This window comes from Phaseolus vulgaris, chromosome 9, assembly GCF_000499845.2.
Source record: "Phaseolus vulgaris cultivar G19833 chromosome 9, P. vulgaris v2.0, whole genome shotgun sequence".
Taxonomy (NCBI): Eukaryota; Viridiplantae; Streptophyta; class Magnoliopsida; order Fabales; family Fabaceae; genus Phaseolus; species Phaseolus vulgaris.
The window spans coordinates 33,512,862-33,630,570 of NC_023751.2; the positions used below are offsets into that span (position 1 = coordinate 33,512,862).

At 30.9% G+C, this 117,709-nt stretch overlaps 11 protein-coding genes across 12 annotated transcripts; 6 read left to right on the top strand and 5 right to left on the bottom strand.

Annotated features, from left to right (window-relative positions):
* The first annotated feature begins 8,128 nt into the window (after positions 1-8,128).
* LOC137822424 (acetolactate synthase, chloroplastic-like) lies at positions 8,129-8,830 on the top strand. The gene has a single exon (XM_068627311.1). It carries the CDS (start codon positions 8,129-8,131, stop codon positions 8,828-8,830), a length of 702 nt encoding a protein of 233 aa, XP_068483412.1.
* Positions 8,831-16,317: 7,487 nt separating this feature from the next.
* On the top strand, positions 16,318-18,294 carry LOC137823009 (pectinesterase/pectinesterase inhibitor PPE8B-like). The gene is made up of 3 exons (XM_068628078.1): positions 16,318-16,744; positions 16,871-17,371; positions 17,479-18,294. Exons 1-3 carry the CDS (start codon positions 16,423-16,425, stop codon positions 18,174-18,176), a joined length of 1,521 nt encoding a protein of 506 aa, XP_068484179.1. The 5' UTR covers positions 16,318-16,422; the 3' UTR covers positions 18,177-18,294.
* Positions 18,295-37,771: 19,477 nt separating this feature from the next.
* Positions 37,772-40,198, top strand: LOC137822565 (probable pectinesterase/pectinesterase inhibitor 12). The gene is made up of 2 exons (XM_068627478.1): positions 37,772-38,841; positions 39,345-40,198. The coding sequence occupies exons 1-2, from the start codon at positions 37,911-37,913 to the stop codon at positions 40,031-40,033; spliced, it is 1,620 nt and encodes a 539-aa protein (XP_068483579.1). The 5' UTR covers positions 37,772-37,910; the 3' UTR covers positions 40,034-40,198.
* A 4,067-nt stretch (positions 40,199-44,265) lies between these two features.
* On the bottom strand, positions 44,266-45,999 carry LOC137821723 (probable pectinesterase/pectinesterase inhibitor 12). Its single transcript, XM_068626458.1, has 2 exons — positions 45,078-45,999; positions 44,266-44,997 (listed from the first exon to the last, which is right to left on the bottom strand). Exons 1-2 carry the CDS (start codon positions 45,997-45,999, stop codon positions 44,318-44,320), a joined length of 1,602 nt encoding a protein of 533 aa, XP_068482559.1. The 3' UTR covers positions 44,266-44,317.
* Positions 46,000-53,598: 7,599 nt separating this feature from the next.
* LOC137822679 (putative pectinesterase/pectinesterase inhibitor 45) lies at positions 53,599-55,836 on the top strand. Its single transcript, XM_068627625.1, has 2 exons — positions 53,599-54,807; positions 54,899-55,836. Exons 1-2 carry the CDS (start codon positions 53,753-53,755, stop codon positions 55,749-55,751), a joined length of 1,908 nt encoding a protein of 635 aa, XP_068483726.1. The 5' UTR covers positions 53,599-53,752; the 3' UTR covers positions 55,752-55,836.
* A 1,745-nt stretch (positions 55,837-57,581) lies between these two features.
* On the top strand, positions 57,582-58,130 carry LOC137822425 (uncharacterized). Its single transcript, XM_068627312.1, has one exon. It carries the CDS (start codon positions 57,582-57,584, stop codon positions 58,128-58,130), a length of 549 nt encoding a protein of 182 aa, XP_068483413.1.
* A 14,616-nt stretch (positions 58,131-72,746) lies between these two features.
* LOC137822930 (probable pectinesterase/pectinesterase inhibitor 54) lies at positions 72,747-76,313 on the top strand. The gene is made up of 3 exons (XM_068627956.1): positions 72,747-73,090; positions 73,484-74,080; positions 75,426-76,313. Exons 1-3 carry the CDS (start codon positions 72,781-72,783, stop codon positions 76,121-76,123), a joined length of 1,605 nt encoding a protein of 534 aa, XP_068484057.1. The 5' UTR covers positions 72,747-72,780; the 3' UTR covers positions 76,124-76,313.
* Positions 76,314-84,339: 8,026 nt separating this feature from the next.
* On the bottom strand, positions 84,340-85,647 carry LOC137822426 (F-box protein At5g03970-like). Its single transcript, XM_068627313.1, has one exon. The coding sequence runs from the start codon at positions 85,645-85,647 to the stop codon at positions 84,340-84,342; it is 1,308 nt and encodes a 435-aa protein (XP_068483414.1).
* Positions 85,648-86,636: 989 nt separating this feature from the next.
* Positions 86,637-89,849, bottom strand: LOC137822427 (uncharacterized). Its single transcript, XM_068627314.1, has 4 exons — positions 89,727-89,849; positions 88,653-89,388; positions 88,079-88,465; positions 86,637-87,700 (listed from the first exon to the last, which is right to left on the bottom strand). Exons 1-4 carry the CDS (start codon positions 89,847-89,849, stop codon positions 86,637-86,639), a joined length of 2,310 nt encoding a protein of 769 aa, XP_068483415.1.
* Positions 89,850-92,642: 2,793 nt separating this feature from the next.
* On the bottom strand, positions 92,643-99,058 carry LOC137821233 (uncharacterized). Of its 2 annotated transcripts, none has more exons than XM_068625731.1 (9): positions 98,733-99,058; positions 98,519-98,659; positions 97,887-98,114; positions 96,743-96,950; positions 96,152-96,288; positions 95,653-95,733; positions 94,023-94,089; positions 93,590-93,885; positions 92,643-92,824 (listed from the first exon to the last, which is right to left on the bottom strand). In XM_068625731.1, the coding sequence occupies exons 1-9, from the start codon at positions 99,002-99,004 to the stop codon at positions 92,785-92,787; spliced, it is 1,470 nt and encodes a 489-aa protein (XP_068481832.1). In that variant the 5' UTR covers positions 99,005-99,058; the 3' UTR covers positions 92,643-92,784. The 2 variants fall into 2 exon arrangements, with proteins under 2 accessions (XP_068481832.1, XP_068481831.1); XM_068625730.1 differs by lacking the exon at positions 92,643-92,824 and adding an exon at positions 92,833-93,011.
* Positions 99,059-102,034: 2,976 nt separating this feature from the next.
* On the bottom strand, positions 102,035-108,768 carry LOC137823075 (dnaJ protein ERDJ2A-like). The gene is made up of 11 exons (XM_068628191.1): positions 108,594-108,768; positions 107,793-108,018; positions 107,562-107,657; positions 107,286-107,406; positions 107,059-107,165; positions 106,751-106,968; positions 106,167-106,344; positions 105,923-106,042; positions 105,153-105,239; positions 103,802-103,912; positions 102,035-103,108 (listed from the first exon to the last, which is right to left on the bottom strand). The coding sequence occupies exons 2-11, from the start codon at positions 107,976-107,978 to the stop codon at positions 102,275-102,277; spliced, it is 2,058 nt and encodes a 685-aa protein (XP_068484292.1). The 5' UTR covers positions 107,979-108,018; positions 108,594-108,768; the 3' UTR covers positions 102,035-102,274.
* Between the last annotated feature and the right edge of the window lie 8,941 nt (positions 108,769-117,709).

Genomic DNA, 117,709 nt, shown 5'->3' on the forward strand with positions numbered 1-117,709 from the left:
ATTTTTTATGGGATAAAAAAAATCTCTATGACCTTGTTTTGATAAGTCTATGAAATATAAAACAAATTTAACGAAAAAAAAATGAATAACTTATGAGAACTTTATCTGTCATTTTATACCAAAAAATATAGTAGTCTAATTGTAGTTTACATGTTGGCTTTATTTTACTAACTTGCATGCATTGGTTTGGATGGTAATGAGTTGGAAGACTGATTCCTCCAAACAGTGTCCAAATGCTGGTAAATGAGAAAAAAAATACATAATACATGAGGGATGTGATTTTTTTAACTTTTCTTTTTCATTTTTAATTATATAACTTTATTTTTTATTTAATGAAAATAGTTATATTATTAATAATGGTATAATTTCGCAATTCAAAGATAACTATTTAACTCCTCAACTCTTATTACTATTATAAAATTATTTACTATTCATTTTTAAAATTTATATTATTTAATATAGTAGCAATGCGAAGCTTTACATATGATTCTGGTAATATATTATAAATATTTCGATTTTATTGTACAATATTAATACATATTGTTAATTTTTTATAATTTTTTTAAAAAATAAATGTTTATAATTGTTTATAACGTTTTTTTTAATGCATATATAAACTTCAGAAACATATCTTCACCACCAATCTGGAGTATATCTTTTAATAAAATAAATGTAAATTATTTTCAATCATGGCAATTTTAGCTTGGTATGGAACTTTTTTTTTTCTGAAAACAAAATGTATTACAAATATAAACAAAATTGTTAGAAAAGTTATTATCATAAAAAAACATTAAATAGTTTTTTATTAATAACAATCATAGAAAAAATTAACCTGACAATAAAATTCTAGTAGCGCTACTATAGTGGCTATGACTTATTTTAAGTCAACAAATTATTGAAATTCTTGATGAACCTAATTCTTTATGAAAATAAACATTAAACAATAATTTTATTTGAGGATGCATGCATCTTTCTAAAAATAAAGTTTATCCTTATCTTTAATATATTTAAAATTTAAAATTTATTTAAAAAATGTTATAAATTTTGTTATTGACATTATAGTATATAACTGTCTGATTATATTTCTTAAAATATTATTAACAAGATAATATGATCATATATAATTATAAAACATATTTAATTAAGTATAAAGTTTATTATTATACATAAATGCATAAGTATAGAGAATAACAAAATGTAGTTAGTTTAAACACTTATATAAAAAAAATCATCAATAAAATCAACTGAAATAAAATTAATGGATATTTTTTATCGAGAAGAAGCGTTAATTAGTTAAGGTGAAACAAGTGGAGCTTTGGAAAAGTTGAATTGGATCGTCTGGATAATAGTCACCGAACTGTTGAGAAATACTTGACTTGACTGGAAATTTATCTAGAGAAGATTCTTCAAAGTCAGTAGGAACCATAAAAATGTAAGAGTGTGACTATATGAGTATCAAATGAGAAGATTAAGTGAGTAGTTTATAAAGAATCAATATGTATTTATAAATTTTTGGATCTAGGTTAAATATTCAAAGATAAGTTTGTTATTGAGTACCGATCATTTAGTCACTTATAACCAAATTAGTTATCATGTATATATGGATATCCGAGTTGTAGATATACATATCTTGAAAGCGAGTAACATCTTTCAATATCTCAAATTGTTGAGAATCCATCCTTAATTTAGTGGGAGACCATGACGAATGAATACTAGTAATTGATCCATTGAGTATACTCAATGATGGTCATTCCAAAGTATTGGAATTATTCTCTCTTGAAGACTATGAAATCTAACTTTTAAAGTTGAAGATAGTATTTTCAAGGTATCTTGAAAATGTTATAAGCATTAATTATCCGTTATCTCCTTGTGAAGAAGTCTTCCTCTCATTCTCTATATAGAGATAACTTGTGAGGAAGAGAAAGGCAAGCAAGGGAAAAGAGCAACATAGAGAGAAATGAGAGAATAGATATTCACCAATGTGAGATTATAAATCCTAGTTAGATACTAGAGAGACTTTGTATTCAATCATTCTTGAGTGAGATTAAGTGGTATCCTCACATAGTAAGAGAAACAAATATTGTAATCAATAGTAGAGACATTTTCTGGACTAGATTTCGTGGGTTTTTATTTCTCAATTTGAGAATGTTTCCTCAGGTTAAAAATTCTTTGTGTCATTATTTTATTTTGCTTTATTTTCTATTCTTTGTTTATTGCTTCCGCATGTACCAATTTTGTAACTACACCAAAGGGAAGAATTAATTCTAATTTTTTCCCATAGTTACAAATAAAGATATAGTATTTAGATATCTGATTATAAGAAAAAAAATACAATTATTCTCTTCGACATTAAGTTTATCAATTTTATTTTAAAAAATCTACAATAAACATTGTCATTAACATCATAATATACAATTATTTAATTATAATTATTACTTTTATTATGTATAGGTAATATATTAAAATAAATAAATAATAAAATATAAATATAATCATATTTAATTTAATATATAACCAACACCTATTTCTAAATAAAATAAGAATAAAGTGTCACTTCTACCTTTTTTCATTATATCAAATTATATATTTTTATTATTAAAAAAATAATATATAATTATAATTTAATTTTTAATTTATTAAATAATTAAAAAATACAACTATTTATTATTATATTAATTATTTTTTTAATATAAAATAATTTTTTACTTGTATTTATTTGGTTTTCTTGAAAATACAGTAGTTTTCCATTTATGAGATATTCATAGTTAGATTTTTCCAATCTTTCCTTATAAAAATATTTGAAAATGTTGTAATTGACTACTTAAAGACATCTACTACAATATCATCACAATACCGGCCCATTCACACTTCATTGTTCATTTATCATATCATATATGCCTTCTTCTACCTCACTCCCCACTATTATTTCACACCCCCTCCCCACTCCTACTTTACGTGCCCAAATCTTCAACTCAAAGCACCTTTGCCAAAAACTTCAATCAAGGTTTAAGATATCTTCCTTCGTACATTTTTCTCATGGTTAGATTTTCATTATGAAAATTGAGATTTGAATTCATTTAGGATTTAGGGCTGATCTTTCATTAATTTTGTTTCTGATTTTTATTTTTTGAATTTGATTTTGAAATATTTTGGTTGATTTATATGGCGATTAATAACATGTGAGTAGCATTTTGAGGATGGTCGAGAAAGTAGTTGATTATGACTAGTTTAGATTGTCAACATCCAAGAATAAAATAAAATTTATATTAAAAAAGAAAGTTAATTATTTTTTTTAAATAATAATGAAAGATGAGAAAAACAGAAATCCGTGAATAATAAAATTTTATGTTTCAAGATATTTAAAAAAAAATTATGTTTACTTTTACTTTTAGTTTTCTTACTTATTTCTTTTTGTTGTAAAAAAATATAATTACATGTCACTAAATATGTTTCTCGATCTATCCATGAGCTGAAACTTTTTATCTCTCAAGACAAAAAATTTAAAAAACAAAGATAACAAAAAAAACGTTTTTACTTTTCGTAGCGCCATTTCACTGTCTGCGCCCTTCTCTTTTCTTATTCTCTTTACTTTTCCACCCGCATTTCACTTTCCGCACTTCCCTCTCCTCTCACTAACTTTATTTTTCGCACCCCCATTTGTCCGCATCCCTCTCTTCTCTCCTTCATCTTTACTTTTTGTACGCGCATTTCACTCTCCTCACTCCCCCAATCCACACCCTCTTCGCTTCTCAGGACCCTCAACCCCACATTAACTCTCTCTTTCACATGTTCCTCTCTCTCTTCTCTTCTACAAGAACATAAGATGAGTAATGATACTTTGATATTCCAATATTTTTCTCTTTCATTCAACTTACAATTTCATTAATTATTATTTTCTTATAATATATTTTTTATATTTTTATTTTTATTATTATAATAGAATATTTTATTATAAAAAACAATTGTCAAGTAATTTGGCTTAAGCTTAATTTTGGAAGAAAGTAATGCGAAGTAATACCACTTTTCTCATTTAGTTCTCGCATCATTCTTCTTTTTTTCTTGAAATGAAACACATGAGAAACTGATGATTTATCACAGGCGTTGCAGAATTTTCATATCTACATTTTTACTCCACCTCTGTTGATAAGTTTCTCCATGTAAGGATGCATTATTTTCTTTATTATTGTTGCTTGCATTGTCCAAATCTTTCCCAATTCCACTACCTGTGAAGTTGAATGTGAATTCTAGGTTGGGAATAATTAGGGATAAGTTGAATTTGTATGTGATTATTTTAAGTCTTGTCAACCTGGTGGTATTTTATTACTATTACTCTTAGTGGATTGAAAAATTGGTCTTGGCATCAGTGTTTGTTTTAGAATTTATAATAAAGTTAAGAGAGGTTAGTCTGAAGCACATACTACCTTACTAAAAGTTACTATGAGCTTTATCTTTCAAATGATTTTATTTCACTATGTTCTTGTGCATATTAGATGATGGCTCTTTCTTGTTAATATTTATTTTTTCATTTTACCTGTTGATCTTTTCTGTCTTGGTTAATGTTGTTATGATATTGCTTCTGTTTTTAAATGTGTTGTGAGTGGTTTCTTTATCTTTGATTTTGTTTTAGTTAACTAGGTAATTCATTTAGAAGTGTTTGAGTTTGTTTGAAATGATAAGTTATATTTTAATGGATTAAAAAATGTGTTGTGATATATTAAAATATTTTTAGATTTGTTGAATTTGTAAGGACATTTTAATTGATTAAAAATACGCATTAATTGATTAAAAATACTTAAATAATTCACAATTTGATGATCTCATTGTTTTAATTGATTCAAAAAAATTAATTAATTAAAATGACATTTTAATATATTAAAACAATTTAAAATTAATTTTAATTTGTTAAAAACTCATTTTAATGGATTAAAAATTTGGAGTAAGGCATCAACTTCTATTTTAATGGATTAAAACATATTTTTAATATATTAAAATTGATAACTTTATATAAGAGTTATCTTAATCAATCTTTAATCAAATCAAATTAATTTGTAAAAATTTCTTAATAATTTCTAAACATTGAAAGTGGTGTTGATTGTAATAGGGTTTCACAAGTGGTAGTAGAAGATCTTGAGGAATTTATGTAAAAATTGAAAATATAATGAATTGATTTATTTAATTAGAGTAATTAGACAATTAGATGTAACTCTTGGGAGTGAACAAGTATAAATATTGACGTTATTTTCTTATCATGTATTTTGTATTGATATATTGTTTACTATTTATATTTCCATAAGTAAAATAATCATAAATATTGTATTTCAAATATTTGTAAAACTTATCTTACAACTCTTCTTATCAAGGATGAGTTGGAGTCGTCTAATGTGAATGTCAGAACTAAGTGAATAAATTGACTTCTTCGAGAAGAGTTGTCGAGTTTTATGATTCAAAATCGAATGGTGATCCATATGTAAAAACTCTCTGATGCTCAAGTTAGTAAGAATTATAAAATAATTGAATAAAAATAAATAAATAATAATCACTAGTAAAAGATACTCCCTAAGATTATATTTAAGCATATAAAATATCTGAAGTTAGCAAAATGTACTACATGAATTTTTTCATGTGAATTAGTTATTTTTCAGTATGAACGAGATATATAGTAACTACCGTTGAGATAATTAATATCTATGATTTCATGGTCAATAAATGTTCCATACCTTTCGGTACTAGGTACTACAACAATCTTGATTAATTTGATTTAATAAAGTTTAATAATCTTTTATGAAATATTTTGATTGTTTAATTAACCTTCTTCCTTCAACTTAGTCCATATTTCTAACAACAGTATGCAGATAACTAAATAACTAAAGAACTACAATTCTAAAATCTAACTGAACGTTGTAATACTAACCTTAAAAAATTAAATATATATAAATGTAAATAACAAAATAAAAAAAAATAAAAACATAATTTGAAGAAGAGAAGAAAAGGTGCCTTTTTTCACGTGAGTAGTGCATAGTGACATGGACAAAATGGTGGCGATGGCAGAGAGAGAATGGGAATGAAAAGGGAAGAGCAACTTCAAGCCCAGAAAGAATAGAACCGAAATGATGACACAGTTGGAGGAGGAGTGACACATTTTGCAGCAAAATTAAGAGATACAATGAGAGTTCCTATTAATAATCGTTCATCTTCATTTGATAATTGTCATAGTTTCCTCGTAGGAAGATAGGTCTTTAGGTTTAGGTTTTGTAAGAAGAAAGAGATAGAGAGAAGGAAGAATTGTAGGGCAAAGATGAGGTCCACATTAGGAAAGTGGCAATGTCGTTGATAGCAAGCACATGAGGTGCCAACCATTGGGTTTGGGGACCACAAATATACATACACAACACACTATTTTGCTTCCGTTCTCAATGGCTTTGGCTTAAGTACAAACCCCACCTTCCATGCAACCCAATTACAAGAAACATGCAGCACAATACAAATATGGCAATTTGTTTCTAAATAAAAAAACACCATCATAATTTAAAAACCCCTTTTCTTTCTTGTAAGCTCCCAGCGGCCCCACTTCCATCACCTCCTAAAACTCATTCTTCTTAGCCTATTATAGAGGAAAGAAAAGTGACCACTCACCGCTGTAGAATAATGCTATAGGAACCTAGAGAAATACCACGTGCCTTCACAAAAAAGAAGCCAGCACAGATACATCTTTTGAAAAGCAGAAAAAGAACAGAGAGAAACGAATATCCAGTATCTATTATTCTCTTAAATGATGCTTATGCTGCTTCCAGAATATCATTTACTTCTCTGTATACCAAGTAAAACCGCACTGCTTCCTTCCAAAAACTCTTATACTAGAACCTTCGTCATTTCTTCCTACCATTCTGCTTCCTTAAGTCTGCATATACTCACCACAGGGAACACTTTGATTTTCCTGACATCACCTACTACTTATGCCCCCATCCAGCCCTCCACCCCCGATAAAAACTAGCAAATTACACCTCCTTATAATAAGATCCTTTGCTTCCCCTCATTCCCTGCAAAAAAAAAAAACAAACACCAGTTTTGTCGCTTCGTATCCTCAAAGATATGCTGAAGCGTATTGTCCTGCCCTGCAGAACCTCTGTTTTACTCAAAATTTTGGTCCCTTGTCCATAGTATCCCTTCATCAGCACGACTACAACTCACTGCCATCCTCTAACCTCTCCTAGTTAGCCCCGGTATCGTGTACATGACGTGAAGTTGCCACTTCTCAGCAACATCCCCCACCTCAGCAGCTTAGCTTTTTCTTTCGGTTTGGGTGGGTGGGGACTACCAAAGCTTCCATTTAATGCATCAATACCACTAAAGCCTTCCATTCAAAAAGGGAACCACAACCATCATATGCTGCATCTATATATCTGTGTAAGTATATTTGTGTGTTTTAGAGTGAAAGAACCATCTAAATTATAAATAATATTTGACATGGGTTGACACACTTTTGCTCTTGAACTTGGTTGAGGTTTTCTAGTCCAAAGAGATGTGTGAGGATGGATTTAGTTTTACGTTACCTCCACTCTCAAATCCGAGCTCAACAATGTGAAGAGTGTGTTTCCTCTTTCTGATGCCATTTTCGCATGTCTCGAGTTGTTGGACTTGTCAGCTGATGAACTCAGCTGGTCCATTTCTGCAGTTGAAAGTCCCCAAGGTATCATTTTATCTCAAGGTTCTATAAAACCAAACAAATTCTCCATGATTCTCTCATATATAATATCATTTATGTTACTTAGAATAAAGGGTATACGTATGTACATAATATTTGTGGCATGGCAAGGAAGCATAACAGGACTGGGAATCTGAGCTCTGATTTGAGCACATGGCTAAGTGCTGTACTTGCGAACACAGACACGTGCATGGAAGGTTTAGAAGGTACAAGTGAGAGTGTGAAGGATTTGATATCAATGAAATTAAGGAATCGACATGGTTGCTCCAAAAGCTGGTGAACCAAATTGTCAACCACCACAGCACCAGGGTTGGCAACAGCAGCACCCATAGCCGCAGGCAATCCAAAACCCATGGCTCCAAAACCCCTTGACGTCAACCACTGTCTAGGCCTCTTGTACTTGTAGAATTGCGCAGCCCACATCTGATGCTGCCCTACCCCAGTAGTAATAATAGCATCCCCATTTCTCCATTCATCAAGAACCTCAATTGCGTACTGAGGAGAAATCCCATCATCAAACGTCTTATAGCTCAAAGGAAACTTTTCTTTCTGCACATTAATCTCTTTTCTCCAAGCTCCAAGATCAAGCTTAACCTTCACCCCATATCCTCCAAAATCCTATTAATTCCCTGCAATGCTAAGATGATTGTTTACATTGATATTGATTCCGCTGAGCTTGGGAAGATTAAGCAGCCACACGTATCGGTTTGTGGAGATTTGAAGTTGGCATTGCAGGGGATTAATAGGATTTTGGAGGACATGGAGGTGAAGGGTAAGCTTGATCTTGGAGCTTGGAGAGAAGAGATTAATGTGCAGAAAGAAAAGTTTCCTTTGAGTTATAAGACGTTTGATGATGAGATTTCTCCTCAGTACGCAATTGAGGTTCTTGATGAGTTGACAAATGGGGATGCTATTATAACCGCTGGGGTAGGGCAGCATCAGATGTGGGCTGCGCAATTCTACAAGTACAAGAGGCCTAGACAGTGGTTGACGTCAGGGGGTTTTGGAGCCATGGGTTTTGGATTGCCTGCTGCTATGGGTGCTGCTGTTGCCAACCCTGGTGCTGTGGTGGTTGACATTGATGGGGATGGGAGTTTCATAATGAATGTTCAGGAATTGGCCCTGTAAGAGTGGAGAATGTCGTAAATAATTTAAGAGTTTATCATTCACTTTAGAATTTGGTCATTTTGTTTTTATCTCATCACTGTTAGCATTAAACTAAAAGTCTTCAGCCGTCATCAGTTTTATTTTAGCATCTGAATAGACAATAATTATTATCTTTAATTCTAGTGTTGAAAGTCATTTATACTATGATTTAAATGTAAATTATAGTATAGGTTTTATGAGAGAGAAGGTAGAATTTGAGAAGTCTATTGTAAGACTATTTAGAGAGATTGTATTCTTATTTGAAAAATAACAGTGAAATAAAATATATATTTTCTGTTCACAAATATCTTGCTCTGTTTTATTCCCTCAACACCAACAATTGGTATCGGAGCTATTTTCTTGAGGGATCTGTAAGGTTAGTAAAGTGCACCAATGGAAGGAGGATCAAATTTTTCAGCAATGGCACCACCTGTCTTTGATGGAGACAGTTATCAAATGTGGGCTGTTCGTATGGAGACCTATCTAGAAGCATTGGATTTATGGGAAGCTGTAGAAGAGGACTATGAAATTCAGTCCCTTCCAGAAAACCCTACGGTGGCACAAATAAAATCACAGAAAGATAAAAAGATGAAGAGATCAAAGGCAAAAGCATGCCTATTTGCAGCTGTATCTCCTATGGTATTCACAAGGATAATGTCCTTGAAGTCAGCAAAAGAAATCTGGGATTACCTCAAGGCAGAATATGAAGGTGATGAAAGGATTCGGGGAATGCAAGCCCTGAATCTAATCAGAGAGTTTGAATTGCAGAAAATGAAGGAGTCGGAATCCATAAAAGAGTACTCAGACAGACTTCTAACCATTGCCAACAAAGTGAGGTTGCTGGGATCTGTGTTTAAAGATTCAAGAATTGTGGAAAAACTGTTTGTAACAGTTCCAGAGAGGTTTGAAGCCACCATAACAACCCTGGAGAACACAAAGGACCTATCAAAGATTTCTCTTGCAGAGCTCTTAAATGCTTTACAAGCACAAGAACAAAGGAGAGCCATGAGACAAGATGGAGCAATAGAAGGAGCCTTACTAGTCAAACATGAAGGTGGCTGGAGAAACAAAGGTAGAAATTATCCTCCTTGTAAGCATTGCAACAAGTTAGGTCATCCACCGTTTAAGTGTTGGAGAAGACCTGATGCTAAGTGCAACAAGTGCAATCAACTTGGGCATGAAGCAATTATTTGTAGAAACCAAAGTGAACAACAAGATGTAGATGCTCAAATTGCAAATGAGGAGGAGGATGTGCTTTTCGTTGCAACTGGTTTTTGCAGCAATATTTCAAGTGCATCTTGGTTAATTGACAGTGGCTGCACCAACCACATGACACATGACAAGGAACTCTTCAAGGAATTGAGAACTACTGATGTTAAAAGGGTGAGGATTGGAAATGGTGAACACCTGGCAGTAAAAGGAAAAGGCACAATAGCTATCACAAGCTATAAAAGTATAAAAATCATTACAGATGTTCTTTTTGTGCCAGAGATTGATCAAAACCTTTTGAGTGTTGGTCAATTGTTGGAAAAAGGCTATAAGGCGATGTTTGAAAATAAACATTGTTTAATCAAAGATGTTGATGGCAGAGATTTGTTTAAAGTTGAAATGAAGGGAAAAAGTTTGGCTCTCAATCCAATGGAGGAGGAGCACATTGCCTTTAAATCCAAAGAAAATGTCACAGAAATTTATGTACCTGACTTGAAGAATAATATTCTCAGTATGGGAAAATTATTGGAGAGTGTTGAAGCAAAATTTGATAACTTGGAAAAAAGATTTACAAAATTGGAAGAAAAATATGTTGATATGGAGAAAGACAAGGAAAGTAGAGTCAATCAAGTTGAAGAACTCCATTTGTTGCTTTTGACACAAAAAGAAAAGGTGAATGAATTACAATTCAAATTAAAAGCCCCTTTTGGTTCATGTGTTTTACTTGAAAATAATGGTTTTGACTTAGGAGAAGACCATAAATGGAATGGTGTTGAGACATCATCTGAAAGAGAAATATGGTATAATCATTATCTTCGAAGCTCATTGAAGTCAAAGTCTTTCTTAAATCCTTTTAATTCAAAGGGTGAAAGTGGAGAAGATTTTGTTTGGAAAATTAAAAGTAATTCAATTCAAAATTCTGCACGGATTGATGCAGTGAAGGAAAATATTGGAGGCAGTGTGAGCGATGACAATCAGAAAAGCAACAATCTGAATGAATAATATGAAAGGTTTGAGTTTAAGGGGGAATTTGTTAGCATTAAACTCAAAGCCTTCGGCCGTCATCAGTTTTATTTTAGCATCTGAATAGACAATAATTATTATCTTTAATTCTAGTGTTGAAAGTCATTTATACTATGATTTAAATGTAAATTATAGTATAGGTTTTATGAGAGAGAAGGTAGAATTTGAGAAGTCTATTGTAAGACTATTTAGAGAGATTCTATTCTTATTTGAAAAATAACAGTGAAATAAAATATATATTTTCTGTTCACAAATATCTTGCTCTGTTTTATTCCCTCAACACCAACAATCACCAAAAGGTTGTAATTCAAAACGTTGTACTTCCATATTTTTTTTCTTTTTTTGTCGTATTAGTTATCATCTTTCAATGTTAAAGTTAGCATACAACTGAAAAAGAGAAAGTAAGAGGCACATGTTATGTTTTTTTTTTATCAAAGAATAAAATATCCCAACCCTTATACATGATTCAGAGACCACTTTAGTGTCATATGTTAGCAACAAATCATAAGCAATCAAAATAAAAGCTGTTTACTGCATAAAATGCATAAAAGCTGCACCAACTGTGCTATAAGACTTTCGACCTGCATCTTCTGGATTGGCCAACTCCTGCACACCAAAAATCTCCAAAATTCTAGAACAAGTAAGAGGCACATGTAAAATGGAATAATGATTTGTCAAATGGTAGGAAAATAAGAGTGAAACTAATTGATAAAAAAACAGCATATATATATATATATATATATATATATATATATATATATATATAATGAAAAAAAATGATGTTTTTCTTTTACTAGAATTAGTTTAGATTCATATTAAAAAATATATAATCTACTATTAATGTTTAATTTTAAAATAAATTTAAGTAAACAAGATAAAAATGGTAATACTCATACTTGAACCTTTAACTCAATATTTAAAGGATAAAATTAATTGCCGAGACATATCATGTTTGTTGAATTAATTTAATTTATTAAAATAAATTATATTATCTAATTGTGTAACTTAAATTTAAAATAATTATTTGATTAAAAAATATTTTTAATTAAGAAAAAATATTTAAAATTAAAAAAATATATTTATATATAATAGAAAAATAAGAATATTTTGAATTAATATTTTTAAGAAACACATAAGAAAACTAATTTGGCCAAATTGTAAATATTATTGTACTATATCATATATCATCTTCGGATAATTGTCTAGGAGTTAGACGATTTTCTTTAGTACCATCGAAGCCTTTTGCATTATTTATTCAAGAATGATCAATTGGCAAAAGTTGACGATTTTTCATATAACAAATTTTTTTTTCATTTGGTAAACTTAAGGATCGTGTATTTCTATTATAATAAGGATATGCAATTTTTTATTTAATACTCCATCCTAATATATATATAAATATATATATATATATATATATTATATGATGCATGTAATATTAAAATGAAAACAACAACAATCTTTCTTGTAACATCGCTATATTTTCTAGTAACCATAATCTGTATGAAATATTAAAATAAATATATAAACATAATACAAATATGTTTACAACTCTTTCATATAACGTTTCAAAACATATCTCTCTTCATAAGACTTTAAATATTTACATAAAATTAAAACAAATATTCAAAATAAAATAAAATATTTTTATCATCCAGCTCCTCTCACCGAGGAGTTATATCACCGGTAACATCATCTGCTCTCGTGTAAATACATGATCATCACAGATTAAAGAAAACAACAACAAAATAAAACAAATGGTAAGCTAGCTATTTTTAAAACTTATAATATAAATATAACTTTAAACATCCACATAAAGGCAACAATTCTCATGCATTTCACACAACCATCAAGTGTCTATCAAAATTCACAATTCATCTTTCTCATGTCAGACTTCTACTGACTCACAACACATAGACACTTGACTCTACTTCTGGAAGACTCGTGTATTGAAATTAGAATCCTGAGACATTCACCTGTCATACTACTCGCTATGAATCCACACAACCATGTGCATAAACATCTTAATATCTCATCATCTCGTATGACAAGGTAAATTCATATGACTTGAAATACCTGTTTATATTTCAAACCGCAAACAAAGTCATATGAACCTTCATCGACTCTCACCAATTGAATAACTTCGTCTATGTGATTCCATTATATCACTAAAATCAAGATCGTCTCATTGGATCGGGACCTGACAGATCAATACACCCTAATAACAGTTTCAACACGGTATTTCCTTTTCTGAAAATACTATGTTTTTATCACACTTTTGCATCCTTGCACACTTCATTTAAGACATCAATACACCATTTAAATCACAATATATTTTAAACTTTCTAAACAATCCAAATATATCTCAAAATTCATTAAAACACATAACTAAGTTCCTTTAATCATATTTTTAAATAAAAATTAGAATTTTGATAAGTGCCAATGTGTAGTTTTTATGATTGAGAAAATTGAACACTTAGAAACTTAATGGTTGCTTAATGTAAGCAAATTACCCTAATATGAAAATTATTGAATCCGATTATATATGTTCTACGAGTGTCGGTGTTCAATACGTGTGTCCAACACGGACACGCCTTTTAAGAGGAGTGTCCGAACTTCATAAATTACAATATCACAATATCTCCTTATTCACACTCCATTGTTCATTTATACTACGTACGTCTTCTTCTACTTCACTCTCCACTACTTTTTCACACTCCACCCCACCCTGCTTGTACTTTAGTGTGCTCAAATCTTCAATTGAAAGCACCTTTGTCCAAAACTCCATTCACCATCGCGTTATCGTATTACTGTCAAAGTCAAAATGTTGTGAAAAATCAAGGTCTAAGACATTTAATTTTCTCATAGTTTAGGTTTTCATTATGAAAATTGGGATTTGAATCCATTTAGGATTTATGGGTGACCTTCCAATTGATATTTTTTAAATGAAAGTTAAATAATTATTTTAAATAAAAATGAAGGATGATAAAAAAAAATCCGTGAAAAGTAAAATTTTATGTTTCAAGAACTTTAAAAAAAATTGTTTACTTTTAGTTTTAGTTTTTTACTTATTTCTTTTTGTTGTAAAAAAATATAATAAATATAAAAATATAATTATATATCACTAAATATATTTCTCGATCTAACTCCGCTGAAAATTTTTATCTCTCAAGACAAAAAAATTTAAAACAATGATACCAAAAAATATCTTTTTACTTTTCGCAGCGCCATTTCACTGTCCGCACTCCTCACTTTTCTTATTCATCTTTACTTTTCCACCCGCATTTCACTGTCCGCACCGCTTTCTCCTCTCACTAACTTTTTTTTTCGCACCCCTATTTCACTGTCCGCATGCCTCTCTTCTCTCCTTCACCTTTACTTTTTGCACGCGCATTTCACTGTTCTCACTCCCCTCATCCACACCCTCTTCGCCTCAACCCCACATCAACTCTCTTTCGCATGTTCCTCTCTCTCTTCTCTTCAACAAAACCATATAGATGAGTAATGATACTTTTGATACTCCAATTTTTTCTCTTTCATTCAACTTAAAATTTCATTAATTATTATTTTATTTTTATTATAATAATAAAATATTTTTCAAGTGATTGTGAAAAAAAAAGTAATGTTAAATAAAACTTTTTCTAATAATAATAATGATATTTACCTACAAATGAGTATGAGTGAGAAAACTTAAAATTATATTACCCACAAATAAAATTTTGGAAAATTTGTCGTGATTATCTATGAATTTGGACGGTTGGTAATAAGTAATTACCTTAAAAAAAAATTTGCTATTTCTATGAATTCTTTTTCTGATAATAAAGTCAAAAGAGTTTTGTGATCCAAGATACCAAGAAAATGAAAACAAATAGAAATGAGCACAGCAACAAAGAAAATTCACCTGTAATTAACGTTCAACCATAAAATAGTAAGTGAATAAAAAAAGAAAGTTTGGATTCAATTATATTTCGGTGTAATAGAGTATATCAATATATAAGCTTTTAGATTTTATCCTACAAGTCAAATTATATTTTTAAAAAATAACCTCCGATATAATAAGAATTATGTTTTAATGGATTATATGACCTATATCATATTACTGTAACAAATATAAACTATAAGATAGAATCTCGACTAGTGCATAACTGAAATAAGATAAATAATAAAAAAACATTATTTAAAAAATGTTCAAATATTTTTGTTCTTAAAAATATAGTTATATTTTGTTCTCGTAAAACTTCATTTAACTTTTAGCTTTGGAAAAATAAATAATGATCATTATTATTTTGTTTTTATAATTCTTTAAATATATTTTGCAAAAAATTAAAATTAAATTATCTAATACATTTTACAAGGACGAAATATATTTACAAAAACTAAATAAAATCACAAAGACCAAATTCCAAAACCAAACTTTTGCAATTATAGACTATTTGAATACTAATTTTTCTTCTTTCTTTTACAGTTAAATTTCACACATACTTATGCAATTAGTAAAAATATATTTATTAATAATTATTTAAAATTACATTGAATTCTTGTGATTTTGATCTTATATTACCCTTCCTTTTATTACCCTCTAGTAATTAAAATTCCCCTCTATATAAATGCTATATTGGTGCTACACTTCATTCAGAAAACCAGCTGCTATCTGTAATGCTTTAGCCAGTGTCCATGCAATTTGGATTTTCTGCAATAGTTGCAAAATCTCTTCATTACATTCTAAATATGCCCTCCTTTCTGTACCTACTGAATCAGTTCCCTAAATACATAACTTTCCATATAACACTCTTTTTACGGTTCAATTATTCTTCATTCTTTGCAAAATTTTGCAACCTTAGAAAGCACAGAAATTCTTTTTTATATTTCTTTCTTTATCACTAAATTATTATGTAGAGTATAAACAGTTTCTCAACGAGTGTCATTGTGTTCGACATGTTGAATTATTAATGATGTTTTTTAGAAGTGGAAAAAATAAGAAAGCTGAGAGGCAGCCGGAGATGATTTTAGTTAACTTTATTATGAAGTTCTTCAAGTAGATGTTATCCTTTTCATTGATGATTATAAAAAAAGATAAAATATTTTAAATAAATTAGATATTTCTTTCACTTCAACATGGCATGAGTTAAATGGTAGGTAATAATATGTTGAAAATGTTATATTTGAATAACAGTCTGATTTTTAATATATAAATTATAATTATCAACTTAAACAGTGATGATATAAATTTTCATACCATGTTTCATAAATTTTGGAGATTATAGATATTACAGTGTTTCACTGTCTATAAATTCTGCCTCCAAAACACAAGGTTACACTTGAATAAACTACTAAAAAGTCTTATGCAATTCATTTCAATGGCTGTTTTCTGGACAAAACAGCCAGCTCCTATTCCATCTGCTACATTCATCTTCATCTTCTTCTTCTTTGCTCCCTGTGATTTGGCGATACTCCATAACCTGAAAGTTTCTCCTTCCGAATTCTTAGGCTCCGTGAGAAAAGTAGGTGATGTTTTGCAAAACGTTACCTCCACTCTCAAATCCGAGTTCAACAATGTGAAGAGTGTGTTTCCTCTTTCTGATGCCATTTTCGCATGTCTGGAGTTGTTGGACTTGTCAGCTGATGAACTCAGCTGGTCTATTTCCGCAGTTGAAAGTCCCCAAGGTATCATCTTTATCTCAAGGTTCTATAAAACCAAACAAATTCTCCATGAGTCTCTCATATATAATCTCATTTATGTTACTTAGAATAAAAGGTATACGTATGTACATAATATTTGTGGCATGGCAGGGAAGCATAACAGTACTGGGAATCTGAGCTCTGATTTGAGCACATGGCTAAGTGCTGTACTTGCGAACACAGACACGTGCATGGAAGGTTTTGATGGTACAAGTGAAAGTGTGAAGGATTTGATATCCAATGAAATTAAGGAAGTGACGTGGTATCTCCAAAAGCTGGTGAACCAGATTGTTTGGGATTATTTCAGAAGGGACAAAGTTCCTTCATGGGTTGAACCACTGCTGCAGAGAAAAACGATGCCTGCGGATGCTGTAGTTGCTGCTGATGGGAGTGGTGATTTTACTAGGGTGATGGATGCTGTGAATGCAGCTCCTGAGTATAGCATGAGACACTTTGTGATACACATAAAGAAGGGTTTGTACACTGAGAAAGTTGAGATTAAAAAGAACAAGTGGAACCTTGTGATGATTGGAGAGGGTATGGATGCTACTGTTATCTCCGGTAACCTCAGCCGTACTGAAAATTTAACCACATTCAGAACAGCTACCTTTGGTAAGGAAACTTCATGATAATACTAACAACTAAAAAGTAATTTGTCTGCTTCACTTGCTGAAATTTCGGGTTTGATTCTAATTCTTTTACCTTCTTTTATGGTGAAGCTGTGAATGGGAGAGGATTCATAGCAACAGCCATTTCCTTCAAGAACACTGCAGGACCCGAAAGAAACCAAGCTGTTGCACTGAGATCAGATTCTGATCTCTCTGTGTTCCACCGATGTGGGATTTTTGGCTACCAAGACACCCTCTATGCTCACTCCTTGCGCCAATTTTACAGAGAATGCAAAATAAGTGGCACTGTGGATTTCATATTTGGACATGCCAGTGCAGTGTTCCAGAACTGCACAATACTGGTAAAAAAGGGCTTACAAGGACAGAAGAACACAATCACAGCTCAAGGAGAAACGTGCCCTTCTCAGTCATCTGGCTTCTCCATCCAATTCTCCAACATTTCAGCAGACTATGACCTTCTGCCCTCAGTTAACAGCACCTCAACGTACCTTGGGAGGCCGTGGAAGAAATATTCTAGAGCAGTTTTCATGCAGTCTTACATGAGTGAGGTGTTAAGGCCAGAAGGGTGGCTCGAGTGGAATGGATCATTGTATTTGGACACTTTGTACTTTGGAGAGTACAAGAATTATGGACCAGGAGCTAGGGTTGATAAGAGAGTGAAGTGGCCAGGGTACCATGTCATAAATGATTCTAGCCAGGTTTATAACTTCACTGTTGCCAATCTCCTTTTGGGGGATCTTTGGATACCTTCAACTGGTGTAACATACACTCCTGGATTTGGAGTCTGAAACACTACTCCTACACTTTGCCTGTGTTCATAACTTGCTAAAGTGATTATGTAGATTAAAGATATGAACAATAATTATTATAAAATAACTGCAGAAATTATAGCTTTGTCTTACTTTATCTGTTGGTGCCTAATTCCTAAATATTATCTACGAATGACTTTTTTATACACATTTTTTAGAAGAGAATACAGGAAGATTTGATGAAGTAATATTTTTTTAGAAACCAAAACTAACTATGAAGGTAAGTTAGTGTTAGAAATTCAATTAGAACCTTATTTAATAGGATTGAAACATATGTGAAATGCTCAATTTTTTATTATTTTTTCTGATAAAAAAATTTAACTTGAGAATTATATTGTGCTTTTGTTTTTGTCTCATCATCAAAGAGGTGTACTTCCATATACTTTCCTTTTTTTGTCACATTAGTCATCATGTTTCAATGTTAAGCTAATATACAACTTAAAAGAGAAAGTAAGAAGCACAGGTAATAAAATGGAAGGGTATTAATTAATTGCCACTTTATAATTGGTAGTGACAAAAGGTAGGAGTAAGAGTGAAACTAATTGATAAAAAAACACAGCATATATGTCATTTTGTGTTGTTAAGAGGTCAAGCAATTTAAGAGAAAAAAAACAAAGGCAAAGGTCAAGATCAAAGAATGATCACAAGCTTCAAACTAAATAACCAGTGCAGCTATGACAATTGATAAGTTTTGTTGCTTAGTTGCCATGGACAAGGACTTGTTGGAACCAGGCTCTAATGCCCCCATTGGTGGGTGAAGGGTCTTGGTCAGTTATAATTGATAAACCATTGAAGTTGCATCCATATCTGCTTTAATCTGTCACTTGTTGGCAACACAAATGAAGTAAGTTTTGGTCCTATTACCCAATTAGTGCACTCCCTTGAAGTCCCACGCAATCTTTAAGCTATATATCCCTTCTTCCTCTTGTTATCAATTCTAGCAAAGAAAAGAGCAAGTATTTTAATTTGCATTATTGAAAATTAATAACACCGATAATAATTATTTGATCAAGTATTTATCATCATATAAAAATTATAATTTATAATTATTTTTTTCTACTTAATAACATAACAACCAATATAAATTTGTTTATTATGGATCAACCTCACTTATTTTTACTATATGAACATTAATGAAATTTGAAACAAAAGTCAGTTTCTTTAAGTACTTTGTCCCTTCGGCTTACTCGAGTTTTTTTTCCTATTTTCCAAGTAAAGTTGACATCATAGTTTGTCATGAGTATAATCATGACAAGGGCATGGAAGATATAATTTGGAGGGAAACAAGAAAGAACAAGTGGCTATAGATTCAAAGGCAAATCAATCCAAGAAACACTACAAGAATTCCGTAGGTAAGGTAACAGCTAAAATCTAGGAGTAAGTAATTCAAAATACTTTATTTTTTAAATTTTAATTATTATTTGAATCTTTTATTTATTTATTTTCAATTATTATAATTAAAGTTAGAACTAAACTCCAGCAACAGGTGAAACTCAAAGCTAAGTCCCTTGAAGAATGTCCAAAGAAGCTTTAACCATTACACCAGTCAAGTTTTATTGTCATGTCACTACAAGAAAATTATGAAATAGAAACCAAATTTTAGATACCAAAATAATTAGTTGCAATAGTAACTAAATTAGAGACCATTTTAAAAACTAAAAAAAATTGGTTTCTAAACTAGTTTCTATTATTGTTAAATAGTTTCTAAATTGGTATCTAATTAACAATCAAGATTTTTGCTACCAAATTTAGAAACTAAATTATTGGTAGTTAAAACTTTGGTTGCTAATTAGATACCAATTTAGAAACTATTTAACAATAATAGAAACTAATTTAGAAACCATTTTTTTTTTAGTTTCTAAAATGATCTTTAATTTAGTTACTATTGTAACTAATTATTTTGGTCTCTAAAAATTGGTTTCTATTTGATGATTTTCTTGTAGTGTGTTATGATTATTATTATACTTATTAGTATGATCATCAATATTAATAATATTATTAATATTATGAAATATTATTAATATTATTAATATTATTAAATATTATTATTATTATTAAATATTATTATTATTAAATATTATTATTATTAAATATTATTATTATTATTTATGAATATTAATTATGGTTTTATAATTATTCATATTATAATAATATTTTTAATATTATGTATATAATTATTATGATAATAATTGGTAGGTAATAAATATCCGTGAGTGATAGTTCGTAGGTAATAGAGATTCGTGAGTAATAGTTAGAAGGTAATAGATATCCGTAAGTAAAAGGTGGTAGGTAATAAGATCCGTGGATAATAGTTGGTAGGTAATGCTGAATTTACCTACGGATTCAGAATTTGTGTGTAATATCCGGAGATAATGTTGTTTGTGGGTAATATCCGTAGATAATGTTGAATTTACCTACGGATTCAGATTCGTAGGTAAAAGTCCGTAGATAATATTGATTTTTTTTTGTAGTGAAAATGCAAGGTATAGAATAATTACGTGATTATTAATAAAACCTAAAATAAATATTTAAGAAATGAGTATTTTGTTAAGTTTCTTCGTCGATCCATTTGATGCAAATACTTTCACATCTTCTTGCACTGAATCCATAAGTTAGGGTAAGTTTTAATTTAAACTAAAGAAATTTTGTTGTCATTGAAGAAAAACCAATTGATCTCAATATTCCCATATTATCATAGTGCATCTTCATTGTAAAAAAAAAAACAAAATATCAACTAGTTCTTTGAATTTAACTATTTAATATTTTAAAAAAATTATAAAATTTTACCAATATCCTACCATATAATTTTCTTCTCTTACTGACTAACATATGATCTCAAGAACGTGTAAAAGATTGAAATCTTTTTTTTTTTTAGTTAAGGCATCAATAGTGAGGATCGTATGTGGACACTAAATAGCATCAACCAAACTTTCGCTATTAAAAAAATCATATAAAACGAGAGAAAGTGTGGGTTATACTCACGTAAACTTAAAAAAAAATGGGTTGCGTTGGTCAAACCGTCACTCCTTAAAATATAAATAATAATAAAAATTTGAAGGTTAAGCCCACGCTATCCATTTTAAAATTAAATTTAAATAATAATAAAATTGTGAAGGTTGAGCCTACGCAAATAATTAATTTTTATTTATTTTAAAACTGCTCAGGGTGCGTGGAGAAAAAAATGTGTGTGGAAAACGTTCGTACTCCACAATACTTTTAACCTTTTCGAAGCTTCAGCATAGCCGTTGAGCAGTGCGTGGTGCGAGCTTGAGCAGTGTGTGAGAACCTTCGTACTCAATAGCGTGCGAACGTGAGAACGCGACCGTGGGAATGTGCGATCGTGAAACCGTGGAACTGTGACCGTGAGTTTCACATTTCCTTCCTTTTTCAGACTCAACTTTAGGTTTTGCCTAATTTAATTCTTCTTGTGTATATTGTGTAATTTTGTTTTACCCTAGGTTTGTAATTCACCATGGTAGAAACAGCTTAATCCTTGGACCAAGAATTTTGGGTTCTGGAGGCTACGGAGGATTTTGTATAGGAAGAGGTTTGGTGTGCATTGTGAGGTCCACTCTTTGGGTGGAGCAAAACCAGTGGCAAGGCTTTGAAACTAGTATGGAGCTTTGGTGAATTAGACACGTTGCAACAATTAAATAGAAGGCTTCCTAATCTTTCGGCTGCTGCAGAATTGTTATTTCTTAGGCAACTGAAGGAGAAAGTGAATGTTGTGGTTGAGAAAGTGTGATTCTGCAGGGGCTTAGTTGTAGGGGCTTAGAAGACAAGGTAGGGGCTGGTGGTATTGGAGGGGTAGTATTTATGAAGCTGGTTTTTCTGATGAGAGGATTGTGATGCCAACTTGATGGATATGTGAAGTTTTTTATATGTTGCCATATTAGTTTCAATTTCTAATTTTGTCCCAACATTAATTATATTAAATGTAAGTTTATTCTTGGAGGCTTTAGTTGGAGCATATGGAAAAACAAAGGGTTCTATGAATGAGTTATTGAATAACCAAGAAGCCTTGGCGTTTTCCCATACAGGCAGAGGGATATCAAAAGGCTTGAAATGGTTGATGGAAGGATACTGCAGTGTTTACCAAGGCAACAACTAGCTTGGTGCAGGTGCTGCTTACGATGGGTAATGAGTAGGACGGTTATGGATGGACCAAAATGTTGAACAGAACATTGGCTGGAGCTGTGAACTTGGACTATGGAGTTATGAACCTTGTAGGGGTTGGTATAGGTGGAACTTGTTGAAGGCCTATGTTAAAGGTTAGATTGGTGGAGGTGCTGGTTTTTGCTGGGTGGTTAGATTGGTGCAGAATTGGGGTTGGTTAAGAGGCATAGAAGATTGAAGAATAACATATGACTGAAGCCTATATTCATGCTACGGGTGGTATAATACAAAGGAAAACTGAAAATCAGGTTCATTTGCGTGGTGGACCAGTTGGCTTACCATCAAGTTGATTACTTTTTTGCTGATTGGTGGTGTTAAGTACATAACCAGTAGGTGCTATGTCTCTTTTTTGGGTCCAGTACAGGTGGTATCTAAATTCTTGCTCATATCAGTTACAACTATAACAATTCTTAGGGGTTTATGTTTTTGGTATTTATTGGTTTTGCTTTACCGCATCTAGTGTAGCTCCTGGTGTAGTATTGGCTTATTATAACGCATATGGGTGGTTTACATGCCTTCCTTTAGAAGGTCTTGACACACGTTCAAGGTTTAAGTGTGCCTAGAAGATGATCTTTTTTGGTTCGATTGCAAGGACTTTTATGTGAATATTTTGAACAATTCTGTAGGTCTAACATTGATGCAGTGTAATGGTATGAAGGGTGCATGGTCTGCTGTTTGTTAGGGGAAGTTTTTTGGTGTTTAAATGTTTTTTTGTAGCTGCATAAAGTGTTGTAGAACCATGCAATAATAGCCAAGAAATCTAGCAACCTTTTTTAGATGAAGTTTGTCTCTATTTGGACTCTGGATATATACAAAAGTTATGAACCCAAATATTCTATGAATGAGGCCATTTGGGATCTTCTTGAAGTGAGGGAAATATTTTTTAGAGTTTCTCAAAGTGTTCCCAGTAGGTTTTTCGGCCTTTTTAATATTGAATCCTACCTCTGTTGATTTTGGGATTAGACATTATGGAGATGCAAATCAACAACTGACTGTGTAATAGGTGATTTTACAAAGAAGAGAAAACAACAATAAAGACTGTTACAATAAGTGCATCAATTAAGGTTGCACCCTCTTGAAGGTCATAAGTGATCAAAACAGAGACAAGAGCTAGAACTCTAATACCTAATGAAAAAAATATGCATTAACTGTCCTCAAATAAAGGAAATAAATCTCCACAAATAAAGATTTTAAATTTATAGCAAATTTACAAAATAAATTCCTAATTCCAATTCCCTAACTTTAGGATTTCTTACAAACAAATATAGATTTATTATCCAATCATTCTATATTGACCGTACAATCAATATGCAGTATTTACACCCTTATTTCAACATCTTTTTTAGTCAATTTGTGATTCTCCTAGATTGTGCGAAATCTCATATGGCAAGTACTATGTGTAAGCACAAACTATATAAAATTTAGAAAATATAGTAAGATTATATAGATAAAAAGTTATGTGTATATTAAGATAATGATTTGAGAGAGTGTGTGTGAAAAATGATTGATGCAGTCTGTGATATTAGTACACTGTAAACACAAATAAAGGACATATAAAAGATTGAGTATCCATGCTATTTGAGCTTATGAAAGTGTAGGTTTAGCCCACGCTTCTTTGTGTGACAAACTTTAATAAATATAAATATCTTTTGAAGGCTAAGCCCACACTAATTTGTGGTCAACATGAAGGCTTAGCACTCGCTAGTTTAAAAATTGTGTGGCACTCACGCTTCTTTAAAAGTGTGTGGCATTCAAGTGGGCTTAGCCCATGCTTCTTTAAAAATGTGTGGACACCTCGAAGGCTAAGCCCACGCTCCTTTAAATAAATATCATTTTGTGTGGACAACACGTAGGTCAAACCCACGCTAGTTTAAAAATTGCATCACCTCCTTATAGGCTTGACCTACGCAAAAAAGACACCAATGAGTCGCTCTCACCCGCCAATATTTTTACATTGAGCACATTAGCTTCGAAATTTCCATTAACGCTAAGCCCACAATTGTTACATTGTTGCATCCGTTTTTTATGGTTAGCGTCCGTTTTTGGCTCATTCTAATAAACATATTTTTTGTAGTGTCCTAAAAGATTCAACATTTGGTCAAAGGCTACTATAGTATTAATGTCAATGTTAAGTGGTGTCTTCTCATCCACCTACGCATGTGAGTGTCAAAAATCTCAATCTTATAACTCCTCTACAAATTTTGTGGAGATCGTGTCAGAAGTAGATGGAGTCTGATCATTAGTCATATTCCTATTTATAAATAAAAATAGCAAATGTTATAACAACATTAAACAAAACAATACATAGATTATGAAATTAAGAAAAAAATGGTTATTTATATATTCCCTATCATGGTTTATCCAAGTGGTGTGCACATCATCCACATCATCATCACTAATCATTTTGTAAATGAATAAATGTCACAAATATCTAAATTAAACTCTTTTTATGAACAATTTTTTTTTTCATGAAAAACAAAAAGCTATTTTTTGGATGATGAGTCTTAAACATGAAATACTTGTGAAACTTGATATTCCATGATAAATACTTCACTATGATATTCTATCTTTCAAAAGTCAACAACATTATTCCTAATTCATCGATTTTCATAGCAATTTTATTATCAACTCGCTTGCACTTGTTTAATAACCTAAATTATATATCTAAATTTTTTAAATAATAAAATTACGAACATAATTAAATTTTTAAGATAACTAAATATCTACACATAAAACTATAAATAAAAGTTCTAAAGATTAATCAAATATATTAACCGTAACATGTAAATATATATATATATATATATATATATATATATATCAATTGTTGATATAGAAATTTTGAATTTTAAATATGTAATGTTTCTAACACAACATGTCATGTTGATGATAATGCAAGTGGTGACAATGTTGATATTCTGCTTTATCTTTTGTTTAGGTTGTAACTAATGATTTAAATGTGTTGTAAGTGGTTTCTTTATCATTGATTTTGTTTTAGTTAACTAGGTAATTCATTTAGAAGTGTTTTGTTTTAGTTAACTAGGTAATTATCCTTGATTTTGTTTTAGTTAACCAGGTAATTAGAAGTGTTTTAGTTTGTTTGAAATGATAAGTTATGTTTTAATGGATTAAAAAATATATTTTGATATATTAAAATATTTTTAGATTTGTTGGATTTGTAAGGATATTTTAAATTATTAAAATTATGAATTAATCGATTAAAATTATTAAATAATTCATAATTTGATGGTCTCATTGTTTTAATTGATTAAAAAATTTAATTGATTAAAATGACATTTTAATATATTAAAATAATTTAAAATTGATTTTAATTTGTTAAAAACTCATTTTAATGGATTAAATATTTGGAGTTGGACATTAACTTCTATTTTAATGGATTAAAACATATTTTAATCTATTAAAATTGATAACTTTATATAAGAGTTATTTTAATCAATCTTTTAATCAAATCAAATTAATTTTGAAAAAGTTCTTAATAATTTCTAAATATTGAGATAAGTTCTACAAGCTAGAAAAATATTTATTGGAGTTAATTTTCTTATTTTCTTGAGGAATTTATATAAAATTTGAAAATATAATGGATTGATTTAATTAGAGTGATTAGACAACTAGATGTAACTCTTGCGAGTGAATCCGTATAAATATTGACGTTATTTTTTTCTCATTTATTTTGTATTGATATATAGTTTATTATTCATATTCTCATAACTTAAATAATCATAAATATTGTATTTCAAATATTTGTAAAACTTATCTTACAACTCTTCTTATCAAGGATGAGTTGGAGTCGTCTGAGGTGGATGTCTAAATTGTGTGAATAAATTGACTTCTTCTAGAAGAGTTGCCGAGTTTTATGATTGAAAATCGAACGGTAATCCAACTGGAAGAAATTCTCTAACACTCAAGTCAATTAGGGATATAAGATAATTGAGTTTTTTTTTATCAGCAAAAAGCAATGAAATTAAAAGGTATCACTTCAGGGGTGATCCAACCTTATACAGTAAAATGATGTTCACAAATTACCTTTCTAACTACAAATCAGCCAACAAAACCTTCTACAGTCAAACCCATCTCTATCAAAATAACAAAGAATAACAAGGATCAATCCTCATATCAAAACTAAATTGAATGCATACAAACCAAAGGTTCAAGACACCAATCAGAGAATGAGAAATTAGCTGACGGTACCTTTGAAGAGATCCAGGACCAAGCCTTAATTTGTGCCAAAGAGAACACCTCAATGTGGTCAACCACTCCACCTTTAAATAAACAGTTGTTCCTATGCCTCCAAATTTCACTAATCAACGCAATCCACACGTTGCCCGTAATAAGATTAACTGAAGTGGCTGCATCCAGAATCTTGAAATGTTTAAAATGAGACATAGGATCCATAAAATCGACAGATCTTACTCCTAACCAATCATAACAAAGATTCCAAATTAACCAAGCAACTCGACAGATAATTGAGTAGAAAGTAAGAAAAATAATCACTAGTAAAAGATACTCTATGAGATTATATTTAACCATATATTAATATCTAGATAACTAATTAGATTAACAAAATGTACTACCTAAGTTCAAAAAAATGTGAATAAGTTATTTTTGAGTATGAATAAGATACATGGTAACCACCGGTGAAGTGACACATTTTGCAGCAAAATTAAAAGAGATATAATGAGACTTCCTATTAATAATCGTTCATCTTCATTTGATGATTGTCATAGTTCTTACGTAGGAAGTGTTATTATTATTATTTTAATTAGAAAAGAGTCGCAATATCTTTTTTAAACTATAATTTTTATATAATCATCATAAAAAAAGGTTATAAAAGTCTCATTTTGTAGAAGTCCTAATATCACATTCTCTTCTTTCTCCCACTATTCAGGTGACATGTTTCTTTGTCTACGCAAAAGCACGTGAAAGAAAAGTACTAGTCAAATTATTACCTAATATCAACTTCTTTGTTCACGCATGCAGAGACAATATCTGAATTTGCAAGACCTTCAGTGCCTCAGGATCACAGCTTCAACAAGATTTACCTTATTATCTGTTATCCTTCGTAATACTCACGCCTGTGACCGATTTGGATAAATTCCGCAAGTTGAAAAGCATTTTCTTAAACACAATATACTATTTTTCACGAAGTAGTTTTCACTTCTACTTTCTCTTAAAATCTCTACAATAATAAAATATCAAATTAATTATTAAATAGTAATATCGATCAAATGGTAATGTTGGTCTGATATAATACAACGATTACTTTTTCAAGAAAACCTAAAAATTATAAAAATAAATAAATAATATTTGTGTTGTTGTCATATTAGCATTGATTTAGTAGAATTAGTTGATTTAATCGATATTAATAGAGTTAATTTAATCTTGAATACTAATAGAATCGACTATATAAACTTTAATATAACGTAAAATATTTAAAAAAAACAAATTTAATAAACAAATATTTATGTTAGTGTCAGATTATAACATTGATTTAGCTGACACTAATAAAGTTGTTTATTGTTAAACATTATTAGAGTCAGTTTAGCTAACTCTACTATAATACTAATTTTTTTAACATTGGTAAAAAAAGTTAATTATTTGTAACTTTCTCTAATGAGTAAAATTATTTATATTAATGGAAGACTAGCATTAGCTAAATGGACACTAACTAAAATAAATAAGGTTAAAAGATACTAATTTTATTTATTTTTAATATATATAAAAATTAGTGTCGATTTAGTCATTTCTAAATTTTATATATTATGAATCTATGCGCTTTTGTAACAAGAATAGGGAGTCTAAATTATTTTGAATCTAAAGACAAATTTTAAAGAAGATAAATCTCTTCATTCACAATTTTTTTTCTCTCTCTTACTTTCTATATAAATATTCTCACACATCTTTTTTATTACACTCATAAATTGTCTCACACTCATCTCTTTCATCCACATTGATTCCTTTCATCCACACACATTTTATTCATCCACATTTATATTCTTCATCCATGCATATATCCTTCATCCACACACAACTCATTCACATACATTTATATTCTTCATCCATACATATATCCTTCATCCACAATATACTTCATCAACATTCATCTCCTTCATCCACTACAATTTTTTTTTTAATTTTTTGTTTATATTTTATTTTCTTGAATATAAAGGCGTTATATAAGAATTTTTTTAAAAAAAAATTATTGTCATTAGCATTAATCAAACTGATGTAAGTCGATACTAAATTAACATTAACGTTGATTTAATCAATCTTAAATTACTTTAATTAAAAAAATAATTTAAAAACTAATAATAAATTATATCGACACTAATAAATCAGTATTAATAAGTTTCAGAATCGCACACAAATTCATCTTTAAATATCGACACTAATAAATCAGTATTAATAAGTTTTAGAATCACACACAAATTGGACATAAATTTGACTCTATTTATTAACTAGTGTCTATTTTTAGCCTTGGCTTTAGGTTGATATTAAATATCTGTAATGAATGTTTAGGGTTTATCTAAACAAAACATTATATATCGTAGAAGGGGATCATGCAAAGACTAATACACCCTAAACTATACTTTGACAAAGATCTCCACCAAAACGCTGGAAAGAGTTTTGTTTCATTATCTAAAAGCTTTTTCTATTTTATGTCCACATCAAAGCCAAAAAAGTAATTCATTATAGCAGAAAAGAAAAAACATTTTCAGCCATAAGATTACATACCTTCCGCAGAGAATAAATTGATTTTTACAAAGGACGTAGGTACAGACAGACATAACATCAGCACCAAAATAATGCTTAAGTTATGATATAGATTGGGTGTCACGGGCACAAATAGAACATATTTTACAGAAAGAAAACGCATGCCTATTGGATTATTGTGCCAAGAAGAGAAGGTATATGAAAAATTTGATGCCTTTATTCTCCGCCATCACCATATCATGAAATTAATATCACGCATAATTTGTTCTTAATCAAACTTACACATGCATTTTGGTGTACGTGTTACAGTGATAGGAATTTAAGTGTTTTTTCTTAGTGTTTTTAAGAAGTAAGATGATGCAACTCAATTCATAACATAAGCAAACATCATAGCTGCAATACACTACAAGAAAATCATGAAATGGAAACCAATTTTTGGATACCAAAATAATTAGTTGTAATAGTAACTAAAATAGAGAACATCTTAGAAACTAAAAAAATTTTGGTTTCTAAATTAGTTTCTATTATTGTTAAATAGATTCTAAATTGGTATCTAATTAGCAACCAAAGTTTTTGCTACCAAATTTAGAAACTAAATAATTGGTGGTTAAAACCTTGATTGCTAATTAAATACCAATTTAGAAACTATTTAACAATAATAGAAACTAATTTAGAAACTTTTTTTTTTTAGTTTCTAAAATGGTTTCTAATTTAGTTACTATTGCAACTAATTATTTTAGTCTCTAAAAATTGGTTTCTATTTCATGATTTTTTTTTAGTGATAGTTGTTTTAAATCAAACTATATGGTTAAGAATTATATATTCTAGAAGATTTGTGGTTGGAGCAAGAGCAAAACACAAAGAATTTTTTGTTGATAATCAAGCAGTGATCTCAATATCTCATAATTATGTGTTTTATGGTAAGAAAAACCACTTCATATTATGTTATTTTTCCTAAGAGAAGTGTATAAATGGAGATTTAACTTTAGTTAATGAACAACTAAAGATGAAGCTACGAATATCTTTACATTCAATAGGTTTTTAACTTAAGGAAAAATCTTGAAGTTCTTAGTTGTTAGGATCTTTTTGCAAGGTTTATTTATTTGGCTGAGGTGTTTGTTGTTTTAAGTTTATAAGGATTAGGTAGGTTAGAAAGGGTTTTGATGACCTGTTGTATTATGATTATGCATAAGGGTTGAGTCACCCCTAAAGTGATTCATATTAATTTAATTTTTCTTACCAATAAAAAAAAAGGTCTGTTTGCTTCAAGGGAAGTATTGTTTACGTGGATGGAAGTGCAATGATATCTCTTGTTTGGATTCACTGATGTGCGCAGAAGAGGAAGGGAGGATCAACGGGAAAAGTGTTTTCCATACTTCCTCTTAAATTGCGAAAAACCTTGCGGAAAGTCGTAAGCAGGTGTGTTTATCCCATTTTAGCCTGCCTCATTTTTGTCTTTGCATGAAAGTGACAGATTATTGTTTTTTATTGTATATTTAATATATATAACATAATATAATACAAATAAAATAATATTAAAATTATCAAAATATAGATATTAATTATTACATAAATTCAACTAACACAAATATTTAATGATATTATTATTAAAATAAATTTTTAAAATAATGATAATACATATAAATTAAATAAAGTTATTAAATCATAATATTAATTAATTATATCAAAATAAATATATAAATTAATTAATTAATTTTTTAAATATAAAAAAAATTGTAAGCTTGATCTTTTATTAATTAAAATTTCAATCACACTCTTCAATCACTCACAAATTTATTATTTTTATGAAAATCGTGTTTTTTTTAAAAAAAATAATTATTCGATGATATTGGAAACTATTACAAAATTTTAATTAATTTAATTTTTCACAAAATATTTCATATTTCATTATTCAAATATTTTTAAAGACATGGATAAATTTGTAAACTTACATTTTACACTTTTAAAAAAATCAAAATTTCCTCACAAGAATCACATCACTCACAAATTTCATTAAACTTTCCTCCGACATTATGATAACATATATAATAATTGTGATTAATAATAATAAAATAGGCATAAATAATAATATGATATAATAAAAAAATTAAAATAATAATGAAAAAATTAAAAATAAAATATTTTGCATTACATACGGAAAAATCCGTATGTAACTTTCTAGTGCATTACAAATTTAATTTTAAAAATAAAAATTGTTACATATGGATATATCCGTATGTAATTACATACGAATATTACATAAGATCCATAATTCGTATGTAGCACTTACCTACGACAATTTTCATACGGATTTTTGTCTGTATGTAATCCGTATGTAAGGTCTTACATCAAAATTTCCTCACAAGCATCACATCACTCACAACTTTCAATAAACTTTCATCACACATTATGATAACATATATAATAATTGTGATTAATAATAATAAAATTAGACATAAATAATAATCGAATATAATAAAAAAAGATAAAAATAATAATGGAAAAATTAAAAATAAAATATTTTGCATTTTTTCGTATGTAACTTTCTGGTGCATTACAAATTTAATTTTAGAAAATAAAAATTGTTACATACGGATATTACATAGGATCCATAATCCATATGTAGCACTTATCTACGACAGTTTTACATACGAATTTTTGCCCATATGTAATTTGTACGTAACTATGATTCACATACGAATTTATGGTCTTACATACGAATTTTGGCTGTATGTAATTCCATATTTTCTTGTAGTGCATCCACTCTAACATACTATAATTCAAACACACCCACTTTTTTCACACTTTCCTTTCAAATCCTCACACATTCACTCCCTCAAATCCCCACACATACCCTTCCTAACTCAAACTCACCCTAATTGAGAGTGGAAAGTTAAGGATGTGGGAGAGTGGACGTGTGAAGATTTGAGAAGAAAGTGTGAAGAAAGTTAATGTGATGGTGCAACATGCATTTAAAGATTAGAACATTAGTGACATTTGTGCATGTTTGTTTCTATCCCTAACATTCTTATAGGTGTTTATACATGTGAGGCATATTTCCCACTTTTTGTTTGTGTTGTTTGGGTTTTTTTATTTGGGTTTAACAACATTATCGATGACCAGGAAAAGGATTATGGATGAAAAAACTTAGGTTGTTGTTATTTTTATTTTATGGGATGCTCTAAATATATTGTCTCTATTGGTGGATGTGAGTCTATACAAGAAGGTTTATATGGCTTCTACCTTGGTCCGAGGGATTATCTAATAGGGAACCTCTCGTCTATGAGTGTGATAAGGAGTAACCATGGTCAAATATACCATTGTGACTAACTTTTATTAGATTTTATTTTAGTTTAAGAGTGGATTGTGAGGGTTGATCTAATTCATAATGGTATATAGATGTCAAAAATTGTTGAAGATGGATAGCTCATCTCTACCTAGTCTTAGTGTGTTTGATGTAGATGTTAGCTAGGTTGCTTTGTAGGTTGCTATATGTCTTATATGATCTCATTCTTTAGGGTTGTGTGTAATTCAAGGTTGCCTTTTGCTGCATGACCCATCCTAGATACCAAATCAAGGTAGTAAGGTCAAACTCATGATGTGGTTAAACGATTTTGGAAAAGCTTTTGAAAGTTTTCTTAAATGGTTTGATTCATTACAAAAATAAATCTATTTTATGGAGAAGCAATCGGTTTATTTCTTCTCTGTTAAAGGCTTTTCGAAATTCTGTTAGGGCACCAAAGGTACAACTCAGTCTGTTATTTCAGTTAAGCTGAGCTGACAACTTTATCATCTTTTAACCTGTTGTTTTTCAGAATCAATCTATTGTTTTGCTAACTGCTCTATAACTGTTTTTTTAAAGTGGTTAGAAACTGTTCTCTATAAAAGAAAATGTCCTTCTCATGTAAAGGTATGCTGAACAATCACAGTTTTAACAGAGATACAACATTCTGTGGGTGAGAAAGTGAATTGAAAAGGTTTTGCAAAGGTTTTTCAAAAGTGAAATACATGTGAGCTTGTTCTTGAAGAACCTTGTGATGGATGAAGGTGTTGGTACTGTCTTGGAGCAAATAGAACAATTGGTTTATGTTCTTGCAACTTTGTTTCAGGTGTAATCTTTTCCTTATTCATTCTTGTATTGGTTTTGAGCGTTAGTCACTCTAGATAGGGTTTCTTGGAGTGCAAGGTATGCTGAAATAGTGTTTTTCAGCCTTGATAGTTGAGGTTCTTGAAGGGTTCAAGAACTGCTGTGTGTTTGTAATTGATTGTATCAGTTTTTAGTGGATTACACCTCAGAGTGAGGTGAACTGGACGTAGCTCTTGATGAGTGAACCAGTATAAAAATTATTGTGTGGTTCTTCTCTCATCTCTGCACTTAATTCTGTAATTTCACATAATCTGTCAAGAAAGGAATATGTTATATTCAAACTAAATCTGTTAATTCTGGACCTGGTTAAGATCTGCTGTTATAACTTGTTAATCAACCCTTCAATCATAAATCAAGCTGCTGTGTGAATCTGTAATAAGATAAGAAGGGTAAATTGGTTCCTTTAACTAAACTGTGACATTTGGTTTATTACTCTAGATGGCTTATGTTAAGTAAAAATTGATTAATTTTGTACCTTAAACTGCAACTTTATAAACAGTGTAGGTTAATCAATTTGGTTTTGGTATTGCTGCTCGTTGATCTAAACTGTGCTGATCTTGTTTTAATTGTGCCAGATTCATCTGTAAAAATAATTTGTTCCTTTTAATATCAATCTGTTCTTTTCACCTCTGTTACATAGTAAATTAGATTGTTTGCGGAAATTTGATAAGCTCAATTCACCCCTCCCCTCTTGATCTTAGACACTGCTTAACTCTAACAAAAATGACTATTGAAGATACATGCTTTTGAAATTGTTGTTTGTCAAAGCTTTTGTTAAAGGATTCTTGTGACATTATCTGGCATGTTATAGTTTGAAGTGATTGAAACACATTTTTTTTTATCTTTATGATTGATTTTATGTCACTGAAAAAATAAAAAAGAGCTTTCACACAATTATGATTAGTTCTTATGTCAACATTTGCCTGAGATAGTTGTTGTGAGTTAGTTATAACAATTTGGACGTTATAACATCATTTGAATTATTCTATTATAAATAATTGTTCAAGTAGATAACATCATTGTCTGATGTTATCTTGCCACTCTTGTAGTAACGTCTAATACTTTTGGAAAGTTTCATTAGTTCTTGTAGTATTCATCTTCTTATTAGGTGATGAAGTCCAATATAACTTTATATGTTCTTACTTTTTGTACTTAATCATGACTTATATATCTAGACAAAGTTCTTGGTCATGATTAACCATTACTTTGAGCATTTTGTTTAAGCTTATTGCATATTTGATGAGTAGGTTAGACCCATCAAAACTATTTTGTTTGATATCATCAAAACTAATAGTTTTGATTGATATCATCAAAACTTAAGTATCCAAAATCAAAATTTACTATATTTAAGACTTTTATCTTATACTAGTTATACTAGTTCAACTCATCTTTTCCTTAACAACTAATGAATTTGAGTCAATTGAGTAAGTTTGAGATTGAGTTATCACTAGAAGAAAATCATTAAATAGAAATTAATTTTAGAGACCAAAATAATTAGTTACTATTTGATTAAATTAGAGACCATCTTATAAACTAAAAAAACTATTGGTATCTAAAGTAGTTTCTATTATTAATAAAAATTTATAAAGTAGTTTGTAAATTGTATCTAATCATTACCTATCAAAGTTTTAACTACTTACTACTTTATATACTAAATTAGTCTCTATTAGTCTTTTAGAGACTAATTTAGAATCTAAAATATTAGTCTCTAAAACTTAGATAGCTAATTTAAATACAAATTTAGAAACCATTTTATAAATTTTTACTAATAATAGAAACCACTTTAGATATGAATAATTTTTTAGTTTCTAAATTAGTATCTATTTTAGTTAATATATTGATTAAATATTTTTAGTCTCTAAATTTTATTATTATTTAATCATTTTTAATGATTTTCTTGCATTGAACTTGGTTAGTTCTACTTCTACATTCTTAATTCTTATACATGTCTATAATATATGTGAAATATATTTTTCGCTCTTCTCTTTTAGTATTTGTTTTTTTTAACTAGATTGAACATAATTTTGATGAATATTGTGAATGATGAAACTTTAGTTTCTATTATTTTTATTCAATGTGGTGATCTATATTAGATGTGATATAGAGATACAAAATTATTTATTTTAGTTTTTAATAGTTTTATTTTGAAGTTTAGTTATATTTTTATGTTATTAAAAACTTTTAAACTTATTTTAAGTGTATATGAGTATTTTATTTTATATTTTTTTTCTAATTTTTGTGAGTTTTATTCATAAAAGTAGCATATGTGAATCCCTTTATTTTCTATTTTCCTCAATATATTATTTATTAAAGATAAACATTCTGACATAAAAGAGTCTCACAATATGTTTTTAGACCAAATTTTTTGTTTTATTGTTAATTTTATTTTATAATAAATACATAAAAAGTTATTGAAACAAGGTATATCATTTAATTTAGTAACATCGCAAATATAAATTTTATTTTGGAGATATTACCTGGAGACTTAAATAAATTATGTAGTGACTTATATATATATGTACGGACGTGTTTGAAACGATTGAAAATTAGATTATTTTAATAATGGATTATAATGAAAATCAGTATTTTTAAATAATTTTATTTAAACTCATAAATTAACTTACTTTTCAAAAAAGTAGAAAATTTCAATTATTGTGCGTAACATCTAGCTTATTTTTAAAAATTAAATTATTTTAACAAAAATCTTTTTCTTTGATCCTTTTCATTTTTAGTGCTACTCTCTTTTTTTCTCTTCCACTAATTCTCTAAACACAAAAAAAGTTGCTCCAATAGCTATTCTATATATATATATATAATAAATTAATATCTTGTGAGATAAAATTCACAATAAAATAAAATATATAAAAAAAATCACACATATATATATATAATTTGAAAAAAAAAATATAGAACAAAAAGAAATACACTAAATAATTTTTACAAAAAGTAGCAGAGCAAGATCATATTACAAGTTCAATTATTTGATTAAATGGTTCAACTTCTACAATAATATGAATAAGTAAGAAAAGTAGTTGCAGTTTGCATCTTTTAACAAAATAATCAGTTCCCAAATTCTGATAATGAGAAGGGATAATGGAAAACTCCTCCTTTTCTTTTTGGGTGGGTTCCATCACTTTTTCACTAGTTTTTCACGTGAAGTGTGAACTGAAAGACACAATAATGTGCTTAGGGCTAAATACATACTCTTTTTTTCTTTTGTTATAAACATAAATAAATAGGCTTAATTATATATTTTCCTATTTTTTTTATTTTATTTTATTAAATAATTTTGTTTACTTTTTATCAATAGCATAATAGCAGAATAATATTAAATAAAATAAATACATAAATTATAAAAATGAAGAAAGTAATTATTTGTTTATAGCAGAAAGAATCTCCACACGTGAGCATTCTAACTTATGATTTCACGAGATAAAGTCAAAGTTGTCTGAAGGTTGTTTATTCAAACCATTAATTAACTATTATATGAATAGTAATAAAGATTTATCTGTTTAGCTTATTTTCATTCCAATAAGAGATATATCGGTTTTATTTTATTTTACATAGGTTTGAAAGTTCCATGTAATGTTTTAGACTTTCATGTAGTTTTATAAAATTTATATTTTAATTAATTTTGTATTCATAATTCGACAGGAAGAATTGTAAAACTCAAAGATCAAATTTATGACTTTAAATATAATCCATATAATCCATGTAACAAGATTTAATATTATGATCTAGAAGAAAGAAAAACCATATTTAAAATATTAAAAATAGTGAGAAGAGAAAAAATTAAAAAAGTATTAAGGATTTTCATTAGAATAGAAGGAAATGATGAGCATCACGTTCAACGTAGCTATCTGTTCTCAGTACAAACTCATATAGCTTGTGATTCAGTCTTCGAAGCACCTTCACGGGTTGCCATATTATTCCATCACTCACCGTCACCCCAACTAAAACATTATAATAATTTGGTCTCCAAAAATCTAAAATGTTTTCAGATTATTTTCTAAAATTAAAGAAATTCAAAATAAGTTTTATAAGTCAAATAATTTTAAATGTAATCACAAAACTAATTCAATTTTTTTCTGATCTATATCTATAATGTCTTATATATGTTTAGACTAGTTAGTGAAAAAAATACAGCTTCTAAAAAATGCTATTAACTTGCTAGACTTTTCTATGGTATGACAAAGAAGTCAATGGATTGAGAATATTATTCTCAGAAGCTATGGCACACCATGCCTTGCATTATTTTCACTTCCACCTCTAACATGCAGTCAATGTCTTCTTGTCTCAGACTCAAAATACCCTCTTCCATACAAACAACATTTGCTTTTGCATTATCTTCCAACAACAACTTCCTATACTCTACTCACCCAAAACTATTGTTTCTAACTTTTTTTATTTAATGTTCATTTCACTAAATTCTAATAAAAAGAAGTTTTCCAATAAAGACAAAAAAGTTTTCCCACTGCCCCAAGTTGATAATAAATATAGTGGCAGGCATACTTCCAATAATGCATTACTTCAAAGCCTGTGTTACTTTTGAGTCTAATGAGTTTCCCCCATCACTATTTTCCATCACCAAGTCTCTTATTTAACTCACTCAAAATTTTCAACACCTTCATCTTTCCATCACTTTTTTCCTTATTTTCATGGCTTGTTCATCTCATAAACTTCTCTTTCTTCTCTTTGCAATCTTCTACTCTCACACTTCTGCTGTCAACTCCAACAATGCTTCCACAACACTTCATTCTAATCTCTCTTCCTTGAGATCTTTCTGCACAGCCACCCCATATCCACAAGTTTGTTTCGATTCATTGAAGCTATCCATCTCAATAAACATCAGTCCAAATATTATCAGCTACCTCCTTCAGTCCCTCCAAGTAGCAATATCTGAAACCACAAAGCTCTCCAATATCTTCCACAATGTTGGACACTCAACCATCATAGAGAAGCAAAGAGGAGCAGTTCAGGACTGCCGGGAACTCCACCAATCCACATTGGCTTCTTTGAAAAGATCACTATCAGGGATCCGTTCCTCCAACTCCATGAACATAGTTGATGCAAGAGCCTACCTCAGTGCAGCTCTCACCAACAAGAACACATGCCTGGAAGGCCTAGATTCTGCTTCTGGCACCATGAAGCCAGCTCTGGTGAAATCTGTGATCAACACTTACAAGCATGTCAGTAACTCTCTTTCTGTGCTACCGAAGCCTGGGACGGGAACTCCCAAGGGTCAAAAGAATAACCAGCCTTTGATGAATGCTCCAAAGTTATCAACCCGAAAGCAAGGTCTCTTTCAAGACTCAGATAGGGGAGAATATGACCCAAATGAAGTTCTAGTTGTGGCAGCAGATGGAACTGGGAACTTTAGCTCCATCACTGAAGCAATCAACTTTGCTCCAAATAACAGCATGGGTAGGATAGTGATCTATGTGAAAGAAGGGATTTATGAGGAAAACGTGGAAATTCCAAGCTATAAGACCAACATTGTGATGCTTGGCGATGGAAGCGATGTCACTGTCATAACTGGTAACAGAAGCGTTGGTGATGGCTGGACCACTTTCAGATCTGCAACTCTAGGTGAAGCCTTTCTACCCCTTTCTGATTTTTTCTGCAATTACTTATGAGTAATTATGTACAACTACCTTTTTTTCATACAACCACGTTACAACTCTAAATACTATTATTTTAATATTTTTTTATATCATTTAATTATAAATTTACCATTTACTATATATATTTATTTCTAAACCTATCACATCAGAGTTGTATAAGTTGTATACAACTCAAAACAAAAGAGTTGTATACACTATCATTTTCCATTACTTATTTCTCATGCACTGGTTACCACTTGGCACGGAGCAGAGAAGTAACAGAACAAAAAAAAAAAATTAATGAATCTGTCTTTGAAAGTTAATTTAGGAGAAATTATTACAAGATTAGATAAAACAAAAATGTGACAAATAATTGAGGGGTATTTGAGATTGGTGGAAACCATATAATATTAAATTCATACAATGTTTTTTCCTTGTTTAATGCGACCAAACTGGCAATTACATGACAATGTTCTGTGTGCTTTTCAGCGGTATCTGGTGATGGTTTTCTTGCACGTGATATTGCAATTGAGAACAGTGCAGGGCCAGAAAAGCACCAAGCAGTGGCTTTGAGGGTAAATGCAGACTTAACTGCTTTTTACAGGTGTGCAATTTATGGTTACCAAGACACTTTATATGTTCACTCCTTTAGACAATTCTACAGAGAGTGTGACATTTTTGGGACCATAGATTTCATATTTGGAAATGCAGCAGCGATTCTACAAGATTGCAACATTATATCCAGAAAGCCTTTGCCTGGCCAATTCACTGTTATCACTGCACAATCCAGAGATAGCCCTGATGAGGACACTGGCATCTCAATCCAAAACTGCTCCATCATAGCTACCCTTGATCTGTATTCCAACTCCAGTAGTTTCAAGAGCTACCTTGGGAGGCCATGGAGGGTCTATTCTCGCACTGTTTACCTCGAGTCTTACATTGATAACTTCATTGATCCAAAGGGTTGGACAAAGTGGTCTACTGAACAACCATTAGACACATTGTATTATGGAGAATATGACAACTATGGACCTGGTTCCAGCATAGATAATCGTGTACAATGGTTGGGCTACCATTTGATGGATTATGGTGATGCATATCGTTTCACAGTTTCGGAGTTCATCAATGGAGATGGTTGGCTTGATACTACTTCGGTACCTTATGATAATGGGATTTGAACAAATTAAAATAGTGTTAATTTGTTAAACTATGAATTCAAGTATAAAGTTTACAACTCACATTAGAAGAAGATGAGTTGGAAACTGGTCAAATTCTTATATACTTTAACTTCTCACTCATCTTGTTCAAATCTCATTATATGTAACTACTCTTCTTTAGCCTTACTATTTGTCTAACACAATAAATTATACAGAGATAAAAGGAAAAGTTATTTCGAGAATAATTGTAAGAAGGTTATTTATGATTTTCATTCTTTACAAATTTTTTTGTCTTGTTCCAATATAATTATGTAATTATTCTAACCAGGATACCATTACATTGAATGTGACAAAGCTTATGCAAAAGAAATAACAAAATAATGAGAGATGATTGTGAGGAACTGACAACATTTATTCATTAAGCACTAATCATTTTTTAAAATATTACGCGTTTATTTTACAAATTGGAAATTAGTAAACACATTTAGAAAAAAAAACTGAACAAACTTTTGAAAATATGGGAAGAAAAGGACCCATTATCTACTAATTATGTTTTCATGAATGCTAAAAAATATGGGAGAAAAACAATTTTGTCTAACATTTTAAGATAATGCTAAGGCCAGTGTTGTAAATAATTACTAACACCATTGAAGATTTTGAGCACATAGTTATCCGGTCACTTTATATAAGAGTCTCATATTGATTATACTGATTGAGGGTGATTGAGGGTTTTTGGATTGGGAAGGAAATGTGTGGGGATAGAGTGGATATACGAGGATTTAAGAGGAAAGCGTGAAGTGATTGAGGGTTTTTGGATTGGGAAGGAGATGTGTGGGTATAGAGTGGATATACGAGGATTTAAGAGGAAAGCGTGAAGAGAGTGAGTGTGTTTGGATTGAGATATGTTATAATGAAATTTTTATTTTCTTAAAAAGTTTTAAATATAAATTTTCAAATTTACTATTATAAATAAAAATTTATAAATAATAAAATATGAGAGATTTTTTTTTTTTTTGTATATATTCGAGTTAATTAAAATTTTCAAAATTATTTTTAATACTATTGAATTAATATTTTTGAAAACTTTCATAAAAATAATACACAAAATTATATTTATATAAACATAATTTTAAAAAAAATATAATTTATTTATTTGTGAATTTTAATTGTTTATAATCAAACATTATTTTTGAAATTGTGTTAGAATTCACTTTAACAAAATCCAAATTATGTCAATTGGTCAGAAAATAGGAATTTATCAGAAGAAAAAAAAGTGTGTTTGCATTAAAAATAAAATTTGAACTTTTCATAACTGTAAACACTTTTTTTGGTGGAAAATTATCAAGTAAACATTTTTAATTGTGAAATTCAACTAAATAAGTTGAATATTCATAATTTTATAAAATATAATTACTATTAATTTATATTAAATTTAAATAATATTATTAATTGTAAGTACACCAAGTAGCTACTAATCAGATCCTAACAACTACTAAGCACACTACCTGCAACTACTAACCACACCCGTAACAATTAACAAAAACTATATCATATGATCCAGTACTAGGATGGCAAAGCGGGTCAGCCCGTCCCGCAAAGGTCCATCCCGCACTTGGCCCGCAAAATGCGGACTGGGTTGGATTGCCTTGTAAAGTGAATGCGAGTTAGATTTTTTGTCCCGCCCCGCATAAGGGCTAGCCCGCAGGTTTGCGGGTCAGCCCGCAGGTTTGCGGGTCAGCCCGCATTCATTTTGTATTTTTGTTTTAGAAATTGAATGATTTTTTTTTCTTTTTCTCTTAAAAAATTATCACAAAAAACAAAAACATTAGGATTAATACTGCAACAAACATTAATTGAATGTTACATAATCCAAGTATTAACCTTCCAATATTCTTGACTTACCCACTACTTAACATATCCACTATTATTTATTTCAAATTATATGAAAAAATTAAAAAATAAACTTTTTACATTACATACGGAAAATCTGTATGTAAATCTGTTTTATATACGGATTTTGGGTCTTACATACGGATTTTGAATACGGATTTTGACTGTATGTAATTCCAATTTTTCTTGTAATAGTTGTTGAGCCCGAGCACGGGATGAAGCTTTTGCAACTCAGTTTAATATGCTCGGTTTTGACATTTGAGCATGATGTGGCTTGTAAATTGTCTTTATTAATTATTTATATATGTTACTATGGTGGATCGTCGAGCCTACTTTTTACAAAATCACAACTTGTGCATATATTTTGTGGAGTTCCTTTCCTCCCTGCGTTGTATGAAATTGTTAGGTTTTCACATGTTGCAGTGAGGTCAAAGTTGTAAAAGAGATTTCTTGTTTAATTTCTTTTCTTTGTAACGCTTTAGAATCTTCCAAACTATTTTCTATCCCTCTACACCACAATTTTTACATTCCTAAGAATCTTTCTATCCACTCATGAGATAAAATTATATATGCTTTAAATTCACTAAAATAAGTTATCAATTTAATTAAAACATGTAACTCTCACTTTCCGCGAATGATGATGATTAATGAGGTAACCGATCCTATATAATAGAAAAATAGTTACTGTTTAAAAAAACGATTTAAAATATTTATAATATATTATATTATTATATGAGTGTGTAATTTAAATAATTTCATTGATTTTGTTTCCTAAACTAGGTTTCTATGTATAAAGTACAACCAATTAAAAAAATAACAAATAAAATTAATGGGGCAATTAAACTAAAAGTAACAAGGTTTAGAAATCACAGGAAGTAATGAGTTTCAAAATTGTTAGGAGTAATAGAGGTTTTGAAATCGTCGCGAATAATGAGGTTTTTTTAAACCGTCGAGAATAACAGAGATTTTTTAAATTGTCGGGAATAACGGGGGTTTCGAAACCATCGAGAATAAAGGGGGTTTCAAAACCACCAAGAAATAATTGTCTTTCCAGGGATTAGTAAAAACCGCCGGTAATTATTAAAAAAATAAACCGCAAATAAAGTACTTAACGAGGTTAAAACTGCCAATAATATTAAATATAATCTCCATTAAAAATAAAGAATTTAGGATAAACATAATCAAAATTTAAAAACAAAATTGTTACTAAACTTCTCCAATCAACTCACCTCCAATTTATTTACAACATTACTGAGCCGACTTCTATTAAATATTTTTAATTATTTTATTGTTTAATAAATTTAATATAGTAAAATAAATATAAATTTTGAAAATTAAATATGTTTAATTAATTTTTTTTAAATAGTAAAATTTATCAATATAATATAATAATATATAAATATTATTAAAAATGATATTTGATGTATTTTTAATAATTACAAAATATATGAAGTTTAAAAATATTAGAATTATCTTTAATATTATAAAACGTTTTTGAATTTATAAGTAATATTAAAACATGATATAAAACTCAATTAATAATGATTATAATTTGTAATTATTTTTAAATAGGGTTAATATAAAATAAATATAAGTATTTAAAATACTTAAGGTTATAAATAATGGTTATTAAAATTTAATTTAAATGTTTATGTTAACTGTCATGGTGTGATATATATAATTGCATTTGTTTATCATTGTACTTTTAATTTGATATAAATGTTAGATGTAAGGTAAATGTTAAATACTAATCAATTTTTGAGACAATTTTGAGTAAATTAAAATGAATCTGGCAAATAATCGATTATTTCAAGTAATAATCAATTATATTATGGCAAATTTGAAATGCTTACTCTCATAAATAATCATAGAATAGACATTTAATTTATTTAAGAATACAATAGCATATACTATTGGTTGCTGATAAAAAAAAAACAATAGCATATACTAAGTTCGATATCATAATTAGACAAATCTTATGTAATATTGCTAAGTTTTTGAGAAAGAAATACTTATACATAAAGATAGTCTTATTTTAATTGATTTTGGAAAAGTCTTATAAATTTATATACAAGAAAAACTATATTATAAAACTCACCCGTGCAGAGCATTTATGTGGACTTATTTAGAATATCATTATATTTTTTTAAATTATGTTACAGTAATACTTTTATAAAATATTGTTGTTATACGGTTACAAAATCTAATAAGTAGTGATTGTAATATTGATTATGAATACACGACTGTTTCAGAAAAGAAATTGGTTACTCAACATGGAACATTATAAGATAAGTGTTTCATATATATTCAACGGTATTTTAAGAATAATTAGGTCTGATATGAACCTACCTTAAGCCAGAGGAGAGTGAGAATTTCAAGTAGCATAACAATCACCAAACTAAAGCTATTTTGTGATCAGATCCATAAATCAAAAGGAAAATAAGTAGACACAAGCCAGTAAACATCATGAATGAAGTTTGAAAGTGTGAAATTGTAGGCATCATCATCGTCCATTACATGGTACCCAGACCATTTTACACGATTGTCTGTGCTGGAACCAGGTCCATAATTCTCGTACTCTCCGTAATACAAGGTGTCCAATCCTTTCTTATCATTATTCCACTCTGTCCAACCCTTTGGGTCAATGAAGTCATCAATGAAGGAGTCAAGGTAAACTGTGCGAGAAAAGGGCTTCCATGGCCTCCCAAGGTAGCTCTTAACACTGCAGTTATCGAAGGAAGCTTTGATGTTGCATCGTTGGATTACGATGCCAGTTGGCTCAAGTGGGTCATCTCTGGACTGTGCAGTGATCACAGTGGCTTGGCCATGCAATGGTTTTCTGGATATAATGTTACATTCTTGTAGAACAACTACTGCATTTCCAAATATGAAATCTATGGTCCCATGAATGTCACACTCTCTATAGAATTGTCTAGAGGAGTGAACATATAAAGTGTCTTGGTAACCATAAATTGCACACCTGTAAAAAGCAGTTAAGTCTGCACTTACCCTCAAAGCCACTGCTTGGTACTTCTCTGGCCCTGCACTGTTCTCAATTGCAATATCACGTGCAAGAAAACCTTTACCAGAGACCGCTGAACACACAGAGAACATTATGTAAGTGCATGAGAGATAATTAATTCACAAAAATCAGGAAGGGGTACCAAGTTTTCACCAAGAGTTGCAGATCCGAAAGTGGTGTAGCCATCACCTACGCTTCTGTTACCAGTTATGACAGTGACATCGCTTCCATCGCCAATCATCACAATGTTGGTCTTATAGCTTGGGATTTCCACGTTTTCCTCATAAGTCCCTTCTTTCACATAGATCACTATCCTACCCATGCTGTTATTTGGAGCAAAGTTGATGGCTTCAGTGATGCTGCTAAAATACCCTGTTCCATCTGAAGCCACTACTAGCACTTCATCTGGGTCATATTCTAGCCCATATAAGTAATGAAAGAAACTTTGGTCACTGCTTGGTAGCCACTTTGGGTCACCCTTCAAAGGGTTGTTTTCAGGAGTCCCCATCTCTGGGTTAGAGAGAATTGCGAGAGAGTTACTGACATGCTTGTAAGTGTTGACCACAGATTTCACCAGAACTGGCTTCATGGTGCCAGTAGCAGAATCTAGGCCTTCTAGACATGTGTTCTTGTTGGTGAGGGCTGCACTGAGGTAGATTGCTACATCAGTTATGTCCAGGTTGTAGGAACGGATCCCTGATATGGATCCTTCCAAAGAAGCCAATGAGGATTGATGGAGTTCTTGGCAGTCTCGAACTGCTCCTCTTTGCTTCTCTATGATGCTTGGGTGTCCAACATTGTTGAAGAGATTTATGAGCTTTATGGTTTCAGATCTTGCTGTTTGGAGGGAGTGAATGAGGCAGTTGTTTATCTTTGGATTTGGAGATGTTCCTATTGAGATGGATACATTCAATGACCTTAAACAATCGTCTGGGAATGGGGTCGTTGTGCACAAAGATCTTATGAAAGAGACATCAACTTGATTTGTTACGGAAGCATTGGATGATTGGACACAAGTATGTGAGAAGAAGATTGCAGACAGAAGGAAGAAGAGTTTATGAGATGAATCAGCCATGAATAAAATAAGGGTATAAGTAATGGAAAGAAAGCAGTGGTGAAGATGTTCAGTATTTTACCTCCTTAAATACTGGTTATTAAAATATGGAGAATAATCTTTTCTCTACACACTCTCCCTTTTAATATTAAATAATTTTCCAAAGTTTACATCACATTTAAAAATGAGTGAAATAAAACAATTTCATCTAATTATGAGTCACTTTTACGAAAAATATCTAAATGTAGACTTGTGTCTTATAAACAAAATGTTATGCTTTTAACATAGACTCCTGATGCACTTAAAAGGTAATAATATGTTTACAACCCTATTTTTAATATTTTTTTATATTATTTAATTATAAATTTATTTTCTATTATATATATTTATATCTAAATTTATTATATCAAAAATTGTATAAACTTTGATGGTTGTCAAAGTATCATTTCTCTTGTGGGGTTGTGGGGGAAATATGGAATCACAGAAATTCTATTATTTTCAGTAGGGGTGTGACTGACGCGTCTTAAGATTGTACCCTGATGCAAGCAAATGTTTGATCTTAGATTTCTGCAAAATCTCGCACTGCTTTGGTTTCCTTTTCCAGTTAGTGTTTGGAACCTTTGGAATGTATATGTTTGGTTATTTGATGTTTTTTAGGTTCTTAGAGTGGATTGTGCTTTTGCCTGTTTGGTTTGGAGGATACTATTAGACGTTGAATTATGTATTTATTGTATAAGGGTTGATTCACCCATTATATATATATATATATATATATATATATCATTGCTGATAAAAAAAATAGCATTTCTCTGCTTCAAAAAAAAGGTTGTGTAGAATGAGTGAAGAGAGCAATTAAACTCTTCCTCTTAGACTAGCTTACTCATGAGGTGTTGGAAAATTTTTGTGTAGAATGAGTGAAGAGAGCAATTAAACTCTTCCTCTTAGACTAGCTTACTCATGAGGTGTTGGAAAATTTTTGTTTAAGCAAGTGATGAAGGCAAGGTGGTATCTTAAATTTTTAAGTAAAAAGTAAAATGAATTATAGTTCATTCGATAAATATTTAAATTTTTAGACAAATTTATATTTCTTAATTGATTTCCTTGCTCATCACTCAACTCTAGTCTATATTTCTTAATTACACTCCTTACTACTACCACTGAATTTAATTTCCATATACGGATAACACTTCAATTCCAAGAAAGTGGAGAATAATTAACTACAATTTATATTAGTAAAGTTCTAAATGTGTCTTGTGTAGGCTTTGATTGAAGGAAGATCTTAATCCAGCATTGGGTTGCATCTACAAAAAGAAAGAAAAATTGAACTCTAATGGATAAAAATTATTATATTATTTTTTGTATAAAAATCAGTTGACATATTTGATTGGGTATGCATTTAATGAAAATTAGTCCATATATATACTATTAGACTTAATTTATTCTTAAGAATTTAATGAAAATTATTTATTGTTATTGTGTATAAAAAAAAAGAGAGATGTAAAATTAACATTATATACGGATTTAAATTCGTATGTAAACAGGTATTGCATATGAATTTTTCCGTATATACTTACGTACAGATTATATCCGTATATAATTTTTGGTACCATGAAGCAGGAATTAAAATAACCAGAAAAAATTTAACCACTACACCAAACAAATTCTTTAGTATTATTATGATTTTTATTATATTACTATTATTAATAATATTAAAAATATTAAAAATATTAAAAATATTAAAAATATTAAAAATATTAAAAATATTAAAAATATTAAAAATATTAAAAATATTAAAAATATTAAAAATATTAAAAATATTAAAAATATTAAAAATATTAAAAATATTAAAAATATTAAAAATATTAACAATATTAACAATATTAAAAATATTAACAGTATTAATAATATGAATATAATATTAATAACATAAATATAATATTAATAATATTTATAATAATATTTATAATAATATTAATAATATTTATAATAATATTAATAATATTTATAATAATATTTATAATAATATTAATAATATTTATAATAATATTAATAGTATTTATAATAATATTAATAATAATATTAATAATATTTATAATAATATTAATAATAATATTAATAATATATTAATAATAATATTAATAATATATTAATAATAATATTAATAATATATTAATAATAATATTAATTATAATATTAATAATAATATTAATTATAATATTAATAATAATATTAATAATAGTATTAATTATAATATTAATAATAATATTAATTATAATATTAATTATAATATTAATTATAATATTAATAATAATATTAATTATAATATTAATAAAAATATTAATTATAATATTAATAATTATATTAATTATAATATTAACAATAATATTAATTATAATATTAATTATAATATGAATTATAATATTAATTATGATATTAATTATAATATTAATTATGATATTAATTATAATATTAATAATAATATTAGTTATAATATTAATAATATGAATATAATTTATTTTATTATTATTATTATTAATTATATTAATATGTATAAATTATATTAATAATAATAAAGAAAAAATATTAAATTTATTTTCCTTGAAATTTTCTTTTTCATATTTTTCAAGTGTCAAATATTTTACCATTAATTATATAAAATAGAACGATAATAACAATAAATATTGATTTTCATAACAATTAGTTACAATACTATATTTTTTTAATAGATTTACACTTTAAGAATAATTAATACATCTAATATATTATAAACAAACATAGTGAATACAATAAGAATGAACTTTACTAAATTAATACTTATTTTCTATTTTTATGAATAATTATAAAATTATCAAGTTTTGCATTTCGAAAGGCCTTCTATAATTTTTAAGACAAGAGTTATATATGAAAACAAAAGGAGTTGATAAATTTTAACAAAGAAAAAAAACTTAAATGTGTGGATAATATTCTACAATTTCATTATGACTTAAAATATAAGAAGCACTAAAAAAATCATTAAATAAAAACTAATTTTGGAAATTAAAATAATTAGTTACTAATTGATTAAATTAGAGACTATTCTATAAACTAAAAAAAATATTAGTATCTAAAGTAGTTTCTATTATTAATAAAAATTTATAAAATAATTTTTAAATTGGTATCTAATCATTAGCTATCAAGGTTTTAACTATTTACTTCTTTATATTCTAAATTAGTCTCTATTAGTCTTTTAAAAACTAATTTAGAATCTAAAATATTAGTCATCAAAACTTAGGTAACTAATTTAAATACAAATTTAAAAATCATTTTATAAATTTTTATTAATAATAGAAACCACTTTAAATATGAATAATTTTTCGATCTCTGAATTAGTATATAATTTAGTTAATATAGTGAATAATTATTTTTAGTCTCTAAATTTGATTTATATTTAATAATTTTATTTTTAGTAAAGTAATAATATTTCAGAATGTGAATAGGAAAATTTAATTTTTTTATAAAGTATTATTATGAAAATAAATTTATTTTTCTTTCAGATTTGAAAAATGATATACGTGTAGTAATTCTAAATATTATAGGAAAATAATTTAACTTGTAAAAATTGCATGAAGTTAATATATATTTGATGTTCTCTATATCTTATTAATCCAGTTTATATTTATTCTTTATATATGTCATTAATCAGATTGCATAGAAGAATCAATCATAGTCTTCGTAAAAGGAAAGTTAAGCTAATTAGCTAGTGTTGTGTCAATCATAGATATAATTTCAAGTACACTCCAAAAAGACTTGTTTTTTTGTGTGGAAAATATGGAAAGTGAATATGCCAATGGAGAAAACAAGACCTTTATGGTTTGGATGGTAAGCTAAGAAGATAATTAAGGCAAGAATGATGGGAGTTATGGCTCAAACAATCCAAATTTCATCAAAACGTAAATCAAGGATAACAACGGAAATTATATACTTGTTACGTACGACCTTTCTTTTGAATTCATGGTGTTTTCAATTCTTTATGTAAAACTAGTGTTTTAGAAAACAAATGTCTCAAGTGAACTACATGTTCAAAACACAATAATTGCAAATCTCTTCTTCAATCAATATTTTTATATATGACATGACTTAGCATGCCTTACTCCGATGAATTTTATCAAAACTAGAGGAAAAAACAAGATTGTATAAGGTTGATGGTCTTTAAGATATACCATGAAATGTTTAAGAGAGCTCCCCATATTTCAAAGTTTAATTACCTATTTAACCACTTTTAGGTAAAAAAAAAAAATCTTATTACAATTTTCAATCCCTCCTTAGAAATATAGTTGCTAAGGTAGTGTAATGCTAACCTCAATTTTTTTTTTTTTTTTTCCATTGACATTGGAAATGCTTCATTGTCTTGAAAGCTTGTCTCTTAAAGTTACACTACCACCATCTTTTGCTAGAATAGTCTGGAAGAATATTATGTGACACCTCACGATTATTTATCTTATTAATGGATCAATTACCATATTTATCCTATTATATTATTGATAATTACTTGATGGACGTAATTATTCTTACCATAAAGTTTCGGTTTTTTGACCATGATAGAGTTATTTTTTTTGTTTTTACCAAAATGAAGTCCGTTTAAAAAATATTACAAATTTAGGCACGACTTCTGCCATGTCATACTAAAGTTGTGCCAACTTGACACGACTTCTACCCTGTCATATTGAAGTCGTGCCAACTTGGCACGACTTCTGCCCTGTCATACAGAAGTCGTGCCAACTTGGCACGACTTCTGCCATGTCATAATTTTTATTTTATTTTTTAATTTTATTGTTTATATAGTGGGTAGTAAGTTATGTAATGTTAAAAATTAATTTGATACATAATTTTCTAAAAGAGTGTATCAAATTCACAACAATAATTCTCTATTTATTTTCCAAATACAATAAATTTTCAATTATATATTTATTTCTAAATTCAATAACAATTTTCTTCATTTTTTAATTAATCAAATAATCAAGTTATTGTATTACATTACCGTTAAACATGATCCATATACGATTATCCAATTTTTTGTTCCTTAAAACTAACACTTTTAGAAAATTATGTATCAAATTAATTTTTAACATTACATAACTTACTACCCAATATATAAACAATAAAATTAAAAAAAAAATATGACGTGGCAGAAGTCGTGCCAAGTTGGCACGACTTCAATATGACGGGGCAGAAGTCGTGCCAAGTTGACACGACTTCAGTATGACGGGGCAAAAGTCATGCCAGATTGACACGACTTTAGTATGACATGGCAGGAGTCGTGCCTAATTGGGACGACTTCTGCATATGAAGTCGTACCGAATTGACACGACTTGTCTAAATTTGTAATTTTTTTTAAACGGACCCCATTTTGGTAAAAACCAAAAAAAATAACCCCATCATGGTCAAAAAACCTAAAGTTTCCCTTAGGTGTATTATAAATAGAGATTACCAGACAACTAAAGAGACACCCTCATATTCTAACATCACACGGCCGAAACTCATTCCCTAAAGGGATTTTCGAGCCTCTCATTTCTTTGTCTCTCTACTCACATAATTCCATTCTAAACGATACACCCTAAAAGAGAACTCGATCAAGATCATGTCTTTATCCCTCAGCCGTATGATCACGAGTCTACCGGATATTATTTAATCATTATTCACGTTTCATTATATAATTAAGGAATCCTAATCCAATATAGTCCTCTTATTATTTCTCGTTCCTTATATTTAGAAGAGGGTTTATTTTTTCAATTGCATTTTCCACTATCGAAATTTGCTTAATTGCTTTGTAGCAATAGTTGTTCCCTTTGATGGTTTCATTGCCAAATCCCATTATAGATGCTTGCAATCCAACTAAAACAAAATTCTTCCTCACACCACACTCTAGACTACTCTCGTTGGTCACTTTATTTCTTATTTGCACAGTTGAATACATCATAGGGGGCATGCCTTAGGCTCCATATTAGACTTGGTTGCGTTTCGTCCCATACAAAAGTTTATTAGGTCCTCTCCCACTCAAAATAGACTTTTGCTTCCTACACCCCCATAATTACTGAATGCATCCCATAATTTTTAACATGATCATTACTACATGTTTTTGGAATAATTATTTTGTGGTAAGCTTTCCAAAATAAGCTTTTGAGAACATATGGAATGCTTTCTCGAACAAACTTACCAAAATAAACTTTACAAGAAACGAGATACTTTTTGGAATATTACATAAACATCCACTTCTCCTTTTTAGACTACGTAATCTCTGGAAACAGTATGGAAGGAGAACGGGGTCCATGCCATAGGTATAACAGAGTTGGAGCAGTGAATAAGAAGACACTGTGGTGGCATGATGCAGTGAGGAAGACTATTTTACTATTTTTACAGTTAGTATGGAAGTGTGGGTAGTATAATCCTCCTAGTGAACTTACTTTCGGCCCATTTTTTTCTTTCTGCACCTCTATAGGTTCTTCTGTCACCGTTATATACAACATGAAAATACCTTTTTAACCTTCTTGTATCACTTCACAAAGTAGTTTCCAGATTATGTAATCCGGACACGCATTTGAAAAGAGACTTTCGGATTATGTAATCCAGAAGCTAAAAAAGCCTTCTAAATTACATAATCCGGAAACTAATCATGCATCTAAAAAAAGGCTTTCGGATTATGTAATCTGAAAGTTAATTACAAATTTGAAAAAAAAACATCCGGATTACATAATCCAGAATATTATTGAGGAGTATTTTTGGAAATATGAAAATTTATGAAGGTGGGAGAAGAGTATATGAAGTGCAGGAAGAAAAAGCCTCTCCATATCCCACGTATCATATTCTCTGCCTTCTCAAGATGCCCACACTAACAAAATTGTTATACATTATGAATTATAAATCGCAACTTTTTCTTGACACTTAATCAATTATAAGTTTTTATTGTGTTTTTTCTTCTCATCACATGTACCTGTAATATCTCGACTTAATTTTAATTTTGATTCTTATATTTTATAAAATTTAAAATTTTGGTTTCTAATTTTCTTTTTACCATAATTTTAATCATCCGTAATTTTTTTTGTCAAAATTTTACACATTTTTAATTCTTGAATGTTGAATTATTTGTATCGATAAAATGTAATTGGATAATAATTCAATTTATTTTTAAAATTGAAAATCGATCAAATTATGAATATTATAACGGATCAAAATTATATAAACAAATTTAAAAGCCAAAATTGTGAATTATTAAGCGTCAAAGGACTAAAATTACAGAAAAAAAAACAAGGAACAAAATTACAAATATTGTAAAATATAAGAAAATGTCAATAGTTTTATTTTCTTTTACTACGTGTTGTTTGTTGTTAATGTATCAAGTTTTCCTTGTCTTGTTACAATGTTTGTTGCTGTATTTTTGGCAGTCTCCACGGTGGAACCTGGTTCATTCAAAGGTGTTGCGAAAGCGTAGAAGTTGGCAACAGAAGAGACTAATTCGTACCACTCATCACCGCATTAATCTTTGAACCCTATGAGAAACTTTCGGAAATAGAAACAGAAAATTCTCTGTTCCACACGTGCATGCATGGAGGAAGAGTATAAATACCCCCGAAGCTAATGAAGTATAGCAGAGGGAAAGAGAGCCGAACAATAAATCTGCTCCTTTGCAGCAGTAAACTCCGATCGGTTCTCTTTTCCCTTTCGCCATATCCTCTGTCTCTTGAGTCTAGGGCAGAATCACTCTCTGCCTTAGACACCAAAAACCCTTTCAACAACCTCAATGGCCTTCCAGGATTTCGAACTCATCACTGAGCGGCGAAGAAACGAGAACAGACTCAAGATGAGGAAGAAGATCCTCATCAGCGTCGTTTCCGCCGTTCTTCTTGCATGCGTGGTTGGCGCCGCCACATTCGTGGTGGTGCAGAGAACCGGTCCCTCAAAAACCCAAACCCCAATGTCAGAAGCCTCGGCGACGCCTCACGTGGACAGAAACTCGAGGCTGGTGGAAATGATCTGCAGCTCAGCGGAGTACAAGGAAAAATGCCAGAAAACCCTCGGCGAGGCTCTGAAGAAGGACCCGAAGCTGGCGGAGCCCAAGGACCTGATCATGATATCCATGATCGTGGCCGAGAACGAGGTGAACAAAGCCTTCAACGCCACATCGAAACTGAACTTCGCGTCGGCAGACGAGAAAGGCGCGTACAGCGATTGCAGGGAGATGTTCGAGGACGCCAATGATGAGCTGAAACGTTCGATCGAGGAGGTCGGTGAAAGCGATCCCAAAACACTCTCCGCCAAAGCTGCTGAACTCAACAACTGGCTCAGCGCGGTTATGAATTACCAGCAAACATGCATCGACGGGTTTCCCGAAGGAAAAATGAAGGACGAACTCACCACAATGTTCACCGAGTCAAGGGAGCTTGTGAGCAATTGTCTTGCCGTTGTCTCGCAGTTTTCTTCCTTCTTTTCGATCTTCCAAGGAGCTGGGGACATTCACCTTCCATGGGAAATCGACAATGGTGATGCACCTGCCCCTGCTTCTCCTTCTACTCCTGCTACTTCTCCTTCTGCTTCCGCTTCTGCTTCTGCTCCTGTTGCGGCTGTAGGTTCTGCTCTTGCTCCTGGTTCCGCTCCTCGTGCAGCTCCGGTCCTTCCTCCTTTGGATGGTCCACTTCCAGCATGGGCTACCCCGGTTCCTGCTTGGGCTGGCCCTTCTGACTTCGTAGGATCAGATGAGAAACCCACACCCAATGTTACCGTCGCACAAGATGGTAGCGGAGACTTCAAAACCATCTCTGAAGCCTTGGCTGCAATCCAAGCACCGTACGAGGGAAGGTAACAATCTTTTCTCTTTTTCGATTATTTTAAGGAAATATCTGTTATCTATGGATGCTCATGCAAAGCATTTACTTTTAATGCATGGCAGGTACGTGGTTTATGTTAAAGCCGGAGTTTACGATGAGACCGTGACAGTGACAAAGAAATTGGCAAACCTAACCATGTACGGTGACGGAGGTGACAAAAGTATCATCACTGGCAACAAAAACTTCGTGGATGGAGTCAGAACTTTCCAAACTGCATCATTTGTGGTACTTGGAGATGGATTCTTGGGCAGAGAAATGCAATATAGAAACACTGCTGGAGCAGAGAAGCATCAAGCAGTGGCTGCAAGAGTGCAAGCCGATCAAGCAATCTTTTTGAACTGTGTGTTTGACGGTTACCAAGACACTCTCTACGCCCAAACCCACAGACAGTTCTACCGCGACTGCACAATCACCGGCACCATCGACTTCATCTTCGGGGACGCATCAGCAGTGTTTCAAAACTGCACCATTTTGGTGAAAAAGCCCCTTGACAACCAGCAGAACATTGTGACTGCACAAGGGAGACTCGACAAGCAAGAGGACACTGGGTTCGTTCTGCAGAAGTGTGTGATCAAAGCTGCTGATGACTTGGTCCCAGTGAAGGCCGGTGTGAGGAACTACCTCGGAAGGCCATGGAAGGAGTACTCAAGAACCATCATCATGGAGACTGAAATCCAGGACTTGATTCACCCCGATGGGTGGCTTCCTTGGGAAGGTGACTTTGCACTGAACACACTGTACTATGGTGAGTTCAACAACAATGGAGCAGGTTCCAACACCAATGCTAGGGTGAATTGGCCTAACCGCAAAGTGATTGACACGGATGAGGCTACTAGGTACACTGTAGAGGCTTTCTTGCAAGGGGCATGGATCAATGGTACTGGTGTACCTGCTCATTTGGGCTTGTACGCTTAAACCCTTTCTTTTCATCATCAATCATGAATATACTTTCAAGTGCAAACACTGAACTAATTTATATTTATGATCAATTTTTCCATCACTATCAAATGCTTTTATTTATTTTTATTCATTAATATCAAACCGATAACTTTGATTCAACACAAATCTAACTCATTCTAAAATAAACAATTTTTAAAAATTTACCTGTTCAAAATGCTTATGTTTTTTAAAACTAAGTTAATACATATTATTATGAAGAATAATCAGTAATTTATTTATCAGCCATTCTCTTTTATTATTAATCGTGCTTAAAATACAAACTCCTAAAATTAAATATTAGTTAACATTCTTATTTATAAGCTAAACTAATTGTAACAATGGACAAAAGTGGATCACCACGACATTTTTTGAAGAAATACAAATAATTCAATAAATTTAGAGAGAAGATATGTTACATATCATTTATGTAAAGCAAAAAGCATTCACTTTGCAAAAGATTTTAATAATCCAATAATATATTAGTACTTTATATTAAAATATATAAAAAAAATGTAATTAAAATATTAGTATATTAAATTGTGAAGTTATTGTATTTTGTCACCGTATCATCATGAAACTATAGAAACTGTCTCGAAAATGCAAATTGGCTTAACGATAAAAGTTTAATACTGTATTTTATTATTAGCATTGAAGAAGAGGGGTGATATTTTTATACCTAAAAGAAATATACCCATTAAAAATTTAAAATATTAATATTTTTTATATTTTAACTTAAAATATTAAAGAATTATAATATATTTATAATTTATTATTTCTTTACAAACACTTTGCAATTTTCTTTATAATATGCTTATATTAAGTTTTTTTTAATAATAATTATTTTATCATCCTTATAGTTTAATATTTTATTATTAAAAGAAAAAATTATTGTATAAGTGTATAAAAATTAGTAGTTATCAAGTGATTATTTTATAATATAATATATATTATTAAAATGAGTTATAAAAAGAATACATTTTTATACTGTCATATTATCACATTTTCCTTTGGAAAAAAGTGTTAATAAATGGAATATTAACCTCTCCAATCCCATCAAACTATTAATAAAATTTAATGTTTCGTAGCCATCTCAGTTAATTTTCTTAACTTTATTTTATTAGGAGCAAAGATTATGTGATTTTATTATTAATGTTTGGTAAGCAAGTTTCTTTTAAAAATTTATAATATTTTAATTTTTATATTTATATGTATTTTAATTTTTTTTTAAATATTTATTAGTTTTTTATTATTTAAGCATTATCTTATTAATTTATTTTTCCTAATCTATTTATTTTATTAATTGGATATTTTAGTGAATCCAAAAACCTATAAATACAACTTAGTACTCATCTTAACTATACTTATTATTTAATTTATCACTCGTATATAAGACAGACTTTTTTTTATTAGAGCATCAAAGAATCTTCTTCCAATAAAATTATTATCCCATCTTTCTCATTAAAACTCAATGTAAGGATCTAGAAAATAACCTTAGAGTAGAAGTGATATATTTTAAATGATACCTGAATATTTTATTATTAAAATAAAAATGACATATAAATAGAAAATTCAGTTATCCAGGTTTCATTTTAAAATAACCACCATCTCTCTAAAAGTTTCCCTTTTCCTTTCTCTCCCTTCTCTCTAAGATTCTGACTTCCTCGTTCATCTGTTTGACGATCAGAGTACGCCATTAGACTCCTGGCAGCCAAGACTACAAGACTGCCCGATCAAAATATCTGATAGAGTAAGTTTATTTTTGTACCCTTTTCCTTTCCTCTCCTTCTCTCTGGAAGGGTGTTTGCTATGTCAGGAGCTGAAGCATCTCAGCCAGGTAACTTGGTACAAGGTGTATGTTATATAGCTGGTAGATATGTGAAAGTTTTATTTGATTCTGGAGCGACACACTCTTTTGTGTCGAGTTTATGTGTAGCGGAGTTGGGTCTTCTAGTAAAGGAGTTGTCGTTTGAATTGTTGGTCTCTACACCAACATCAGGAAAAGTTTTGACCTCTACAGTTTGCTCTGAATGTCCAGTAATAGTAGAAGGACGCAGGTTCAAAATAAATTTGATCTGTCTACCTCTTCAAGACTTAGATGTTATCTTAGGGATGGATTGGCTATCAGCCAATCACATTCTCATAGATTGTGGTCAACAGAAAATAGTGTTTTCAGATTCCAAGAAGTCATATGTGATGTCTGCTCAGCAGGTGTGGTCAGAATTGAAAGAAGGATCAAAGTGTTTTGTAATCTTAACTCAGATGGAAGTTAAGCATGAAGAAGAAATGAGTAGTATACATGTGGTGAAGGATTTCATGGATGTATTTCCAGAAGAAATACCTGGAATTCTCTATTGATTTGGTACCTGAAGCTGGGCCAGTGTCAATGGCACCTTACAGAATGGCTCCAGCTGAGTTGATTGAACTAAAGAAGCAAGTTGAAGATTTTTCCAGGGTAGTAGCTCCTTTGACTCAACTAACCCGCAAAGATCAACCTTTTGCTTGGACTGACAGATGTGAGGAGAGTTTCATAGAGCTGAGGAAAAGGTTAACTAGTGCTCCGGTGTTAGTGATTCCTGATACAGGAAAACCTTTTGAAGTTTACTGTGATGCTTCACATCAGGGTTTGGGTTGTGTCTTGATGCAAGAGAAAAGACCAGTTGCATATGCTTCAAGGCAACTCAAAGTTCATGAGAGAAACTATCCAACTCATGACTTAGAGTTGGCAGCTGTGGTGTTTGCTTTGAAGATTTGGAGGCATTATTTATATGGAGCTCAATTTCAGGTGTTTAGTGACCATAAAAGTTTGAAATACTTGTTTGATCAAAAAGAGTTGAATATGAGACAAAGAAGATGGATGGAGTTTTTGAAGGATTATGATTTCCAACTGATGTATCATCCAGGGAAGGCTAATGTAGTTGCAAATGCTTTGAGTAGAAAGTCAGTACAGGTGTCAACCATGATGATTGAAGAACAAAAGTTGATTGAGCAATTCAGAGATCTAGATTTAGGAGTGAAATTTCATGTTGATCATATTAGTTGTAGTAAGTTAACTATAACTAATGATTTTCTTGGAATGATAAAGGAAAAGCAGTTAGAGGATGAAATCTTAAGATTTAATGGCAGAATTTGCATACCTGCAAATGAAGAACTGAAGAGAATGATCCTAGAAGAGGGTCACAAGAGTTATCTTAGTCTACATCCCGGTATGAATAAGATGTACCAAGATTTGAAGGAGTCATTTTGGTGGTCAGGCATGAAGAAAGAAATAGCTCTATATGTTGCTACATGTTTAACATGTCAGAAGGCAAAGGTAGAACATCAGAGACCTGGTGGTTTGTTACAACAGTTAGATGTTCCTGAGTGGAAATGGGATAGCATTGCTATGGATTTCGTTACTCATTTACCAAGATCAGTAAGGGGTCATGATGCAGTATGGGTAATAGTTGATCGACTGACGAAGAGCGCTCATTTTCTTCCAGTTAATTTGAGAATATCTATGACTAAGTTGGCACAATTGTACATCAAAGAGATTGTAAGATTGCATGGGGTGCCTTCTAGTATTGTTTCAGATAGAGATCCTAGGTTTACTTCACGGTTTTGGCAGAGTTTACAAGATTCTTTGGGAACTAGATTGAGAATGAGCTCTGCATATCATCCTCAAACAGATGGGCAGTCTGAGAGGACGATCCAATCCTTAGAAGATTTGTTGAGGACATGTATCTTGGATCATCTGGGAAGTTGGGATGAGATGTTGCCTCTGGTGGAGTTTACTTATAATAATAGTTATCATGCCAGTATTGGGATGGCACCATATGCAGCTTTGTATGGGAGGAAATGCAGAACTCCTTTATGTTGGTATAAGGATGGTGAAACAGTTTTGGTTGGGCCAGAGTTAATTCAACAGACCACTGAGAAGGTGAAACAGATACAAGACAAAATGAAAGCTTCTCAAAGTAGGCAGAAATCATATGCAGATAAGAGGAGAAAGCCTTTGGAGTTTGCAGCTGGAGATCATGTGTTCATGAGAGTGACACCAACCAAAGGTGTAGGACGAGCTATCAAATCAAGGAAGTTATCTCCTAAGTTTGTTGGACCATATCAGATCCTAAAGAAGATAGGTCCAGTGGCTTATCAGATTGCTCTACCTCCTCAATTAGCAAACCTGCATAATGTCTTTCACGTATCACAGCTAAGGAAGTACATCCCAGACCCTAGTCATGTGTTGGAAGTGGATAATGTGCAAATCAAGGATAACTTGTCTTTTGAAGCAAAACCAGTCAGGATTGAAGACCATCAGAGTAAACAGCTCAGAGGCAAGACCATCAGTATGGTGAAGGTGGTGTGGGATGATAAATCTAGTGATTCAACTTGGGAATTAGAAGAAACCATTAGAGAAACCTATCCATATCTCTTTTCTGGTAAGTCAATTTTCGGGGACGAAAATTTTTCTTGTTAGGGAGAATGTAAGGATCTAGAAAATAACCTTAGAGTAGAAGTGATATATTTTAAATGATACCTGAATATTTTATTATTAAAATGAAAATGACATATAAATAGAAAATTCAGTTATCCAGGTTTCATTTTAAAATAACCACCATCTCTATAAAAGTTTCCCTTTTCCTTTCTCTCCCTTCTCTCTAAGATTCTGACTTCCTCGTTCATCTGTTTGACGATCAGAGTACGCCATTAGACTCGTGGCAGCCAAGACTACAAGACTGCCCGATCAAAATCTCTGATAGAGTAAGTTTATTTTTGTACCCTTTTCCTTTCCTCTCCTTCTCTCTATGATTCTGACATCCTCAGTTATCAGTTTGACGATCGGAGTCTGTCATTGAACTCCTGCCAATGAACTCTACAAGATTGCCCGATCAAAATCCTAAATAGAGTAAGTTCATTTTTGGCCCTTTTCTTTGAGTCAAATTTTGAACTTGATAGGTTGTCTACATGAGTTTTACATGTGACTCTTTTAGCTTTAGGGTTAATGTCTGTTAACTCAAGGTCCTAGTTATATAGTTAGATTTTGATTAGGACTCTGTGGTGCAGGTTAATTACCTTTAAGCTTTTGGGTAGATTTGGAGCTCTTAGTGAGCATCAACTAAAGTTCAGGTAAGGGAAGCTAGTCTTATTATGTTCAATAAAACCCTAGGTTAGAAGATTCTGGATGTGGAGGTGACGTGGTCACCAATTCCAATTGTTTTTGCTTGCAGGATTGTCTCTCTTGAAGAGTAAAGTAATATATTGACTGGAATGGTTGATTTTGAATCTGTTATGGGAATAATTTGTTGAAACTGTTTGTGATTGAGAATTGAAAGTGTTTGAATGATAATATAAATGAGTTGAACTATTCTTTTTGAATATTTTGGTTGAATTACTTAAGTGAGATGTTTGATGAGAAGTGGTTGTGTGATTTCAGATGATGATTGATTTAAAGAGCATATATTTGGAATTAATTATGTGTTTTAAGTAAAGTTTGAGATATATTTGGATTGTTTAGAAAGTTTATATATATGAAGTGATTGAGTGGTGCATTGATATGTTAAATGATGTATGTAATGAGGTTAAAGTGTGATTCAGGAAAGGAAATACCATGTTGAGATTGTTATTAGGGTGTATTGATTTGTGAGTGTCCTGTGAATGAGACGATCCTGACTCTACTGATATAATGGAATCAAATAGATGAAGTTATTCAGTTGGTGAGAGTCGAAGGAGGTCCATTTGGCTGATTCTGAGGTTTGAAAGAACTGATCAGAGCATATCAAATGGATTTACCCTGTCATATGAAGATGATGAGATGATGAGATATTGAGATAATTATGTGCATGGCTGTGTGGGTTTCACAACAGTAGTATGACAGGTGCAGGTCTCTGGATGCTAATTTCAATACACGAGTCTTCCGGAAATAGAGTCAAATGTCTATGTGTTGTGAGTCAGTAAAAGTCTGACATATGAAAGATGAATTTTATGAATGTAATAGACTCTTGATGGTTTGAGAAATCATATGAGAATTGATGAATTATGTTTATTAATTTGAAATTTAAATTATATCAAAACTTTTTATATAGATAGCTTATCCTGTTATTTGTTTGTGTTTGTTTCTTTATCTGTGATGATCGTGTTTTACATGGGAGCAGATGAGATTTCAGGTGATAGAGCTCCTTAGTGAACAGCTGGAGAATGAGATAGTTTTATTTAAATGTTTTGTTTTGTTGTTAAAACTTTTGATGTATATATATTAAATCCCTATGAAGAGGGATATTTCTTTTGAGATACACATAAGAGAAAGTAGTATATGTTATTTGTAATTAGATATTGCTTGTTTTACTTTTATTACATTATATATGGGTAAAATTAAGGATGTTACACTCAACAATCCATCAACAAAAATATCAATAAACTTGTTCAACTCAATCATTCACTTGAAACAATTCTTTATTTTTTTTTATAAGTATTTCAATCGAAGGAGACAAAAAGATAAGAATCATCAAAGCCTTTTGCGACAAGTATAGTAAAATTTAGTTGTTGTTTGATATATAACTTATGAAAACAAATAAATGATTCAAGAGGATCGATCAAATGTGTTTGTAGTATTATTACATAAAATATAAATGCTGCAAGAGAAAATGGGACCATAAATCGACTTATCCATGTAGCAAATCAGAAGTAAACATCTAACAGATGTGAATTCTAAATAATTGAACAAGTATCTAAGAACTAAGAAATAAAATAGACAAAAAAAAAGGGAAACAGTTTTACAAATAAAGACATTATTGCATTTATAATTATTTTTTGTGCCACCTTAAATAGAACCATATCGATAGTTGAATTTTTCAACTTAATTATGCTACATAGGGTTCGTAAGTTAATTGTGTGTGTATGCAATTTAGATAAGAGCAAAGAGTCTTCAACGATATTAACAAAAATAAAAAATATATAGTTGAAGTCCTATTATTTTATGTTTAGATTTCTAACAATTTTTGTTGTTACTTTTTCGACCTTTTCATTAAACATTGTAAGTTTGGCACAAAATGGAAAAATATAACTAAGATAAATAAAATAATAAAAATATTTTAAATTATACCAATTGTATTATTTATTATTATTATAACAATAATTATATATAATTTTTATTTTAATATATTATAAAAAGAAATTTTATATGATTTTGTTATATTATTATTACTTTTTGCTACGAAAATATTATTTAAATAAGATAATTACATATATATGTTTTCTTTTATATTACAGAATAAGTTATATTTATTTCTCATCTTAAGTTAGAAGGACCAGCGACAAAATATAATATATTATATTTAAATTACTTTTTATATTGTGTAAAGATAGAAAAATTAAAAAAAAAAATTCAATATATTTTAATAGTTAATTTTAAAATATGAAAAAATTATTTTATTATTTTGTAGTATAAATTAATTACGATATATTAAAAATTAAATTAAGCTACAATCATTCAAAATTACAATTATACCATCAAAACTGAAACTGATATATTATGAATTAAGTAATTTTATAATTGTAACATACCAAAACATACACTATAAGAAAATCATGAAATAGAAACTAATTTTAGAGACAAAAATAATTAGTTGCAATAGTAACTAAATTAGAAACCATTTTAGAAACTAAATAAAAAATTGGTTTTTAAATTAGTTTCTATTATTGTTAAATAGTTTCTAAATTGGTATCTAATTAGCAACCAAGGTTTTAACTACCAATTATTTAGTTTCTAAATTTGGTCTCTAAAACCTTGGTTGCTAATTAGATACCAATTTAGACACTATTTAACAATAATAGAAACTAATTTAGAAACCAATTTTTTATTTAGTTTCTAAAATGGTCTATAATTTAGTTACTATTGCAACTAATTATTTTGGTCTCTAAAAATTAGTTTCTATTTCATGATTTTCTTGTAGTGATACTTATACTTTTTTTATCGGTTAAGAGTAAATAATGTTTTATCCTTTGTTTGATATTGATGTCCATATAAAATTTATTTATCTCGATTTCTTGCATATAAAATTATTAAGATAGTCTCCTAAATATCGATTTTTCGCATATTTATAAAAACTCATTATCCTTAAGATTAGATTTTGATAGCAATTAACATTTCAAATATATTCCTAGCATTCAAATACGTTAAGCATATAATTTAGGTCAAAAACTTAGAAGTACTTTTCAATCAAATCTAAGGATTAAAATCATGGTAAATAAGCCTTACGAATAAAATGAAAATATCAATCATCAATCAATAATAAAATATTATATTTAAATATTACCTCAATACATAAGAGTTTGAACAAATTACTCTCAATCCTAAATGGAAGAATTAGCCACTCATGTTGGTCATTACAAGCATGGAAAACAAGAAAAGTAGATATAGGATGTTTCTCCTTGACGGTTGTCTCCTCTACGGATTTCTATCACCTTCTATTCTCCCAATATGTCTAGGGTTGCACCTTACGCTTCATATTTAACCTAGTCGGGTTTCGATTAAGTGACTTCTCGTTTGGGCGTGATTGGGCTCGCCTGGGCGAGTTAAACAAGAAAAGGTCCAACCTCTCTGGAGTAGTCTTGCCTGGTCGAGATTGAGCTCGCTTAGACGAGTTCCTCTAGAAGGCTTCTAGCTTAGACGGTTTTGGACGAGTGTTGAGGCGTTCCAGCTTTCCCTTTTTATCTTGTATATTCTCCTTTAGCCCTTTCATCTCCATTTTTCCTAAAATCTTGATATTAACACAAATTTGGGAAAAAATAGTTCTTATTCATAATATAATCACAAAATATGTAAAACGGTTTAAATTCATAAATTAGAGGTTAAATTATAATTCTTTTATCAATAAATACCCATAACTGCTCTTATTTTAATAAGTAATATTATTGAAATATGACACTTATCAGTTACTTGAGGAAGATCTGATTCTAGTCTACTGCATAATGAAGAATATCAAGGTGAACTGGATATATTTCTTTAAGGAGCATATGCTAAAATTTGTAAGGTTAAATGACTATTGTTTTCCTTATGTCATTCTTGTTTCGATTTTTTTGCAATTTGAGGTTAACCTTGATGAAAAACTGAAAGAGGTGGTAAAGTCATCTAATGAGATAAACAATAGTTCCTTGATCAAAATGGGTTTTGTTAAGGTAAATATGAAAAAACAACAAAGAATCACTAACCAATAACTCTAATGCATGTTAGTTTACACTAAGAGCTCAAGAGAATAATTAAGGAAAGGTCATGCACATATATTACAATAATATTTGTGATACACCACATGCACAGTATATAAAACACATTATACTAGTCACTTCAATAATAGGCATTGGCATCCAAAATTAAGAAGAACTATTCCCTCTTCCCATTTTTTGCCATGTTCTAGCCATATATTTTTACCCCAAAATAATTCATGTTTTTTAGAATTTCATATTGAAATTAATTTGACCCAACCTAGGCCCAAAACAACTTGATTGAATGTGGGGTCAGACCGACTCAGCTCGACTTGAGAATAAATCGACTTAGCTTGACCTAACATGAATCGCCTCAACTTAGCTTAACATGGTCCCAATCTAATATGGGTCGGTGTCTCAGTCAAAAATAGGCCCAACAACTGGACCTGACCTAGCCCAATCCAACTTGGTCCCACATAGGCCCACCTAAACTTAGATCTAACCCGACTAGGCTTGACTTACACTCAAGCCCACTAAAAATGGTTCTACCTAGGCCTTGCCCAAATGGATTGAACATGGCCCAACCCGATGTAGACTCGATGTCACAAGCCAATAGTGATGAGAATCAAAAAGATGTTATCAATAGAAGAAAAGGACAAGGGCCAAAGCATTTAAAGTTCTTCTTATTAGTCTTTGCAAAAGATGAGGCCCAAGCCCAAAGCCCAAGCCCAAGAAGGCCAAGCCCAAGAAAGCCCAAGTCCAAACCATGAGGGGCACGGCCAAGCATTAAATAAAAGAGCATCATTTGAATTACTTTTGTATAGTTGTAGGAGGTGTGAATATTAAATAAAGAGTGTGAATAGTTAGGGGGGTGTATACACAATTTTAGGAGGTGCTAAAAATAGGAAGTGGATCACACTTACTTCATGACTAGGTGGCACCAATTTGAAATTCATTAGCTTTACATTTCAGCACCTCTAAAGGTTATAAATAGAGGTGTGTGCTCTTGTAAAATTCAGATTGGAAAAATAGAGTAAAGTTACTATGCTCCATTTGTGAGTGATTGTGAGACTAGTTCTCCTTTTCCTTGTCTTATCTTGTGATGCATTGGGAGCATTCAAGTGGCGGCAAATCTGCACTTATCTTGGAACATTCATCATCCAAGTGGTGTGTCCATTCCCAATCCTTGCTTCAATCACATAATTCATCTTCCTTCATCTTGTTCTTCAATTTCAATCGTTAATTTTGTTTCTAGGTTTTGTTCTTCAATTTTAATCGGTGCATTTTGTTCTTTTGATGATTTCAATCGGTAGATTCATTTCTTCTTTCAATTCTGTCCAGTTTTTTCAATTTACACATTTCAATTGTGTTTCTATTTGTGTTCTTGTTTTGTTCTTGCTTTCCTTTCAATTCCGCCAAGTGTTTGTGATAAGGACATGGTACTCATGATGTATATGAGTTTGGCTCTTCATTTGGATGGCTTTGTCCTCCATTGATTTGTCCTTAAGCCTCCTTAAAGTGTTGCTTCTTATCAAAGTGCCAATCCAACTCATATCAAATAGGGGCCCAACTTGAATTGGCCATACTTGACCTTGTTTGTCTAGACTTAAGACCGGAATGACTTTGCTTAACAAGGGTTTGGGCTATATTTGAGCCAAAGCTAACTTTGACTAAACTCAACTTGACTTGGGCTCGACCTAAGTCGTCTTGATCTAGGGTTGAGTTGGACTTTAGCTCGAGCTGACTTTAACTCAACTAAACTTGGGTCTAAGCTTAATCAGTTTAACTTGGGCGTGAGCTATACTTGAGCTCGAGCTGACTCTAACTCAACTCGACTGGTCCCGAGCTGACTCGGCTCGACTTGAGCCTGGGTCGATTTTGACTCGACTCATCCTAAGCCTAGGCTGACTTGATTTGACTTGGGTCCAAGCCAAATTGACTTGAATTGGGTGACTCAATGTATTTGGAGCCTGAGTTGACTTGGTTCAACTTGGGTCTGAGCTAGACTTGAGATAGGCATGACTTTGACTAAACTCAACCTAGGTCAACTCGACTCAACCTAGGTCAACCCGACTCAACCTGGGTGTGGGCCAACTTAACTCGATGTGTGTCCAAACCGAATCAACTTGACCTAGGCATGGATTGACTAAATTCGACATAGGTCTAGATTAACTCGACTTGACCTAGGTGCAATGTGAATCAACTCGACCTTCTCCTAGGCCAACTCAACTCGATTTGTGCCCGAACCTACTCAACTCGACCTGAGCCCGACCCAATGCTATCTTACTTGGGTCTGACTCAATCTACCATTTCATAACTTTATATGATCAAGACACACCTTGAATTTGAATTTTTAAAATCCAAAAATTATCCAATTTATAGCCAATCCAAATTTAGGTAAATGGATTGAATTTAAAATTCAAATCTAAGTAAATGCAAAGAATTTGAAATCCAAAAATATGAATTTGGATTTAAAATCCAAAAATATAAATTTAAAATAAATCTATTTAAATAGACTTAATGTAAGATAATTTGGATATATAATTATAAATTGATTTGATAATTTAGATTTTTTCCCACATTATAGATAACAAAAATATAGAAGAACAATAACATGAAATTGGCTCTTTCTCAATTAATTGGATTGAACCAATTAAGATAAATTTCTTGTTAAAAAGAATTATATATAACAAAACTAATCATACAACTAGAACTAAAACCCTATGTTTCTTTTCCAATCACATCTATAAAAGTTACACTCACAACAACTGATGAGAATCAAATAAAGGAGGCTTTTATTAATGAAGGAAGAGATCATTCACCTTCACATTTGAAGTTCTTCCTTCTAGTCTTCTCAAAATTAAAAGAAGACATAAAATAAAGATGAGGCCCAAGCCCAAGAAGGCCAAGGCCCAAAAAGTCCAAGTCCATCCCATGAGGGGCAAGGCCAAGCATTAAAAGAGCATCATTTGATTTACTCTTGTAGGAGGTGTGGATATTAAATAAAGGAGTATGAATATGTAAAATAAAGTCACATTGTCCATGTGACTTAGGAAAGTAGGTGTAGGTGTAGTTTTTAGGAGGTGTCATAGTAGAAAAAGGTCACACCTCCCATGTGACTTGTTTTTTGTGGAAATTTCAAATGAGTTTTATTTGAATTTTCTCACCTATTTTCCAGCACCCTCACACTATAAATAGAGGTGTGGGCTCTTGCAAAATTCAGATTGGAAATTAGTAATAGAGAAACTCTACTCAATTTGAGAGAGAATTTGTGAGAACTTGTCTTCTCCTTCACCTTGTCTTATCTTGAGTGCAATTGGTTCTCTCAAGTGGCGGCACTAGCTCACTCATCTTGGAGCCTTCACCATCCAAGTGGCGTGATCACCAAACCAAGTCTTCCATCTCCATAAGTTCTTCTTTCTATCATCTTCATGTTCATATGAAATTCCTAAAACATGTTTAGCTTCCTTTTTGTTCGACAATTCAGTTTATTTCCAGCTTTGCTTTGGTTCTTTGTTTCCTTAGCTGCTTCTATTTGTTTCTTCTTCAATTCTAGTTGATTTGTTTGGTGCATTTCTGTTCTTAAGCTTTTTAATCGGTGTTTTTGCCTTTTTACACATTTTAATCGGTTCAATTGACAATAGATGGAACTTCCATGTGAGTTTGGTGTTTGGTGCAAGTTTTGGTGAGTTCTTGAAACATAGAACCTTGATCCAATTCTATTAAAAGTGCCTAAGCTATCTCCAACTCTAGTTGATTCCATAGAATGTCAAAGAATCATCTTTATTTGGCTAGTGGAATCATATCAACAACCCATGGTATAACTAAACAAAATTTAAATTTTGATTTTGTTTGTAGTTTTCCTTCACTCCTCAAATGATGTGTGTGACAGATTTGTATTCCTTCACTGCATCATCATCTTTTTGTTATTGTTTTAGGCTCTTTGTGTTGGCTTTGGGGTGTTGTTTTAATCTTTTTGTTATTGTTTTAGCCTCTTTGTGTTGGCTTTCGGGGTGTTGTTTTAATTTGCTTACTCGAAAGTTGTTTGGTTCTTTACTAGCCATTTCACTTTTTTGGGACTATACCTACCTTGTCTTTTTCCTTTGGTGGTTGTATGATGTTGCTCCTTTTTGGTTATGGTGTTATTCGTTTTTGCTCTTTTAGACATTTTTTAAATATTTTATTTTTATTTAATTCATTAATTATCAATAAAAAATAAAAATTAATCAGCCTAGCTACCAATAACAATTATAGGATAATCCACGCTAGTATTCCCGAGATAATTAGCTAGTAATTTGACCGTTGAACATCGTAAATTAATTTATTTGAGTTAGTTGTTTTTAAAAGCCTCATTGAGAATAATTCACTTTTTCTAATATAATTTTATTTTTTATCAATAAAAAATTATTTAAATTAGATGGAACACTTAAAAAGTGTCTTGCACTTCGTAATACAGTAGTGTATCTATTCCACTTTATGTATACCTGTTACTGAATTTGCCTGCAACCACATTTGTAGACATTATATATTCATTCTTTATTGTTTAAGGTCATCATCATGCTCCTTTCTTCCCAGTGCCCTTTTGCTTACAAGACAACATGGCCCCCTCAGAGAGTTACAATCAATATTTTCATTTCGATCTTGGGAAATGGATTTTCTTGGAACACCATGAAATGGAGAAAATCAAAAAGTACGGAAGTAAAAAATAATTTAATTATTAAATAACATTTATAAATACCATATTTTGAGTAGATTTATAAAAATATGGCATTACAAAGATAATAACAACACTTTCTTATAATCCTTATATTAATTAGAATTAAATATGTTTTTTTTTCTATATTATATGTAATATTGAGTTTTTTTTCTTGATTTAAACTTTACATCATTCATATATTTATAGTATAAAATAATTGGAATGAATATGATTGTTATTTTTTAAAATTAATTGTTGTTTTATTGAAGATTGATGTCCATTTTAATTACTTCTAATCTAATGAGTTGATAAAGTGAAATTTCAAATTTTGATAAAAAAACAATTTTATGTGATAGTATGGAAAGGAAAGATATATATATTTAACCCTATTAACTAAAATTGTGAGTATTAACGCAATTTTTTAGTAATTCCTCTATCTCTAGATATTAATTACTTGATAAGTATTTTATATTGCAATGTGTGTTTATTTTTATGATATAACATTTAATATTTGTATTTATTATATTCTAAATTTTGAAGCATAGAAACCCCACAAACCTGATCTAATTTTTTTTCTGTTATTCATATTATATGCATGAATAGAAGATTATCTTAAAAGTGATTGTATCCCTTCATTGTTCCATACAGTAGCAATTTTATCTTAAAAGTGATGTATCCCTTCATTGTTCCATTTAGCAATTTGAGAAGAAAGTCTGAAACATACACCGACAGCTATACCCGTATACATACACCGACAGCTATACCCGTATACAGTTATATATATCAGGGCTCTAGACGTAGATCAGAAAAGTTTCTTTATAGTAATATAATAATAATTTAAAAAATAAAAATAAAAAAATATAAATATATTAAAGTGTGAAGTGCGTGTATATACTATTTAGGGTGTTAATATATGAGGGCACTCTATGTAGAGTGGTGAAAAGTAGATAATGAGGGTCCCTGAGCTATTAAAAGTGGCAGAGGGAAAGCAATGGAATAGACATCATAAAAGATATGTCATTTTCTTTGCTACCAAGCTTTTAAATGGCTTATTTTATAGATAAAAGGCAATTCGAATTGTGCTATGTGAGTCAAAATTGTATATATTTTTCTTTTAATTTAAATTTATTTAATAATTTATGTTTGTAATTAGCTTCTCTTTTCAATTTTTTTTACATGTACATTAAAAAAGGCATTTCAAATTAAAAAAAAATACATTTCAAACCTTATTAAATAAATTTTTCCGAGTTATCTCTGGCATGAATGTAATATTGCTTTGTGTCTTTATTATAAGTGATTGTATCATTTCATTTGTTTTGTGAATCAGATTTAGATTTTGAGTTGTATGTAGACAGGGTTTAGCACGAGCATTTCAAGAAAATCATGAAATAAAAACTAATTTTTAGAGACCAAAATAATTAGTTGTAATAGTAATTAAATTAAAAACTATTTTATAAACTAAAAAAAATGATTTATAAATTAGTTTCTATTATTGTTAACTAGTTTCTCAATTGGTATCTAATTAGCAACCAAGGTTTTAGAGACCAAATTTAGAAATTACATAATTGGTGGTTAAAACCTTGGTTGCTAATTAAATACCAATTTAGAAACTATTTAACAATAATAAAAACTAATTTAGAAATCAATTTTTCTTTTAGTTTCTAAAATGGTCTCTAATTTAGTTACTATTGCAACTAATTATTTTGGTCTCTAAAAATTGGTTTCTATTTCATGATTTTCTTGTAGTGGAGTAAGAGAATTATGGAACATAAAAATTAAAAGAATTTTAAAAATGGGAGGATATAACAAAAAAAAAATTAGTTGATTAAATTAGAGATTATTTTAAAGACTAAAAAAAATTAGTTTCGATTATTGTTAAATAGTTTCAAAATTAGTATCTAATTAACTACTAAGGTTTTTGCTACCAAATTTATAATCTAAATAATTGGTAGTTAAAACTTTGATAACTAATTAGATAACAATTTATAAACTATTTAACAATAATATAAACTAATTTAGAACACAAAAATTATTTTAGCCTCTAAAATGGTTTCTAATTTCGTCACTATAGAAACTAATTATTTTTTGTTTCTAAAATCAGTTTCTATTCAATGATTTTCTTGTAATGGTTGTTGATTTGCTTAGAAATTGTGTTTTATGTGTTTTTGTGTTCGAAATTTTAGGTTGACTTGATTGTATAGATATTCCTAAAATGCTTCTATTATTTATTTGTTTTTTCTAATAAAAAATCAAAATCTTCATAATAAAAATAGAGTAATTTTGTAGTTAATTGCTAAATATGTTTATGTTTTATTACAAATTTTCGTAAAGCTCGCTTAGAAATTGATCATACTTTAAGAGAGTTTTCTTTATTTAATTAACTGAATTAGGTTGCTTGATTTTTATATAAATTAATTTGAATTATTTTCTAAATTAAGTCAATAAATATTTAATACTTTCAAACTATAATTTATAAAATGAAGGAAATATAAATTAAAGTAACACTTTTAATAATTTCGTTTGAATGAATGGCTAAATATTGGATAAATAATTGTTATAGAAATAACTATTTATTAATTTTCATCAACATTTTGAAAACCGTGTTGTTCGAAAAAGAACAATCATTTTCACATCTTTAAATAAATTATTTCTAATACTTGTTAACTAATTAATTACAGGCTGCATTAGGCCAACCTCTTACTGTTTAGGTCGAATAGACCACAACAATTGACAAGCCTAATAGACAACCAAACCAAAACCATGCTATTGGAAAAACCAAGAAAATGTTAATATATAATTATAACAAGATTAGTTTTAATGCAACATCAACATAAAATTTATATTAATTAAAACTCATTCTGAATATAATTATTAATCCTTAATTTTATGATGATTGAATGACTACATTATGTTTCAAATAAACTATTATACAATACGGATAAAAAGAATTAAATCATTATTATATGAGTTATTTGTGATTATCTGTTGCAGAATTTCATGTAAAACCTTTTTATTTATTTGATGTGAAATTATGACAAGTTACTATAGTTCTATACTTCCATTCTCTTAGTATAAATAGATAACCCTTTTCTCTCAAATGTATCAAATAAGGAGCATTCTTTAATCAGGATTATGGATAAAATCAGCCATTGTTGTCTTTTTCTTCATCTGGGACTGAGAATACCACAATTGGTGGTAACCCTTTTAGTGTTAGGAAGGGCACTGTCGTGGCTCACCATTTCTGATGCTCACAATGAATGCAGTCTTACTAGATATCCCAATCTATGTGCTGAAACCTTGATGCAATCTGGTTCATCCAATCACACTGTTGATAACATTTTGGCTCTTGTCAACAAAACCATATTAGAAACCAACTTGCCAAGTTCATATTTTGCAGAATTCAAGACTGCTGATGCTCATGTAGCTCATTCTGTTGTTGCAGGTAACTAGTATTTTGATCTGAGAAAACAGTTTTTATGGTAACAAGAAAATTGTATTTGGTTTAAACTCATTTTGTTATCATTCATGTTCATTATGGAGATAAATCTTATAGTTTTATCGTAATTTTTTATATTATGAAAAAGTGTGATTAAGACAGTCACAGTTGTGGTTGTGGTGATTTTGAAAATCTGTGAACACAATTATGACCATTTAATTCATGTTCATGAACACAAACAATACTGAAAATTGTCCATTGCATGCATTATTTAGGAATTGTTCTATTTACGTTAAGGAAATTGTTGGAACAAAACACACACATATATTGATATATTCATATTGATGGAAATGAATTGTGTTATGTCTTTTTAATTCTTGATTGTGATCATACACACAGATTACTGTGAAGAGCTAATGAGCATGTCACTGAAAAGGTTAGACCAATCCCTGAGAGCACTGAAATCCCCTGGAAGAAACAACAATGACATCCAAACATGGCTAAGTGCTTCCTTAACTTTCCAACAATCTTGTAAAGACTATGCACATGCACATGCCACAGTACTCTCTGCAGATGGCCTTATGCAAAGGATGTGCAACAAGATGGAGTTTCTTTCTCAACTGGGAAGCAACTCATTAGCTCTTGTTAACCATATGAGCACAAAAGCTAGCCACAAAGTTGGCACTAATGAAGAGGAAGATGAATTTCCTAAGTGGGTATCAGCCAAAGGACGTAAACTGCTTCAAGGAGGCACCATAAAAGCAAATGCCATAGTTGCACAAGATGGTTCAGGAAACTACAAGACAGTTTCTGACGCCATTAAAGCAGCTTCGGGAAAACGGTTTGTGATTTATGTTAAAGAAGGGATTTATAAGGAGAAGATTCGCACCAGCAAGGATGGTATCACCTTGGTTGGAGATGGAAAATACTCTACTCTTATTGTTGGAGATGACAGTGTTGCCAAGGGTTCTATCTTACCTGACTCAGCCACATTTAGTGAGTTCTCTTATCCATTTCCTCTCTCTAACTCTCACTTTTCTCATATATAATTATAAAAACTCCAAAAAAACATACTAACTTTATGACTGAATGTCCAATTTTATCATACAAAACCACATTAGCAAGTATTTCGTACTAAATTTATTATCCTTAAAAATTGACTTTGGTACTATTTGTGCAGTGGCTATTAATTATATCTTATAATGTTATTCATTGTAATTAAGAAAATGACTTTGGGCATATAATAATTTAGAAAATAATGGGCTCAATCATGTCCACACCTATAAAATAAAGAAATATAAAAGAGAAAAAACTAAAATATTATACACTATAACGTGATAAAAAAAAATATAGAGAAAAATAACGAGTCTTAACGGTGTGCTAATAATGGAGGAGTATTTGTGCATTATTGCTTTAATAATATTTTTGTATGGTGATGTGAATTTTTGCAACTATAGAATAATAAAAGATCTTTATTACAAAATATATGATTAATTTAGTAGTATACTTACATATACCATATATATATATATATATATATATATATATATATTATTTACTATATATACATACGTGTAATATACAATGTTAAAAACCTTTGTTACAAATAGATGATTGATTTAGTAATACTGTAGACAACTAATTACCTAGTGTTCTTCTCCATGCATATAACTCTGTCATGTGTAAAGTAGGCAAGTAATGTTGATACTAAGCTAGTTGTAAATTTGCTCCAATTATTTACTATAAATACGGAATTTATATACACATAATACTTTCACAACACCTCTCAAAGTAAAAATAAAAAATCATATAAATATAATATATACATTTAATGTGCAACAATCTTAAAATTGTAACTTAAATATATTTTTTTTTCAAAATTCTTAACAATAATCTTAGGAGTCATAATAGAATGATTAGTGACAGCATAGGGGCCTAGGAAATAGAAGAATAATCGGTTTCACTGGTCTGAATTCAATACGATGATGCCAACACCTTCGTCAACAGTAAACTTTCAACGATACCATCGATGCTCTACACTGAAGTCAATGACTCTTTTCTGATTTGCATGAACATTTAATATTATATTACACAACGTAATAGAAAAAGTGCATCATCAGAATTTATATGCATCAACATCTCTAACTGCTTCCAACATAATCAATGTTCGTAATCCGTTTTGATAAATACCATGTAACAATAACAATTCCTTTACCCCTGTCTTCATTTATGCTTAAGATTAACCCAAAGATTATACACCTAGTTATAAGCACACAAATTAAAAACAAGACTCAAATAATGAATGATTAATTGACCACTAAAACTTTGCCACCACTCGCAGCAATCACCGGCGATGGCTTCATCGCACGGGACATCGGATTCCAGAACAACGCGGGCCCACAAGGCGAACAAGCGGTGGCTCTGAACATGGCCTCCGACCGTTCCGTCCTCTACCGGTGCAGCATAGCTGGGTACCAAGACACCCTCTACGCCCACGCCCTCCGCCAGTTCTACGCAGAATGCGACATTTACGGCACCATCGACTTCATCTTCGGCAACGCCGCCGCCGTCTTCCAGCGCTGCAACATCCTCCTCCGCCGCCCCCGTGGATCCAGCTACAACGTCATTCTGGCCAACGGCCGAACTGACCCCGGCCAGAACACCGGTTTTTCCATTCACAAGTGCAGCATATCGGCCACCTCAGACTTTTCTTCTGTGAAGCACTCGTATGGTTCGTTTCTGGGGAGACCCTGGAAGGAGTATTCGAGAGCGGTGGTGATGGAGAGTAGAATCGACGATACCATTGCGGCGAGAGGGTGGGTGGAGTGGCCTGGGTATGGAAGCTCTGTGTTGAAGAATTTGTATTTCGCGGAGTATGGTAATGAAGGAGCTGGTGCTGGAACTGCAAAGAGGGTGCAGTGGCAGGGATTTCGTGTTCTTCAGCCGCAAGAGGCTGGGAAATTCACTGTTGCTACTTTTATTGCCGGAAACTCGTGGATTCCCTCCACCGGAGTTACTTTCATTTCAGGGCTTAATTAACTCTGCAGCAGTAGCAGTATTAGAAGAAGATGAAGATGAATAGTATCAGTAAGAAAATTGTTAAGACTGGTTTATTTGATGATTTTCAATAAATTCTAATCTATGATAGAAAGATAACTACAAAGAGATTCAATTATGTGTAATTATTCCTTTCAGAAGAAAAAAAATGTGTGATTAATATTTATACCTACACCTTACTTGCAATTATGTACAAAGAAGGAAACATGTATTTGTATTTTTTCTTTGTTAAGTGTGACTGTTACTTCCGGAAGTGAGGTGGAAAGTGGATTTTGAGATAGGCTCAATCTTCTTTACAATAGTTGTCCAACTTTTTCAATAAAATAATTACTAGAGTTCCATCAAGAATATTCTTAAAGTGTTTAAAAAATAAGTAAAACAAATTAAATGAGTATTTCTCAAAAAAATTAAGCTATATCTATAATTTTTTTAGCTAATTTAATATCTAAAAATAGTAGCTACGATGTATGGACCAACTTACAACAACGTAAGTTTTTAAGTGAATGTGAGTCTTACTTCAACCACTAACATTAATTACCATTTGTCATCTAACTCAATTTGTGCCTAAATTATTAATCTTTTACTATAATTTTCCTCACCTTTTTTTTTACTAATTTAGAGGAAATATTTGTAAAAAAAAACTTTATAAAATTGGTTTATATTAATCGTAGATGATTTAATAAAATTAATAAATTCCGATTAAAATAAATTCTAAATAACTACTTTAATACAGTAATGTACGAGTACGACCGAACGATTCAGTGAGTCGGTGAGAATCCCGAACTATTTGGCCACTCAACCACGATAAGAATGTCACGTGACAACACGTGACAACGAGCAATGGGTTGATCAAGTCAGCAGGGCTAACCCATGATTAAGAGTTGTTCAATTAGCGCAACCCTAAGCACGAATCAACCTCCTAATTCGACCCACCAACGAAGGCCCATTAAGGTAATATAAACAGCGCAGATTCCAAGAATCAGGTACGTCATTATATACAATACTCTGACAACCAAGTGTCGACACCCTCACTGACTTGATTGTCGGAGTGCCTTCTGCAGGTATCATCTCAGCCTGTGTAACCAGACGACCGAGATGAGGAAGGTGAAGCTGGAAGTTAAGAAAGGTAACGACCGACCGAGTGGAGGAGCAAGACAATCGTTCTCTAGGTTCCAACATCCGTTCGAGAACAAGTAATAAAAAATAAATTTTAAGTTCAACTTAATTTTCTTAAGATCGAGAAAATGAAATAAATTATAATCCTACTTAATCTCTAATATATGTATAATCTCTATAAAAATTAATTTAATATATGATATGTTGCTTATTCTTTTGTCTGACTCAAACAAAAACAGAGGTACCAACGCGTAATGATAATTGTGGCAATGTGGGACACTGAAAAAGTATTTGTCTTAGAGTTTTCATATTCTCATGCTAACATTTGTCCAATAGGGATTAGATTTTGCAAGAGTTCTGCCATGTTAGGATCATGCTTATCCATTTTTGGAGAAGGGTGTGTTTCTGTATACCATCATGTATTTTGGTAAATTGGTTATGGGATGAAGCACCTCACATACTCTTTTTAATTTATTCAATTTTTTACTAATAAAAAATAAAACTATAAAAAAACTTTAAATTTTAAAACAAATTCTTAATGATATTATTTACACGTATTTAGAGTGAGAATAATGATAATGATATTTTGTTAGCGTATTTCCATGGATAATTTTAGTTATCAAGTTATAAATAAAGAAGAAGAAAAAATGAGCTTTGAGTGGAAGATCGACATAAACCCTTTTGTTAGCTACAACTCGTTGTCTTTCAATTATAACAATTGACTGTCACTCTATTATAGCTAACATTTTGTTTCCTGGTGGGGCTAATTAATTGACTTTTTCTATTTCCTTAAATCTAATAAAGTGATGCAAAAAGTGCATATGTTCATGAAAATGATATAACCAATGAGTTATAGGATTCAGTCAAAATATTAATATTTATAATAAATAAAAAAATAAAAAAATTCTTTAATAAAAATATAGATAAAATATAAAACGTTAAAATAATTTTCAAAATTAAAAATGAAAAAAAACCATTTCTCTTTTAGTATATCCACTTCTCAGTACCTTTTTCTATATTAAAATAGGAAGGTGATATTCTCCCATCATCAATTTTTTTTATACTTCCATATCACAACTAAGAATATAATTATTTTATTTAAAAAAAAATTATATTTATTTTTATTAATTAAATATAATATTTTATTATTGAAAAGAGTTATGAATAGAAGTAAGAGAAAAGTGTGAGAGTCAACTGATAATTTTTTTTATTGAAAAATGAGTTAAGAGACTATCACGTCGTATCAGCTATATATTATATATTTACTCTCAAAACCACTTTCTAGTTGGAACTTTTTAATTGAAAAATAATTATTGTGATCTTTTTTTTCCATTCGGTTATGCAATTTTATTATTAAGAATTATATTTTTTACTGTGGTATGCAGTTATCAAAATATAACTATTCTTTAAATAATCTAAACATAAATTGTTTTAACGATTAAAAATTTAAGCTAACCGACGTACTCTTATAATTTTTATTTTCACTTAATTTTACTTTAAATTAAAATATTAAATCAATTTTTTATTTAAAAATAAGAAAATATTTTATTGGTAAACACTACCATAATTATGGCTTTGAATTCATGCAAAGTCTCGTTCTGTATATTTCTCGTATTCTAGTTGGGTTTTAAATCTTATGGCTTATATGAGGTTGATTCATTAAGGTTGGGTAGTGTTGGTCTGGTAATCCCTTTGCTAAGCTGGTAGGTAGGCGATCTAATAGGAGTTTATTGTCAAGTATTTATGTATAAGGGTTAGACCACCCTTGAAGTGGTTCCTATTTATTTATTTATTTTTATTGTGGATAAAAAAATGCTAAGTTTGTGAAAAACATCACAACTGTCAGGAAATTAGACATGTTTACTAAAGAACTTAGATGAGAGCGTGTATATTTTTTTTTGATAAGCTTACTCTTATAAACGATAAGTTTAGATAAATGAAAAGTCTGAAACATTTCATGCTACACATCAAACTTATAAATATTTATTTTATTTGTGCAAGCTTCATTTCTTACAATAGGATCTTGCGTTGAAGATAAGATCTATTGAAGAATATGCTTAAAGCTATTCTACACAAACAACATCTCTAAAACGCTAGAATGTCAATCCTGTGTAAATCGGTCAATTGTGTCTCGCCTTATGCTTTTCTCGAAGATGGAAAGAAAGTCACTTGTTTATGCCTAATAAATGATGTCGTGTATCAAAATAGTTGCATCAATAAGTCGCATACATTTAATGTTGGATAGAGAACATTTAATGCATTTATGAGCTTGAATGTGGTCAAACATAAGATGAAGAAGATGAATGATGAAAAAATCTTGCAATGGCTCCAAAGGAATTTGTAAAATCCTTTTTTTCTTCTCAACTATATATAAAGAAGATCTTTGTGAAGAAGAAAGGTGAAGAATTATGCTTATTGAAAAACTCTTAAGGCTCTTATAATCTTTAACAATATTTTACCCTTAGTGTGTGAACAAGAACATTATTTCTGTTCATAGCAACCTAAAAGAGTGTTTGTCATCTTGTATCTATCTTAGGACGTCATTCCTCTTTTAGTTATCAAACCTTTGACCTTTTAGATCATAACCTTTGTTTAACAAAGTTGTTTAGGTCGGAGTGGTTGGGTCCAAAAATACTCATGCTTAGTCATGAGTAGTTGTGTCTAAAATGTACCTGTTGTTTAGTTAGGAGTGGCTGGATCAACAAAATACTTGTTGTTTAACTAGGAGTAATTATGTCCAAAGAATAATTCTTGTGTAGTCATAAGTAGTTTGGTCCAGATAATATTTGTTTTGTACCTTGCAACATTAGTTTGGGTTAGTTTGGACAAATCAATATAAAAATAATTTGTGTAAATCTTTATCTCTTATCTTTTCATATTGCTTGTTATTTATATGCAACTAACCAAAGGAAGAACTTTATGAAAACGAGTTTTGAAATTTTTTTAACAATATGTATGCCTATTGAAATTGCATCTGACGAGCTTCCTCAAATGTATCTTTAACGAGAAACAAATTGACAATACACTCATCTAGCTTAAACTTTGCTTGTTCATGTTTATCAAATGTTTTTATTGAAAAGATTTTAAAAATACCAAATACATAATTCAACCCTATCTTCTTATGTATTTGACATGTTTTCACACTAAAGGTACACGAACTATAGTGTTGGAACAAGGTAGCATGATTAAGAAGGAAAAAACTATTGCTCTCAAGGGTCATTGCTCCAAGTTCACACCCGCTAAAGCACTCAAGGGGGAAGACCCTAAAGAAGAGTGTTAAGACGATGCAAAATCAAAAATAGGCAATGAAATTTCCTTAATATCTCACAAAATCCACAATATGTGAGAGAAGAAAGGGAATTTCAGAGGAAGAATGACCCAGACATAATAGAAATGAGAGCCTAAAGACAAGAAATCTCAAGTTGTCTTTTTTTAGTGAGAGACGCTTGGACATTTTAGGTTAAAATGTCCAGAGGCCAATAGAATCCAAGAGAAATAAAGATGTTCATTCAAGAAATATGTGAAGAAAGTTTTTATGTCGACTTAGGAAGACTAAGACGACTTAGATTGTCAAAAATATGATGTAGAGGAAATCGTGAACCTTTATCTCATGATGAAAACCTCATCTGACATATTATCAAACTACGATGAAAAAGAGGTAGATTTTTTTGACATTCACTCTATTATAGAACTATGATGAGTTACTCTATTATAGAACATTCACTCTATTATATAAGATAAGTTACTCTTTCAAATAATCAAACTACGATGTTACTATGATGTAGTTCATTGTAGTACAATCTCCTCCTAGCCCCTTTCCTGCACAAAAAAACATTGAAACCCCTAAGTAACTCAGCCTCGTTATGACACCTGCTATGAAAGATAAACTGCAACTAGAAACATCTAAGCCAACATTCACAACTTCCTGATTTAGTGTTGCTAATTATAACATGATAATAACCTGAGCAAGAGATTTACCACTCATAATATATGTACACCCCTTCGTGTATGTTCTAATAATCATATCCAAACATATCCTTAGATATAGACACCAATTTGAATAAGAAAAGATAGCCTTATTAAATTTATATTGCACTTATGTCCACATCTTTAATTGTGCCTCACTAAAAATCTTATCTACATCCAGCCTTGCATTCTTAAATAAAATGACATTCCTTTGGTCGCAGATAGATCTAACAACCACTATCCACATCCCTCTCCATGTAATCAAGTGATATTAAGCACTAATTAGGACTAAGATCCAAATAATTAAAAATTCATTACAATATTATATATAAATAAATAAAATAAAATATGCATTATTTATTATTATGTATTTATTACCTCACATGAAAACCTACTAAAATTTAGAATATATATATATAATCTTATATAGACATCTCCACTACTTATAATAATATAAGAATGCCATAAACTAATCGATAAATCGTGAATTAGTCTTTGGTACAAGAAATCATTAAATAGCAACTACATCTAGAGACCAAAAATAATTAGTTATTATATTGACTAAATTATATACAATTATAGAGACTAAAAAATTATTAGTACCTAAAGTTATTTCTATTATCAATATTGGTATCTAAATTAACTATCAAGATTTTAGTTATTAATATTTTAGATTTTAAATTAGTTTATGAGAGACTAATTTAAAATATAAGTAATTAATAACTAAAAATTTGGTAACTAATGCTTAGATACAAATTTAGAAACTACTTTATAAATTTTTATTAATAATATAAACTACTTCAGATACCATTAATTTATTAGTTTATAAAATGGTATCTAATTTAGTCAATATAATAACTAATTATTTTGATATCTAAAACTAGTTTTTATTTAATAATTTTGTATATTGGGTTTTGCATTCCATTACAGATGTGGACGTTTCATTTTTTGCCATGGGTGAGTGAAAGTGAGGAGTATATATACGGGGAGAAGGGTTTGCGAATCAAATGAGGCTGTGTGAGTGGTGAGGATCTCATGTCTTACAAATTCTCACTAAGGATTTTTATACCTTCCATAAATTTCATTCATAGAAAGAACTATACTTATCTAGAAAAGAAAAATTACCATGTGTATCAATTTCTAAATTAATTTTGTACTAGTATGGACGAGACCGAGATTCGGTCATGAAAGTCCGGTCGAGAGCATGGAAACTTGGCTGAGACGAGGGAAACCGTCCCGTCCGACCAACCGACACATACATCCATTAACGTTCAAACCAAGGTCAGTGAAGTTAATTTGTCATTAAGGATTAGGTAATACATCCATAAGTGTGATTCATTCCACTAATAAGGTCTAATAAGGTAAGCCCATTAAAATAATATAAATAACACATTCCAAGGAGAAAGGTACCTGAATACCGATCACCCACTTTACTGAGCGTCAGAGTGTCTTCCGCAGGTACCCCCCATTCGATGTTCACCCAAGACTGAGAGCCGAAGGAGAAGCACGAAGACGAAAAGGGTCACAGTCAAGCACCTAGCAACCTGCCCGACCGAAGGAAGAAGACGAAGACTTCAATAGTTCTCTAAGTCTCATCTCCCTAGTAAGAACAAATTGTTAAACAACACTCCGTATAGAAATAAGAAGTTGTATCTCATTTTTTTTCTAATAAAAATAGAGATTGAGGTGTTTATATCATTACAAGAAAAATATTAAATAAAAATTAATTTTAAAAAAATAATTACTATATTAAATAAATTAGATATTATTTTAAATATTAACAAAATTAATATTTAAAATATTTTATATTATTATAATAAATAATTTTTAAATTAATATATAATTAACTATCGAAGTTTTAATTACCTAAATAATTAATTAAATATTAATTTAAAAATTATTTATTAATAATATAAATTATTTTATATGTTAATTTTATTAATATTTAAAATAGTTAATTTAGTCAATATAGTAACTAATTATTTTATATCTATATAATTGATTTTTATTTAATTATTTTTAATATTTAAAATTAATTTTTATTTAATGATTTTTTTATTGTATGTTATAATTATAAAACTGGCATCAATTTATATTTTTTTATAAGTCTTTGGTGAGTACTATATATCACATTAAATATTAACGATGAGTTATTTTTGAAATTTATTGTTATATTTTTAATAAATTTTAAGAATTAAAAAATGTTATTACACTCTTATTGTTAATGCAAAAGCCTACTAAAACTTAAGACTAATTATATTTGCACATAATCTTTTTAAAATTATAGTCATTTGAATTGATTAAATAATATAAAAGTTTTAAACTTTAATTCACATTATTTTATTATGAGCGGAAAGATCACACTTCTATATCTACATTTTTTTTTATTTTTATCATTTATATATAATTATATTTAATATTAAAAATAAAATAAACGCTGTAATTATTCATATTCTTATATTAAAAAAGGAATATAATAAAATGAGAAAAAGAAAAATAGGAGCAGTGCTATTAAATAAACCGAATCTATCAAAATTGTTCATACCACACTATTCATAGAATTCAAAACAGCATCTACATCCTCAAAAGTCTGAAAATAGACAAACTCGTATCCCTGAGACTTTCCACTGCGACTTTCATGGATGATTTTGGTACTCAGAAAGTCAAAATTCTCTAACAACTGCTAAACAATTATTATATGAGAAGGTGATACTTTGACATGAAAACTTTTAATGTAATTAATTTAAATATAAATATATATAATAGTTAAATATAAATATATATATAGTAAAAAATAAATTTGTAATTAAATAATATGAAAAACTGTTAAAATAATAGTATGAGATTATAAATGTATAGTTATATAAAAAAAAAACTTGTTCTGATGACAACAGCTCTAATAATTACAAAATAATGAAATAAATCAAATAAATTTTTAGACTCTTCAAGTAATTACAAAATAATAAAATAATCAAAATAAAATAATAAAATAATAAAATCAAATGTTGATGTAAGTATAGAAATAGAAAAAAAAGTTATGTGAACAAAAGGATTTTAAAGAGAAATTGTCTATCTATGTACATGTTCCAAACACACACTCTGGTCGAAAGAAAAAGCTACACAGAAGGATCAAGCAATGAAGGTGGTGAAGGAATCGGAGTTGGCCACCAAGGAAGCACAATCGGGATCACCGGATAAAAAAGCAAGGACAGACCACCGTATTTGCAAACCCTAAACCTACAAGTTAACAAATTGCAGCAAATGATGTTATCACCAAACTTGAGAAACACACTGTCCTTAACATAGGGATGAAAAGCAAGAATCCTACTACAACCCTTCACATTTTCAACCTCCAAGCCTTTCAACTGTTGAAAGAATGGCCCAATAATCTCAGGGAGACAAAACTCATGCATCAGTTCCCACCTTCTTTCTTCTCCCTTCCCACAACATTGCAACTCCCAAACTCTTCCACTGTAAGCTTCAAAGTTACTAGAGGGTGAGATAGGGAACTCAGATAACTGCAACCTTCCACAAGAAACCCCAAGGCACCCTCTATAAGCTTCGCCAAAGCCACGTGGAAGTTCAATCACAGAAGCCACGCGTTCATCATCATAAGGGTCATACACAAGGACCCTCCCTCCACCCATGAAGTACAACTTCCCTTCATGCTCAACGCTCGATGACGACAGAAAAAAACCGCACGCAAAACCCTGCGGACACGACAGGGGAAACCGCTTCCATTTGCCTGTCTCGGAAGAGAAAACCTCAACGTCAAACGCAAACCTCGTGTCGCTGAACGCAGGGATGCGAACCACCCTGAACCTGCGTTGAGAAGGGGAAACGATAGATACATTGGGGTTTGTTTTTTGAAGATTGTAATAAGGGTCGCACATGAAACCCACGAGAACCCCAGCGTGGTCACAGAGAGTTAGAGCAGAAGGGAGTTTCAAAGAATCCTTTGTAAGTGGGTTACGAATGTGGTATATGCATTTGTAACGTGGAAGAGGGTTTCCGTATACGAGTAAACCGTTGGAAGATGCGAAAACAAACTTGGAAACAGAGCGTAGTTGCGGTACGATGTTCGCAGGTTTTAATTCTGGGTCTAGGGAGGTTAGAGAGAGTTGGTTTTCGAGAGGGCCAAGTTGAAGAGAGGGTATATTTGGTGCTATGACGAGGGCATTGTATGGCTTTAGAATGAAACTGGGTTGATCAGGGTCCTCTCCTTGGGATTGAATTTTCTTGAAGAGGGTGTGTTGGTGAGTGAGGTATAGGGAATGGAAATTGGGATGGGAAATGAGTGTCAACCAATGCTTTGAAACGCTCTTGCATGAGAAAAGGGATTTGCATGGGAGTTTGCAGAAGATATCGGTGAGGGAATCGTCCAACAGATTGTTGATGGTGGTATTGGATTTGGTAGCAGCCATGGATCTTGAGGGAAGAACATGCCAAGAGCTATATTGATGATGACGATTTGGAAATTGAGACTATAAATTTTGCTAATAATTTATGGTGCTAATTTGCAGGGAAAATGATGGTTTTAAAAAGGTGTTTTTAGAATTAGATTTTCCTAGTTATCAGGGAAAACGATGGCTTTAAAAACCTTTTTAAGAATATGTTTAGATTCATGTACCCGTTGTCTTGGATACTTTGTGTTTGATGTCAGAGATTTACGGGTGAAAAAAAAGATATATTGCTTGAGGTTCTCACTTCACGGACAAGTCTATGTATCTTTGTTGTGAAAATGTATATAAAAAAAAGCACTTTTATGACCGTTGTTATAAGGGATTAAATTGTTAAATTTAGTGTAGAATTACTAATTTTTGAAGAGCACCTCATTCATTCTTCTTTTTGGTAACAACATCTACTCACCATGGACATTTTCTTTTTCTTAACCACACATATTTATGGTTTTTAAGTTAGAATAAATCTCTTCTTTTTCAAACCACGAGATAGATGCTTCAAGCATATAGTGAACAATTTCAAAATACATACGTAGAACCATTTTTAGAAGAATTTCGAAACAATATAGAATAAAATTACAGTCATGCAGAGGGAGAACATTCAGCAGCGCGCCAAAGACCTAGAGTTTGTTCAACAACAATATTAGACCGACCTCACCAATGAGTTCCACATGTTACGTGACGAAATAGATATATTAGTTTGTGAACAACCACGAAAAACTGGAAACAGTACTTTGAGCTTGTCGAAGAATACCAAATTTGAGGTGATATCAATATCAAAAAACAACCACTTAAATTTTGTACATTTTTTTTTATCAGCAATAAAAAATAAATAAATAGGGACCACTTCAGGGGTGGTCCAACCCTTTTACAAGAACACATAGAATCTAACTCCTAACTTGGCACCCAAAATCGTCGGACAAATGACCAACCAAACCAAGCGCTAACTAGCTTTACCGAATTAGCCGTATACATGCCAAAAGATCCATAACCCAACAGGGGTAGGAAAAGTAAACTTCGCGGGACTTTGCAGCAATCCAAGACCATACCTTTACTTGCGCAGAGGCAAAAACTTCTAACACATCTGTCACTCCTCCATTAAAGACGATCGAGTTCCTATGCTTCCAAATTTCACTCACAATTCCAACCCAAATTGCCCCCCAAACATCATTAACTGAAACCGATGTCTGACTCAACCTGAATTGGATAAAATTTTGCATAGGATCCAAATGGATTGCGAACGACACTCCAAGCCACTCAAAACAAAGACACCAGACCCTCCAAGAAAAGTCACAAACGGAGAACAAGTGGCTCAACGACTCTTCAACCTTCCCACACAAGCAGCAAACAGGGTTTTCAACCACCACCCCACGCCTTACCAAAGTAACCCTAGTTGCAATCCTATTTTCCAACACCCTCCAGGCCAAGAAAATAGCAGAAGGCAAGGCTTTACACCTCCACAACCTACAGTAAATCGGAGAGAATTCCCCATCACTAACCCTCCTTACCTTAATATAAGCTGAGTTAACAGTAAAACTTTGAGAGCCCTCAGCCTTCCAGACCCAGCTATCCACCCCTCCCGCATCCATCTTTATCCCTTGCAGCAACTGACTCAACTGCTCCTCCAACAACTTCTCGCAGTCAAAGAGGGATCTACGCCAACACAGATGCCAAATCCAAACACCATTAGACCAGTTCCCGATCTCGGCCACCTTAGCAGCTTTAGCCGTGCTAAGCGAATATAATCTCGGAAACATTCCCTTCAAGGCACCACAATTCAACCAGCTATCTTCCCAGAAAGAAATATTCCCTCCATCACCAACTTTCCAGTCTATCCCATCTTCAAAACTTCTGCCCCAGTCCTCAGAGGCCCAAACCTCCTTCAAGTCTCTCCACCATAGGGAACCCCTGCAAGGTTTACCTTCCGCTCTCAAATTCCTCCAACCACCATATTTAGAGTCGAGAATCTTCTTCCACAAACCTCCATTGGCCGAACCCCACCTCCAAATCCACTTGCCTAGCAGGGCCAGGTTAAAAGTCCTTAAATCAATGATTCCAAGACCCCCGTAGTCCCGAGGCTCGCAGACCTTATTCCAAGAGGCCCAAGCGATTTTCCTTCCGTCAGAGCCTCATCCCCAAAGGAAATTCCTTTGGATTCGAACTAACTTGTCAGCCACCCCAAATGGTAATTTGAACAAGAACATAAAGAATAACGGGAGTGAGGAGAGGACTGACTTAATCAAACAGATCCTCCCAGCCATTGACAACCACCTGCCTTTCCACCTCGACAGCTTATCCTGAACTCTCTCTAGCACCCCGTTCCAAAAAACACCGCGCTTGTGGCACCCACCTACCGGTAATCCTAAATAGACAAAAGGAGTTACCATCACCTTACAGTTAAGAATAGCTGCAAAACGCTGAAGCGAACACTGATCCAACCTCATCCCGCCAATTCTGCTTTTTAGAAAATTCACCTTAAGCCCAGAAGCAAGCTCAAAGCAAAGCAAAATAGCCTTAATATTAAAAACACTTTTGGTATTCGCTTTGCAGAAGAATAAGGTATCATCAGCGTATTGTAACATATTAACCTTCACCTTAGCTCTTCCAACCTCCAGACTGTCAATCAAATTCTTCTCTTCCGCCATCCTAGACACCCCAGCCAACCCTTCAGTAACTATGAGGAAGAGGAACGAAGCAAGCGGGTCACCTTGACGAAGTCCCCTTCTAGGAGAAAATTCCCCAGTTGGGCTGCCATTCACTAATACATAGACAGAAGCAGATTCTAAACAACACTTTATCCAACAAATCCATTGAGCATAAAAACCCAGTATTTTCAACATATAATATAAGAACTCCCAGCTAACCAAGTCATATGCCTTTTCATAGTCAACTTTGAAGAACACACAACTCTTTTTCTTCCTTTTATATTCTTCCAGCACCTCATTCGCTACCATCCAGCAATCCCCTACCTTCAAGAAAAGCAGACTGTCTGACATCAATCACTTTGCTAATCACCTTTTTCAAGCGTAGAGACAACGCTTTTGAGATAATTTTATACAGGCATCCTACCAAAGAAATAGGCCTAAACTCGCCAAGCTGCAAAGGATTTTCAACTTTTGGGACAAGACAAAGGAAAGAAGCATTTGAACCTCTAGGCCAGTGGCTCTTTGTCGCAAAATCCTTCACTGTTGACATCACATCCATCCTTAAAATTTCCCAACAAAACTTTATGAAACCAAAATTAAATCCATCAGGACCAGGGCTCTTAGAGCTTTCACAATTCCAAACCGTAGCCCTAATTTCTTCTTCAGAGAACTCCCCCACCAACATCTCATTGTCTGCTTCCGAGATAGAATTGAACCTTACGTTATCTAACCTGACCTGACAAACATCGTTTCTGTCGAATCTATCCTTGAAGAAGTCACGAACCTTGTCCTTGATTACCCCCTTATCCTCACACCACCTACCCTCAACAAACAACCCGTGCAATTCATTCCTCGACCTTCTCCATTTCACAGATGAGTGAAAAAACTTTGTGTTAAGATCCCCCTGTTTCAACCATTTCTGTCTTGCTTTTTGAAATACAACCGCCTCTTGTTTAAACATGGCTCTGTTCAGATCAGCCAAGAGTAACCTTCTCTCCTCCCTTTCTGACTCTTCTGGACCATTATCATCATCTCGTGTGTCTAACTCATTAATCCTCCTCTGTAACTCCTCACTAGCAAGGTTCACATCTCAAACACTTCTTTGTTCCAGATTTTCAACTCTGTTTTAAGCTTTTTCAATTTTTCTTTTAAGACGTAAATTCCACTTCCTTGAACATCAAAGTTGTCCCACTTCAATCTCACAAAATCTTTAAACCTGCTATCTTTTTGCCAGACATCCAAACTCCTAAAAGGTCTCGAACCCTAGTCGACAGACACTTCCTTAAGGACAACTGCACAATGGTCCGAGATTGACCTACTTAGGACGAACTGTTGGCAAAGTGGCCAGGCTTCGAGTCACTCCTTTGACACAAGAACCCTGTCAATTCTACTTTTTACCAATCCATTAGGCTTATACCAAGTAAACTTCCTACCAACCAGCGGGATATCCACCAACTCAGATTTTTCTATAAACTCATTAAATCCTTTTATTTCTCTAGAATAGTCTGTCACCGAGATCATACTCTTCCTCTCCTCTTGTCGTCTAACTGAATTAAAGTCTCCAATAACACACCTTGAATTTTGTACATATACAAGACAAGTGACTCTTTCATATGATGGTTGTATTGGTTAAGTATGTTTTGGTATCTTTTAATAAGTACTTTTTGTCTTTTTTTGGAAGATTCATTGTAGAAGTTATCTAGTTTTTAGAGTTAAGTATAACAAGAAAACTGTTTGGTTAATCGGGTTATCCTTATGCTGGTTATAGGTGTAGTATATAGAATTGATAGGATTATTTTGTATAAGGGTTGAAATATTTTTCATTTTAATTAATTTAATTATTTTTCAATAAAAAAAATCACTTGAATTTATTAACTAGCTAGACAAGTGTTTCTTAATAAAAAAAAAATATCTAAACAACCAAGGGTAGCTTTTATTTTCCACATTGTAGAAGTTCGACAAACTATCCTCCCATATGCAAAGGTACCGAGGAAGACTATCTTTTTACTTTTATGGTTGTTAACCTTCCATCCAAATGGAAGTGCCAAAGCATTAAAAGATACTATGGATCGTCTAATCCGAAAAAATTATTAAGAAGTGAATTTAAATTTAACTCAATCTTATAAAATCGGCTCATAAAATAAGGTTTGTACTCACTTATAAATTACAAAATGTTTTTATCTTTAGTCGATGTTAAATCTCTAACACACCCATCTTACATCGAGATCTGTCAACTCGTGTGTGAAACTATATATTTATGGGTAGTCTGACCCAAAATATATTTATATACTAACTAATTAGATTATAAAGTTGATAGTTAATTAGATACCAATTTAAAAATTATTTATCAACAATAAAAATTAATTTAGTTACCAAAAAAATTTTAGTCTCTAAAATAGTATATAATTTAGACAATATAGCAACTAATTATTTTTTGTCTCTAAAATTGCTTTATATTTAATAATTTTCTTATAGTGATTGTATGACAAGTAAAAAACATAGATTGAAGTTTTCTAAGGTGGCTACCACTAGGAAATATATATTAGACTTAATTCATTCTGAAGTGTGAGGGAAATTAACGATATCATTCATTGATTATTATTCTAAAAGATTGTGGGTGTCCATCCAAAGAAAGTCGGATGTATTTCAAATATTCAAGGAACTCAAAAGCAAAAGTTAAAGGAAAAAAAAATGTGTAAGAACCAATAATGATAGAGAATATGTAGATTAATTTTTTTAGCATTTTACAAGAAAAAAAAAATGTATTGCAAGATTGTGATTATGCCATAATATAACTTTTAACATGAATAATCACACCTATGACAAATTCCACAATTGAGATTTCATCGTGACTCTTTGAAAATAAAGATATGATGTGTTTTATTTAAAAATATTTAATAATTATAATAATCAAATAGTCATATTTAGAAATGAAGAGGCATGATCATTGATTTCAAAACAAGATGATTAAAATGGTATTTCAAAATAACTCAACTATAGAACAATATTTTGGAGAATAAAACTTCACAAAAAAGATTTTGGTTTAGGATTTCAAATGTGCGTTTGATCCCAAATTTGGCATAAAAATGAATCTGAATAGTAGTATATAAGAAAAAAAAAAGACTCTTACCATTTTTCTTAAGGTTTATAGTTGAAAGTTATATTTTTAACTTTTTTTTATCATGATTCATTAGTGTGGAATTATCCTAACATTTTTTTGACATAAAACCCCAACATTGGTAAATCGGTTACATGACATTTATTTAAAAGGCCTTTGGTAAATCGGTTACATAACATTTATTTAAAAGGCCTTTATAAAGTTTAAGAATTTAGCATCCACTCACACGAGTAGAAACACATTGTTTCGTAATTATAAAAAGAATTATGCATAACAAGTTTAATACTAGAGGAGACACTCTTAAAATAGAATAGTGATGCCTCTTCGAATTCAAAAAATTCATAGTTTAGATGTTTATAACATAAGCACGAATTTTAGGAAACAAATAAAGAAGCATGAGTATTGTGCGTAGTTTATCAACAAAATAGAGAGATGCAGCATACAAATTCTTCCAGGTATGCTCTATTTATTTTTTAAGTTTTATTTCTTTATTTTAAAGGTTTATTCTTCTGGTCCTTTTTTTCTCCTTCCATCTCACATTACAATTTTTCTCTATTATGAGCATAAACAATAGTATTTGACCTTCTAATATTGACAGTTTGAAACTATCTTTCATGTAGGTCACTTGCCAGAAAAGAAAAACATCAAAAAATTTGATAATTATGGCTGAAAATTTAACTATTAAACGCAAACATAATTTATTTCCATTTTTCATTTCCTGACCAAATGAAATTGAGACAAAGTATGTCTTTGTCAAGTATTTTAACATTCTTTTTTATCATTAGTTATACAGATCATTCTCAAGTTGCACCTTGTGTTATTTATTTCTAAAGCACAATGTGTTTTTAACCAATAATCAACATTGTCGTCATGTATAGGTCATATACTTAGGCCTTTTTATTTTACTTTAATTAAATTTTATACATCATTTTTGTCTTCTATCAATGTATTTTTTTTACTTTATATGAATTTGTGACATACTTTTATGTAGGAAATATTCATACTCGATTATTTCACCAAGATGGGAGAAATTAGGGTGGATAATGACTATTTATGAATGAGCTGCATTATATGATTATCTCATGAGGATGGGAGAAATTGTCTTGGATAATGACTATATTTGTGAAGGAAATCATAAAAGTACTCAAATTCATAATTAAATAGTTAGGTGCATGCAATTATGACTCTACTAAGTATTTTAATTGTTGTTTTAGTCTCATGAATACTGAAGACCCATCTTCAAAGTGAAAGTGTAAATATTATGGAGCCATGATGTTGTATACTGAGAGATGGCAGAAAATTTGGAATCTTACCAATTCCATGTTTTCCTCATGTTGTCTACAAGGAAAAAATTATAGTGCCAAGTGCGGGTGCCTGACTAGTAAATTTATAAAAGAATTTAGTGTTTTAAAATAAAACTACTTCACAAAATACCTAAGAATACAAAATTACATATATGTTGCCACCCTCCAGGGTTTCAAATAAATAAACAAAATGTGAGAAACTTTAACCAGCCAATACCGTGTCAATAACCAAAATAACGCATTCTCTGCAACAAGTGTCTTCTGAATGATAAGGATCCAATTCAACCCACCAATGAAACATACAAACAATCAATATACTCCCTTCTTTTCAAAATAAGTGACGTAAAAGCTTTTACAAAATATTAAGAAAACTAATAAATTAATAAGTTGAACAAATTTCCTAATTTATCCTTATAATTTATAATTTATTCTGCGACAAGGACTATTTTTACCATATTAATAATTTATAAATTTGGAATAAAATATTAAATGTTTATTAAAATCCTAAATCGTGACTCTTTGATTTTACTAAATTAACACGTCACTTACTTTGATATGAAGAGAATACTTTCTAACACACTGTTTCCAATACATTATTATTGAGTAAAAATCACATGAGTTCCGATAAATGATATATGTATGGGTCTTCCTTAATTTAAAGTGTTTCATTTATTATTCAGGAACACATGAATTATACCCAATAATAAACAATGCGGTGGAAATAATGCGTTAGAATGTGTTTACTGGATCACAATTAAGGGTGCAGGCCACCAATGAAATTTTGAAAGCAAAATGAAGACAAGATAAAAAACCATGGCTAGCACTTGCATTGCACCTACCTATCTCTGCATCGTGGGGTTTCACATGGAGGAGGAGGTACACCAAATACCCAATCGAGGACATTCAAGTATTTGGATCTAAACACTTCCCTCTCCTCTGCATAACAATGCATTATGATGGCTGTTGACAAACTGAAAACCACCACATCAGCCCTCTTGATCCTTCTTGATTGTGGCAGATATCCTGCATCAGCTACACATGTAAAGAAACTCTCAATGGCCCGGGCAAGGCAGTACAACGATATTTCTATTCGCCTGCTTTTCTTCTCAATGGCCAATGCAAGGCCAGTTGGAAACTGCACGATAATGCAAAGTTCAACTTTAACGTATAAAGTGTTAATGCAATTGAAATTACATACTGTTTCCAAGAAATAATACAATTAGAAATACCTTCAATCAGTCATAAAAAAAATGGATGCAGTTAGTAACATACCGTTCCCATGGCCACCATTGGAATGTTACATCTTTTGAAAATCCTGAAAAGAAAGCATGTCCACATCCTGAAGAACAGAGTCATTTGTATCAGACATGTCAGTTTTACATTTATGAAAAAATCATGTCGTTTAAGTAAATAAATAATGAGCCCAAGCAAAGAAGAATAAGAATAAGAAAAGGCTAGTAAATGCAAAAGCTTGAGCTATTTACTACAGAATCATGAATGATTTTACAATATATAACACACCCAAACGCAAAAGCCCTAATTGTTTGAATCGTGGATGATACAACGACCCACTTACCTTTGCTGAAATTCAACTTTTTATTAGAGGTATAGCAACAAGGATGAACATTTTAGACCACTTGATTATAGAGGATTTGATACGATATTAGAAATGAGCCCTAAAAGCTGTTGTAAGGAAGGAACCTTGTTTAAATCTTACTATAAAAAAGTATTTTAACCATATTAGAAATGTACACTTGATGTTGGGCTATCAGCAAATTAATAGGTGATTAGATGGTTCATAACATGGTATCAATCATGAACCATTTGAGAAAGAAACACAATGAGTTAAGATCCAATTGCAAGGTATGGAATTTGAGCCTCACATTGGACATGGGATTCTAATGCGGTTCATAAGGCTTTGGGCACTTCTACTACAACAGCAGCTTGCATTTGTAGTGTGGTTTCCCTAAGATTCTTATCAACTTGTATCAAAGCCTTCCACCACGTCTCTCAAACTGCAACCGAGCAGTAGGGGTGGTGACACCAGCATTGTAATGTTTGCCTGGGCCTAGTGAACAGCAAGCCCATGTGAGTGTTGAGGCTGGAGAGCATGGTGGGGGTGTTAGAATCCAATTGCTACGTATTGGACGTAATGGTTTTACATTTACAAAACTTCTCTACTAGCACAGACAAACAATTGTACATAAGAAAGAAAACAAGTATTTAAAACTAGGTGTTCTCATTTCATCTCTCAACAGAACCATATACCTAATTGAAGCTGATGTACAGCAGTGATAGAAAATCTTTTGAATAAAAACAATGGAAAACTGCCATATTGATTAGATGGTAGTATATGTTTCACCATTATGCAGCTGAATCTGTTTGTTTTATCAGAACTACATAGAGAGCCTTTTATATATCGGTAATTGTATTTAAAATAAACTTGAACAACTCAACTAAAACTTCTATGCGAGCATGTTGACCCTCATATCTAGAGGTGGCAAAACATGTTGCCCTGCCAAGCCCATATTCTAAAGGGACTGCAATTTTTAGGTTCAAACTGGCCTTATGTCAAAAACCAACAAACCATTTTGACCCATTTTGAAAAAAGTTAAAAATGAAAAAAATAGTTTTAAATATTAAAAAAAATATGTATTTAAAAAAAAAATAGGTCATATTAATGAAATTAATTTTAATTTGATATAATAATATGATATATAAACTGGACTTACACATTTTCTGGACTTTTCAGGTCTGTCCATCAGGCCAAGCCCAATCTGACAGCTCTACTTATATCCCACATGAGCAGCATGATTGGAAGTATCAAACTCAACTAGCAAATTTAGCAGTAAGACTACCAATAACAATATAGTAGTGCACGAACAAGCTTTTTGATGCTTACCAAGCAGAAGCGCAATACACAGACAGAAACAAGCTTGATCTCGCTGTGCCAAAAAGACCCTTGGCTAATATTGTGCTGGGCCTGCACATTTTAATAATGGGAATAAGAGCAAAACTATATAATCTCATTAAATCTGTCATAACTACATGACACAGTATGATCTTTATATTGTGCCAAGAGACAACAACCTCTTTTGAACTACAATTATTGACTAAAATTTTATTGGAGGGTCCCACTTCTCATTTAATGCCTCTCTATCCTGATTTTGTAGTTTTCAATAAATTTCAACCAACTATGAAGAGTGTTGCTAGAACTCATTTTCATGAAAAAACTAGCACATGTGCCACTGATAATATACTCACTTCAAAAAGCTATGTACAATAAAACTTATATCATAGCTCTCGGAAATTTAATCCTGATATAACATGTTTTGTAAAAGTACGGCATAGGATCAGGTGAAGAGTAAATCGGTGGCAGTATATTCCTTTTAGATCATCACCTTTTTAAAAGTCCTTTTCTATGAACTATAAGTGCAGGTATCAGATAAACTGGAAGATAAACAGGTAGTGCTCTTTGATAAGCTTGAAGGAGAAAAGTGAAGATATGTCCAGTGCATGATTGATTCCCATGTACAATCTGCAAAGTATCATTGGTTTTAAATGCCAGAAGAAGAGACAACAATCACAATTTCTATCATGGCTAATTATTAAATTTTGAACAGATCTAGAAGACATGTTTCAAAGTAAAATTACAGAATGCATGGCTCAATATAACGCATCAGGTGACAGGAAGGTAAAGTTGAACACAACCCAGAAGAGAAAAGAAAAGAAAAACTACATATTTTCACCAAAGAGCAGACATTTATTAAATCCAGTTTACTTTGTATTCACAAATTAAATGAGTTAGCATTTGTCGTAAGATACATAATCCTACAATTCAATCCCAATGAAGAAGTTGACATTACTGTTATGGTGCAATCAAATTTAACTACAAATTTCATCATGAACATGATGCTAAAAAACTAAGTTTTCTTATTAAAACAATTGATAGAGAAAGATAGGAAAAAATCACAATATTCTGTATTTCATACCGAGCATGGGACTTTCATATCCGGTTTTAATTTCACATCGACACCCATGGTCTTGTAGTAATTCTCAATTGCACCCAAATTAGTGAAAGGCTTGCCACTGGCTATATCTTTTACACCTTGTAAGATAACTGGATCCTTTCCACCATGTTTATTGAGAAAGGATTTATATGTAGCTGGTAAACTGTCTTGCTTTAATATATAAGCAGACCTGAAACCAAAATATTGTCCATTATCATTCATCCGTTTTGGAAAAAGAAAATTCAAACACTATTAAAACATTAAAGTAGGGAGAGGGCAAGAAGGATACAAAAGAGTCTAATTTGCAGCAGCATAGCTCAGAAAAGAAACTATCAAGGGTGTATCTGTATGGACACAATCATAGCTGTAAAAGGAGACATTTTCATTTACATCAATTTAAGTGGCATCCAACGTTTTCTACAATATCAAAAGTAATGCGTCATCTACACTACATGACATAAATCTCAAGGGTTATCCAGGGGAATTTTAAGATGGGTAACAGGTTTATCAGTATGAATTCTTTTCAGTTCCTTTCATTATTTCATTTCTATTTATCGAATAACATCTTATTTACCAGACTACTATAGGACAACATGTATTATATGGTTTCTAACTAGCATTTATATATATATTTATATATATATATATATATATATATATATATCCCAATTGTAAGACAACTAGACAAGGTAACCCCGCACCTTCAGTCTCCCTAAGCACAAAGCATGACTATCTAGTCACAAAACTGATTACTAGTCAAAAAATTGTTGAGCATTCAAATCAATGTCCATATATAACCATTTTTATATAATAAAAATAATGCATCACACTCGTACCTAAGTACAGACATGCTTTATCAATGAACTGAACAAAACAACGCGGATCCATCCACACAATCCAACGACCTTAAACTGTGTTAAACACCAAGTCAAACACAGACTATGTTACAGAAATCACAAAACCAGACCATAAAATTTGAAAGACTAGATGACATATTCAAAGGTGATACTAAGCTAAAAAAAAAGAATAAACAGGGACAGCCATTTAAAAAATGTAATGACAGAACATTTCCTCAGTAAAAATTAACCAAAAAAATAGAGAAAGGGTAATTAACATGATCACATACAATATCTGTGAGGAGGAGAGACACATGAGGAAAATGTCACCGTGCTTCCACGTGAGAGGCTTAAAAAATTTTCCAAACCGTTTGCTCTTAATCCCACAACGAGACGCCAAGACAGCAGCACGCATGAGAATGTAAATCGCCAAACTCGTGTGCTGATCTTCTAACCCTGTCAGAAGCATCGAAGACCCGGCCACTGCCCCTGCTACCAGAGCCCTCCACCTCGCTGTCCTGAACCACAACAAAAACTCAATCATCACCACTCCCACTCCACAAAACCAAACAACAACTACTCTAGAGAACAACACACTTAACACCCTGCTTTAAAGAACTAAACGGGGGGAAATAAACAATAAAACTTTTTTCCATAAAATAAAATCAACTCATGCACTTCAAAGTTCATAAAATTTCTCTCATATAACTGAACAAAGTAGATAGATTGATTCTAACTTACCATGAGTAAGTGCTTAGTAGAAACTTTATCCAAACGGAGCTCAATTCAATTACGTGACTCAAATCACAATTACCAACCAGTAACATGCAACATTCGTAACACCGAGTTTTGAATCAGTTCTACAGAAACCTACATCGTTAGAGTGCTACGCGCATTTTAGTAAGAGAGAAAGAGAACATGCCTACGGTGACCAGCGAGAGCACCGATAACCTCGTCGGTGGACACGAACGTTCCGGCGAAGGTTCCAAGGAAAAGGCCGTATCTCAATGTTTCCTTCAGAGCCGCGACAATTGCACTGTTGTTCGTCACCACAATCCCCTTCCTGAACGAACGAATCGCACAGTTACCCACAAAGCGCTTGAAAGAAAACTGTGTATGTTGCTAGTTTTTCTTACCTTGGCGACTTTTTCCGCGTCCACCGCGCCAAGATCGCGAAGATAGCGAGGCCGCCCTTGATGCCGGCGCCGATTGAGAAACCCTTTGCGGAAGCGACGAGGATTCTCCGGAGCTTCTCCCGCTCGTTTGCCGGGACCGCGTCGACGATGGAGCCGAGCGTCGACGATGCCGTGGAAGGAGCGGCCATTTCGTCGTGTTCATTGGCGAAGCCGTTGATTTCTAGCCGGGAGTAGCGGTGTTCTTCGCCGTGGTCGGCGGAAGACGGCGACATTGAAAGTGAAGCAGTGAGGTATGGGGGGAATTAATTTCAAAGAATGGAGAGCAGGGATGGAAGAGTAAACGATATTTATAGGGTGGCGTAATCTGTTACACGTGTATGGCTCCCAGAGCTACCCATGCTGCACATTCCTTCTTCATTCTATGTTCAAAATTTACATGGATTTGGAAGTTTTTAAATTTTTAAGAATTTGAAATGTTTAAAATTTAATATTTATTATTTCTAAATATTTTGTAATTATTTAAAAAGGGCAGCTTGATTTTTATTGTAAGTGAATTATTTATATATTTATACTTAAAATGAAAATTTGAAAATATTCTTATTTAAATAAGTGAAGTGTGTGAGTATTCTTAATATTATGCAGTGTCGAGTTTGATTGAAAATTTTAGAAATGTCAATTATATGCTACTTTTTATTTTATTTAATATTTTTAATTATCTAATCGAAATTGGATGTTGAAACTAATATATTATTAACTTATATTATACAGTTATGTCATAAATAAAATTATTAAAATAAAGTGCTATCTAATTGTAGATAGAATGAGGATAAGGAAGAAAATGAAATGGGCCCAAATGCAAACAAACATTAAGGACACTATAAAAGAGTGGGCCCAAATGTGGAAAGTGAGGCATAATATTTCTAGTTGATTGTTTAGAAACTGAAATAGAAAGTTCATTTTATGCTCAATGATGTAATAATTGACATAAAAAAACCTCCTTCTATGTCGGTCCAACAAAAATGTAAAAGATTATTTTGCATCAGAGACAAAATTCTTATCAATTAAATATTATATGAGAAAGAAAAAGTTTCTAGACATGTGAAGTATATTTATTAGATTGGAAGTATATACGTTATTATTTTGTAGACCGAATTTTTAGAAGTGCCTATTTTCAATTGAAAGTGTTTGATATTCAATATCCCTATTTCGATGAAGTTGAAATGTTAATGAAATAATTTAAAATGATAATTCAGTTATATGATGAATTCAAATTTCCTTAAAGTAAAATGAATTGTTTGGATAAAACAATTAAAATTTAAAAATTTATATAGGATATTTCAATTAAGTAAAATAGTATAATTTCAAATATATTAATAAAAGAAGGAATGTGAAATTCTAGATTCTCCACTCTGAACACATTATTTGCTTGCTCACACCCAATTGCACCTTCCACTCACTTGTATTCAATATTTTTGCTTTTGCAAACTCTCTCTACTCTTATTCGCACCACACACTCTCTTCGTGTGCACACTTTCCTCTTCAAAGTTCATTTCTCAATTTTGTGATTTAGGTTTTTTATTGTTTTGATATTTGTCTTTCATTATCTAGTTCCAAAGATCTATGGTTTTGTTTATTTATAAATGTCTAGAAATATAAAATTAGTGGAGAGAAATTTATGATAACAAATATGAATAAATAATTGGATTAATCTGTGTTAGTTATGTACTTTCTCACATGTATTTTTCTTTGCATAATTATAGTTACATGTATTAAAACCTTCTAAAGTGTTGTTCTTATCATGTAATAGATTATCCTTCAATTTGTTCAATCAATTAATGACTCATTAAAGAGTAATTAAAGTTGTAAGTAATTTGAGCTTTATATTTGAAAACAAAATATATTTAGTATTAAATCACTTGCTTAAATTAAACTTAAATATTGTAAATAGTGTCAAACGCTCAATTTTATAAATAGGAAAATATGTCATTTTAACAAACTTTTGTTATATAGGTAAGGAAAACTTTTTTTTTTTTGTTATGGTATGGAAGCAAAGAATACTTGTTTTCAGTCTTAGAGGTAGATTGACAAAAGATAACTAAGTGTAGTTTCATTTGTAATAAAAGTTTTAATTGTTGGATCTTGGTAAGCTTGACTTAAGAGAGAATTTGACATAACTCGTGTAAACTAGTATAAAAATCTTGTGTTGATATATTTTTAAGTTTTTATCCTTTAGATGGTCTCACAATTTGTGTGAAAAATTTTGCGATTTTATTAAACATATGTTTACTACATTTTTTCAATGTTATTTTGAAATCAAAATAACTAAGTTTTCTCTAAAATTTAAAAATATAAAACAACCTAAATCAATTCTCAAAGACACACATGACTTGTATTTAATCTCTAATTTTCTTATTTTACAAATTAATTTGAGAATTTTTAGAATGAAACATGATTAGAAAACATAAAAATATTAAAAAAAAAATCCGAAAGATCAATTCACATTGAAGATTCATATAATTTTTCTTTATTATATTTCTCTAAACATATAGATCCAAATTTAAATTAATAATTAACCAATTCATTCAATCGAACACACGGGTACTAGTAAGAAAAATACGAATAAAATCAAAATATTATATAGAGTTATCAACTCAGGGTTTAGCTTATTCTTAATTTGATTTCTTTTGATATATATATATATATATATATATATATATATATATATATATTCAATAAAACTAAATAAAAAAATGTATTCATTTATAAATAAGTACTTGAAAATCGAATTTCCGTTTAGTCCTCCACTGTTTGTTTTTGTTTGAGTGAATGAGTAACAAACAATGGTATTCAATTCAAATAATTGTTCCAATACTTCCAAAAAGTCTGGCTTAGAAGTCAAAACTAAGAATTATTTTTAAACACCCGCTTTTGTTAACCCATTAAAACATAAGAGTCTAAAGGGGAAAATAGTTAAAATACAATTAACAAACTTAAAATTAGAATATTGATGTTATCTATGAAGACACAAATGAGAGTTTAAAAACAAATACTCCTCTCAGCAAGTTTTTTAAAGATAATAAAAGCAGTAAAATTTCCGAATGCAATGACTAAACCTATCAAAGATCCTTGAAGCTAAAATAATTTGTAAATAGAATTACTATTTGGTTTCGTTTAATAAACCCCTTACCTAGTTTTACCATTTTAAAAATTATAAGAAAACCACATTGTCCACTAAATAGTAATTAAGACCCTGTCAATCAAACTTTGTCAATAAAACATTCAATAGAAGTAGTACACTGGCGTAAAAACAAAATTATATCCTTACTCTCATTTACCATACTCGAAATTTTCAGATGATATGACAATTTAATCGCGATGATATCAGCTGAACTAGAATACGAACAGAAGTCCAAGCATCAACGCAGTCCAACTGATAAACAAAATGAACCATGTAGACTATAACTTCTACAGTTGATATAGTTCTACCATCCAAGAGGGAAAAAGAAGAAAATTATGGTTCTATCAAGTTAGGAAAAGACTTCTCATTCTTCATCAGAGCCTGAACTTTCTGCACCTTGATCATGTTTTTTCACGGTGCCATTGGCAGCTTGATGCTTATTTTTTGTGTTTTGATCATCTTCTTCATCTTCGCTGTACTCACTCTCGTAGTCATCATCATACTCTTCATCCTCATTGTCTTCATCCTCCTCAACTCCATCCTCCGTGATAGGTCCTTCATCAGCCAAAACAGCACCCCTGGTGCCAGCCCGAGTCCGTTTCAAAATTTTGAGCTTTAAATTTGTCCTTCTGTCACAGCCCAACCAAGAATCACACAAACAATAGCCAGTCAAACTGTAGTTACCCTCTGAAGGGGCTTGAAACTTGCCCAATACCAATCTAGAGCCACCTTTCACCTTCTCAACTGCTTCTGAAACTGCCCTACTAGTCTCCTTCACATTTGCTCCTGACCCTTCCATAGATTCCTCAATTGCCTTAGATGCAGCAGTTAGAGCAGCAGCTTCATCCATGAAACTAACCTTCTGAGAAAACCACACATTATTTGAAACAGAATCTGCAAGCAAAAACCAGTAATTTTCTTCTTTCTGAAATGGGTAGTATGGGGCGTGTGGAAGTGCACCAATCAGGCCATTGCCCCTTTTAACATTTATCCAAGCATGAATTGTCACAATGTCACCCTCTTGTATACCCTCTTCACCTTCAGTCTCACAAGTTACCTCAAGTGTCAAGGAAGGCATCATGTCCAGTACTGTCTCAACGTCTTGCACTTCAGAAGAAGATAACCCACCTATTTGAATAAGCAAGTCAGCTCGCTCCTGAGAATCCATGTCATGAAGTTCCTGAAATGTTCTCACCTTCTGCATATCAAGAAGGAAAATACTTAGGTCCAAAACTCAAGGTCATGGGATCAAATGGGAAATTCAATGACCAAGTAAAAACAGAACAAAGAAATTCAACATTTGAATTTCAAATAACCAACAATAGTCACTATAAGTATAAGTATACACAACTTTGGGCTAATTGTGCACACGAGAGATATCTATGCATTTAAAAAATAAGATAACTCATTAATTCCGCCACTAAAGATGGGATCCAATCCAATAATATTTCCCCATTTCAAAATTGGATGTGAAGGTTTCCTCTCATCTAGCTCAAGTAGTTACACTAACTTAAAGTAAATGGTTCCACTCCACTTTCAAATTCTATAAAACCTCTAAAATCTAAAATATCAAGATTTACTCTTTACTCAAGTTCTCAATAAAGACTAATTACCATTTCACTAACGTGTTATTTTTTCTACACTTATTATTCATTTGAACACTATCTATTTGTCAATCTAGAGAGCACTTGGCATTGACACAAATAAACTTCCATAAAATTGGATCTAGCAAGTAGGTAATTAGCTACAGTTAGATCCCCTGGACAAATGTGTATAAAAAGGTTTGTTGATATCTTAACTCAGGCCAATGCTCAATATCTTTAAACCATGAAAGTATGTGTAAACAATCATTTACAATCGGTTGGCAAGATTAGGTATAATGTTGACATACCTTGCGGGCCACCTTCTTAATAATAGTCTCACTAACATGTGGCAACTGCAGAAACGGTGCAACACCTTCAGGTGATCCACCCGTAGACTTTCTAGCACTGAGAGGAACAGCCTGCATAGGAGGTCATAAATCATGAAAAGCACATCCTATAAATATTGTTTTACATAAAAGCAAAGCAAACAAATATTAATTGATGATATATTCAGTTAAAATGCTTGGCTATTACAAGACAAGAAAAACAAACATGAAAAGCAATGAGAACCGCAAATTTCCACATATCATAAAAGTATACCAATATCTATATGTGCAAAATTTCTGTAGCATAACCCAATTGTGTTGTTCTTGAAGAGATGTCGTTACACCAATTGACAGACATCTACATAAGAACCAAAAGATGCTGGAGGAAAAAAATGAAAAAAGACTTTTGGTTGGCATTTTACTTGGAGGAAGATCAATGACTTCAACCAGCACAGACACATTTTAAATGCTTTTACAAATAAAAATCATATTAGCTAGGTATGACAAATAGAAAAACTGTACATAGCACAAATGTTTCTCTCCTAAACTCCTACAACAGAAGACTGTAGAGGAAAGCAGAAATTCGATTAAATATTGACCATACTTGATAAATCCTCTGATCGTTCTTGTTTGGGTATTTATATTTCTATTTTATACTCCAGTTGTACCAAAAAAACTGTTGAGACTATGGGGGATTTTATGTGGATAGGTTGGAAAAGAGAATCACGATAATGTTCTCCAGTGTAATTTAATGAGATAGAATGTGATAAAACCATAAAGCACTAGCCCTTGTTTATAAAATTAGTAGACTCATAATCCTAATTGAATAAGGAAAAAAAATCATGAAATGTGAGGAACTATGAACACCAATCCTGAGAAAATAAAAAATAATCTAAATTATGCCAAGATACAAAGAATCAAGATATTGAGATATTTCTCCTATATTCTAACAGAGACAAAAAAGAAAATGTGAAATATGTTTACATTATATAGATATATTAGTAAGTGGTTTTCTTTGTCGCTTTAATTAACATAAGTTAAATAGTATTTCCATTTCTCCTATGATAGAAGTATAGGGGAGGCCGAAGTTATGCCATTCCAAGGTGATTGATAAAAAAGCATGGGTAGAGACAAGACAAACAATTACAACTCAACTTACAAACAAATGACAATAAAGAATAAAATGAATATTGTCCCACCACAGTATTCAGCACAGTGAGAGTATTCTGTAAATGTTAACCCAGAACATGACTTGCTTAAAACCAGACATATCAGAAGATGCAATTGGAGAAAATAACAACTGTATATAGCAACTTCAACTTAGATTCATTACCTGGACGATACATTGAGAAAGTTCAACAACACCAATTGCAGGCCTCAGCCATCCATGGCCCTGAGCATTTCGGGGTATAACTGCCATCTTTTAAAGAAAGTGGAGCATTAATAATGTACAGAAATACAAATATCACAGTTTCATGACTAAAATCCAAAAAGAGGGATATCATATACATCATACAAGAGATTGATGACAAGCAAAAGTAAATATTACAATGACCAACCAGTATGTATAATAAGCACATTTTCATGATAGGTATGATCTTAGATTTGGTACTGTAAATCTCAGTAACCCGTTACCCTACTTACTTCTATACCTTCTTTGCAGTAGCACAAGGAAAATACTAAAAGCTACCAAAACTACTTTTAAAAACACAACAGAATAGCTTAAGAGAAATGTCATACGGTCTGATCTTATCATTTAATTAGGCTTTCAGATATTTGCCAGGAAAGTAATGCCAAGACATTCATGACAGAGTTGGGGAATAAATTTGTCATGTGTAGCGCTATTCTTTACAGAATCCATCAATAACAAAAACCACACAGCTCATGAAATTATTTATTACCCCTAATCAGTTCCCTTTTACAATATAACCTTGTTCCAGTTCACTCATAAGGGAGGGAAGCTGAAAATATTCCACATGTTTGATTAAGGTGTTTAGATACAACTTATTTTGCTTCTACCAAAAGGGAAAGAGAATATTCCCCTACTAAAAGTTAACAACATAGTCTACTTAGATAAATAAGATCAAATAGTAAGTCATTCACCTTCATTAATTCTTCAAGAAGGCGGGGAGCTGTTTCTAAAATTCTTCTGAAATCACTCTGTAAAGATGGAGACAAGGCTGCAAATTCACGGGTCAACTGAGCTTGAACTAACAGCTCTGTCTGAAAGAAAATGTGAAAGATGTTAGCTCATAATGAAAGATCAGAGTAGGACACTTGTGCTCCCAGAAGGAAAAATAAATAAAAAATATAAAGATTCAATAGGCTTAGCCATACAAGAAGATACCTTAACCAGTGCAGGATGCTGCTTCCAAAACTTAGCCTGTTCCTGCTTGATGTTTTTGAGGTCAAGATTCAACTCACTTCTTACCAACATAAAAAGCTTCTGAAGAGGCTCATCATCAGTCCTACGAACTGGAATTTCCATATATTCAGCAGCTTTGATGAAAACATCCATGACTTTGCTGTACAACATCACAAATAATAAACTTGAAAGTTTAGAACGGGTTAAATAAAATAACCCAACTGTTTTATTTTAAATCTCAGATAAGTAGTATTTTAATCCCAATGTTCATCAATGTTGTAGCACAATTTAATCTGGTAAGTTCAGTATGAAATGGAAAGGGGTTTTAAAATCTTATTTATTTTATATGAACATCCTTTTGCAAACTAACACTGGTGATATTTCTAATTGAACTTCAAGCTAATTTAAATATATAAAGAAATAGATAAGCATACATCAACAACAAAACCTAATGAATGGAAAAGTTTAATGGCTTACTGCATAAAATTCAGTGCTCTGTATCCTCAAAGAATATTGATGAAAATAAAAAGACTGGAAGAGTTTAACTAGAAAAACAATGTACAGACCTGGGGGCCAAAGAAGGCTTCATGAGGTAATAGTAAGTGGAAAGTGTTTGATGCATCACATAGTTGCCAGTATACTTTGACGATCTGGAGAGATAAACAACAGCAATAACCAGTGGCAAGAGAATACACACACCAACAATCCAAAGCAGAAGTATTCCCCCAGATGCCCCATCAATATTTAACAGGAATTGTGGAAGAGCTATACCCATTTGAAATCCCTGCAATAAAATATGATGTATATTTCAACAGTGTAAAACAAAAAGATACAAGTGTCTTAACATTTTTCCATAACCTTGTGTGTTTATTACCTGCCGGCCATCTGGATGGCCATATTTTTCATAATTTTCACGAGCTGTTGGATCTGTAAGTGCTTGATAAGCCTTGGCAATGTACTCAACAAAGTACTTGTGTGCCTCTAAATGAAAGAGATAAAAATATATCAGTTACATGTTTAATTGGAGAAAACCAGCATCCCAGCAAACATTAAAGTTTGCAATGCAACAACACAAAAATAAACAATTGAAACACCTTCAACCTGGATCTGGATTTTTATCTGGATGGTATTGAATTGAAAGCCTCCTATACTTTTTCTTTATTTCAGACTCTGCCGCTCCAGGCTCTAATCCTAGAATACTAAATGGATCGAATATTTCAATCTGTATAAAATTTACAGGAAAAAATTCAAAATGTGCACCATTGGAGCCCTCAACCAGTGAGTAAAATGTTATACAACAAGTACAAGATCCCTCAATACTAATCAAATCACAAGCAATGGAATAGCTGAATTGATTTTAACTTTTTAATAGTTTACCTCACGACTCATGGTCTTTATGTAATAAACCAGAATAATCATAATCACCCAAAGCAGTAACAATGTCATGTTACTACAGGTTGAGACATTCGAAATCTGCAAAATCAAAGAGAAAAGAACGAGTAAGAAGGAGAAACAAGACATAATACCAGAGTTAGATTAAATACCACAAGTAAATAACTAAGCAATCATCTAAGACATTGAAATAAACATATCATTAAATGATCTCACCCTCTTGAATATCGATTTATGGTACTTCCCCGACCGCGAGCATTCAGAGCACTGACAGTGTATGCTCTTTGATTTCTTAGAGGCAGCTCGGCACAACTTTGTAATTGTATATGGCACTATAGGAATGGCCATTATTGTCAAGATGAATATTGGGAACAGTGCACTATTTTCCTCTGAAGCAGCCATCGTTCCCTTCTACACCCAACAACCTCGATAGTTACCAGACCTGCAAAGAAATCTCTCGTTATTACTCACAACCCAATCTCCAGACACAGTCTTTCATCAGGAAAAAAAAAATTAAGTAACAACCCACAGAAACACAAAACCCAGAACTCACAAAAATGGTCCCAACAACGTTTACGGTGGACAGAAAACCTGACAGAATTCTAAAAAATTGAGATTATCAATTAGTGTCCCTCGTGAGAAACCCAATCTAGGTTTCATAAAGGATTCTAAAAGCATTAGATGTGCGAAGGGAAAAACACGAATCATCAAATTCTAATCGAAACAGCAACACGAAACGAATTCCCCTTTCCTCACACACACACAATGCAAAGCAGCTTCAATTTCAGTTACAGACTAATAAAGTATACGTTTCAGACAGTCACAGGCGGCAGAAAGTGAAAATGCGCGGTTTCAAAATCTCCAAAAACCTAATCAGCAACAAATTAGGGAATCCAGAGGTTTAATTGAGGAAATTAGAGGTCAAATCGAATTGAAATAACAAGGAAATCAAATCCAAACGAAATGAAAGAGATCGAAAACGCAAAGGCACGCAGAAAGAGAGAAAGAGAGAGAGACCTGGGTCTTGGGATTCGAAAAGATGGAATGAAAGGTCAACTTCGATGGGGGAGGGAAATTGGAGGAAATGGAACCTGAGAACACAGAGTGAGGGAGATGAGATCGCAGCACACAGAGAAACAGGGACAATTAAATAATTTTACGCCTTAAATATTATTTTAGTCCATATGAAATTAATGAACTCTTCATTTTAGAGTCCATAAAAATAAATGGGCATAAATTATTATTTAATTATAATGTAATATTTAGTAAAAAAAATAGTTGTAGTGTAATTGTTTTTTACGTGAAACAAACATTATTTAATAAATTAACATAAGTCAGTTTAATTTAGATTTTTCTAATCCCTTCCTCAATTTAACATTACAGTTGCTTAGGTCAATTAGTCTTCTAAAACATACAATTATTTTTTAATCTTATAAATAAAGACTTAATTATATTTGTGAACAATAGTATCATTTCATTTTTTAATTAAATACTAAAATATAAATTAAATCAATGGTATTTTTTATAAAAATAATTAAAGTTTCAATTGTTTTCATCATTCAATTAAAAAATATAAATTTTGAACATCAAGTAAAAAAAATCAAGAGAAATTCAATTAAATTTATGAAAAATTTAAAATTTCAATTATGTCATTTTTCCAAATATTTACGTGGAAACGTCGCGTCAAACCAATTTACAGTAAAATTACTCAATTAAAAAATATAAAATATTTTGACTTTTTATATAACAAAAAATTAATAAAAAATAATTTAAAATATTCACATTATGATAAACTTAAAACTTATTTATATTTTTTATTTTTTATATACGAGACACATAATCAATAACAATTTAAAATAAGAATGACTTTATCCTGATAAAATCAAATGAAAATAACAATTAAAAAATATTAAATGTTTAACATTTAATAATATTAATGTTTTTCATCCACCTCATTACTACATACCTAATGAAGAAGATAATTTGCACACTCTCACTCATTAGACTAATTTCATTTCTAAAGTGAAAATAAAATATATATACATACTTTGTGATTAAACTTTAGGTAAAAGAGAATATTATTTTCGTATCTCTTCACTTTTCCAACCAAATAAATATATAATTATTTTTCTCGTCAAAATTAAGATTTAATAATAGTAATTTATATACGTAAATTAAAAATAAAAACTAACACGTATAATATCTTATTTTATAGTTAATTCACTTACATTTGTCACTATATAATATCCAAGTAAGTAACAATACCAAGTACACGAGGATTAACTTTTGTATATTATTTTTAAATGACTAAACAGCGTTTTTGGAAGATCATTTTTTTTTAAATTTTGTTCAAAATTTAAAAATAATTGCATTATATTAAAGGACTAAAAATATACTGAAATAAAAATATTAAATGAGAGAAATAAGTTACTCTAAAAATAACTTTCTCACACTTAATTTTCTTTTAATCTCAAAATCATAACAAATTGTTTACTATAACTCTTAGATTAAGAAAAAGAAACGAAGAATATAAATAAACGGTATTTTTCTTTTACGAAATTTTTTTTCATTTAATATATCCTGTATTAATATCTCACAATAATATAATCATTAGATGAGTTTTCATATACAATTACTAAAGTATGAATTTTCTATATCATATGTGTAACCTAATAGTGTCAAGCCTAATTACTTTAATAGTGTGTTTGAATGGGGAAAGAGATTTGAGGGAGAGGATTTAAAATGATTTGAAAGGAAAGTGGAGTTGTTTGGATTGGGGTATATTAGGGTAGATTTATGAGAAAAGTTTATTGAAATTTGTAATTGATGTGATATTGGGAAAGATTTTTTAAATTTTTTAAAATGTATAAAATCTAAGTTTACAAATTTGATAAATAATAATTTTTAAAAAAATTATTAAAGAATTTATTGTAAAAGAATTTAAAAATATACATTAGAATTAAAATAATTTAAAATAAAAAAAATTAAATTAAATAAAAATATGTATTAATAATTAAAATTAATATTTTATTTATTATTTATTTTATTATAATATGAAAAATAATATTAATAATTAATAAAGAAATTATAAGTGTTATGATCATATATAATTTATTAATTTAAAAAAAAATAGTCACAAGTCAACTTTCTCTACAAATCTTCTCGGATAGGTAGTGTTTGGATTGGGGGGTGGCACTATAGCGAAGACAAATGGGAGTGTGTCACCCCCGTTTGCTTCAGTGGGCGCAGGAGAATGAGGGTGCGGGTGAAGAGAAATTGGTAGTTTTTTTGGTTCCTTCATGCACTGAAGAGAAAGGAGAGAAAGTAAGGTAGAAAGCCACGTAGGACAATGCCAATGACAATACTACCCATGCTTTTTCACTCTGAAGCACAGTGTGGCTACCGATTGCACCACGGCAAAAATGGCACCGCAAGCATGAGATTTCATGCTTTCATACTTTGCATTGCACTGAAATAGGGGCTTGTAGAGGGTCGTGAGTAAGCACAGAGGTAATTCACTGAGTTTCATCGTTCATCTGTGAGCTGAGGTAAGAGTTTCAATTCATTTTGTTCCAGTCATAATTGATTATGGGTGAAAAATAGCAGTGCACATAATCAATTATATCTGAATTTTTTTTGGCAACTTAATCGATTATGTGGACTATGTTTTTGTATCGATAATCAATTATCATAGAACATAACCGATTATTTTGATTTTTAAAGTGCAGACACTATCGATTATGCATGTTAAAGCTTTGGATAATCGATTATGTTATTTTTTGAACTGTGACCATAATCGATTATGCATCTTAAATGTGTGGGTAATCGATTATGTGTTGTTTTAAACCGGACCTCATAATCGGTTATGTTCATGTTTTTATTATATTTTTCATTTTGTGATTTTTTTTTAATTTTTTAATACATTTTTTGCATACATAGTTTGATCTTGTTGAGAGTTGATTTCTCTTGAAATATGTGTGATTTTTTTAAATTGTGTTGGATGTTTATTGTTTTTTGAATTTAATTTTTTTTAAATTATTATAAAGTAGTTATTGATGTTAATTAGTTTGTAATTTTAAATATAAATGTTTAAGAGAAATAAAATAGTTATGATACTAAATTAATTATTGTCTTAAGTTGATTATTTATTTTTGTATTGTTATGGAAAAATTTGTAATGTTTTAAATATTTGTTTTGTGTCATATGAATTGAAATTATAGGTGTGAATTTGTTTAAATTTTGTTATTAAATTATAGTTAAGATTTTTTTAAATTTTGTTAAGCTGTTAATGAATAATTTTTTTTATATCAAAATAAGAAATTTACAGAATAGAAATATATATTTTAAATTATTATTTTTACAGTTTACAGAATGAAAATATAAATTTTTAATGTCATGGTTTTAATATTTTTACCTTTTGAATAGAAATACCTTAATGTTATGAAATTTATTTCTCAATTTGAAATTATTTTTTAAGTTATAACTTATAATTGAAACTTACAATTATTTTAATTATTAAAATTATGTACAAAATTAATAATATTTTTTTATTATTTTTTACTGACAAAAGTATACTTTATTATATATAACATAATGTAATAGAAATTAAATAATATAATACTAATTATTTTAATTAACTTAAATGTTTTATAAATTAATTAATATTTTATTTTCTTATTTATTTATATAAAAAGATAAATTTGTAATCTTATAATTTATACTATTCAAAATATATTAAAATACTTTCATAACTATCACATCATTCACGTTTTTCAATAAACTTTATTCACACATCCAAACTTCCTCAACTTTCTGCACATTTTTTTCACACTCTCACTTCCTCAACTTTTCACTCTCTCTCAACCTCTAATCCAAACAAAGCAAAGAAAATTTTAAAACATAAAGTTGCATCGTTTTTCATGTTTTCACTTTTTTCTTTTCGTTTTTCCAACTTTCTTTACTCTCCTCCATTCTTCGCTTTTCCGCGTCTAGATACAATGCCCTAAAACAATTAAATTCTACTTATACAATTTATCATATTTTTTTTAATCATCACTAATATTAACATTAGAGTTATTGTTTCAATCTTTTAACGATTATTCAAGTAAATAGTTTAAGTGTTTTATTATACTCACGGTAGTGAGAACTGTCAAACGGATCGTCCATTCAAAAAAACTAGAGAGAGAAAATAAAACATCCAAATGGTGTTAATTAAACCATTAAAAAATGTCTTAAAAAGTTCAAAAAGGATAAAACTAATTAACATTAAAAATGAATTAAATGTTTTTGCTCACTTTAATTTGGTTTTCAGTTTTTTTCCTTAAATTCATTTAATCAATTCTCTTAATGTACTTATATTGATTTGTAAATTATTTAATATTTTAAATTTTATATAATATACTATTAAAAATTATTAAACAAAATTAGTTTTTGAGAAAAAATAATTAATTATTACGTAAATAATTGATATTTAAATTAGTTTATATAATTGATAAATAGTTCTTAAATTGATATTTAATTAGTTACAAGGTTTTAACTATCCATTATCTATATTTTAAAGTTGATAACTAAAATAAGTGATTAATTATATACCAATTTAAAAAAATTATTAATAATAATTTTTAGTTTTTAAAATATTATATAATTTAATTAATATAATAATTAATTATTTTTATTTTTAAAATTGATATTTATTTAATAATTTTTTAGTTGTGATGGTAGTATATAATCATTGTTAAACATTGTGGTTATGTTAAATTCTAAGTTTATAATGTTGATTATATCGTTAATTGACTATGAGTAATTTATAATATAAACTTTTTATAGAATTTTTTTTATGCATTTATTATATTAAAAATGAAGAGAGGTTAGGCCAATCAGGATTCCTATGTATGAATTAATTAAAATAATTTAAACTTTACGGTTGATTATATATTTTCCGTAGACCGTGTTTGGAAAGTCGTTGAACTCCTTTTTAACCGACACTTTTACAAGTATTAACGCTGAAACGTAGAAGGAAGTTAGAAGTTAGATTTGTGCTGTGTTTAATTGGTTTCGTATAATCGTTAAAGTTTGACTTGTTTAGTTAGTCTATTTAAATACTTATTTTATATTAAAAAATTATATAACCTTTTATCCCTAAAAAACTTTTCTTAACTTTAAATCATAGTTTAGATGGTAAGTTTTATATTAGTTTATCTTACCTATGAAAGTTACATTCAATTTTTTAAAGTGATTAAATTTTAATAAACTATAAACTTGTCAAAGAAATATTCTTAATAATCATTTGCGACCACATACTTTAATATTTTTTTTTTATTATCAAAGCAACTTCTCTAAGTAATGATATAATATGATAATGTAACGAAGATATTATAAAATAAAGTGTTTTAAATCGACAAATATGAAAGTTAAGTTTAAGATTTTGCAAAACAGTCGGAGAGGGAATATAACATTTTACGATATGAGCTTATTGTTCTTGGTTATTGTTTAAAAGTTTGTAAAAACTTTTGTGAATTTTTTTTTCTCAAAACTACAAGAAAACCCCTTAGAAGTATCTAATTCAAAGTTTTATATACTCTTCTCAAGTCTCATTTATATAGTAATTTTTTTATTCAATTAGTATAAGAGTCATCTCTTTGAAGTTAATTTTTTATAAAATTAGAGAAGTAAATCTAATAATTACCATACAAAATAAAGATCAAACGGGGAAATCATTATAGAAAATTTTGACTATTAACAATAGCACATATTGTTTATTTAAATTTTGCAAACTCAATTTAATGGATGTGGTGGAGAATGATAACCAAATTCTAATAAACAAGGAATAATGAACTCATTACAAGGATCTTATGGAAAAATGGACAAAAAAATAAATATATTTTCTCAACTTCAAGGTTATGAATATTTTATGTGTCTACTCTTTAGAGAGGAGTATTTTAAGGTACATGTGTTCAAAGATGTCGAAGAATGTGGGATCACGCTTATGGTCACCGTAAATATTGGTCTAATAAAACATTTCTAAAGAGTCTAACTTCAATAGCCCACAATTTAAAAAGACTAAGTGGATTACACGCACACCAAGTTTGGAATATTAAAATAAAATAATAATATTATTTTAATTGTTTTTCCCTGTATCTTGCAATCTTATCAAGAATCCACCAATTCTTGTGGCGATCATCCTTAGGCTTATCAAACTTTGTTTGTGGCGCCTTCCTTTATCCAGGTTTCTATTGTTACTATTTTGAATTTATTCTGTTCCGTAACCCTAAATTCTCAATTTTACTGTCATTTCTATTTGGATTCATATCATTATAGAATGTATAGTCTCTTAGCTTCTACTATGACTAGTTAGTACTATTTAGAGAGTTGCCTAAATGACATTCCAACATACTAACGAGAAGTATTGTTTGTGTGTCTTCTCTGTTTGTTTAAGCGTGTTTCATGGAAATCAATTATTGTAGTTATGATATATAAATGTGAATCTATAACAACAATTATTGTTAACCAAGAGTTGTTGTTCAACTATAACACAAGACAACTAAGTTGAGCAAGAGTTCACTCAAACAAATATTTTGAGTTGTAATATCTGGTTGTAAATAATTATGTTAAAGATGTAGATTGAAGTTTGTGAACACTTCAATAAACAACATTATTTTTATATGTGAGTTTGCCTTGTTCTACCATGGTTTACCTTTAATCATTTATGTTTTCCTGGTTTCTTTCTGATGTGAATGCAACAACAAGAATACATGATTCTTTGACATTCTTAGGAGCAACTTGAGTTGGTCATGAAATGGCACTTTACTTAGAATTGGATCAATGTTCTAATTCAAGAACTCACCAAGACTTTGCACCAAACCAAAGCTCATATGGAAGTCCATATATTGTCAAATGGAATCAAACAACAAGGAATGAAGGACAAGAATTGAAAGCTGGACAGAATTGAAATATACAGCTACTGCACCGAACAGAAAATGAAAACAAAGCTGGAAAACACCATTTCAATCGGTGGAAATGAATGGAAAACACTTAAACATGGAAACTACCGAAAGGAATTGAAAGGAATGAAGGAAGGAACACTTATGGAATGAAGCTTGCTGGATTTGAGACCTTGGAAGTTCAGTCACGCCACTTGGAGCCATGTCCCAAGATAAGTGATGGAATGCCGCCACTTGAAGCTCACCATTGGCACACAAGATAAGGCAAAGGAAGAAGAAGACACAAGGCTCACAATTTCTCTCTAAATTTGAGTATAGTCTCTCTACTTTTGAATTCCAAATCTGAATTGTACAAGGGCAACACCTTTATTTATAGCCTATAAGGTGCTGAAATGCAAAGCCAAATGTGCCTCAAATGAGACTCAAATTCGGCCCCAACTAGTGCATGGAGGAAGTGTGACTTTCCTTCCTAGTTTGGCACCTCCTAACTCCTATCTACACTCCCCCTAACATCCCTTACTACTTACACACCTATCTATTACATCCGCACCCCTACTCTACAAAAGAAATAAGAAGAGCCATCTTTTGATACTCTTGTCCCAAAGCTCTTATCATGCTCCTAGTGATTCGTTGGGCTTGGGCCTCTTGTTGGAATTGGGCCCCTTGTTGGGCTTGGGCTTCATGGGCTTGAGCATCCTCTACTTGGTTTCCATCACTTTCTCTATTATTGGATTAACATCTGTGTGGTAGAGGTTTTTGTAGAGTTCAACAAGCTATTTCACAACAAACTGGTGCGGTGAGCTTAAAATCAATCATCATGACTCTTACAAAGTATGAGGATGAGAAATTCACTGCATTGAATGATTTTAGATTATAATGGTCGAAGATGTGAGCTTTTATAGTGCAACAAGGCCGCTTTGAAGCTCTAGAAGGTGAATCGAGGCTTGACGTTGCAATGGCAGAGAATGACAAGAAAATGTTATTGGAGAAGCACACAGTCTGATTGTTCTTAGCCTCAGTGACAATGTGTCAAGTCTCAACAGGACTATAGAAAAAACTTGGAAGTTTGTACATTACAAAGAAAGGTCTAATCAAAATGTTTTTTTCAAAGAGACAAAAGAAGGCTAGCAACCTTTGAAAAATTGTCTAGATTTGGTAGATGGTCTAGTTTTGATAGTAAGTCTATATTTTGTGAGGCAACTTTGGTAAAAAAGTTGTAAATCATCAAAATGTTCTCTTGGTGTCAAACAATATTAATGATTGTGAGTGGATAATGGGCTATAGATGCTCATTCCACATAATACTTAATCATCTATGGTTTTAGGAGTTTATAAAACTTAAAGGAGCTTTAGTTCTTCTTAGTAATAACAAGTATTTTAGGATAACTAGAGTTGGAACCATTACGTTTTGTCTAGCAATGGAAATGAGAGATTGCTTGAAGAAGTAGGTTTGTACCAAACATGAAGCATAACTTTATATCCCTTGATGACGTTGAAAATAAGGGATGTGTGTTTAAAGGTGAACGAAGAATATTGAAGGTGGTGAAGGGATCTATCATATTGATTAATGGTGTAAGAAAGAATGAAAGGTATGCCTTGGAAGATGTCATAGTATTTGACATAACGTTTAGTGTTGAGAAGATCATCTTGTCTAAGACTGAGATATGACGTAAAAGGTTAGGTCATATAAGCAAGAAAAACTTAATTAAGTAAAAAAAACAAAGTTTGTTTGGCAGTGATAAGAACAACTAAAATTTTGTGAACATTATGTTAAAGTAAACCTTGTAAACTATGATTTAGTGTAGGACAACAAAGAATGAAATGAAACCTTGATTACATTAGTTTTGAGTTGTAGGTATCATCTTCAACTCCGTCACACTTTAGTGCTAGATATTTCATATCAATAGTAGATGATTAGTTGAAAAATTTAAGGCTCTATCCTCGTAAAACCAAGGACTAAGCCTTTGAGAATTTTATTTTTTTTGAATTTTCTAATGAAGAACCAAATTAGTAAGATGGTGAAGAGGTTCCAAACTAATATTAGTCTTGAATTTTTTTAGAATTTTTACATCTTTTATAAGGAGAATCACATAACGAGCACAAGACCATAATTGAGACTCCTCATGAGAATGACCTAACTTAGAGATTTAATAGGACCATTCTGAAATATTTGAGATTTAAAAGGTTCATTCAA

What these genes read in the sequence shown, in the direction of transcription:
- LOC137822424 (XM_068627311.1), top strand. Translation starts at nt 8,129, where the DNA reads ATGCTGCCCTACCCCAGTAGTAATAATAGCATCCCCATTTCTCCATTC.
- LOC137823009 (XM_068628078.1), top strand. Translation starts at nt 16,423, where the DNA reads ATGCAATTCATTTCAATGGCTGTTTTCTGGACAAAACAGCCAGCTCCT. An exon ending in CGCAGTTGAAAGTCCCCAAG is followed by an intron (nt 16,745 to 16,870) that starts GTATCATCTTTA and finishes GTGGCATGGCAG; the next exon opens with GGAAGCATAACAGTACTGGG. An exon ending in ATTCAGAACAGCTACCTTTG is followed by an intron (nt 17,372 to 17,478) that starts GTAAGGAAACTT and finishes TTTATGGTGAAG; the next exon opens with CTGTGAATGGGAGAGGATTC.
- LOC137822565 (XM_068627478.1), top strand. Translation starts at nt 37,911, where the DNA reads ATGGCTTGTTCATCTCATAAACTTCTCTTTCTTCTCTTTGCAATCTTC. An exon ending in TTTCAGATCTGCAACTCTAG is followed by an intron (nt 38,842 to 39,344) that starts GTGAAGCCTTTC and finishes TGTGCTTTTCAG; the next exon opens with CGGTATCTGGTGATGGTTTT.
- LOC137821723 (XM_068626458.1), bottom strand. Translation starts at nt 45,999, where the DNA reads ATGGCTGATTCATCTCATAAACTCTTCTTCCTTCTGTCTGCAATCTTC. An exon ending in TTTCGGATCTGCAACTCTTG is followed by an intron (nt 44,998 to 45,077) that starts GTGAAAACTTGG and finishes CTGTGTGTTCAG; the next exon opens with CGGTCTCTGGTAAAGGTTTT.
- LOC137822679 (XM_068627625.1), top strand. Translation starts at nt 53,753, where the DNA reads ATGGCCTTCCAGGATTTCGAACTCATCACTGAGCGGCGAAGAAACGAG. An exon ending in CAAGCACCGTACGAGGGAAG is followed by an intron (nt 54,808 to 54,898) that starts GTAACAATCTTT and finishes AATGCATGGCAG; the next exon opens with GTACGTGGTTTATGTTAAAG.
- LOC137822425 (XM_068627312.1), top strand. Translation starts at nt 57,582, where the DNA reads ATGTCAGGAGCTGAAGCATCTCAGCCAGGTAACTTGGTACAAGGTGTA.
- LOC137822930 (XM_068627956.1), top strand. Translation starts at nt 72,781, where the DNA reads ATGGATAAAATCAGCCATTGTTGTCTTTTTCTTCATCTGGGACTGAGA. An exon ending in AGCTCATTCTGTTGTTGCAG is followed by an intron (nt 73,091 to 73,483) that starts GTAACTAGTATT and finishes TCATACACACAG; the next exon opens with ATTACTGTGAAGAGCTAATG. An exon ending in ACCTGACTCAGCCACATTTA is followed by an intron (nt 74,081 to 75,425) that starts GTGAGTTCTCTT and finishes CACCACTCGCAG; the next exon opens with CAATCACCGGCGATGGCTTC.
- LOC137822426 (XM_068627313.1), bottom strand. Translation starts at nt 85,647, where the DNA reads ATGGCTGCTACCAAATCCAATACCACCATCAACAATCTGTTGGACGAT.
- LOC137822427 (XM_068627314.1), bottom strand. Translation starts at nt 89,849, where the DNA reads ATGATCTCGGTGACAGACTATTCTAGAGAAATAAAAGGATTTAATGAG. An exon ending in ACAGTCTGCTTTTCTTGAAG is followed by an intron (nt 88,466 to 88,652) that starts GTAGGGGATTGC and finishes AGTGTTGTTTAG; the next exon opens with AATCTGCTTCTGTCTATGTA. An exon ending in TTTTGCAGCTATTCTTAACT is followed by an intron (nt 87,701 to 88,078) that starts GTAAGGTGATGG and finishes TGGCCCTGCTAG; the next exon opens with GCAAGTGGATTTGGAGGTGG.
- LOC137821233 (XM_068625731.1), bottom strand. Translation starts at nt 99,004, where the DNA reads ATGTCGCCGTCTTCCGCCGACCACGGCGAAGAACACCGCTACTCCCGG. An exon ending in CTCTCCTCCTCACAGATATT is followed by an intron (nt 96,951 to 97,886) that starts GTATGTGATCAT and finishes TTTTGGTTTCAG; the next exon opens with GTCTGCTTATATATTAAAGC. An exon ending in ATATGAAAGTCCCATGCTCG is followed by an intron (nt 96,289 to 96,742) that starts GTATGAAATACA and finishes GATACTTTGCAG; the next exon opens with ATTGTACATGGGAATCAATC.
- LOC137823075 (XM_068628191.1), bottom strand. Translation starts at nt 107,978, where the DNA reads ATGGCTGCTTCAGAGGAAAATAGTGCACTGTTCCCAATATTCATCTTG. An exon ending in TAAAGACCATGAGTCGTGAG is followed by an intron (nt 107,407 to 107,561) that starts GTAAACTATTAA and finishes AATTTTATACAG; the next exon opens with ATTGAAATATTCGATCCATT. An exon ending in TTCTTGAAGAATTAATGAAG is followed by an intron (nt 105,240 to 105,922) that starts GTGAATGACTTA and finishes TTTCTTTAAAAG; the next exon opens with ATGGCAGTTATACCCCGAAA.